The sequence below is a fragment of the Marmota flaviventris genome, chromosome 5 (assembly GCF_047511675.1).
Source record: "Marmota flaviventris isolate mMarFla1 chromosome 5, mMarFla1.hap1, whole genome shotgun sequence".
Taxonomy (NCBI): domain Eukaryota; kingdom Metazoa; phylum Chordata; class Mammalia; order Rodentia; family Sciuridae; genus Marmota; species Marmota flaviventris.
Window position 1 is genome coordinate 75885807 of NC_092502.1, and position 144179 is coordinate 76029985.

General features: G+C 37.0%; 1 protein-coding gene, 1 long non-coding RNA gene, 1 other non-coding gene and 1 pseudogene across 3 annotated transcripts; 3 read left to right on the plus strand and 1 right to left on the minus strand.

The window, feature by feature from the left end:
- Window positions 1-27561: 27561 nt before the first annotated feature.
- On the plus strand, window positions 27562-27663 carry LOC114086666 (U6 spliceosomal RNA). The gene has a single exon (XR_003581666.1). It is a non-coding gene; the product is annotated as a U6 spliceosomal RNA (small nuclear RNA).
- Window positions 27664-31928: 4265 nt separating this feature from the next.
- Window positions 31929-116128, plus strand: Pja2 (praja ring finger ubiquitin ligase 2). The gene is made up of 10 exons (XM_027927537.2): window positions 31929-32035; window positions 55237-55353; window positions 56876-57076; window positions 60054-61098; window positions 71890-72075; window positions 96314-96499; window positions 100137-100248; window positions 108093-108207; window positions 108594-108715; window positions 113483-116128. The coding sequence occupies exons 2-10, from the start codon at window positions 55323-55325 to the stop codon at window positions 113606-113608; spliced, it is 2124 nt and encodes a 707-aa protein (XP_027783338.1). The 5' UTR covers window positions 31929-32035; window positions 55237-55322; the 3' UTR covers window positions 113609-116128.
- Window positions 92418-92917, minus strand: LOC114086308 (transmembrane protein 230 pseudogene; annotated as a pseudogene).
- A 14308-nt stretch (window positions 116129-130436) lies between the features above and the next one.
- Window positions 130437-136998, plus strand: LOC139705697 (uncharacterized). The gene is made up of 2 exons (XR_011707507.1): window positions 130437-130963; window positions 136389-136998. It is a non-coding gene; the product is annotated as an uncharacterized lncRNA (long non-coding RNA).
- The last annotated feature ends 7181 nt before the right edge of the window (window positions 136999-144179 follow it).

The window sequence follows — 144179 nt, forward strand, 5'->3', positions numbered from 1 at the left end:
TTTCTCTGTAGCCCATTGTCCTCATCTGTGGGTGCTAGCCACAGAACTTGTAAGAGAATCATACAAAATAAAACTGATTTTAAGGCATAGAATGCCATCACACAATTGTAGGGATCTGCTCAACTTGCATGTATCTCCTGTTTGATGCTATACTGTGCTTCTATTCGTTTCTATTGCAATGAGAGGGGACATGGCAGACCAACAGTGATGGAGCCTTTCACTCTCCTTCGTTCCCTGAGTGGTGTGATGATGAGCAGTAGCCAGGGCCTCCAGTGTTCTGCCCAAAGGTGAGAACATTCATTGTCTGTCCTGAGACCCTGTGATCTCTTTTGTGGCAATCAGGAAGTAGATGATAGGAGTTTTGCCCATAGTTTTAAATCTAAGTCTCTGGGGTTGGGGTGGGGGGTAGGGGCGGTTGGGGGGAAGCCCTCCATTTAAAAAAAAAAAAAAGGTATATCTGACCCTTTTTAGTTGTTCCCCAAGGCAAAACTGTGACCTCAATGAGAAATGCAATTATGGCTTCATTGCAGGAGATTTACAGATATTACTCACGTACCTTCACTAGAGACATGTAGCTCTTTCAGAAAAGGGCATAGTGACCCTGTCATCCATTGCTGGAGAGCAATGGTCATGACCTAATGATCCCATGTTCCCATGAGAAGAAAAATCATTGGTTAGAAATGCCAGAGGTCTCCAGGTCATTTGGAAACTTTCAGGAATGTCTTCTCATCGCAAGAAGTAATATAATATGGTATGATTGAAAAAGAACTGAGCCCCAGTAAGAAGAGAATCATAGTCTGGCTATTACTTTGTGCTGTGTGACCTTGACAAGTTCGAACCTCTGCTATACTGTTCCCTCACCAGCAATGCTCATCTGTATGGTCTCTAAGATCCCTTATAAATCCAATACACTGACTTTCTAATTGCAGCTGTCTTTAAGTACATGAATCTGGATGTAACTTATTAGAGAAGAGAATAAAATAGAGTTTGAATCTCTCAGTCTGTTTCAGTGACTTTTAAAAAACTAAACTTTTTAATCAGAGGGGAAATCTTTAGTGGAGCTAATAAAGGCCTGGCAATGACCTTCTTTTTTTCATGCAAATGTGGAAGGACGCTATCTGCATGTAGGCTAATTTTGTCCATCACTGAACCAGAACAGATGCAATGAACTGTACCTGAATGTCTACCTCAGTGCAAAGAGCATTGATGAGAGTTGAGATGAGAGGAGATAGGGTCTCTATATCAAATAAATGATCTGTTTGCATCTGAAGCCACAATGTTTATTCAAATGCCATGTTTTTGAAGGGCTAGTTTAAAAAAGTAATGCAGCAATTTGGGGTTTTCTAGTAAGGAGAACAAAAGGAATGAGCCAAGAATTCTAAGTTCAGTTCAGAAATGAAATACCTGAGCAACCCCATGTTAATAAATACAGGCTTAATGTATAACTTCCCTGACAACTCTATGTCTCTTGGCTTATTCATAAATTTTAAAAAGTAATTGAATGCAGCATCAAGATTTGTTCTTGAATTTGTTAAGGTGATGGAATAAGGATTTAAGTACAGGGGCATCATCTCACAGAAAGCTTGAATTTAATTTTTTTAAAGTCTTAATTTTCTCTACATGAAGGCAATCAGTAAATTTAGATAAACACAAAAATAAAAATAAGAAAATAAATCTATAAACCCAGAAATCTGCTCATATTTCATGTTTTCTTTTTTTATATTCTTTTTTCATGTATTTATGGGGATGCTCATTTTTTTAAACAAAAATGGAACCATAGCACACATACTATTTTTTATCCTGCTTTTCTCACCAACACTGTATATTGAACATTCTCACACATCTCTGAATTTTCAAAGCTAAACAGTCAGTTTCAAAGTGCCACTCTTAGGAGACCTAGGGCTTTCTCTGAGATGCCTGAGGGGTTTCTAGGATTTGGAGTATGGTTGAGGGAACTGAGTTCTATTCCTCTACCTCTACTTAATCAACAGGACCTTTAAAAATTAAACCTTATATATTTAAAGAGTTCTGACTGCTAAAAAAAGTAACAACCATTGCTCTATATCATGTTTAACATTTATTATTTTTGGCCCCTAAATATGTATCACATTCCAATGAATAGATTTCTTTTGGTATAGCAGGTAAGACTAAGGCTTCCTGGGTTTAAATCCCAACCCTATAATGGAACAACTGTGTGACAATGGTAGTTTTAGGATATACTCGTACCCTCATGAAGCAGTGGAGTCCATTCTATTCCCCTGAGATATTAGCCAGCTTTATTGATTTGTTTCTAATGAAGAGACTGCTTCAGAAGTAACTTGGCAAGACTCACAAGTAGGTCAGAGCTTGTATCTGAAGCAAGGATCTTGGCAAGGTACTACTTCTCTTTGTCTCACTTTTCTTATGTATGAGATGAGAAAAATAATAGCATCAGTTTCATAGGGCCTTTTATGATTTCAGAGTTAATATTCACAAAAGCCTTATCATAGGCCGCTTATAAGTACCATATAATTATCAACTACTATTATTAAGTTGCTTATCCCTTTTAAATATTTCTGCCTGTGTATGGTAAATATTGACATACGGTTAAACCTCTGCAGGCAATATCATTACTTTCTTAAAAATTTGTAGGCATAGAATCACTGGATAGAGGTATAATGATTCATTTAGAAAAAGTTATTGTTAAACTCAGTTCTCACTTTGTAGGAGAAATTCTGTTCTATGTAATTGTAAAAGACACATAACATCATTGAGTCTTACTTTCAGGGTGAATATTCATATTATTTCTAAGTCAGTTTTCATATTTTTATAAAAAAATAAAAGTAAAGAAAAATAAACCAAAATATACTTGAGTTAGCAAGAACTTTTATAAACCTCTATGTCTTTTGCTATAAGAGTAAGAAGACAGAATTGTTGATTAACCTACATAAATTATTCCCATAATTATGGGAATGGATAAGAGTACAACATGAAAGGAGGTTGTAATAATACATATACATACATATTATATAAATCAAGAGCTTAAATTAATTAGAATGCCTTCAATTGCAATGACAGATAAGTCAACCAAGAATAACTTGCGAAAAAAATTATTGACTTACATATCTATTCATATTAGCTTCAGGAAAGGCTAGATCCAATACTTATTTTACATCCATCTATGCTAATTTCAGTTTCAAGCTATCTTCAGGTCAAGGCTCCTGAAATCTCCAGGACTACTAGTTTTATGATGTTATAGAGTTCTTACTTGTAACTACATCTTCTGACTCTGAGGATTACAGAAAAGGAGTCTATTAAAAGACTACTTTGTAGGTTACAGAATTGTTTATAAAGGCTGTGGAATCTTGCCTACAGCCAAACTTCGAACAAGAATGTTCCAAAGAAATTATAAACAGAATTGCTGCAGCCACCACCACCAACACAACTTTGTTTGCACTGCTGCCAAGAGTTCAAATGCTACTTCTACCAAGGCCACTGGAGGGCCAGGAATTCAACTGTTCAAAGGACTGCCAGCCCCCAAAGCTGCACATCTCAGTCACTACCCTCACCAAATAATGCCCCCAGAGCTTCCTTCCTTGACTTGTCAGCTTCCCAGACAAATGTAACATGACTGAGTAATGGTGAAGTTATCTATCTCACATATGCCTTCCTCTATTAAAGAGCCTGAGAAAGCAGGTTTTCTGTGTTCTACCTTGGTGAGGCAGATCTTACAGAAGGAAATTCTCTAAATGTTAAGAATTTTTCTCAAAGGCGCTAGGCCAGGAAACATGATGAATGTCTGCAAGAATAGCTCCAGGGATAAGAGCGTCTTTCTACGTGTTATACCCAAATTCCTGAATCTAACTGTCATGATGCTGGCCGAGATCAGGAACTGTGGCTTGAGTAGGCAGTCCCAAATGAACCATGAGAACTAATAAGGAAAAATGGATACTAAGAAGCAAAATCACCCAGTGCCCACCACAGACTCTATTCTGGTCCTTATAGGGCTATACCAAACCTCTCAACCAGTTATCACTGCCCATTCCTCCCTGGTGACAACTGATCTACAAGTCATAACTAATTCAGGCTACAAACCATAGGCCATGTTACAAACCAGCCCACACCAAGAACCTGATGAGCCAGGAACCACAGCATTATGCAAAACTACCTATTCTGTCTTCTTGGTTTGGGGAACAAAAGACACAGAGGTGGGAAGACAGAAGTGAGTTCCTTTGGAGAAATAATTCTGGGAGCAAAGGAGAATTGAGGAGAAAGAAAGAGAAAAAGCATTTCTTTCTTATAGGCACAGCAACTTTTCCTTTTATACGTAGTGAAATTCTATCCCATCTGCTCTCTGGTTCTACCCTAGATTTACCCATTGTGTATTCTAATAGTTTAAATAATTTAAAAATGTTTAATTTCAGAACAAGTTGTCATATGTTATTTTATAATTTTAATTTGTTTTTCCTTTGAAAATCGGTAGTTTTAATTTTTCCTTTGATCTGAAAGTTGTTTGATAAAGTGTAATTACTTAAGATGTGTATATTGAAGGGCTTTTAAATTGCTATTATTTATAGTTTTAGAACCTCATGCTGTGAAAGTGCTATTTGTATTATTTCTAATATTTGGACTTTATTGAGATTTGTTTGTGGGTGCATGTGTGTGTGTCAGTGTATGTATGTATCCTAAGGTATGGTCAATTTTCATGAATATTCCATGAATATCAAAAGACAAGATATAGTCCATATTATACACAGTTAGATATCTCTAAGCTCTTGTTTTACTGGTTGCAGTTTGAGTTCTTCTACATACTTACTTTATTTTGTTCATTTTATCTGTATTGGACTGAGAGGAAAGTAAAGGTTTTATTTTTAATATGTTTCCAGTTATTTCTTTTTGCATTTCCTATTGTGTTTATATTTCATAACTAAAATCAGGTCAAGACAAACATTGAGGGATAAAACTGAGGGAGACAAAAGTCACAAAAAAGGCTGTAGGATCTGTGAGTGGAGAAGTAGAAAAGATCACCCCTGTTTTGCTTAAAAATAGAGAGGAAAGAGAAAGCTACATCAGGGATGAAGTTCTTCATAAAATCTTCAGATCTTTTGTTGCATTGATAAACCAAGTCACTCCTCTACCCAGGGCTCCTCAGGTTATTGCCCAGGCACTAATGGCATAAATGCAGAGCCAGTATCCCCATTATTCAAACCGAGAATGGTTTTTTGCTCCAGTCTTGGTTCCTTTCCAGTCAGGATATTCATCAGTATGAACCAACAACAAAGTAGAGGGAGGTCTTCCTTTCTAAAATCCTTCTAGCAAACATCTATTGCATACTGTGAGCTTTTAAAAAATGGTGTAAAGGGGCATGTGAGAAATGAAGCTAACTTGGCAAAGAGTCAAAATAAAAATTGCCATGAGTTGATGACATTTCATAATTTTAAACTTGGCCTAATAGAAAAATAATTGAGATTTATCAGTACCTCTATGTGAAAGATCAAGAAAGGAAAAAAAATGTATAGACATCAGTGTCTGAACAGTTCTGAGCTGATAATACAATTCCTCTGGTACTGTTAATATTATGTTTGGATCTTTCACTTGGATATGGATTTGGTCTTCACAAAATGGTTCTAGAACATTATTCACTCTAGAAAGAAGTATTTCCTTGCCTGATACTGATCAATACTGTATAGTTATTAGGATAAAGATGCATCAAATATTAAAAATCAATTAAATCACAGAAAACATGATATATAGTTCAAAAGGATTGCATGACATGTTGGCTCAGAATAAATTTCTGCTTTTGTTACTTTATGGATATGTCTTTTATAGTTAATTTAACTTGACAACTCAACATTTTTGCACCTGTCTATTGCCTTTCATAATATAAAGAGAAATTTCTTACAATTTTTCTCTCCACGTGGCAACAAATTGAAAATGCTATGTTTGTCAGAATCTAGATGTGGCACATATTGGATAGTACATAAATAGGTGGCCCTCAAGAACTTAAAAATGAAGAAAATTGCTTTATCTACTCTTAATGAGCACAATTGCCAAATATTTGATTGGCAAATTCTCCTGCATATAAGACACTTTCTTAAGGCTTCAGAACCATAATGTAAATGTGCTATTTTCATGTACCTATCAGATCAGCCAAGAAATACAGAAAAGGAAAGTCATAGAAGATAGTTTGGTATTCTAAGCACACACAAAGGAAAGATGTAGAGGATAATGTTGGCAGTATCCATCTCAGCAGGTTTTGGATGAGAGGGAATCATAGAATCATATAAATTCTATAATATTTTGAGTACTCTGGTCCCTATGGCAAGACTATGTTCATAGTGATATGGCCACATCAACTTGAGAATAACAAACATTCATTTAACTCCCAAAGATTTTTATGTTCACATACCTTTTAATCAGATACACCTTGATTACAGGAAGAGAACAAGCTCTTCATTCTTGATTATGGGTCTTCAACTTTCCATGATAATTATTTTTCATTTTAAGTTAATAAATTCAGATTCCAATATCTCCTACTGTCTTCTGGGCAGTTGAAGTTTAATCAGTGTCACAGAATTCACACAAAAGGACAATTATTAGTGGCCTATCCCTAAGCCAATTTGCAAATACAAGTCTATCTATGGAATTCCATACTGGGTTTAGAGACCATGGTATCATGGCCACAATATTAGAAATAACAAAATTTCTGTGAACTAAATGAGAATTTACAGTTTACTAAGAATGAAAGAATCAAGGAACAGCTGCCATATGAGACATTATCTCTTTTGATAGGAGACATTCCTCTCTGTGTGTTCTCAATTTTATGGTTCGCAAATGGTATGTGTGTATGAGAGAGAAAGAGAAAGAGAAAAAGAACGAGAGAGAGAGAGAGAGAGAGAGAGACTGGCTATGGATTTTTTTTTTGATGGCACACCTAGAAATCCAAATTAATATTTGTTCAAACATGTCACTACGGTAGCTCATATGATTGATATTGATAATGCACGTAGGAAATAAGGAACAGTAACAGCCATTTATTATAATTATTGAGTGCTATGTACTGTACATAATTGTATTGCTATTCTTGGATACAATAGGCAATGCAGTAGTTTTATTTACAACAGGATCACCATAAACACAAAAGTAACACATTGTGCTCTGACCTCACAACTGCAATGCCATTAGGCAATACGAATTTTCAGCTTCGTTATAATTTTATGGGACCACTGTTGAGAGCCACAGCCGAAGGAGCCCCAGCAAACTTTCAGACTGCCAGCTGATGATTGGCTCACAGCGGCCCCAGCAACATCTAGCTGATTGGCTCCTCTTCGGTGATGCTCATTGGGCTGTTTCCCTGCCCTTTCAGACCACGGAGCTGCTCATTGGGGGACTTTTTTGGCTCTGCCCACGCGACCCAGCCAATCCGCCTCAAGAGCAGGAGGATTGTGGGAGAGAGAGGCTTGTGGGAAGCCTGGTGGTGGCAGTTGGGCTCTGAGGGTTTTTCCTGAGGAGCTGTTTTGTTTGGCGTGTGTGGTTCTAAAAATAAAGTTCGTTTCTTTTGACAAGTGGCTCCTGAGTCCTGCCCAGCCAGACTGCGGCAGACCACTGTCATATATGTGGAATAAAGTTCACCAGGATATCATTGTGTGGCATTTAACTGTACTTAATCATGTGGTTTTTCAAATTTTTTCCCCATTTTATTAAGTTGTTGAATATATAAGTGTATTGTTTTTGTAATGATTTTTTATTACCCTTCTCATTTCTGCACAATCTGTAGTGATATTTCTTCTCAAATTCCTGATGTTGGGTAATTATGGTCCCCTCTATTTTTCTTTGTCGGTCTTGCTAAAAGTTCACCAATTTTATTTTCCTGGTTCTGGGTATTAAACCCAGGGCTTCATACATGTGAATGAAGCAAGTGCTCTACCACTGAGCTACACCCTCAACCCAAAGTTCATCAATTTTATTAATCTTTTCAAAATAGTTTTTATTTTAATTGATTTCATTATTCTTATGCTTTTCACTTCATCAATTTCTGGTCTTAAATTTGTTATTTTCTCATGCTTGCCTTCAATTATTTTGGTTTTTGTCTCTTGTGTTAGAAACTTGAATTTTTTCTCAAAACTTTTCCTATATAAGTATTTATTACTATAAATTTCTCACTAAGCACTACTGTGACCCATAGATTTTGATACATTGGATTTTCATTTTTATTTAGCTCAATATTTTTTGTTCCTCTTGAGAATTATTTTTTGACAGATTATTTAGAAGTTTCTTTTAATTTCCAACTGGTAGAAGATATTCCTGATATTGTACTGATTTTTGAGTTTAATTCCTTTAAAGGCAGAGAATATATTTTACAGAATTTCAATTTCTTAACATTTGTTGAAGTTATTGTATGACCAGTCTCTCCTGGTAAATGTGCTCTTCAAAACAATGCGTATTTTACTGTTATTGGGTGGAATATGTCATAAATGTCAACCAAATTCAGTTTGTTGATAGGATTCAGATTTTCTCTGTCAATTTTCTGACAATGAGGTCTGTTCTACTGAGAGGGAAGTTTGGAAGTCCCCTTTGCTATCTTTAGTAACAGAACTTCAAAATCATAGCTGGGCGTTCTGATGCCTTGTTAGAGGTCATGTTCCTTAGCGTCTTTAAAGCTGAGTAAGATTTTGTGATTAAGTTCTGGCAATGAGATGTGAGCTGAAAGGATGCATGTAATTTCCTAGTCATGCCAAAAAAGATTAAAACTATTTAACTCTTACCCTTTCCTGCTCATGCTGGAGAATAAGAAAAGTCACAGCAGAAACCTCTTCATCCCAAACTGCCGCAGTCTGGCTGGGCACAATTCAGGAGCCACTTGTCAAAAGAAACGAACTTTATTTTTAGAACCACACATGCCAAACAAAACAGCTCCTCAGGAAAAACCCTCAGAGCCCAACTGCCACCACCAGGCTTCCCACAAGCCTCTCTCTCCCACAATCCTCCTGCTCTTGAGGCGGATTGGCTGGGTAGCGTGGGCGGAGCCAAAAAAGTCCCCCAATGAGCAGCTCTGTGGTCTGAAAGGGCAGGGAAACAGCCCAATGAGCATCACCGCAGAGGAGCCAATCAGCTAGATGTTGCTGGGGCTGCTGTGAGCCAATCATAAGCTGGCAGTCTGAAAGGGTGGGGAAACAGCCCAATGAGCATCACCGCAGAGGAGCCAATCAGCTAGATGTTGCTGGGGCGCTGTGAGCCAATCATCAGCTGGCAGTCTGAAAGTTTGCTGGGGCCCCTTAGGCTTTTGGCTCTCAACATCTCCCCCTCTCTGTTTAAACAACAAGCATGTGGCTTAGGGACCGTGCCTGCCTTAGGTTGTCCAATAGTACATATGGTCCTTACCCGTTATCGGATGAGCTGACCTCAAGTCGTCAGCCTCCTGTCTTAGGTTGGTACCATTGTAATTGGATCTTACCAGTCACTGACTACCGGTCCAGTATACAGCCACACCTGTGGAGAGGTCTTTGTACCAGTGGGGGGGTGAGGTTCTTTGCCTCACCTCTGTTGGCCCCCAAATTTTAACTGAACGATCATGACAAGCAGAAGGGAAGAAGATACACCAAGCCAATTGACAGCTCCTTTTGGAAAAATTGTACCACCGATGACATCATCAGCAAAAATACCCCAACACTACCACAAGTCGCTGCACCAACAGATAGTTCACAATGCATACAGGTGAGTTCACAATGCATACAAGTGATACATAGTCCAGGCAAGTTCTGCAAGCAGTTCAGTGATGGCTATTGCAGAAGCTGTAGATTGGTTTTATATTTGTCTTCACCGGAACTGGGATGAAGATAGGAATTCTTGATCCAGTTGCAGTGGTATCAACCTAAGACAGTAAATCTGTACTAAATGGAGGACAATATTTGTTATGGAAGGTTGCCAATGAGGAATTTTGCGCGGAGACAGCTAGGCAAAATGCAGCAGCCGGTTACCCTCAAAGAAATCTAGATATGTTGTTAGGAAAAGGACCTTATGAGGGTCAACGGCAACAAATTGAATATGATCCTGCTATATATGCACAAATTGCTGCAGACGCAGTTAGGGCATGGAAGACTTTACAAGGACATGGAGATTTACAAGGTCAGCTATCTAAGGTAATACAGAGAGCTAATGAACCTTACGCTGACTTTGTAGATAGGCTAATTCAAACGGCTGCCAAAATTTTTGGGGATACAGAACAAGCAATGCCATTAATAAAACAACTGGCTTATGACCAAGCAAATCGTTGCTGCAGAGAGGTTATTAGACCATGGAGACATGAAGATTTAAACACATATATTAAATTATGTAGAGATATTAATGAACAAGGGCAAGTCTTGGCAGCTGCAGTACAACAGGCTTTAGATGCCAGGCCAAAAACATGCTATGATTGTGAACAAACAGGACATTTTAAAAGGAATTGCCCCATAGGAGGAGGGTTTAACAAAAGTAGGTATCAAAGGAATAGAATACCGGGTATTTGCCCATGATGCCATAGAGGGAGACATTGGGCTAATGAATGCCGTTCTCAAACCACCATAGAAGGTACTCCCTTATCAAAAAACGGACAAAGACCAGGTATTTATCCAAGATATCGTGGAGAAAGGCATCAGGCTCCATTGCCAAAAAACGGACAGGGGGGCCCAATGCTCCGGGGCCCACAACCACAAATATATGGGGCAGTGGAGGATCCCAGCAACACCATCAGGGTAGTGCCAAGGACACATTGTCCATTAAATCCCTCATCAGACAAACCCGAGGGAGCGCAGGGTTGGACATCTGCGCCTCTGCCAGAGCAGTATTAACTCCAGAGATGGGAGTTCAAATCATTCCCACAGGAGTAAAAGGACCTCTTCCCCAAGGAACAGTAGGCTTATTATTGGGACGTAGTTCATCTACATTAAAAGGACTTATGATAAGTCCTGGGGTAATTGATCCCAATTATGTAAGTGAAATAAAAATTATAGCTAGTTCTCCAAGAGGTATATCAGTAATTTCACCTGGAGATAGAATAGCACAGTTGTTAATAATACCCAGCCTACATAATAAATTTCCTAGTCATAGTGTAGAAAGAGGTTCCAGGGGATTAGGCTCCACAGGTGTAGATTGGGCTATGTTGTCTTTAAATTTAGATTCTCGCCCAATGCTAAAACTAAATATTCAAGGTCACCCACATTCAATGTCACTGCAACATGGGGCACACTGGCAAGGAAACTGTCACACCTACTTACTTGGCTAATGGCTCCCAGAAAATTCTGGCAATAATGGCTAAAGAAAAAATTATGTAACATTCCAGAAGGCACTAAAAGAAAACAATTTTCTTAACAATTTACATTATCTTGAAGAGAATTATTAAATATAATGAAAAGGAAAGGTGAAAGTAAACAAACAGATCTGTTAACCTCCTTTTTTGTTCACATATTAAAACAATCCTCAACAGTTGTTTACCCAATTTAAATTAAACCATTTAAATCACGTGAATAAAAAAAAATATTTGGATCCATTTTTTCATGAGCGCTCATCATATATGATATATGGACATACGTACATTCAAACATATAACACAAAACACAAGTGTGCACACATAATATAATACATACAACACATAACATAATAGTAAAGGCCTTATAACTTTTTACAGGTGAAATCTCCATTGCAATGTTTAAAAACTCTATAGTCAAAAAAATAGAACTGATCAGCAAAACATTAACCTAGGTCTGTATGAGTTCAAAAAACAAAATAGAACTTCATGATATTGTCAAGGGAAATAATAAAATAGATATTGAAAAAAGCATCCTGGTTCTGTCGCAGATGTAAGAATAGCCGAACTGGAGTTCTGGATATCAGCTGTTATGGATGTGAACCAAATCATCTTCTTTTTGGTCTGTAGAAATCGCTTTAGTTAATCTCTCTGGAATCCAAATCGGCTGCTGTTCTCCCTGTGGAAACACACAAACAGGCCCCTGACTCCAGACAATCACTGGGTCAGGACCTTGGTTAATCTCTCTGGAATCCAAATCGGCTGCTGTTCTCCCTGTGGAAACACACAAACAGACCCCTGACTCCAGATAATTACTGGGTCAGGACCTTTCCATTGTCCTGTTAGAATATCCTTCCAAAGTACCTTGGGCTTATGCACATTTTTTGGACACATATGCCTTTCCGCAGCACTAAGTCCTGATGAATCCAAATTTAAAAAGTTTAGAGTAAAAAGGGTTATTTTAAGTTTATCTTTGGGGAATATATACCCCTTCCCAATTCCTTCTTTTTGCTTTAATAAGTACATTTTAATAGTTTGATGAGCTCTTTCAACTATGCCTTGTCCCTGTGGATTGTATGGGATTCCTGTTATATGAGTAATGCCAAATGATGAGCAAAATTGTTTAAAAGAGGTAGAAGTATAACCAGGGGCATTATCTGTTTTTAACTGTTTTGGAACACCCACAGTGGCAAAATTTTGTAAGCAATGAGCTATAACATCTTTAGTTTTTTCTCCGGCATGAAGGGAGCCCATCAAAAATCCAGAAGAAGTATCAACTGTAACATGCAAATATTTTAATTTTCCAAATTCTGGCAAGTGTGTGACGTCCATCTGCCAAATATGGTTAGGTATCAATCCTCTAGGATTGACTCCAAGATTAACTTGTGGTAAAAAGGTCACACAATTTTGACATTGTTTTATTATTTGTCTAGCTTGTTCCTTAGTTATTTTAAAATGCTTTTGTAAAGTATTAGTATTGACATGGAACTTTTTATGAAAATTTGTAGCTTCTTCTAGTGTAGAGAAAATATGTATGTCATGTGTAGTTTTATCTGCTAAATCATTGCCCAAACTAAGGGCTCCAGGCAATCCTGTATGTGCCCTGATATGTCCTATAAAGAATGGATCTTTTCTGTCCCAGATTAGACTTTGTATAGTGGAAAACAGTAGAGGAAGGGGAAATCCTACCAGCATCTTCAAGGGATACTATAGCATTAACTATATACTGACTATCGGAAAATAAATTAAATATAGAATCTTTAAACATCACAAAAGCTTGTAATACTGCATTAAGCTCTACCTTTTGAACTGATTGTTTGGGTACTAAAAATGTCAAAGTTTGATCAGGTGTAACTATTGCTGCTGTACCATTATTTGACCCATCAGTGAATATATTTGGAGCATTGATGATAGGTGTTTTTCTTGTCATTTTTGGAAAAATTACAGGATGCGATGACCAAAAACACAATAAAGGATTAGATGGTAAGTGGTTATCAAATGAAACATTAGATTTGCACATGATTATTGCCCAACTATTTAACTCATTAGCTAACTCATCAATTTGATTCATAATATATGGAGTAATAATTTTATTGGGAGAAATTCCAAATACTCCCTTTGCTGCTTTTATTCCTTTGAGTATTAATTGTCCTACAGCCTCAGGATACCTAGTAAGAATTGTGTTAGGAGAATAAGATAAATGTATCCATAATAATGGACCTTCTTGCCAAAATACTCCTGTAGGAATATTTTTTGTTGGTAGTACAATAAATAATAAAGGCAAACTTATATCAATTCTATCCAAATGCATATTTTCCATATATGTTTCAATGATTTTTAATGCCTTTCTTGCTTCAGGCATTAACATTCAGGGTGAATTTGGATCTGATGGACCTTTTAGGATATCAAATAAAGGTCCCAACTCTCCTGTTGGTATACCTAAATAAGGCCTTATCCAATTTATGTCTCCTAATAACTTTTGAAAGTCATTAAGTGATTTGAGTTGATCTACTCGTATTTGAATTTTTGGTGGATGGACCATGGTTGAGGATAATAGAACTCCTAAATAATTAATTGGAAAATTTAATTGTACTTTATCTATTGCTATTTCTAGATTATAATTTTTTAATAAGTTTGTAAGTGTGGCATAACATTCTAGCAATGTGTTTCTCCTTTTCTGTTCACATTTTAAAACAATTTGGTGCTGATAACGCCAAGGTCGTGGGTTCAATCCCCGTACGGGCCACCAAATGCTGCAGTCTGGCTGGGCACAATTCAGGAGCCACTTGTCAAAAGAAACGAACTTTATTTTTAGAACCACACACGCCAAACAAAACAGCTCCTCAGGAAAAACCCTCAGAGCCCAACTGCCACCACCGGCTTCCCACAAGCCTCTCCCACAACCACAAGCCTCTCCCCCTCCCACAATCCTCCTGCTCTTGAGGCCGATTGGCTGGGTCGCACGGGCGGAGCCAAAAAAGTCCCCCAATGAGCAGCTCCGTGGTCTGAAAGGGCAGGGAAACAGCCCAATGAGCATCACCACAGAGGAGCCAATCAGCTAGATGTTGCTGGGGCCGCTGTGAGCCAATCATCAGCTGGCAGTCTGAAAGTTTGCTGGGGCCCCTTCGGCTGTGGCTCTCAACACCCCACGTGAAAACCATGTTGAAGATGGCAGAATAGGCCAGCTCTGCCCACCACTGAACCATTATGTGACAGAGGAAATGTTTATCTAGTTTTAAGCCACTCAATTTTTAGGAGTTTTGTCTGTTATTTAATTTATACACTACCAGATATCAAAATTAGAAGTATATTAGATTTACCTATTTGATAATGAATTGAAAAAAATCAAAACTTTCAGTGAAAAAAAGGAAGTTGCTGAATGATTTATATGGAATGCTATCATGTATTTAAGTCTGATAATGTGAAAAATAAAATTACATGTTGTTTATGTATAAACAATAGAGTCATAAAAAATAAGTGACAGAGAGGCTGGGGTTGTAGCTCAGTGGTAGAACACCTGACTCGCACATGTGAGGCACTGAGTTCAAGCCTCAGCACCACATAAAAATAAATAAATAAAGATATTGTATCCATGTACAACTAAATATTTTTTAAAAATGAATGACAGAAATGACAAATTGAGGTTGAGATACAGTTAGGGAATTTGGGAAAGAGATGAGATCAAGAAAACTATTATCAAGGGATTTTATTCTACTATTTTATTTAGTTTTAAAAATACTGAAGCAAATATTACAAATTTTATAATTTAACAAAACTGGTGATAAACATGTATAATCATGATAAATTTCTTCAAATTTTCATAAACACTTGAAATATTTGAATTTAAAAATTAAAAATAAAAGTCATGATAGTGGAAGTGATATTTTCCTCGAAGGATATATAGGATTTATGCAGTCATGCTTTGTGAAACTTAATAATTTCCCACTACTACTTTAAAAAAAATTATCACAGTTTACACTGGGTGTGGTGACACACACCTGTAATCCCAGTGGCTTGGGAAGCTGAGACAGGAGGTTCATGGGTTCAGAGCCAGCCTTAGCAACCATGAGATGCTAAGCAACTCAGTGAGAACTCTATCTCTAAATTAAATACAAAATAGGGCTGGGGATATGACTCGTTGATTGAGTGTCCCTGAGTTCAATCCCCAGCAGTCCCCCCCAAAAAAATTATCACAACTTAATAGTTCAAAACAATACAAAATTATTATTTATAATTTCAGAGTTCAGAAATCCAAAATAGATGTCACTGAGCTAAAATCAAGATGTCAGCAGGGCTGTGGTCCTTCCTGTAGATTCTAGGAAAGAATCTACTCCAGCTCATGGTTCCCTTAGATCTTCAAATCTAGCTGTGGCTGTTATATCTTTATTATGATGTCATATGTCTGGTTTTGAGTCATCCGTTTCTTTCTTTCCATTCAAGTGTTGTATGATTATACTGGGGCCACCTTGATAATCCAGGATAGCCTCTTTTCCTTCACTTCAGCTGATTAGTGACTTAAATTTCATCTGCAACCTTAATTCTCTCTTGTTTTGTAGTAAAACATGTTACAGGTTTTGGGGATCAGGATGTAAACATCTTTGGAGAGTCATTATTCTGCCTACCACAGGACCCACTGGCTCTTGGTTTACAAGCAATAGAAATTGTCTCTAGATTGGGTTTTTATTAGAGGAAAAAAAATTATAGAAAACCTAAGTAGTTTTATATCCAAAAAGAATGTGAGATCTGGGTATCTAAAAGTAGGCAATAATTGGCAATCTCTTAATAAGCACTACTATCTTGATGAATCGGCTCCAACAACTTTTTGTTATTATGCTATTGAAAATTCAACCAGGGAAAGATAAAATATAACTGGCTTTTCTTGAGTAACACAGTCACTTCTTAACTATAGGTAGGATAAGCACCTTAGAAGAACTCACCAATGGGAAAAGGTGCTTTTTTGCAATGGGATAAGGTTCTTCCTCAATGAAAATTCAAAGTATCATATCATAAGAAGAGAACATATGTAATAGGCAGGCAAAGCCAGAGATTTTCACTGTACTAGAAAATCACAATTTGTCTGATAAGAGCAGTGTCACTTAGCTTGTACTGGAATCCTAATAAATCGTTGTTTTAGTCAGTTTTGCATTGCCATGAACAAAATACCTGGCCAAAACAACTTAAAGGAAGTAAAGTTTATTTGAAGCTCACAGTTTCGGTGTTCAGTCTGTAGTGGACCAAGTCCATTGCTCTGGTGAGGCTGAGCATCATGGTTGAAGGGCCCAGCAGAAGATGGGGGTCTGGGGAAGTTGCTCAACTCTTGCTGGGGTCAAGAAGCTGAGAAAGGGGAAAAGGTCTACGGGGAAAATGAACCCTTTGAGGGCATGACCCCAATGACACACTTCCTGGAGCCATATCCCGCCTCCCCACAGTTAGCACCCAGTCAGTCCATTCAAACTAAGATGGACTGATTAGGTCACAGCTCTCACAGTCCAATCACTTCACCTTGGAACAGTATGCATTAGTACAGGAGTTTTAGGGGAACATATCATATCCAAATCATAACAATTGTATAATTTGTGAACAAGCTTAGTTTTGCTGGCATGAACATGTAAATAACCTTCACAGGATAACCACTGGAAAGTAGGCATTGTTGTGTAGAACTCTCCCTGAATGCCCAAGGGAAAGATTTTGCCCAAAGTCACAAGGAAATGGACAAACATCAAATGTTTCAGGATAGAGGAAAAACACAGTTGGAATGGTTGTTCAGGAAACTCAGGTAAATGGCTTTATTAGCAAATGGACAAGGAAGGGGTCATATTCTCTAGTAACTAACAATAAATCTTACCCAGCTATCTCCACTTTCTCTTATTAGATACTGAACTTCTGGTTAGTGACAGACTAGTCTGCTTTCCTAGAGATCAATGATTTCTTCGATCTTTGGAAAAGGAAGTAAGATTTAAGGCTTTCTGTGATGACATGTCTGTGTCAGCCCTCCACATAATCAGCATAAGCTCACATAATAACCACAGAAACAAGCACATGCAGAAGTCTCACTCTACTCTCTTCATTTTTGTCTGTCAGACCCCATAATTTTCTCTCATTGTTCTTTCTTATCCACTAGGCATTTCCCCAATTATTCAATGAAGGAATTATACATTCATCCTAGCCACATTCTTAATTAGTATGTTCCACATAAAATTGCTAGGTGATTTTCAAAGAAAGTAACCCCAAAAAATCACACATTCGAAGGGTGATCTTTAGTCTTCACAAAGACAAATGACTAAAGTAAGTCTTTTGAAGGTCATAAATATTTACAACTTACATATGCACCAGACAGATAAAAAGAATTCCTGGTCAGAACTACTCCTCAGCAGGAATCCTGGAAGCAATGTGAAACCCAAGCTGTGAATCTGAAAAGGAATGTAAAGTATTAAAATGTACTATCAATGTACCATCACCATTGCCTAGAAATATTTTCCCCTTGCTTCTGAAACATCATCCATTTTTATCTGGATTATAACAGCTCCTCTTCTGTCTCCCTTCCTTTGCTGGCCAGTGGAATAGATGAGTCATTTCACCATCTGGGCTAAAGGAAAGGGAGATGTATGGCTGAATAAAGCTGAATATTATCTGCATAATGATGGCCCTGTAGTCCAAAATATCTCTCTTTTTCAGTGTCCTCATCTACACTTAGTCTCTCTCCAAAACAAAATTAGGGGGTGTTCTACAAAAGCAATTTCTGGCTACTTATTCCCATGTCTAAGTCAACATTTTCAAACTTTTGGCAATAGCAACTCCTGGCGATATTGACTTTTCAAAGGTTTGGTAATGTCTAAAAAGGTTGGATTAAAATAATTTAGCAAAATATATAGCACCATATGTTTTTTTAAGTGCCATTCAAAATCCTAAATAACACCAATCCCTGAAGACAAACTCAATACTTGAAAAAGTAAAGCTTGTAGGTAGAATTAGTGTTGCTCAAATACTGTAAGTTTTCAAAATATTTGTGTGTATACATACACACGTAAATTCTGATAAATATTAGGAAATCATGAAGTTAGACATTTATCTAAAATATATAAAAATATATTTGGCATTTGTTTTTTAGGGATTGGCTAGCTTCACTTAGCATAATCTGCTCTAATGCCATCCATTTCCCTGTAAATTCTATGATTTTGTCATTTTTTAATGCAGAGTAATACTCCATTGTGTATAAATGCCACATTTTTTTTATCCATTCATCCATTGAAGGGCATCTAGGTTGGTTCCACAGTCTTGCTATTGTGAATTGTGCTGCTATGAACATCGATGTAGCAGTGTCCCTGTAGCATGCTCTTTTTAGGTCTTTAGGGAATAGACCGAGAAGGGGAATAGCTGGGTCAAATGGTGGCTCCATTCCCAGCTTTCCAAGAAATCTCCATACTGCTTTCCAAATTGGCTGCACCAATTTGCAGTCCCACCAGCAATGTACAAGTGTACCCTTTTCCCCACATCCTCGCCAGCACTTGTTGTTGTTTGACTTCATAATGGCTGCCAATCTAACTGGAGTGAGATGGTATCTTAGGGTGGTTTTGATTTGCATTTCTCTGACTGCTAGAGATGGTGAGCATTTTTTCATGTACCTGTTGATTGATTGTATGTCCTCCTCTGAGAAGTGTCTGTTCAGGTCCTTGGCCCATTTGTTGATTGGGTTGTTTGTTCTCTTATTGTCTAATTTTTTGAGTTCTTTGTATACTCTGGATATTAGGGCTCTATCTGAAGTGTGAGGAGTAAAGATTTGTTCCCAGGATGTAGGCTCTCTATTTACCTCTCTTATTGTTTCTTTTGCTGAGAAAAAACTTTTTAGTTTGAGTAAGTCCCATTTGTTGATTCTAGTTAACTTTTGTGCTATGGGTGTCCTATTGAGGAATTTGGAGCCCGACCCCACAGTATGTAGATCGTAGCCAACTTTTTCTTCTATCAGACGGCGTGTCTCTGATTTGATATCAAGCTCCTTGATCCATTTTGAATTAACTTTTGTGCATGGCGAGAGAAAGGGATTCAGTTTCATTTTGTTGCATATGGATTTCCAGTTTTCCCAGCACCATTTGATGAAGATGCTATCCTTCCTCCATTGCATGCTTTTAGCCCCTTTATCAAATATAAGGTAGTTGTAGGAGAGTAACTAAGAACAGAGTAGGGTCGAAGAGCATGAGAAGAAGATTAACATTAAACAGGGATGAGAGGTGGGAGGGAAAGGGAGAGAGAAGGGAAATTGCATGGAAATGGAAGGAGACCCTCAGAGTTATACAAAAGTACATACAAGAGGAAGTGAAGGGAAGGGGAAAAATAATACAAGGGGGACAAATGAATGTCAGTAGAGGGGGCAGAGAGAGAAGAGGGGAGGGGAGGGGAGGGGAGGGGGGATAGTAGAGGATAGGAAAGGCAGCAGAACACAACAGACAGGAGTATGGTATATGTAAATCAATGGATGTGTAACTGATGTGATTCTGCAATCTGTATATGGGATAAAAATGGGAGCTCATAACCCACTTGAATCAAAGTGTGAAATATGATATATCAAGAACTATGTAATGTTTTGAACAGCCAACAATAAAAAATTTTAAAAAAAGAAGAAAAAAAATATAAAGAAATAAAATATATAAAAATATAGACTGTGTGTAGAATAAATATAAGCTTCTAGGAATATGAGACCTCTATTTAAAATGTTACAGTATAGATAATTCTTGCTTAGCCAAGATTAGAGTTGTTTTATAAAGAATTGATGAAAAGCTGGGAATTGTGGCGCATGCCTGTAATCCCAGTGGTTCAGGAGGCTGAGGCAGGAGATGTTAAGTTCAAAGCCAGGCTCAGTAAAAGTGAGGTGCAAAGCAACTAAGTGAAATCCTGTCTCTAAATAAAATACAAAATAGGATGGGGATGTGGCTCAGTGGTTGAATGCCCCTGAGTTCAATCTTCAGTACCAAAAAAAAAAAAAAAAAAAAAAAAAAATGAGAGCTATGATTCATTCTTTTATATTGTTATTCTTTGTGTATATATAAATGTATACATACACAGATATGTGTGTATGTATACATATATATATATGCTACATATATATCTAATGTTCTATTTTCAATTTTTAAAATACCCTTAAGTTATTTGAAGAAATAAGCCTTACTAATAAAATAATAGCCTTAGTGTTACATGCTAAGAGTGACATTGACAAGCATTGTTAAGGAAGGTGACAAAGGCTACAATGAGTCTAGCATCAAGTTATGATATAATAAGAAATAAATATTTTTGTTTTTTATGTTCATTTCATATCAAACAGTTCCTAAAACCTTATACTTTTCTAAGCAATAGGGGTTGTTTTACTATTTGGTCTTTTACCATGATTCCTGACCTAAAGCTCTTAAATCCCTTAGAACCTCACAAGTGACAGGAGCATCTTTTGTTCTAATGAGGTATTTTCTGATGAGCTCCTGCATAGCTTTAGTATAGGGGCTAATAAAACAAACTATGATTAGTAGTTTGGAACTTTCAGCCTCACCCCATTCTCCACTGAGAGGTGCTATATATTGAGTTAAGGATTGATCATTTCTATGTGATGAAGCCTCCATAACAATCCCTAAAGTAGAAAGTTAAAAAGCTTCTAATTCATAAAAACATCCATATGCTGGGAAAGTGGTGAATGTCAACTTTACAGGAATTCAACCTCTTGCATTCAGGAATCTACTGAATCTTTCACATGTACCTCTCTATCTGGCTGTTCATCTGTATCCTTTATCATATCTCTCATAATAAACCAGTTTCCTTGAGTTCTGTGAGCAATCATAGAAAATTCTCAAACCTAAAAAAAAAAAAAGAAAAAAAGAGAGAGGTTTGTGAGAACCCTTATGTGCAACCAAGCAGGACAGAAATGTGGGTAACGTGGGGACTTACTAATTGTGATTGACATCTAAAGTTGGAAGTACTCTTGTAGGGCTGTGAGATCTGACACTAACTCCAAGTAGATAGTATCAGACTTGAACTGCATGGTAAGACACCCCGCTTGTGTTGGAGAATTCACCAATGTAGAAAAAACCCATACACATTTTGTTGGAAGTATTGTGTGTAGTGGAAGAAATAATTTGTTTTCCAATTCAATTTCCTATGCAAGTTATATAAGGTTTAGTTGAGAGAACTGATAATGTTCAGTACCAAAAACATGATGTAAGTACACATAGAGTCTCCGAATTTTAGAGATGAAAGGGATCTTTATAAAGTAGACCAAATATTTCATTTTGCAAAGAGAGTAATATGGTAACTTCTGAAGTATGGAATTAGTGGAAGAATCATATTACAACTGAAAAGTCAGTTCTGTGTTCTTTTTCCAATATCATTCTACATTTCCATGGCAGCTGACTCTTAATTTTGGAAATGAAATCATCATCATCATTAATCAGTGATCATTGTCACTAATTACTGTATGCTCACTATGTTCTGGTTACTGAGCTAACCACTAATTATTTCATTATTCTTCACAGTAACTCTTGAGTAGGGGCTGTTATGAACCTTGTTTTCCAGGTATAGAAAACAAGGATCAGGTCACCCAGTTAGTAAGAAACAAATATGGGATCCAGACAAAACATTTAACTACTGTGCTTTAGTCTGAATAATGAGAGCCATCAGATATGGAACTCATGGGTGGATGTTGTAAGAAGGAAGATTGCATCTTATCTGAGGAGTAAATTTCTGACATTCCATTTTTAACAATTCACAGAGTTGAAGTGAAACCTTATTTCAATGAGCTTCACAAACATTGCTAAATATTGAATGGATCTCGGGAAAGAATCTGCACACTGAGTAAGAAGATAAACATCAATATCAACTCTTCCTTCTGATTCTTCAGATTTTTAATCTTCGTTAATCAGTAGACAAAGTCTTATGTATCTCACAGTCTATTTGTCTCTACATTTTTTCAATTACTACAATTAGAGTATATATTTTAAAAGTACTAAACATTCACATTTTAAAAAGTCATGTTAAGGGCTGGGGATGTGGCTCAAGCGGTAGCACGCTTGACTTGGCATGCGTGCGGCCCGGGTTCGATTCTCAGCACCACATACCAACGGAGATGTTGTGTCCGCCGAAAACTAAAAAATAAATATTAAAAAAAAAAACTCCTATTAAAAAAAAAAAAGTCATGTTAAATGTTTGTTCTTATATTGGCTAGGTGTTTTGCTGGTACACCTGCTATTTCTTTTGGTTACCTGGAATCTGAACTTATTTTATTTTATTTTGAGGAATTCCCTATCATACAAATCTTAGGCAGAGGCCGAGCTGCCCATTATAGTAGCAGAAAATGTCAGCTACCTAATTCCTACTCTTTACTGGCACATGACTTAGGCTCTGGTAATCAGATACCCCTTCCAGGGACTCTGGCGACCCTGGTGAGATAAAGAAGCATGGTCAGGGAAAGATTTACTTTGACAGCAGCAGCAGCCAACTCTGAGTGGTCAAGTTGCCAAGAGCACCACCCTATTGGAGCAGTGTGTGTCAGCTGGTGCTCAGTGAAATGATGGCAGTGTCCTTGCTAGCCTGGTTATGTGGCATGCCTCAGGCTAGGATTTCAATAGCCAGCCTCCCCTTGCACCTGCTAGTTTCCCAAGTCTGCTTTTCTAGTCTTCTGGGAGCTACCTACTATCTTTTCAATTCTTTTCTTTTCTTCTTTAATTAGCCAGTTTGGGTTAATTACAATCCTAACCATTGATAAGGAAACAGGATTAGTTACTTGCAGTTTGACGTCATCCTCTTACAAGTATGAGATTCATTAGAAGTTAAATGAATCTCTGTTTACAATGTTCGGTTCTAGCAGTCTTGAAGAAGTACCTGGGCATGTAACCTAGGGAATGTCTGCTAGGCTTGAATAATCTATTTGTCAGAGAGTGTTCAAAACAGCATGTTATTGCCTCTTCTTCCTGGACCTATAGTAAAATAGTATTTTAAATGTAAAAGTATAAGTCCTCAATGACAAAGGCAATGGGAATATATCAGCATCTGACACATTTCAGCAAATTTTTAAAGAACAGTTCTGAGGAGTGTAACTAATGATAGAAAAAGCTAAAAATTCAAGGATTCTCAGGAAGAGTTACAGATAACGTGAAAAACTAGTGAATTTAAACTTATCCTAGACATATGTAGGATTTTAGAATGGTAGGTATTAGTACAAAAGACAAAAAAGATACAAAAGTACAAAAGACAAAAGATAAAGTACTGAAAACAGAAGATATCTTTGTATTAGAATAGGACAATATATACATTGAATCATATAATTTTAAATTTTCAAATAGCAAATTAAAACAAGTAAAAACATGAAATTTAATATATTTCATCTAACATAATATATTAACATTTTAATCAATATAAAATTTGTTAGTGAGCTTTTTATATAGTGTGTGTATGTTTGTATGTGTGCGCGCGTGCGTGCATGCACTAATCTTTAAAATTTGGGTTGGATTTCATATTCCCATGCATCTTGAAATGTGCCACATTTTAAGTGCTCAGTAGTCATACATGGCTGCTGGCTACTATATTGGCCAACAGAACTCTATATGATATTCTGTGCAGAAAAAAATTTAAAAACCCAGGTGTCTGTTCTCCCTTATAGAAAAGTTAAAAATGTTTTGTTTATATATATATATATGTATATATACATATATATGTATGTACATATATATGTATATATATGTGTATATATGTAATCTTAATGGCCCTGCAACAAAATTACAAATTTCGAACATTCATTGTTTCCCCAGAAGAGTTAGCTGTCCTTAAATTGAAACTGTTAATCAACACACTCAGTCATAGAACTCCCAATTAGTTATTTTCAAATTAGAACACAAGCCCGAAGTATTGCAAATATAGCAGAGAAATATTTCAATAAGAAGGAGAACTATTAAAGTTGAAAATACTGTGACACTGAAGAAAATAGAGTTCAAAGAACAGAAGGGAACTTTTAACAACAACAACAAAAAAAAACCTTATTTGGTATCTTTGGAGGTATTCAAACAATATTCTGTCCATAAAATGAGTATAAAATGAAAAGGAAGAAATCATAGAAATTAAAAGTATCATGGTTGAAAAAAAAAATTCAATAGAAGGAAATAAAGTTCAAACACTCTCCTGGAAATTTAGACAAAAAAAAAAAGAAAGAAAGAAAGGGTGTAGAAAAATATTGAATGATATCTAGAGAATAAAGAAAAAGAGAAGGGAGAATCAATGTAATGATATAGAAAAATTTCCCTGGGAACAAAATTTTAAGTCTTTATAAAGAAAGATCTACCCAATGCCTAGCACACAAATAAAACTGACACACGAAGGAGAAATTGTTGTAAAGTTTTCAAGCACAAACTAGAGAAAGTGCTAAAAGTCTGGGGGGAAGAGAGTAGTGTTACCTGCTCTATCATTTAGAATCTGTTGTAGAGATTCACTGTAGCAAATTTAAGCATCAAAGAGATTTCTATCTGTTATCCAATGGCTCTCACTACTGGTGGGTAGGCTGACAAAATAGGCTCTAATTTGAGCTTCCAATAACTACCTGCATATCACACTGCAAAACTGGGCCACAGAAAGAACATTTGCCCTCACCCTGATCAGGAAAATACCACCTAGATCTGCTTGACATTTCAGGGAAACCATCACTGCAGTTTCCAGCTCCCCAGCACCACACCATATCCAGCATAAGCTACACAAACAAAATGGATGACCCATTCCCTAACTCCACACTGCCACAGAACTCAAGACCACACAATGAAATCTCTGTCACAGAGAATTGTTACCAATGAGAATGGGTAACTCTGACTTACAACATCCCTTTTCCCTTCTAAATTTCATATGAATGTATCAATTAGCAGAACCTAACCTGGTAGCTCCAGTAACAAAGGTATCTAGGAAGCAGAGTTCTTAGTTTTCTAGTACCTCCAGCATAGGAAATTGTGTTAGAAAGTTATGAAGGTCAAAGAAGCCAATCCATAGTCCCTATTTTAATACAATGATCTTTCTATTCTTAAACTTTTACACAACAGTTTTCAGGTAATGGCTTAAACTCTACAAAAGGAGAGAAAATCTTTGCAGTTACTGTTCCCATGTCTCAACACAGAATTGATGTAGTGAAGTTGTGGTCTTTCAAAGACTAGCTTGCATTAGAATCACCTGGGGAGCAGGTGAGTTCATTAAACAGGTAACTGGGCCCTATTTTGTTTCTGATTTAAATGGAATGAAATACAGCCCCAAATTTGTATTTATAACAATTCCTAGGTTGTGCAGATGCTATTTGTTCATGGCAACAGTTTCAAAACCACAGCTTAAATCTATAGAATAATTATGTTACTAGCTATAATTGGTATTTATAACCTTTTTCTGACAATTTCACCTTCCTGTCTGTCACTAAACAGTATTCAGCTTTTAGCTCTTTGGTGATGATTATCAAAAAAACTGGGAACATTGAGTTGTAGATGGCTGCACCTCTCCAACACAGGGTCATTGAATTACAGCAGACAGCAGAACCTCTCTCCAAAGCCCCCTCTCTCCCAGTAGGTGAATATTATCTATTCATGAAATATACTTCTATTGGGTTAAACCATAACAGTTTAGCCTTCATCTGTTACATAAACTAATGTTGCTTAATGAAAACAAGATTTCTTATAATAAAATATTGAAATATGTGGCACTGGCTTAAGAGTTGCTTAGTGGATAGTGAAGCTAAGTGCTAAAATGATAGAAATACATGCAATGCAGTCTCAAAGCATTTGGTTAAAAAATTGCTATCACTGTGGCAATTTGGGAAGCAGGTATAGTGCCTGTTGAGTTTATAATTCAAAGGAAAAAGATTTTATAATAGAATATTACAGTTCCTAACTGGTTAGCAAAGAATAAGATGAAAGAGAGAAATACAGGCAAGAAATGGCTGTCTGAAAATAGAAATGAAACAAATTTCAGAAATTTGGAACTGCAAATGACTAGGAATATGGACTTACACTAGACCCTAAATTCTTGAGATAAAACACTGAGGAAGGTTTTGATCAACAAAGGCCAATTAAGATTAATCTTTTCCTTAAACATTTTTTAAAAGTTAAAAAACAAACAAACAAAAAAGAATAAACTTTATGGAAAAAAAAAATTCAGTTTAAGAACCTGGCTTTCCTATTCAAGCCCAAAGGCCTAAAGGTAGTCACCATTAAATTGAAACACAGAGGATGAAGGTGAGGAAGGAAAGATTCAAACCAGATTTGAAATTAAATCTGGGAAAGAACTCTGAATATGGATAATTATTTACAAAACTTCCTGGAAGGAAAATATTTTCAGAAGTTTATTAAAATTTGAATTTGGATTTATTAAAAGATTTGCAAAGGAACCATGAGTCTAGACTAAAAATGTGTTTCCTGTTAAAAGCTTTAAAAACAATTATCTGGTGGACTTTTGGTTACAACTGCTACTGATTGACTTCTTTCAGACTATCCTTCCCACCAAAGGCAATGACAAAAAACAGGAAAATATATAAAACAAATATTTGAAGGCACTGAAAAGATAGCCATGCAGGTAAAACTTGAGAGCCTATGATCCTTGAGAAGGGAAACACACGAGGTGAGCTTCCAAATCATCCAGAGTTTACCAAATTGTGGTGTCAAGGAAGAGTTTGAGCAGAAAGAGGCATACAGAAAGCACCTTATTACACAGAGGAGACAGGTCAGAGAACAAAAGTGCCAAAATAGCTGAATTCATGGAGAAAAATTCCCAAGAGGAGAGAACTACAAAGAAAGAAACTCAAAACCTTTATAGAAATTCCCCTCAAATTGTTGACGGACTCCTAAATGATTCATATGAAGAGTGAAATTTTCAGAAATTCAGCAGAACACAAAAGAAATCGGAATAAAGCAAATCAAAATGCTACAAAGTTTGCAATTCTTAGAGAAATTCAGTCACTTTTCTTTGGAAAAAAAAAAAAAAACTCCCCAGATTTTTTGATTAATTTTCAGAGTTCTGGAAAAGTTGATTCTGACAATTTTGCCAGCATTCTCGTGACTTTTATGGAAAACACATGCACACTTTCAGATGTCCTTATTGCCTCCATTTTTGCTAACATCAACACAGGTCCTCTGTCCATAGCCATTGCATTTTATGTGCATCAGAACTAGCTGGAAGGCTTGTTAAAAATACAGCTGTGCCCTACACTTAAAGTTTCTGATTTAGGTCAAAATATTTGCATTTTTAAAAAGTTCCCAGGTAATACTGATGCTGTTGGTTTGAGAATTACTCTTTAAGAATTACTGCATTCTGTTTGCTTTGGTAACACAAATACCAAAATTGGATCAATACAGAGATTAGCATAGCCCTTGCACAAAGATAACATGCAAGTTTGTGAAGCATTCCAAAAAGGAAATTGAAGAAGACCTTAGAAGATGGAAAAACCTCCCATGTTCTTTGCTGGGCAGAATTAATATTGTCAAAATGGGCATATTATCAAAAGCATTAAGCAGATTCAATGTGATCTCCATCAAATACACATCAAAATACCCATCAAAATGACATTCTTCATAGAATTAGAAAAAAACAGCCCTGAAATACATTGGAAGAATTAAAGACCAAAAATAGCCAAACAATCTTGACCAAGAAGAATAATGCCAAGACATCAAAATACCTGATATCTCAAATTATACTACAAAACTATAGTCGCAAAAAAAAAAAAAAAAAAAAAAAAACCCTATGGTATTACAAGTGGAATAGAATACAAGATACAGAGACAAATCCACACAGATACAATCATCTGATACTTAAAAAAGGTGCCAGAAATATATGTGGGAGAATAGATAACCTTTTAAACAAATAGATACTAGGAAAACTGGATATAGATAAGAAGAAGAATGAAACCAGATCTCTATCACTCACCCTGAACAAAAGTCAAATCAAAGTAAATCAAAGACTTAGGAATTAGGCCAGAAACTTGGAAACTGCTAGCAAAACTGCTAGGATTAACATTCTATCACACTGGCACAGGTGCCAACTTCTTTAATAAGACCCTTAAAGCTCTAGAAATAAAACTAAGAATTTGTAAGTGGGATGGCATCTAATTAAAAAGCGTCTGCACAGAAAAGAAACTGATTAAGAGCATGAAGAGAGTGTGTACAGAATGGGAGAAAATCTTTGCCAGTTACTCCTCTGATAGGGTATTAAAAATCTAGAAAACATAAAATCCAAAAAGTTTAACACCAAACAACAAATCAAGAAATGGACAAAAGAACAAAATTAATATTTCTCAAAAGAAGAAATACAAATAGCCAACAAATATATGAAAAAAAAATGTTCAAGGAAATGTAGACCAAAACTACATTGAGATTTCATTTCACTCAAATCAGAAGATAATTATAAAAAAATACCAATAATAATAAATGTTGGTGAGGATATGGGGGAAAAGGTATACTCATACATTGTTTGTGGGACTATGAATTGGTGCAACCATTCTGGAAAACAGTAGGAAATTCTTTTTAAAAAATAAAAAAATAAATAAGCTAGAATAGGAACCAATATGTGATCCAGCTATCTCTGTCTTCCATGTAATCAGTGGCATTTATTCAAAAGAACTAAAATCAGCATATATAAGTGATACAGACACATCAATTTTTATAGTAGTGCAACTGCAATAGCCAACTTATGGAACCAGTCCAGGTGCTCATCAATAGATACATGGATTTTTAAAATGTGGTGTATATACACAATGGAGTATTAACCATAAATAATGAAATTATGGCATTTGTTGGTAAATGAATTGAACTAGATAACATCCCACTAAGTGAAATAAGCCGAACTCAGAAAATCAAGGGTTGAATGTTTTCTCTTAACCTATGCAGAAGCTAGAACAAAGTAAGAGGAAGAAAGGAAGGGGGTCAGATATTATTAGAGGAAAGACAAGTGAAGAAGGAGATTGAGGGGGAGGGAGGAGGGACAGGAAAGGGAGGAAATGAAGAATGAATTAGACAAAATATGCTATGTGCATGTATAACCATACCAGTGAATTCTACCTTCATGTATATCTATAAAGTGCCAATTATAAATAAATAAATAAATAAAAGGAAGACCAGTAGAGAGAGGGGGAATAGAGATAGGAAGGCAATGCAGGAAAGAAGAGGCAACCCAGACTGAAAAGAAGCAAATTATATTCCATGCATGTGTGATTATGTCAAAATAAGTCCAACTATTATGTATAACTATAATTCACTAATAAAAGGATTAAAAAAACACCAAAAAAATTGCATTATATACCATGTGGTTAGTTCAATTCATTGGCTTAGGGAGTGCTTCCCAACTCTAGAATCAATAATACACTGTATCTATATATGCATACACTAATACAGTTACATAAGCTAATATGTATTTAGTACTTCATTCTATGCATCATATACTTTATGTTGATTAAGTTATTTAATCTATGCAACCCATTTAATCTACATAACCCATACATAGGTATTATTAGTTTCCCATAAAGAGGAATTCAAGGCCAAAGAGGTAAGTAGGTTGCCCAGAGGCAGGAACTAGTATGAGAATATCTAGAGTTCATTTCTCAGAGTAACATAGATCACATGATACTTTGGATGAGTGTACTTGCGACATGCATGCAAGATTAAAAACAATGAGTCACACAGTGAGCAAGTGATTGCTATTTTGGTTCTATTTTTCTATCCTTTGATGGTTATGATAAAAAATGTTTTTGTGCTGTCTTTAATATTTGTCTAATGCTTGATAATCTATCTTTTCAACAAAAGATGTGTTTTTTAGTCTCAGAGCCTTTAGTGGGCAATAGTTTCTAACCAGATCCCCCCTCCCACAACAGGATCTAGTTAAATTGCTGAAGACTGGCCTGAAATTTGCGATGCTCCTGCCTCAGCCTGCGAAGTCACTGCGATTATAAGCATGTGCCACGGTTTCTGGCTCTAACTAAAACATTATTTCATGGGTACCTTTACAGTTACTTTCAACTTAGGATAAGTGATACTAAGTTGCTAATTTACAGCACTTTCATCAAGTTTCCTTCTTAAAGAAAATGAAGAAAAATACATTAATTCAAAGAAAATAATGCTGAGTCATATACACAAATATGATATGAAAAAGATCGCAATTTGAAAAACACTACCCCCAAAAGCAGGTTAGTACTTTCTATAAGACTAAAGGAAACTGGAAGAATGTAATTAAAATATGAATTCTCTTTCAAGGAGGGAGGGACTTGGATAGAAAGTACAACTCTTAACAGCAGCATGTGTAAAGGTAAGAGCAATATCAAATTGGAAGTGGATTCTTGGTGAGATATACAACATGAAGGATGGCTGGGAATTAGATTTGGTTTCACAAAGTGTCTAGCAAATCCTCATAGCCTGTTTCTACGATAAATTTCAGATAATTTGTTTTCATCAACAGCGGGGGCGGGGGGGGGGAACTCAGTTCAACTGGCGGATTTTACAGTTACCAAAGGACAGCCAAAGCAATAGGGCTCTTAATTCGTGGGGGAGGGGACGCGATAAATATATCCTGGGCACTAGGCTATGGGGATGGGGCGGGGTGGTGGAGTGGGCTGGGGAGTTGAGAGAGGAAAGCAGGAATGTAATCGGAGAAGCGGACATGTTTCGGGATGAAAGAGGAGGAGATGTGCGGAACGAAAAAACAATTTTGCATCGCTGACATAATTAAACTGTTACCGGCGTTTAAATTAAGCAAGATGTCCGGGGACTACAGCTGTTGTATTAATTCTGTTTGCAAGTGATGGGAGCTGTTACTTCCCGGCTTGACAACCCGTTAGCCTCAAGACGTAAACTGCAAGGCTTCGGTCAGGCCAAGGCTATATAGAGGAAAGGCAGGCCTTCCTTATTCCCTCGCCCGGCTCCAGCAGAATCAGAAACGTAGGGGCAAGGTCTGACTGCGGGGTAGGAGGGTAGACCGAAAGCACTACACAGTGCGTACCATCAGGGTAGACAAATACGCCCTTCCTCCTGTGATTTTTTTTTTTTCTTTTCCATTTTTTCCCCCACTGATTCGTGAATCGCAAATGATTGCATTTTATGCTAGGAAATCCTAACCTTGTTAGGTTTCCAGTCGAATTAGGACCGATTTTAAGGCCTCCATCTTGGTAGCTGCTGTTAGTATTTCTGAAAAAGTCTAACTGCGCCAGTCCTTCCCTCGATTCTCCCCACCCGCATCCCTCTCCCTGAGACCCCGCCCTTTTCTCCCAGCCCAAACCACAAAAGGCTGTGCCGTCTCGGCCCCAACACGCTGCCCCGCCCCCTCCCCCAAACGTCGCAGTGCTGCAGGGAGAGGGGGTGGGCCCGGACTGGGGCTGGGGAAGTGTGGAGTCGGGCTTCGTCTTTCCGCTCTTCGCCCAATGGGTACAGTCCCTCCGAGAGATGGGGGAGTGGGGCGTGGAGACAGTCCAAGTATTTTTCCCTTTTTCTGCCACGTCCCAACCATTGACGTGAGCCCACTCCTCAGGTTCCCATTGGTTGTGTGTATTTTTCCCGCAGAGGGACGTTGAGCCTATTGGTCAGCGCGGTTCTGGGGACGGGGCTTGCCTGTTCTCCTCCTCCTCCGCCTCAGACGCGGCGAAAAGGGCGGGACTCGCCGCCACCGCCTCTGCTTCCGCCGCCGCCGCAGCCGCCGCCGCCAGCCGCTGCGCGTTCGGCGGGGGAGGAGTCGGAGGCGGAGAAGAAGGCGGTGGTGGCGGGTGGAGGATCGAGCGCTGTTCTCGCTCCGGAGCCGCTGCACATTTCGGTGAGGGGATTTTTTTTTTTTTTTAATCTGGCTTGTTCTGATGTCGGGAGTGTGGGGGTCGGGGCGAGGAAATTGCTGCCTTCAGCTCCTCGATTTCTTCGTCTCTTCTGGAGAAGGAGCGGGGCCTGTCCCTGGCCCGCTGCGCCGGCCATGGTGGGTGGGGTTGATGGCTGTGAGAGGCCTCCTTCGCCTCCTGGGCCCTGTCCAGCCCGGACCTGAGGCTGCGCTCCTATCTGGGGCCGCCGTGTCGGCTGCCTCCCCCGAAGGATGGCATCGATCGGTGTCGGGGGTCTCCGCCCGCTGCCTTTTCCTGCCACCACCTCTGCTGTCCTTGGTGCCTCGGCCAAGGACCCTGCTGCCGCTCTCTCCACACTCGCAACTCACACAGAGTGTGCCGCCCACCAACAACTCACACCCGCCTTCTCTGCCCATTTTCAGTCACCCCGCATAGAGCTGATCCATCTTGCGCCACAGGCCTGCAGCCCCCCTTCTCGGAGAAACCTCCCATTGCGGCCGCTCTGTTGGGGATATTTGCATTTTTCTTGATTGTCACGGGGGCCTGGGCCCGCAGACAACCTGTTCAAACCCTAGAGATCGTTCTCTCGATATTAGCACCATTCCATCAATGCTTCTCCCCGTTAGGATGTCAGGTCAGAGCATGCCTCTGGCAGATGCACCTCCAATTTTGGCCTCCCTAAGATTACTGCTGGTAAATCATTTTGCGCACATTCAAAATGGTGAGTTTAAAGCCATAGAACAAGTTGAAGGAAAGGAGAGGAGGTAAACGGTTTCTCTTTTTTTTGCAGGAAGGTAGAATAATCGGGATTTCACTCCTCGAGTATTAAAAAAATAATTTACCATCCGCATAGATAGTGCTTTCAGTCTGCTGGTTCTGTGAAGTGTACGTTGTTTTTTTTTTTTTAAAGGTTAAAATACTTTGTTATTTTTATCATCAAATATTTGGTCACATTTCTTTTAAAATGGCAGTCACCTTTGCTGAAGACTACAGATCTTTTGGAGACCATGTAAATAAACCTGGAAATAACAGAAATAAACGTTTAAACTATTTTTTCAATTTTGTGATTGTCTTTTGGATTCATGTCATTTGTATATGAAATAACTAATTTTTTATTTAATTAATAAATACAGACATGCATGTTTGATGTAAAATTTAAATAAACGAGTATTAGGTAAAATGTGAATATTTCTTTTTATTTTTCCAGCCCTACTGCAGTATCTGGAGTTAACAATTTAGTGTTCACCTTTCAAAGTCTTTTTACAAATGTCCTTTTAAACACACATAAAAATGCAAACTTTATTTGAGGGGTGGGCATATACCGAGCACTTTTGTATATCACTTGCTTTTTCACTTAATTGTACATCTTGCACATCATTTCCTTGGTATATGTAGGTCTCCCAAATACTTTTTAAAGGCTATATGGTATTTCACAGTTTGAATGGCCTACAATTTAACCATTCCCTTATTGAAAGAGGTTTAAATTAATTGCAGTTCTTTTTTGCCCACACAAATCATGCTTTATAATAAAGAGAGCTTTCTAATGTATTAACTGATGTTTAATTATCAAGTCCTTCATTTAAACAATTTAAACACTATGGGAGAATGTAAGATTTAAAAAGTGCAATTCCCATTTCTCTTTCTAGTTTTACCTGCATCTTAAGAATCATCCACTGTTGGACTGGAGTTGTAGCTCAGTGGTAGAGCACTTGCCTAGCATGTTTGAGGAACTGGGTTTGATCCTCAGCACCACATAAAAATAAATAAATAAAGGAATCGTGTCCATCTACAACTAAAAACATATATATATATATATATATATATATATATATATATATATTTTTTTTTTTTTTTTTTTTTTAAAAAGAATCATTCACTGTTAACAATTCAGTAAACCTTATGTATTATTATTTTTTCCTGAGGATGGATTTCTAGAATAGAATGAAAAGGGTATGCATACTTAAAATTTTGATAACTGTTTCTCCCTCAGTATTCTTTGTGAAAATGTTATTGACTATTTCTTAGGTATTTCTTCTTCTATAAGAACTTTATACTCAATTTGTTATTTAATTTTTAAAACTCTTAGTTATTTTAAATGAGATTATATTGAAATTTTAGGTTAATATAAAGGGAGCTAATATAGTATTTAAACACATACACAATTGAAATGTGGTCTTGTCATTTTCGTCACATCTTGCTTTATATTTTCAGGGAAAGTTAAATAGTCCCCCCCTCCATCTCCCATGTTTATGACATTCCTTCTCAGTATTCCTAGCTGCTTTATGGTTTGATTGCTATGGGAAATGAAAACTTACAGTAACATGCCCCCACCTCCCCCCATAGTAAAGCTTTTGAATTTTGTTTATCATGTATCTAATCATTATTGTATTGATACTTATTTAAAAATATTCGTAGTATTGTGGTTTCCTTTTCAGTTTTTATACTATTTTTCTCATTGCTTTGGCATTGTATCTAATGTTGAACAACAGCTCTAAGAGCTAAAAACTATTGTTTTTGTCTTTAAGGGAAATGCTTCTGATGTTTTTGCATTGAATATGAATGTTTGCTGAAGCTTTCTGATTAATAGCCAAAATTAAATTTAAAAATTTCCTTCTATTTTTGGCTTTCCAAGATATTATCATTGTTTCAATTTTTTTTGACATTTTTTAAAACTATAAGTGTGTATTAAATTTCCTTAGATTTTATTTGACATATTTTAAAGTGGTTTATATTGGGCATCACCAGTATTCCCTGGTTAATAGTTTAAAAATCAACTTTATTGAGGATACCTTATATACAATAATCTGTACTTATTTAAAATTTAGTTAATTTTGTTCTGAGAAATGTGAATACCTGTTACCACCATCACAATTAAGAGTCAAATATTTGCATACTACAAAGAACATTTTCATCTCCCAAAAAGTTCCCTCCTGGGCTTTTGCAATTAATCATGCTTTTACCCTCAGCCCCTGGAAACTACTCATCTTTATCTCACTATATAGTAGTTTCATTTTTTTCTAGAATTTCATATAAATGAATTTATGTGATATATACTCTATTGCATCTGTTTTATTTTTTTTTCCAGCATGATGTTTTTAAGGATCATCCTTTTTGTGTATTTAACTGGTTCATTTCTTTATTCCTGAATAGTCCTTGATATTGTTTTGCCACAGTTTGTGGCCATTTCACCTATTTATGAACATTGGGATTGTCTCCAGTTTGGGCTGTTATTAATAAAGCTGCATTTATTCATTCTGAGTTCTTGTGTGAATATATATTTTTATTTTTCTTGGTAAATACTAAGAAATGGAATTTGTGGAATTGTATGGTAAGTTAATATTTAATCAGTTAAAAAAACTGCCAAACTGTTTTTCAAAGTGGTTGTCCCATTTTACATGTCCATCAACAATGTATGACAGTTCCAGTTGCTTCACATCCCCATCAACACTTGGTTATTTCTGTCTTTTAAATTTCAGCCCTTCTAGTGGGCATGTAACAGTATCATGTACTACAGATATTATCTCCTTGAACTTGTGCCTGTAATTTTGCCAAGTACTACATTCATATAGTGGTTTTACTTTATAGTAAATCTTAAAGTCAGGAAAAGTGAAGAATTCTTGAGCTTTTTTCTTTCTACAAATCATTTTGGTTAGTTTAGTTCTTTTAGTTTTCCATAAAACTTTTTGAGGCATCTTCTAAGGGGATTTTAATTTGGATTATATTTAATGCATAGATTGTGTGGGAACAATTGAGGCTTTCAATTCATAAACATAGTTTGTTTCCATTCATTTAGATAATTTTTAAATTTCTTTCATAAACATTTTATAGTTTCAACATTCAGATACTGTTGTTCCTTGTGTTAAATTGTATCTAAGTATTTCATACTTTGGTTGCTATTATAGATGATAAATTTCAGTTTCCATTTATTCATTGATGATGTATATAAATAGAGTTGGTTTTTCCATGTTGACCTTGAATTCTGCAAACTTGCTAAGTTCATTTATTCTACTTTTTATTTTGGGAGGGGGGTGGATATCTAGTTAACTTTTTTGGTAGATGCTTTGAAAAAAATTTTAGACATGTTATTTTGCAAATATTTGTGGAACAGTGTTATCCTTTTTTAATTTGTATATTATCCCCCTGTCCTTTTGGTCCTTATTGCACTGGTAGAACTTCCAGTATGGTGTTGAATAGGAGTGGTGAGAGTGGATAATTTTTGTCTTGCTCCTGATTTTAAGAGGAAATCTTTCAGTCTTTCATTAAATATGATAGAGAGGTGCTACAGATTGAATATTTGTGTCCCCCTCAAACTTTCTATTTTAAAACATAATCCCCAGTGTGAGTATTTGGGAGGGGTAGGATCTTGGGGGGGGGGGGTAATTGGATTATGAAGGTTAATAAATGAATTAGTGTTCCCTGCTTTTTTGGAGACTGGGTCTGTATGTTACTCTGACTAACCTTCAACTTGTGATCCTCCTGCCTCATCTTCCCAGTATCTGGGAAGATTAGCTAGCTTCTTTTTAAAAGAAGATCACGAAAGCCTCCCTTGTCCATCCACCATTGCACCCTGTGAAGACACAGTGAAAAGACTGCAGTCTATGAATCAGCAATCAACCCCTCACCAGATTGAATCTGATGGCAACTTGATATTAGACTTTCCAGCCTCCAAAACTGAGCAATACATTTCTGCCATATATAAACCACCTAGTCTATCCTAGTTATTTTTATAGCAGCTTTGAATGGTATAAAGGAAGTGGCCTTTTATCATTTTGAGGACAGTCACATTCTGTTCTTAGATTGCTGAGATTTTCTGTCATGGGTAGATGTTTGTTTGGTCAAATGATTTTACTATATTTACTGAGATCATATGATTTTTTTTAGTCTGTTAATATGACAGATTACATTATTTTCAAATGTTCAGTTAACCTTGCATTTTTGTACCTTGTACTTGGTGATGCTATTTTCATTTTCAGAAATTGGTGGTTTGTATTTGCTAATATTTTGTTGAGATGATTTTTTTTCCTTCTTTCTTTTCTGCTTCAGCGTCTATGAAGGATACCTTTTCATGTGATTATTTGTATCAGGGTAATACTAGCCTCATAAACTGGGGAAGTGTTTCTTCCTCTTACATTTCCTGAAAAAAATTTTTGTAGGATTAGTATTATTTGTTTTATAAAAGTTAACTCCAGTTGCAAGATAACTTTCTGGGCCTAGAGTTTTCTTTGTTAGAAGTTTTAAGGGGCAAAATCAATTAATAGGTATAGAGTTATTCGAGTTATCCATTACTTCTTAAAAGCTTTTAGTCTTTGAGAGTCATTTCACCATTCTGAGCTTTTGAAGTTTTTGTCTTTTGAGAAATTTATTTCAAGTGAAGCGTGATGGTGTATGCCTGTAATCCCAGCAGCTTGAGAGGCTCTTGAGTTCAAAGCCAGCCTCAGCAATTTAGGCCCTAAGCAACTCAGTCAGGTCTTGTCTGTAAATAAAAATATAAAAAAGGGATGGGGATGTGGCCAGCATGTAAGGCAAGCACTCTACCACTGTGCTACAACCCCAACACCTATGTTAATATTTTAAGATATGCCCTTAGGTTATTGATTTGTCACCTGTTCCTTCTAAGTAATGCATTAGATGCTCATACAAATTTACTGTGTTGATATTTACTAAGTTCTTAATATGACTTCCACTTTGACCTATGAAGCTTGTGAAGTTTGTTTTTCTTACTAATTTCTATGTTCTTGTTGTAGACTGACAACATACTTTATATGATTTCTTTTCAATGTTTTGATGTTTGTTTTATATCCAGAATTTGGTCAGCCTTAGTCACTTTTCTATGTACACTTTAAAATAATATATATTTTGCTATTTTGGTTGGAGTATATTCTCTTAGGTATTAGGTCAAGTTGATTGATGGTGTTTGTTAGGACTAATACTTCCTACTGAGTTTTTGTTTACTTGTTTTTTGACCATTGATAGCAGAGTTGAAGTCTCCAAGTAAATGAAGGATTTGTCTTTTTCTCCTTTTTGTTCTGTCAGTTCTTGCTTTATGTATTTTGAGCTTTTGGTTTTGGAATATATAAATTGGGATTTTTCTGTCTTCTAGGTGAATTGATGAAATTTTGTTCTATAATGCCCTCCTTTTTATCTCTGATAATATTTCTCATCCTGAATATACTTTATCTAATATCAATATAGTCTCTCTGTCTTCTGGTTAGTGTTTGCATGATATATCTTATATATCTTTCCCTTTCCTTTCCTTTCTTTTTTTTTTTTTTTTTTTTTGGTACCGGGTATTGAACTCAGGGACCCTCTACCACTGAGCCACATCCATCTATGACTTTTTATTTTAAATTGGGTTTGCTTTGGATAACCTATTTTTTCAAGTCATTCTAACTCTAACCCTTAATTAAGATTCAATGTACATTTGATATAATTATTGTTTTTCTATTTATCTGCTTTCTTTTTTTAAAATGGTAGTCTCACTGTGTTTTCCAGGCTTAGCTCAAGTGATTCTCCTACCTCAGCCTCTGAGTAGCTGGGACTCCAGACATGTCCCACTATTCCCAGCTTAAAACCCCAATGCTGGGGATCAAACCCAGGGCCTCACACATGCTAGGCAAGTCCTGCACTACTGAGCTACTTACTGCAGCCCTCTGATCCTGTTTTTTTTGTTTTGTTTTTTTTAAGTTTATTTTATCTTTATTAGTGCCTTACCTTTTATACTATTTTGCTTTTTAAAAATGTACTTTTCTCTATGATTTACATTATAGATCTTAAATCATAGACTATGTTCAAGCAATATTATGCTACTGTTTGTTTAGTGTAAGCTCTGCCATAGTATCTTTCCAGTTTGTCCTCACTGTCTTTTGTGCCACTTTGTTCAATTTTTGACTTTTACATATACTATATACCCATAATATCTTTATATAGTTGTCATCCTTCAGGATGAGTTCTAGGACTTCCTCTTGGATACCAGTATCCATGGATGTTCAAGTTCCTCACATTACATAAAATGGCATAGCATTTATATATAACCTATGAGCGTCCTCTTGTGTATTTTAATCATCTTTAAACTGTATTCATGCTATGTAAATATTTGCACTGTATTTAGGAAATAATGACAAGGAAAAGTCTGCTCATGTCAAGTACAGATGCAAGGGTTTTTGTTTATTTCCTCCAAATATTTTTGATCTGAGGTTGGTTGAATCCATGGATGTGGAACCCATGGTAATAGGACAGCTGTATGGTAGTTTTTTAGATGTGCACCATCCAAGGATGGTAGTCACCAGCCAGTGTAGCTACTTAAATTTGAATTTAAAGTTGGTAATATAAATTTAATTTAAATTCATTTCTTCTGTTTTACTAGCCAGTTTTCTTTTTTATTGATTTTTTTAAAAATAAATGATAGCGGAATGCATTACATTATTACACATATACAGCACAACTTTTCGTATCTCTGGTTGTATATAAAAGTATGTTGATACCAATTTCTGTCTTCATAACATGTACTTTGGATAATGATGTCCATCACATTCCGCCATCCTTGCTACTCCCCTGCCCTCTCCTTTTCCCTCCCACCCTTCCACCCCATCTAGAATTCATCTATTCCTCCCATGCTCCCCCTCCCTACCCCACTATGAGACTATCCAGTTTTCAAGTACATGTTGCTTCTACTTAAAGAACTTCCTCAAACCAGTTCTTTTTTCTTGCAGTTGAGATCTTCTGGTAACAAAGTGTCTCAGGTTGCTGCAGCAATATTTGTTTTACCTTTTGAAAGATGTTTTATTAGAAATAACATTTTTTAACTCTCAGAAATATTTATTTCTTTATTTATATTTTATCTTTTATTGATTTTATTTTTTAAAAATACACAACAGCAGTGAAATGCATTACAGTTCTTATTTATTTATTTGTTTGTTTTTGCATTGCAATTCTTAATACACCTTAGAAATAACATTCTTTGTTCACAGTGTTTTTCTTACATCCAGAATGCCATTTTATGACTTGTAGCTTGCATAGTTTCTGACAAGAAGTCCCTTGTAATTCTTCTTTGTTACTTTTTTCCAGACCATTTATATCAAAGATGTTTTATCTTTGGGATTTTTATAGTTGGTTAACTGTGATGTTTCTTGTTGTGTGTGTGTTATGTTTATCCTGTTTTAGGGAAAGGAGTTTCTTGGATTTATGATTTTTAAAATTATATATGGAAATTTCTGAGCACTGCCCCCCCCCAACTTTCTTTATCCCAGGGCTTGAACCCAGGAGTACTGGGCCTGCACAATTGAGCCAATCATCATGTCCTTTTTGTCCCTGTTTCCTTCTGTTTCAGGTTACTTGACAGTATTACTACCTCAAATCTATAATCATAATAAACATGATTTTGTTATTTATATGGCATTTTCTTATTGTTGGCTGAGGATAGCACTGTAGCTTTCTATATTCTAGTAAGATGTGGCAGCCCTACAAATGGTATATTTTGAATATATTTCTATAAATATTTATGATGATATTTAATAATGACTTTGTATCTTGATGTTATAGCTGGCTGTCTTCGTTTATTCCTGCAGCTATAGCAAAATACCAGAGACTGGGTGATTTTTAAAGAAAATCAATTTTATTCTTATCAAAGAAAATCAAATTTATTCTGAATCCTAGAAACTCAAATCAAGGTGCTGGTAGATACAGTATCCAGTGAGAACTTTCATCTGCTTCTACGGTGGTACCTTTTGGGTTCATACAGGGCAGAAAGTGGGAGAACAAAAGGGGTCTACCTGCTTCCCTTCAGCATGTTTCACCCACTAATGACTTCTCAGAAGACCTCACTTCACATCACTTCACATTAATTTTATTAATCAGTTTGGAAGGGGGCCCTGATGTTCAAACCATAGCACTAGCTATATGCCAAGTTCTTTTGTGTTTCACATTTTCTATTTATGTTTCTTTTTGACTTTTTAAAATTGACGTTTTTAGGGCTGGGGCTATAGCTCAGTGGTAGAGAGCTTGCCTAGCACGGGTAAGGCCCTGGGTTTGATCCTCAGCACCACATAAAAAATAAATAAAGTTATAAAAAATATATGTTTAAAAAATTGACTTTTTAAATATTCTCCCCTAATAATTTTTGTGTATGCCCCTCCCTTTCCTTCTACTACTCCTCCAACCAGAACAGTGGATACTAAGTAGAAGTGATGATGGGGCATTTAGAAAATATAGAATAATATTTACATTTTACCATTTGATATAACTTTGTAGCTTTTTAAAAAGATTTTTTTAGTTGTAAATGTACACAATACCTTTGTTTTATTTTTACTTCTTTTTTTGTGGTGCCAAGGATTGAACCCAGTGTCTTACTCGTGCCAGGCAAGTGCGCTACCACTGAGCCACAACTCCAGCCCCATAATTTTGTAGCTTTTTGATTGACATATTTTATAAGGCTTGGGACATTCTAATTTTTAGTTCTTCCTCTTCGTTAAAGTTAAATTTTGTTGAGTGCTTTTTCTATTTCTACAGAGACATGGCAGTGTAATTCTTCACATGTAATGAGTTCATTTTGAAGTAGACTCAATTTGTACCTTTTAAAAAATCACAATATTTGATTTGCAGGTATCTTGTTCATACTTTTTTGGAATTTTATTGCTGGAGTCATCCTGTGATTTTTCAATTTTGTAATGTCATTTTACAAAGATTTTATTGTGCTCATAAAGTGAGTTATGTTAGTTACTGATAAGAGTTTTTATATTCCCCAGAGAAGTTTGTATAGCATTGGGTTTACTTCTTCCTTAACTGGTTTATAGAAATTTCTAGTAAGACCTGGGCCTAGTTTTCAACTTTTGGAAGATTTTACCTTTTTTTATTTTTATTTTGAGACAGGATCTGCAGGATCTGTCTTAATTTGCTGAATCTGGCCTCAAACTTGTGATCCACCTGCCCCAGTCTCCTAAGTCTCTAACATTACAGGTGTGTGCCACTATGCCTGGCTTTGAATTTCTTTCTTTCTTCTTTTTTTTAAAATATTTTTCCAGTTGCCAATGGGCCTTTATTTATTTATTTATATGTGGTGCTGAGAATTGAACCCAGTTCCTCATGCATTCGAGGCAAGCACTCTACCACTGAACTACAACTCCAGCCCCATGGCTTTGAATTTCTTTAATGATGAAGAATCATAATTCGTTTATATTTATTTTTCAATCAACTTTGGCAATTTAGTTTTCTTGGGCATTGTGCATTTCATTCAAATTTTCACATATTGTTTATGTTTTTGTCTTTCAACTTCTTCCTCTGGAATTCTGTTCATATAATCATTCCTATATTAATTATTTGTACTTCCTCCTCATCTTCCTACCCACTCTTTAGAAAGCTTTGTCTTTTCCATAGCTTCTCTTAAGGTCTTCTTTGTTGGTGAATGCACTCTTTGTCTCCTGTGGTTTTCATTGCACATGACTAAGAGAATCTTTTATTTATCTTCTTGAGATTCTTTGAGCTTTGTGAATCTAAGAATTCACTTTTATTGCTGACTATTGATATTCATCTTTCTTCTTTGACTATTAATCATTTGACTATTGATATTCATCTGTTCTCTCTTCTCTGTGTTGGAATGCTGCATAGAATTATTTTCCACATTTTTTATTTTATCCTCCATGGCTCTTTTATATTTCTATTTTATTCATTCTCTGTATTACATCCTTGGCATTTTCTTAATATCCCTCTTCTATTATGCTGATTATTTTTTCAGCTAGATCTGATCTCTTACTCATGTATTGTGTTTTAGTTTTAATTGCATATTTTATTGTTAGAAGTTCTAATGGTCCTGTTTCTAATTTTCCTAGTCATCTTTAAAAGTTTCTTTTTCTTTTCTTTCTTTCTTTCTTTTTTTGGTACTAGGAATTTCCCTCGGGGCCACTCAACCATTGAGCCACATCCCCAGCCCTGTTGTGTATTTTATTTAGAGTTGGGTCTCACTGAGTTGCTTATTGCCTCACTAAGTTGCAGAGGCTGGATTTGAACTAAACAATCCTCGTGTCTCAGCCTCTCAAGCCGCTGGTATTATAGGTGTGCACCACCCTGCCCAGCTAATAGTTTCTTCTTTTTTTTAGTTATCCTTTTAATGTCTTTTTTGTTTTTTACATATTAAAGAAAAATTTTGATACCTGATAATCTTAGTATCTAAAGTTGTAGACATTTTCCTGTTGTATCTTGTTTTGCCAACTCTTGCCAGCTTTAATTCTCATCTGTTTCACATACTTTTCATAATTCTCATGTACTTTTAATTGTAAGTTCACATCCTTTAAATATTTATATAAAATTCACCCTGGGTTGAGACAGTGTACCCTGAGACTACAATATTCTTTGCTTGTGGTTTATAAGCAACTTATGCAGGTAGTATGGTTTGCAGCCACAGATCTAGGTGCGGTACAGTGTGTGGCTTTGAATTGTTAGGCAAGCAGTACTCTTCTTCCCTACCATCTGCCCCTAAACCAAAGCTAAGACATTTTCATGTGCTTTGATTTGGGAGGTATTTGTTGTTCTTTGTTTTGCTTTTGCTTTTGGCTACTATACTGTTGAAAATGGAAATTGAGAAATTGAAACCTCATGAGATGTTGTACTCTATTTATTAGGAGTATGACCAGATGTCCTGGTATGCTCCGGATAATTCTACTTCATGCCTTTGATTTTTGCATAATTATTAATTGCATCTCCCTGAACTCTTAAAACTTACTTTTGACAACCTAGCTTTAAAGTGGCCATAAAAGCTTGATACTAATAATGACATTATTGGTCCATTCATCAAGTGACATAATGATCCTTATTCTTTTTGAACGTGATCTTGGCTCTCATTTAACTTTTAGAATCATCTTGTCAATTTCTACCAAAAATAAATAAATAAATAAAAGCATGCTGGGATCTTATTAAAATTCCATTAAACATGTTGATTACTTTGGGAGAATCGGCATTCATAAAATTGAGTTTTCAAGCCAATGAGCATCATATTTCTCTCCATTTAGTATGTATTTTTAAACTTCTCTCAGTAGTTTTCTGCATCTTTTATTGGGTTTACTTGGGGATTTGATTTTTTTAATTACTATTGTAAAGTATATACTTTTAAAATGAAATTTGTAATAAATTTAGTTGTGTAGCTATGTGTTAGAATATGTTAATGCATTTTTATATTTGTATCTGTCAATCAGCTAAAACATTTATCATTGTGGAAGTTCATATGTAATCAGTCTCTTCCAATTTTATTGTATACAATTATTGTTATCTATGAATTAGATTTCTTTTTTCCTTTCCAGTCCTTAAAATTGTGTTCCTTTTTTCTTTTAATTTTATTGCACTGATAAGAAACCTCAACTATTAGATTTTTGAATACATTAATTTAGCAGAGATGGCATAGACGTCTCAACTGAAATTATGCAAGCTAGAAGACAATGGAATTATTTTTTTAAATTTCAGAATGAAAAAAGAAGAAAAGAAAATACAAATCTAGATTTCTATTCCTTTGGAAAATATCCTTTAAAACTAAAAGTAGTAGTTTTAGACAAACAGAAGCAGAGAGGGAAGTTGTAATCAGCAGACCTATAATATCTCAAATATTAAAGGATATTATTTGGGCTGAAGATACATTGGAAGGTCGAGACATGGAAATGGAACAAGGAGTGGATATCTTCAGGAAGGAATATTAAAAATTATTTATGTTTGAAAAATACATGGTAATTTTTGGTGCTTATTCACATTGAACTACATAAAACTGACCACACAAGACATTGGGGAGTAAATGGAGTTCAACTGTTGTGAGTTTAAGAAGTAGTTTGGAATAGACAGTAGGAAAATAGCTCATACTTTCATGTAAGAAGAAGCAGAAATGGACTTGCCCTAATATAAACCAAAACTGAACTACTGTAATATTAAGGTGATTTGGTTGCAGTATAATTGCCTGCCAAATGAAAAGGAAGATAAGTTATCCAGAACTTCCAGGAAATAGTACTCAGCATGTAGTAAGAATGCATTTTGTAATTTCTAGGGAAGATTTGATGAATACCAAAGAAGGAATTAAAAGAACAGATAAAATGAATGAGAATTAAAACAAAGTGGTACACTTCAGTCAAACTATATTGTTAAGTATGTAAATGGATTAAACATTGTTATAAGTAATGGATTTTAAGTGTAAAGGCACAGATAAGATGGAAATAAAAAGATGAAATAAGTATTCTTGGCAAATACTAAAAGCTGATATGGATATAATAACATCAAAATAAGTTTGAGGAAAGAAGTATTGTGGTAGATTAGGAGGAAAATAATAATTTGTACATAATAAATGGGTACATTCATTGAGAGATGATGATCCTAAATGTGTGTTCACCTAATATCACAGCTTCCAAATATAAAAGGCAGAAGTTAATACAGCTTCAAGGATAGATAGCTCTATATTTATGGTGGAACATTTTAAGTATATACCTAAAGTAACTGAAAACATTTAGATAAAGATATTGGTAAGGGACTAAAGACAGAATTAATCAACTTGACCTTATTAACATTTATACAACATCATATCTAACAATTGAAGACTACATTATTTTTAAGTGCACATGGGATGTTTGCCAAAATATTCTGAGCAGTAAAGAACTCATTTTCAAAGGATTGAAATTATATAGTTCCTGGTTTATGATCACTCTAGAGTTAAATTACAATTCAGTAAAAAAATAACTAGAATGGTTCCAAATATTTGTAAATTAAGACACTTCTCCAGTGGTCCATGAATTAATAAATCAGTTACTATGGAAATTAGAAAACATTTTAATTTGATAATAAAAATATTACCTATCAAAATTTATGGAATATAGCTAAAGCAATACTTAGAGGTGAATTTACAACTCTTTGCATTAATTAACGAAGATGAAAGGTTGGAAGTGAATAGTCTAAGCCCTTAACTCAAAAGGGCAACAAATCAAACCCCATTAAAGTAGAGCCAGCATGGTGGTGCACACCTGTAATCCCAGCAGCTCAGGAGGCTGAGTAAGGAGGATCGCAAGTTCAAAGCCAGCCTCAGCAAAACGTGAGGTGGTAAGCAACTAGTGAGACCCTGTCTCTAAATAAATACAAAATAGGTCCGGGGATGTGACTAAGTGGTCCAGTGCCCTGAGTTCAATTCCCAGTTACCCTCCCCCCCCCCCAAAAAAAAATAGAAATAAGTAGTATAAAAATAAAAATCAGTGAAGCAAAATTTTTAGTCTGTTGAGCAGATTTTTGTAAAATGAAAACGTGTAATGAACTGATTAAGAAAGAAAAAGGGGGGATAAAATATAAATTATCAAGACCAGTTATGAAAAAAATATTATTACAGATCCTGTTAACATTAAATTGTTAGTAAAACAAAAAATTATACAAACACTTTTTGACCACTTAAGGGTCGTCATTCCTAAAAAACATAATTTATCCAAAATGACATGTGAAACAATAGAAAATCTGAGTTATTAATGCTCCAGTCCTGAGCATTAAAGTCAGTAAACATTCTGTCAAAAACAAACAACAACTGGGGATGTAGCTCAGTTGGTAGAATGCTTGCCTCCCATGCACAAAGGTTCTGGGTTTGATCCCCAGCACCACAAAACAAACAAAAAATTGAACCCATGAAACCTTTTCCAAAAAGAAAACCCAGACCCAGATGCTTCACTGGCAAATCTTCTATTTATTTAAGTAAGATATATACCAGATTTACACAGACTCTTCCAGAGAATTAGAGGGAAAAAAAGAGGAAACATTTCTTGAATTTTTTTATAATTTTAGCATAATCTTGATACAAAATCTGACCTCAGCTTGATAAGAAGACAATTATAGGCCAATATTTTCCAAGAAAATAATGTAGGTATACATAAAAAGGATAATATATTATGACCGACATGGATTTGTTGGTATAGATCCTGTCTATAAGGTAGACAGGAATACAAAGTTGGTTTAATATTTTTAAATCAAAGTAAACCATCACTTTAACAGAATAATGAAGGAAATCCATAGGGTCATCTCTATAAATGAAATCATTTGACAAAATTTAACATGTGCTTGTTAAACACCATCTTCAAACTAGCAATAGAAGGAAACATCCTTAATTTGGTAAAGTGTATCAATAACAACAAAAAACTATAATATCATGCTGAATGAGAAACTGTTGATTCATATACAGTATCTCCTGTATTCAAAATTGCATTGGAATTCTAACCAGTTTCCTTACGCAAACAAAATAAATACAAAAACTAGAAAGGAAAAAGTAAAACCCAATGCATTTGCCAGCAAACAAAAAAAGTGATTTTAGCAGGGCTATTAGATTGGAATTTGTGTACTAGTAATCAAACAGTGTGAAGTAAACATTTTAAAGTACCTGTATAATAGCATCAAAATATATAGGAAAACTAAGACTTTATCTAATAAAACTTGATGAGACTTATGTACTAAAAAATATAAAAACATGATAAGATATTTTAAAATGCTTGAAAAAATATTCCATTTCTTTATAATCAGAGACTTAGTATTGTTACAAATGTCAAACCCCCACTTGATCTATAGATACAATGCATTCAGCAATTAAAATTCTATAATTTGGTCAAGTGAATTTTGAAATTTGTGAAAATCTACTATCTTAGGTATCAAGAATTGCTATGAAGTTATAGTAGGACAGTTTTGTATTAGAATAAACAGTCAAAAAGATCAGTGGAAGAAAATGAGCATCTGGAAATAGAACTTCACATGTAATTTCTGTCTTTATAACAAAAGCTCTACTGAGGTTAATAGAGAAAGCAATTATTTTTAATAAGTTGTGACTAGGTCAACTCAGTACCCATGGGGTTAGGGGAACCTTGACCATTGCCAAATTTATGTTAAAAGGTTAATTTGAGTTGGATCACAGATCTAAATTTAAAAGGTGAAAATATTAGGCTTCTAGAAGAAAACCTAGGAGAAAATCTTCACAACCTTGGGATGAGCAAATAAAATAAAATATATAAGGTAGACAAGATAAAGTTAGGAATTTCTATACTTCAAGACATCATTAAGAAGGGAGAAAGGCAAGCCACAGACTCCAAGAATGTATAAAAAATACATTCAAATAAAACTGGTCTAGGACTTGGACTGAAAAATGATAAATAACAAAGAAATCTAAAAGAAAAAGGTGGACAACCCAATATTTTAAAATATACAACAAGATGAGCAGGTCTTAATAAAAGGAGACATCCAAAAGGGAAATTTCACTTTGGGGCAATACTGCAAAATAAATACAAAATAAAGTACAAAATAAAAACAAAATTTAAATTCTGAATTTACAGAGTACCAATATCAAATTTACCTAGCTATGAAAAAATTGATCCTTGGATATTGATGGTGGGAATATAAATTGCTTTAGCGACTTTAGAAAACTGGCAATATCTGTTAAAGCAAAACATTATTTCTACACTGTCTAATTCCAGGTCATATGTGCCTTAAAACAATGAACACATGTTCAAGGGTGTTTGTAACAACCTGAATGAATCCCCAAAATGTATTGAGTGAAAGTAGATAGGCACAAAAGAGTTCATACAATATTATTCCACTCATGAAATTTAAGACAAGAGAAACTAATCTGGGCTATTGGAACTCAGGAAATTGGTTTTCTCTTAGTTGGGAGAAAGTAAGGACTAGGAAGGGGTAAAAGAAACTTCCAAACTAATGGTAATGCTCTACATCTTGATCTAGCTGGTAATTGTTCATATTTATATACCTATAAGGAAGTTTGTTAGGCTGTGCATTTAAGTTTTGTTCTTTTTAGACATAGATAATTCTTCAGATTACTGCAGAGAAAAGGAAAATACAAGTTATTATTATAAAAATTTCCAAATTTGTCATAAAGTGAAATTTATTACACTTTGGTATGCACAATAATGTTGAGTTTCTTATTTTCCTATATATCCCCTTATTTCTGTTCTTTTCCTGTGCCGTTAATATAGAAATTAGTCACTGCTGCTGCTTTATTCTGATGTGCTTTCTGACTTGTGCATTTGAAAGGAGAGTAGAATGAAGTTTTGCCTGGCATGTTGGACACTGGATTTGATCTCTAGCACCACAAAAACAAAACAAAACTTATGTACCACATTTTAATGAGCAATCTTCCTAACTAAATGACAGGTAAAGTTGAGGAGAATTTTATTTTATTTTATTTTTTTCCGTAGTACTGGAGATTTAATCACTAAACTATATTTCTAGCCATTTTTATTTTGAGACAGGATCCTGCTGAGTTACCTATCTGGCATTGAACTTGTGATCCTACTACCTCAGCCTCCCAAATCACTGGGATTACAGGAGTATGCCACCGTGCCCAGTTCATTTTGGTTTTTAATGGGCTGATTTTATTCTTTCATGGCAATTTGTCATGGCAGTCACCCTTTATCTCCGCTCCCTTAACCAGTTATAGTCCTAGGATCAGCTGAACAATTTTTCATTTGTGTATGTGTATCAGTAGTCATATGTGCTTGTGAGTAGAAGATGTGAAAACTCTATAGATAGGTTGAAAAGAGTATGCAAGTGTAAAAAGCTTTGTTATTCAAAACACATATCTACTAATTTCTTGAAATATTTGCCTTAGCAGCTAAAAATAAAGATGACCTAATGTTAGTAAACTACATGGTAGTTAATTCTAGCATATACGAAACAGCTTCCTAACAATATTTGTCATCAACTCATTTTGTCATAAAGTTCATATTTCTGAATTTTTACCTCCGGTGTGCTAAAAAGTGTAAATTATCAAAATTTTGTGTGTCTAAGGAATTACTTTACTAAAAGGAACTGCAGGCTAAATAAATTATAGAAGTTTATTTTAGGAAAAACTTTAAGAACATTTTAGAGGTGTATGTATAAAGTTAAATACAGGAGTATGTAAAATAAATATTCTAATAGGATTCAAAAGAGTAGTCAGGACTTTCCCTTTAAGTAAGAGTCATATTTCTCAAATACCCTTTCTTTTTCTAGAAAAGACACTTTAAAAGTGACTTATTTCTCTGGGCACCATTGCGCACGCCTGTAATCCCAGCAATTTGGGAGGCTGAGGCAGGAGGAGTTTAAAGCCAGTCTCAGCAGATTAGCGAGAAATTTAGCAACTCAGTGAGATCCTGTCTCTAAATAAAATATAAAAAGGGGCTGGGGATGTGGCTCAGTGGTTAAGCACTCTGGGTTCAATCCTGGTACCAAAATAAATAAATAAATTTTGAGTTATTTCTTAGCTCCCCATAGATGGCTCACAAGCTACCAGTTAAAACTTCTGGAAGTTCGAGTGATTCTCATTTACTCCCCCAACCCCTCTCTTTCTGCCTAAAACTTTATTTAGATCAGTTGTTAAAGTAAGTGCTTCTGATCCAGTATGTATTTAATGAGTGCAGGTTCTTGAGCAGCAGTTCCAACATTGCCAACAGAAGACGAGTATAAATCATTTTGATATTGCCAACTTCAACACTTCACTTTTCATGTTGGTAATAAGTAGATCTTCTAAAAAGTGAGAAAATACACTCTCATGAGATGATATTAGAAAACTTTTTTTGTAGTAATAGATGGAAAAGTTGGGCTGGGAAAGTAAGAAAATCCAGGGGGCTGGAGCTATGGCTCAGGGGTGGAGCGCTTGCCCAGTATTTGGGAGGCACTGGGTTTGATTCTCAGCACAGCATATAAATAAATAAAGTAAAGGTCCACTGACAACTAAACAATATTAAAAAAAAAAAAAGAAAATCCAATATTTAAGCACATGTTTTTATGTTATTTGTGTTTGTTATCTATTGTAGGATAACAATATCCTTCAGTAATCATAGTAGCTCAGACGTTTATCACACAGTTTCTATGGGGCAGAAAATCAGGAGCAGCCTCGCTGGGTGGTTTTGGTACAAGGTCTCATGAAGATGTACTCAAAATGTAAGCTGAAACTGCAGGTATCTGAAGGCTTGACTGAAACTAAAGGATCTGCTTCCAAGCTGGCAGAAGACCACAGTGCTTTGTGGCTATTGGCAAAAACTCTTGATATTTCAACATGTGGATCTTTGCATGGGACTATTTGAGTGTTCTCATGATATGGCCCCTGACTTCTCCCAGAGATTAAGCTGAGAGACAGCAAGGAGGAAGCTATAATGCCCTTTATGCCTAATCCTGTATATCACAGTCTTATTTACCAGATTGTCATCGAAAGAAAGAAATCGTAAGAGAAGCCCCTAATACTAAGAGCAGCTATGAACTTACTCAGGTATCAATGTTGGAGTTTGAATCCAGTATGCCCAAACACGTATCATATTTCATTATATTATCACATTTCCATCAGAGAAAAGAACACAAAATTGTCTGGTTCATTCATTCAGCTACTGTTTTAATGTATACTACGTTAGACAATGTAATAGACTAGTACATTCAAATAAAATAAGGCCCTTTTCTGAAAGTTCACTGGTTTATTGTATGGAGTTAAGAGTGGGGCGTATTCTATTCCTGTACTTCTCTTTATGTTCCTTCAAATGTTGTCTATATGGCCTGTCTATGGAGCTTTTGGCATAACGTATCCTAATTAAAATGCTAAAAATGATGACTTCTAGGTTAGTAACTGGAAGATCTAGAATTGTTTCCTTAATTCACTCCTTTAATTCTTAGCAACACATTTATATATATTTTTAAAAAGTAAGAAGTATATTAAAAATCCAAAGCATTTGAAATGAATAAGTGTCATATGTAGAGAAGAGTCATATGTTATTTATTAGGTGAATAATACCTAGAACAAGAGACTAATTCAGTAGAGACTAATTCTGTAGAAATATCTACAGAAAACTAAGAGTAAATGTTCCCATTTTACTTTATATACAGACTTGGAACAGATAAACTAATCATTTTAATCCTGATCCATAACTATGATCTTTATTTTGTTCATTCCCCTTTTCTCCCTTTTTTGTTTTTTTTTTCTTTAATACTTCAGAGATAGAAGCTAGAACACTATTATAACACATGATTATAGTGGCCTCAGATAAAATAGAGATAACTGATATCTATATAGATAGTCTAGTCTATGTATTATTCATGAAACAAGAACCATTATTGAAAATAATCAAGAAGAAGAACATTAAAAGAAACAAAAAATATCACTATTACTAATGGAAGACTAGAAAAGTGTATGAAATCTCCCAGTCCAAAGAGTAAAATTATGAAAATTTTAGAGACAAAGAATTAATCCATGTGGGCCAAATACAGAGATAATAGGAAGAAAGAAAGGCAAAACCTTGTCTGTGTGACACTGATAAGACATGTTGAAATTGAAAAGGCACAGCCTTTACTATATAGGAGAAATTTTTAAATGGCCTGCTCCTAAATAAATCCTTATGAAATTGCAGATACTAATTATTAAAACAAGATTTTAAATATTCCACAGAGAAAAATTTAGTTTACCTCTAGAAAAAGAAGAAATAAATTTGCCAAAGACTTTCTTAATAGTAACAAGGAATACTAGAAAACAGTGTATTTCATAGTCTAGAAAAAATGATTTGATCTTGAACTACACTTAATTATGAGAGAAAGAGAAAAAATATTTTCAGACATGTAAGGACTCAAGAGTTTAGCCCCTCCCTATACTTCCCCCCAAAATTTTTAGATGATTTTCTAGGAAAGGAAAATATGGAAATCAAAGCAGGAGACTAAACTCAGTAGTGGAATCAAAATTACCATAAAAGTAGTTGGTAATAGGCCTTGATAACAAATAGATCAGGATGTTGGAGGGTTAAGAAACAGTATTTTTCATGATTCCTATACTCTTTCCAATTCCTTCCTCTTATTCTCTCTTAACAGCTTTCCATTCAGGCTTTTGAACACAATATTCTATCAAAGGTGCCCTTAGCAAGATCTGTGGTATCTTCTGTGCTGATGGTCAAGTATAGGTACTCACTGTACTTTACCTTTTGGCCCAGTGGATTGGTTTTTCTTCCTGAAACACTTTCTTCTCTTGACATACACTCCTGATTTTTTCTTTTCTCTTGCTGGCCTCTCTGTTGTTTTTTCTGGTACTTTTCCCCCTGACTTCTTAAAGTTGAATTGTTGCAAGACTCAGTCCTTACACTTCTTTATTTCTCTATATATGCTTAATTACCTCGTCTGAGTTCATGCCTTTTTAAGTATTATCTATGCACTAACAACTACCAGATTATACTAACAGCTCAGATTTCTTTAGTCAACTCCGGACTCCTGTTTAAAGTTTCCACTTGAATATCTAATAGCTAAAACTTAATACCCAAAATTAAAGGCAAGATATTTTCTCCAAACCTACTGCTTTAACAATTTTCCCCTCTCTTTTTTCCAGTTGCTCAGATGGTAAATCTAATAGTCATCTTTGACTCCTTTCCTTCCTTCGTATCCTTTATGAGTAAATATCGTTAGCTCTGTTTTCATAAAATATCCAAAACCTATTTCTCACCACCTCTGTTTTTTACCCTGATCTGAACCACTATGATCTCTTGCCAGTATTATGTTGTGAGCTTTGTAGTCAGGCTCCCTGCATTTGGCCTTGTTCTTCTTTAGGTTAAACATATTCAACAAAGTAGGTGGAGGGGTCCTACTAAGCCAAAAGTCAGATAATGTCTCTTCTCTGCTCAGAGTTGTCAGTGGTTTTCCATCTTGAAATGAAATTGCATTTCTTGCATTAGCCTATAAAGGCCTGTGTAATATGTTCTGCTTCACTCCCCTCTCCTTGTCTCCATTATTTTCTAACTTTATTACTTTCTTGCTCATTCTCTCTGATACTGATTATTACTTGATTATTTCTGGAAGCTTTCACTTCACAAGTTCTCTGTATTAGCCTAGAATCCTCTTTCCCTAGATTTACACATTTCCCTTCTTTACTCCAGATGTTTGTATCAGGGATCCCTTTTCAGTGAAGTTGTTCACCCTCAACAACTGGTTATTCTCTGCCTTTTTTTTTTTTTTTTGCCCATAATATGTATTATTTAATTATTTTGTTTAGTGTCCATGCCTCATATGGTAATTTCAGAAAAGAAGAACTATTAATCCAATATGTAGTCCTTGTATCTGAAAATAGTGTTTGAAACATGGTAGAATAAGCCCTTATTCTAAGGAAAAGATTTTGGGTAAAATATTTGTCATATATACTGATATCCATAGTCAGTCTTTTAAGATTGCCATGTACTCCACTGTGATCTGTGAATATTCAAGTTATTTAAGGATTATTTTTCTTATTAAAACAATGTTAATTAGCACCTAGTTTTTGTCAGTATGCTAAGATTGTTTTTTATTTAAGATTGTATTTTATTCTCTCTTTATCTATTGCTTATGATCTGACTTGGTCCAGATACATCAGAGGATCACAAACTGTTGATGAACTTGTGATTCATATGAGTGAATGTGGGTGTGTACCTTATGTATGCTAATATGTAACTGTTAGTGTTCAGATAGATAACACACACAATTAAATTCATTTGCTGAGCTGTCATCTTTTGGACTAATGGTAGGCAAATGCAGTGGCTCAAGTGTTTAAATAACTAAGGTTTCTTTAAATAAAAAAAATTGAGCCTTTATTAAGTTTAAAAGCCAAAAGTTGCAACTTCTCAAGGAGTAAATAGATGATTTCATTTCAAAACAGAAGAAAGTTTTTTTGTGTTAAATGGTACATTGTAGTTTCTTGTGACTTAGACTAGACTTATTTGGGTTTATTTCATCAATTGAGTGTTGTGAAGAATAAATACATCATTATTTACACATATTATTATTAGCCATTAAACATTTTAAAAATTGAGTTTGCATTCTTACATGTAAGAATTTTAACAATTTTAGGGGTAAAGGGAGAATAGTACTTGATGAAGAAGCAGTGATAGCATTATAGTAGACTCACAAATAGTTTGGTTAGTCATGTATCTCAGCCAGCATTTTTTCCAATGTATTTGCTTATACTTATAAATTGTATGTGTATTGTCAGTGGCAATAATAAGGATGATATATACCAAGGGCAAGATTTATCAAGAGCAGATATAAATCTGAATTTCATATAGCTTGTTTTGATAGTTTTGAGGGTGTTTGATTTGTCAGATCAGGTTATGTTTTTTCTAAATTATAAAGCTAACAGAAATTTAACTAGGAGGAGAAGTATCAATCTTCCCATTTTTATTTTGTGCTTTCATTACTAATATTTGTTCAATCCATTGTTTCTTTGTAGGAATCTTTTGCAGCTTATCCACTGTGTGAGTAAAACTAAATCACATCCATAATTCTACTAAATTGGGCACACAGAAACTGCCATATATGTCACAGTACACTGAAAAGGAGCCATCAGGTAAGGAGGATGTAGTTCTTCTACATTAAAGACTTCTTGTTTTTCTCTTCTGTATACTTCTCTCTGTATACCTTTTGTGTAATATGTGACATGTCATCATCTGATATATGGTTTAAAGGCTAGTTTTAACTAAACTCTAAAGGCTAGTTTTGATTCATGTATTGTATATTTGTAAAGCTTAATTTCTAACTTTTGATATAAAATAAGTGGAAATTCTGATATTCTTTTCCATACCCCTTGGCTTTTGTTGTGCCTTCCACTATAGAGACTATTCGTTTGGTTGTTAATGATACTGGTTCTTAGACTTTTGGACAAATGGCCTAAACACTTTATTTTAACTTTAGTTTTTCTATTTTCAAAATAGAATACAGAATCCACCTAAAGGTTGTTTAAGGGATTAAATAAGATAGTGAAACACTTGATATTGTGTTATATACACGTTTTTCTTTGATGCTCAGAAGTTATTATTTTAATATAGGAAAACAAAAGTATGAAACTGTTCCATTTTTGACTATTCGGTACACATTCTGCTCCTGCCTACCATATGTATATTATATGATTGACTAAACAAACTTAGACTTTATATATATGTGTATAAATATAATATGCTATTTAGTAAAAGATGCTACTGTTTACTATTATGTATCATTCAGTCATCAAAAATTAACATCCACATTTAAATGTTGGTGGCTTTTTTTTTTTTTTTTTTACCATTCACACATAGATTTGATAGATAAGGTAGCATCTGTTTAACTTGGTCCATGACTGTTTTCTTATGGAGAATTTTATTGACCCTAGGCTTTGGGACATATTTTATTGTGATCTGCATGGAACACATACCATTTTAAGAAGTTACCTATCACCTTTGATAGGAATGTATTTATTCCTGAAAGGAATTGAAACCATCATATTGTGTTCTAGAAATTCATTATATTCATATTGAGCACTTATATGGAAGATACTTTATTTAGGTTATTTGGAAGATCATTCTCCATTCCAGAGAGAGCTTTGGTGGTATAATAATTTAGTATATAAAAATATTTTCTGGTAGATTTCATTATAAAAATATAAAATACCAGCCAGGCATGGTGACACATGCCTGTAATCCCAGCAACTAGAGAGGCTAAGGCAGAAGAATCACAAGTTCAAGGCCAGCTGCAGCAAATGAATGATGCCCTAAGCAACTTAGCAAGACCATGTCTCAAAGTAAAAACTAAAAAGGGCTGGGGTAGTTCAGTGTTTAAAGCGTCCCTGAATTCAATCCCCAGTACTGGGGGAAAAAAAATCCAAAATACTTTTCATACCTTAGAAGAACCAAATTTTGAAAAGAAGAGGCAACTAAGTTGCGTTATGAAGTATTCCATGTTGTCTTATTTAGTGTGTGAAAAAGAGGTTTTAAGATACTAATAAGGTGCACTTGATATTCAGTAGCATATGATTTAGTAAATGATAATATAAATGTTAGTTCCTCTCTAACTAGTTATCATTGATGTCCTTCTTTTGTTGTTGATGTTTTCTTCAGCAATGGATCAAGACTCCAACAAGGCTGGTTGGCCCAAACCAGCAGGAGGCTATCAGACAATTACAGGCAGGAGATATGGAAGAAGACATGCCTATGTCAGTTTTAAACCATGTATGACCAGACATGAAAGAAGCTTAGGTCGGGCTGGTGATGACTATGAAGTGTTGGAACTAGATGATGTTCCAAAGGAAAATTCCTCAGGTATGTAACATGTTATTATAGGGTTATTAATAGATACATAGGAATTGGTCTTATAATATTTCAGATTTTGAGTGGGTTTTATTTATGTGTATGAATGTAAATATAGTACAGTTTCCCATCAAGAAATTCTATATTGAAATTTTTAACAAATTTACTATTTGGGGTGGGGGGAGGGTACCGGGGATTGAGCTCAGGGGCACTTCAACACTGAGCCACATCCCCAGCCCTATTTTATATTTTATTTAGAGCCAGGGTCTCACTGAGGTGCTTAGCACCTCGCCATTGCTGAGGCTGCTTTAAACTTGTGATCCTCCTGTCTCAGCCTCCCTAGCTGCTGGGATTACAGGCATGCACCACTATGCCCAGCTAAATTTAATAGTATATACATTTAAACACAGAAGGAAATAGAATATGAAGAAACATTAAAATAGAACTATATTGTTATGGAAGTGATTACATTATTAAATCCTTTTTGCCAAAAACTATTCTTTTCAGCAACAACAACAAAACTCTTTTTAATGTAAACTGAGTATATTTTTCCCTGCATACTACATTTAAATACCTCTTCTTTTAGACTTTATCCTCTAAATAATTTAGCTCAACTAGTTTATTTTTTAATCACTTTATAAAATACAAAAGTCAAGTAATGCTTAGTTATTCTAATAAAATTTCTTAATTACATAGGGATTTGAAATGTATTTTTCAGATATTGATGTATTGTACCTATACATTTTTTTCCAGTCAAGAAACTTTGTTTTTTTAGTACCAGGGATCGAACTCAGGGGCATTCAATCACTGAACCACATACTCAGCCCTTTTTTGTATTTTATTTAGAGACAGGGTCTCACTGAGTTGCTTAGTGTCTTGCTAAGTTGCTGAGGCTGGCTTTGAACTCATGGTCTTTGTGCCTGCTGGGATACAGGCGTGCACCACCGCGCCCAGCTCCTGTCAAGAAACTTTTAATCAAACAAAAATCTCATAAGAAAATACATGAGCATAATGAGAAAGTGTAAATATTAAGAAAGAATCACAGCAATATATAAGAGGCATACCCAACACTGGTTTTTGAGAGGTGAAAAAAAAGATCAAGGGTAGAGAGGAGGCTAGGTAGAAATACTAACACAAACATTTTGAAGTAAATTTTGGAACCATGTACCCTGCTAATAGGAATGCAAAATGGAAAATAGTATGGAGATTTATTAAAAATAGGCTGAGTGTGGTGGTAGATGCCTATAATCCCAGTGACTTTGGAGGCTGGGCAGGATCCTAAGTTTGAGGCCAGCCTCAGCAACTTAGTAAGATTCTGTCTCAAAATGAAAAGAGAAAGGGCTGGGAATGTAGCTCAGTAGTAGAGTGCCCTGGGGTTCAATTCCTAGCATGTGCACACAGACACACAGACACCCACACCCCCCCCCCCCACACACACACACTTTGTGTGATTTAATAAGTTCCATTTCTAAGGATATACCGAAAAGAACTGACAGTAGGGTCTCAAAGTGAAATTTTGTACGGCCATTCTCTTAGCATTATTATTTACAACAGCCAAGTGTTCATCAACAGATAAATGGATAAATAAAATATGCCTCATACATACCATGGAACATTATTCAGCCTTAAGAAGGAAGAAAATTCTGACATATGCTACAATATGGATGAACCTTGATGACACTGTGCTAAATGAAATAAGCCAGACACAAAAAGACAAATGCTACATGATTCCACTTATGTGAGGTACCTAAAGTGGTCAGAAAGTAGAATGCTGATTGCCAGGTCGAAAGGGAAATAACTGTTTAACAGAGTATTGGTTTGGAAAGTTGAAGAAAGTTCTAGCAATGGATGATAGTGGCAGCTATACAACAACATGAATGTACTTAATATCAGTGAACTTAAAAATGGTTGAGGTGGTAAATTTTATGTTACGTATATTTATCATAATAAAACAAAACCAAAAATCATCTTGGTCCTTAAGGAGGATACAATCTAATAGGCAAAACAGACAAATAATCATTAAGCAAAAATAAAGGTAAAATACCTGACCCACTTAGGGTAATTATACATTTTTAACTAAATTCACCATCCTCATTTTATCTCAAGCAGTAATTCTAGAATATTTTTACTGTCATTTATATTTAAGAATTTGGATTAGTAGTTAAGGTCATTCTAATAAAGAAGCTTGTGATAAGATTAAACTTCATTTATTTTATAATTTATAAATTTTTGTTCCAACAAATCTCAGTGTCTTTATTATTAAATTAATGATGAAAGATAGTCATGCTTAAAGTAATTTATAGTATAGATTTTATTTGATTCATGTTTTAGACTTTTGACAATCTATGGCAAAGAGAGTCAACATACTGAATTTTTTGTTGTTTTTTTTCAGTCATAGTTATAATACATCTAAAATGAACTCATTATAAATGTCTTACAACAATTCATTTTGGAGATAGAAATCATGTGTCTAGAAACAGACGCAGTCTTTTGAATTAACATCAAAACACAATGGTGTCTCACTTCTCTTAGATTCTATTGCTTGTTGATGTCTGTCATAAGTACTTAAGAAATTTTTTCTTTTTTCTTTTTTTCCACCCTGTATGTAATAAAAGTAGGTAAATTTTGAGATTACAGCAAGGGCACATTAATTACTCCGTTACTCCACTTATACTTCCCATTGTTTATTCTCTCATAAGCTTCTCCTTTATGTGGCTTGCAGAAGGTTTTAGGTATTACTTAGGCAAAAAACCATCTGCAAAAGAAATATGAGGGAGAATACATTGAGAATCTACACAAGGGCATAAATGAACTCATAGGGTAACCATTCTGCCTTGCCAATTAAGTTAGGAAGCAATAAAATCAATTGCCACATCACTCATTTTCAAATAGGTAATAATTGGTATAATTTCCACATAAATGATAGTTATTCCATAAAATTTTATCTAAATTAATCTTTTCAAAATGTCTTCTTTTGTTCTCTATGAAGGTTCCAGTGCATTGGATCAAGCTCATTCTTTACCCAATGAACCCATATTTGAAAAAAGTGAAACAGAAATTCCCACTTGTGGTACAGCATTGGATCAAACCATTGAGAGCAGTACACCCGCTGCTGCTGTGCACCAGAGTGAGGAAGGCAGGGAGATCTTAGGAAGCAGTGAGAATGTTCCTAATCACTCTGAGGGAGAGTACACTCCAGGAGCTTGTAATGCCTCAAGTGTCCAAAATGGAATTGCGTTGGTTCATACTGACTCTTATGATCCAGAAGGCAAACACGGAGAGGATAATGACCATCTTCAACTTTCTGTACAAGTTGTGGAAGATGATAAATACCAGGATGCATTAAGCAATACAGTAATTGAGTTGGAAAATGGAGAGGCAGAGGCATACAATGGTCTTTCACCAGTTCCCTCTCTTAACTGTGAAATAAGAGATGAGTTTGAAGTGTTAGATTCAGCACCTTTAGTGAAAAATTCCACTGGTGATACTGAGTTTGTCCATCAGAACAGCCAGGAATTAAAGAGGTCCTCTTCTGAAGATGAAGTTGTTAGAAAGAAACAAGATAATACTGACCAGGAAAGACAAACAGAAAATTCAACTGAAGATGCCACCTGTATTCCCGAGCGTATTTGCAGTGAACAAAATGGCAGTGATAGGGACAAAAACCGTGGAAGTTCTCCTGAACAGGTAGTGAGGCCAAAAGTTAGAAAAGTGATAAGTGCAAGTCAGGTGGACCAAGAAGTGGGTTTTAATAGGCATGAGGCTAAACAAAGAAGTGTTCAGAGATGGAGGGAGGCTTTGGAAGTTGAGGAGAGTGGCTCAGATGACCCCTTAATAAAATGTGAAGAATATGATGGAGAACATGACTGTATGTTCTTGGATCCACCCTACTCAAGAGTTACACAAAGGGAAACAGAACATCACCATGTAACACCGGAAAGTGGAGCCACAGCCGGAAGGCAAGAAGTTCGGGATAACAGCTTTTGGAATGGCTGTGGAGATTATTACCAACTCTATGACAAAGATGAAGATAGGTAAGTCCTCAGGCAGTACTTGGTCAGATTATGTTGAATAAAGTGGTTTATTTCTAGTGTGAGGCTTGATGGGCTCTTGGGTATGATCAGGAACTTAGATATTTTGACTTATAAATATTCTTAGCGAGCATTAATCGTTAGAATTTTTCATAGGTACTTTGTTTTAGACATTATAACAATCTACAGAAATTAGAAATTCAGATAATGATTATTAGTTATTAAGGGTAAAGATGCTAATTATTTCAATTCATAGTATTTCAATGAATGAAATGCAAAGTACCTGTTTGTTATATTAAAAAATTCTACATAAAGCCAGTTTGGGGTTTAAAAAGTGATTAAAATCACAGAAATTATTGACTAGTAATATTGCATTAAGCTTGCAAGTAGTTGTTAATATCATCTATTTCCCTTTTTATTGGTTCTTCCTGTTGCTCTTCCTTTCATTAGGTTTACTTTTTATTTATTTATATTTGTTAGCATTTAAAAATTATCATCAACCACTACATTTGTAAGTACTGCTATGTCCCCCAATAGTAACTGAGGAACTGAAGCACAAAGAATTAACTAACTTCTAAGGTTACAAAGTGACTGAATGATAAAGCTGGAATTTGAGTTCCTATTCTTAACAGAGGCTGTGTTCACACTTCACTGTACTATGCTATTTTCAAGAGAATGTGTAACTTTTCTTATCCTCAGCATTCTGACTCCTTTTATATACACAATTCCTTTTTTTCCCCCTCCTAAACAATAGGACATCAGAACAAAATGGAGAATTTGTTTGTAAAACTGGTGAATTTTCACCTCCTCAGAGTCCAAACTTTCATGCATCCTTTTAAGCTGTTACAACCCTGACAGTGCAATTGTAAGATTTTATTAACTAGTAAAATAATCATCTTTTTTTAACTAGATGGTAGCATAAAGGAAAAAATTTATCATTTCAAATATGAATGAACTTTACTTCATGTCATAAAATAGTGAGCATTTGATTGTTAAGTATGAATTAAGTATAATATAGTATGTTCAAGTTATTTTAGAAAACAACTAAAATATAATTTCTATTGCTATCATGAAGCTTGTAAGCTTTAAGGGATAGCAGAAATTTTAGTGTACTGTTTTTTAAGCTAAGAGTAAATTTAGTTAAGAAGTTTTGCTTGACTTCTGTTTTTTCAGTTTGATTCTACAGCTTTTTATTCAAAATCCACAAAATTATGAAAACAGAAATTGGCTACAAAAACTTGACCCAATGTTAACCTTCTTGATAGCTGATCTGAATCTGATTTAAAATGAGGCCCTTTTTTCAAGTATTCATGCATTTTAATACAGAAACATGTATCTGCTCAGTTATTAGTTGTTGGCCTGAATGCCTTGGGTGTTGTTAAGTAGTATTTCTAAACCTGGTGTGTATTGGGGGTGGGGGGCAAGGTATATCTAAATTCCTCAACATATTCAACCCTAAGATTTTTGGATTGGATTGTGAACCTCTCTTGTATCTCTAGGTTACTATGAAAGAAAAGGTCTTTGATAATCTATCTTTTGGAAAACATAAGGTTGTTGCATTTTTTTCTTAGTTATATTTTTGATTCTTAGAAGAAAATTGCTTAACTTGACTATGCCTTCACCATTGTGAGAACACTAGTCAAAAATGGAAACCCCATAGTTTTGCTTGTTTTTTTATGGTCAGGTTGAATATCATATGATGAAGTTAATGAAATATCATGTTTGTCAGCTCTCAGAAAAAGGGTAGTTTCTTTAGCTTCTGGGTTTGGGTTTTTTTGTTTTGGTTCAAGGGCTTGAACCTCCCCCCAGCTATGGAAATGTTACTTTGCCTAGAAGGACTCTGGACTTTAAATGGTTATATGATATTTTCTTAGTATATTTATTTGTAATTTTTTTCCTGAAGTGATACGTTAGCATTATTAATGATGACTGGTTTTCTTTGTTTGTTTGTTTGTTTGCAGGGGAGGGCAGTTACTGGGGATTAAACTCAGGGGCACTCAACCAGTGAACCAGATACCCAGCCCTATTTTGTATTTTATTTGGAGACAGGGTCTCATTTAGTTGCTCACTTTTGCTGAGGCTAGCTTTGAATTTGCCATCCTCCTGCCTCAGCCTCCTGAGCCACTGGGATTACAGACATGTGTCACTGCATTCAGTGTGTTTTTTGTTTTGTTTTGTTGTTGTTGTTGTTATTTTACTAACAAATAGAATATACAGATAGGATAAACACTTATAGTTAATAGAAACATTAGTAACATTGACTTACAGAACTTGTATTAGGGTGTGCCATAACAATGGAACTGATTTTGTAGCATTATTTAAGACACATTGAAATGCTAGAAACAACCTGGGTGTTTTTTGTTTTTTAAGAATCACAGAAATAAGTTCTGAAGCATAGTGCTTCTGATTTCCATTCCACTTATAATTGCATACATAAGTTTTAATATATATTTTAGGACCTTATTTCAGTAGTCAGAATAGTGTCAAGGAGTAATCTTATTTCTATGCTTTTTCATTCTGTTTTTCTGTACTAACTCCCTTCCAAATATTATAGATGCCCGAATGCCTTTTAATGTGATGCCTCTGAAGGTTAAAATTGAATAGCCATACCATTCTATTTAGTTTCATTTTGCCCCTTGTTCATCTACCTGATGTTTTACTGTTGCCCTGTGCAGCGATGATATTAGCAGATTGGAAAATAGGGAAATGGTGGCTCGACTTTTCTCAGTTTTTTGAGAAGCAAAGTATAAAGAGCTGATTCTCAATTTGCGCCTGTGAGCTTTTGTTTTGTTTTGTTTGAGTTGATTTCTCTGCTGTGTAATACTAAAGGTGATATACTTGAAACATTTTTTTTTGGGGGGGGGGGTCATGGTTATATTATAAAAGTGATAAATCAAGCAGGGATAGTGGCAGAAGACAGTAATCCCAGTGACTCCAGAGGCTGAGGCTCAGTGGTAGAGCACTTGCCTGGCATGTGTGAGGCCTTGGGTTTGATCCTCAGGACTACATATAAATAAGTAAGTAAGTAAGTAAAAAAGACTAGGGATTAAAACTCAGTGGTGAAGAACATCTCTGGGTTCAAACCCAGTTCAAAATAAAATTTTTTAAAAAATAAAAAGGCAACAAATAAAACACCAAGAACATAACTAAAATTTATTGTGACATTTTTTAGATATCAGAACTTGGGCTACTTTTTTTAAAAATTGGATTTTGTTTTATATGTGGAAAATATTTTTAAAAATGCATGATTGCCTTCTTCCCTGAAAATTTCTAAGGGATCACTTAATCACATCTGAAATGTTACACTCTGTGGGGATAAGCATTGCAGCTGGTAGCATTGCTCTAGGCTTCTTGACAGAAATGGAGCACCACCTTATTAAATTAGAACTGCAAAGGGAATTTTAATAGACAGCATATAATTACAAGACTTGGAATTAGACCAAAGAGTTAAGGTTAGCACCTTACCCTTTTGAAATATACCCTGAGAACTTTAGTAACTGAAAATAAGATGTTGAGTTTAAAAAAAAAAAAACTTTCAGCAATACTAGTACCTGTTAACCTTGGGCCTGTTTTGAAGAGAGGCATGCCATCTGCTGACCATTCCTTTATAGCACTTACAGGGTTTTTTTTTTAGGGTTTTTCTGTTCCTAGGACTTAACTTTCCTTTGAAAATGTTAAAAAATAATAAAAATAATTAAGGGAAATGTCAGGACAACTATTTTTATTGATATTAATGGGAGAATAAAATGAATATTTGTCATTTAGTTGATTTCAGCTTGATATATTGGTTTCAATAAGGTTTATTGAAATTTTCTTAAGTACTAGGCTTTATTTCATGTGCTCTATAAATGTATAATAGTGATCCCTGTACACATGGTATTCAGCAGCCTTATGAAGAAGACAAAATTGTTGGCTTCTTGTTATGAAGAAACTCATTGTTGAGGCTATTAAGCTTTTTTGTATTCTCTATAAGTTTGTTGAGAGTCATGAAGAAAGAGGTCCCTTGACAACCACAGCAACAAATAAAACATCTATAAACAGCCTAAACAAAGATCTTTAAGCACATGCTGCAACATTTTAGCAAACTTTTTATCTTGTTTTCAAGTTCACAGAAATTTAGTAGTAAATTATAGATAAATGAATGTGTTCCTCAGGCATGCTTGGAAGTTAGTGTGTTACAACATCCTGGTATAAAGGGAAAAGAAAGTAATAAAAGATAGGCACAATTCAAAAAAGCACAGACATCTGGGTCTTGTTAACTAAGTTTAAGTAGCCTTATATATTTGAATATACTCCATTTGTATCGGCATATTGCATCACAGTTCAATGTTAGTAGTGTTGAAATGTCCCAGAATGAAAATTATGTCAGATAACAAAATTTTCAAAAATTTCACTTTCCCTAGGTTCCTCTATAGAATTTCATAAAAATGAGGTAAATGGCAGAAAAGACAAACGTATCATTTCCTTGGGGAATTAGGGAATGAAAGATTGCTTGGGTTAGTCTTACTTAGAAATCTTATTTCTGCCTGAAATTTATATCTAAAATATTTTTGTCTGTAAATCACATATAATTTTACTTCTATATGAAAAATTTCCTTTGCTTCACAACTGAATGGATAAAGTGGTAACATTTGAGTAAGTTGTCTACTTTTTAATGTCACTTTAAATGCTTCTTGGGAACGATACCAATGAAAGACCATATGGAGATCAAAGAGGTACTTTCTTTGGTTTTTACTTTGAGAATTTTAAAATGCTTAACTTACCTGCTTTTAAAATCCTATTTATTCTGTTGCTTTCTGGCAGTGAAAATATTTTTAAATCTTTTTGTTTTTCATTCCATATACTCCTGTCAATCTTAGTGGATAACTTTGTTTCCTTGCTTTCCTAGATAGGTTGAAATAAATGTGTACTTTGTCTCCTTTGTATTAGAATGTTATTTTTAATTTCTTCTTCAATAGAGAAGTAGTTTTTCTAATTCTGTGCTGATAATTACTTTGTGCCAATAGTTACTTCTGGCACCTTACTTATTTATTATCCTTGCCCCTAGATTGTATCTTTCTTCCTCTCAAGCTTGAATTTTTTCTAAATCCTGGGCAAAACCTTCTCTTTATCTTGCTTAGTTAACACTTGTCCTGTTTGTTTTCTCTTTCACTGCTAAATTTTTAGTGTTAATATTCCACATATAATAACTGCCTTAAAATCCAATTTCCAGTATTAGTTCTATATTCTCTAATGTTAAGAGTGACCTCCTAATTTCCACATCTGTTCATCTTTTCTCAGTATCCATTTTCCTTGACTTGTACTCTTCAGGCTATTTATTCATCCTTCCCTACAGTTTCCTTCCATTGAGCTAGGTTGGTTTCTTCTTTGCTAACTCTTTTCTGGATATCAGAGGTCTGCCTTTTTCTTAAAGAGTATTCATATACTAAATATTTTAGGGTTTGTGGGCCAAAGGCAAAAATCAAGAATATTATGTGTATAACCATGTAAAGTATAAAACAAACAAACTCATTTTCTAGGTCTTGAGAAGGCAGGCAGGTGACCTAACTTGATTCTCGGCCAGAGTGTAACCTCTGGTATAAAGGAAGACAAAAGTTTAGTGGGTCACCAGGAAGCTGATAATTGTTATTAAATATAGACAAACTGGAGGATGTAGAGTAGGTTTTCTTTGGTTAAACAGGAAAATAGTAGTATGCTGGTAGGAAATCCACTGAAATGTCTAAAGAGATAGATTATGTTATGAAAGAAATAATGGTTGTCTTTTTTAAATGTTTGCTGTTTCCAAAAGTTGTACTTTTTGTCTGCAGTATTCATCTAAATATCACTGTAGGCCTGAAAAGCGAATATTAATATCCCTATTTCATAGATGAGGAAATGTGACCTCACTGAAGTTTATTGCCCAAGCTTGCATCACTAGTAAGTAACTGAGACAGGATTCTAACCCAAATCTGACTTCAAACCTTGTTCTTAGCAATATGGGGTTCCACCACCAGTGTTAAGGAAAAGGCAGTAGTGACTGGAACTTTCACCTGATGTTAAATAGTGCTTTGTTTCTTAAGTTCTTAAGTAAAGAAATTGCCCACAGTAGGATTTTTGTTTAATTTTTTTTAAATATTAGAAAATCTGTATTATAATTGAATCGTCTCCTTTGACTAATGCTCTGAAACAGTTTAGATTTTTAGAGTTACAAATTGGTAATAGACATTAAGTTTGAAATTTGTCAGAGAAAATAACATTGACAATGAAATAGTAATAGAAATTGTTCGTATACTAATATTTCTCACTCATCAGAAATGTAAAGTAACTTTTAGAACATACTTGAAAGTGTTAATTGTTGGCTCTTTTCAAATAGCTAATTGTGAACTAAAATTTCTCTATTTAAAATCATGTGGTTGCACAGTCTTTAGTACCCTCCAAGAGTTTTTAAGCATTTTATTATTCAGTCTCCTTGGACACTACTGGTAAATTATTAAAGAACCTAGGACTTTGCACTTATAGAAAAGGGAAATTCCTTAGACCAATTAAATTTAGTAGATTTTATTTGAGCAAAACAAAAACAATTCATAATTGGGCAGTTCCCAATTCAACACATACCAGCAATGTGATCAGGCAGCATTTGTAGAAAGATGGAGATGAGAAATGGAAAACAATTTAATTGACTACAGCTTAGTTTATTGGTTGGTCACTTGGTTACATCTTAGTTAATTGGCTGCAGGACTTCCTACAGCCAAGCAAAGCTTACTTCATATGATTAAATTCTGTTGGTTTGCTTTGATGAACCCAGCTCAGATTACCAGGTCCATGAACTCCCACAAATTTTATTTAACACTTATGAAAAATAAATGATATGTTAAAGAAGCAGCTGTACTATAATGAGTTGGACTGAAAAACAATAATTCTAGTCCATGAAATAATTGGAAAACAGAATCTTCAATTTTACATAGAAGGATCTTGAAAGAAATTAGATGATCTAGTTCTAAGTGAGGAAAATAGGGTGAAGTTGTTGTGAAGGGTCTTGATGGTGAGAAAAATTGTTTTGGCAAAATTTTATGATTTGGGACTAAGGTTTGGAATAGAGCGTTTGTCTAAGGGAAGAGTTGGATGTAAGAATGTTCTTGAATCATAGTGTAATGACTCATAATGATTCTCAAAGAAGTTTAATGTTTTTATTATGTATGCCAGTATTTCAAAAGTGGGTGCCATAGGATTGGGGATATAGCTCAGTTGGTAGAATGCTTGCCTTGCATGCACTAGGCCCTGGGTTCAATCCCAAGCACCATCAATAAATAAATAAATAAATAAAATAAGTGGGTGAAGGACATCAAGTGGTACATAGAAGTGTTTTATTTTTATCATTGTTTATTTGAGAATTTTTAAAAATATGGCTGGCACATTAAACCTGGGATTTATTGATGACTTATTATTTTCTAGGCCCTGTTAAAGTGATTGATAAATTATACTTATCCCTCACATGAACTCACCAAGTTACTAGATACTGCATTATATGTACATGATAGTGAGGATATAATTGTGGGGAGCCACAATGAATTACCACACCCTTCCAGTCCTGATGCCTCAGATTCTGACCAACCACCGCATTCACTGTGGCTTGGGCGGGATCTAGCTCCAATGATAAGGAGTCTTCTTTGTGGGATGTGCTCCTAGGGTTGACTTACACTCACCTGTTCCTTGTAATCCTGCCCCTTCTGCCCGTTTTTGGATAGAACTTTCTAAGAACAAGAGTCCCTCCAATAAAAGCTCACTTCCGAATGTATTGCCTCTCTTGTCAGGCTCTTGTGACTTTCTCTTGCTCTCCCTTTTTTGGAGCCTGAGGTTGAGAGCGGGGAAGCCATCTTGAAGCTTGTGTAAAGATAAATTGTGTCTGTGTTTTATTTGGTGTCCCTGCAAATTCACACAAGTGATCTGAAGTTCAGCTGCCCACTCTGTTTGAGGGCAGCATATAATGGTACAGAGAAGTTTTCAGTGCTAGTAAGTGGTAGGTTCAAGTCCAGAAAAGCTAACTGCAGAACTTGTATTCTCACCTGTTGTTCCTTAGGACACAGTGTTTTTTTTTAATGAAATTTATTTTTTAGTTTTATGTGGATACAATATCTTTATTTTACATTTATATAGTGCTGAGGATCAAACTCAGTACCTTGTACTTACTAGGTGAGCACTCTACCACTCTACCACTCTACCACTCTACCACCCTCACAACCCCAGCCCAGGACACAGTGTTTTTATGCAACTGTAGCAAAATCCTGAAGATGATCAGTACATGGCTTAAGTTTTTGAAATACTGCTTTAAGAAAAAAAGAGCTATTAAAGGTTTTTGGAGTGTTATACTATAAATATACCATTTAATGTAAGTTGAAAAGAAATTATATTGTTGCTCAGGATGGATTTTTTTAAAGTTGAGTTGAAGGAATAGGATTAAATTCAGGAAGATCAATTAAGAGTTGACTAGAGAGGTCTAGGTTTGGATAAAAGCACTGAACCAGAGGACTTTTTTTTTTTTTTTAAGTAGAAATGGGGGAGGTACAGTGTTTGTGCAAAAAGAATGAAAAGTAAGAAAGTACTTAAACATGAAAGATTAGGGAAGAATCAAAAGATAAGTGGTTTTTTAAATGAGAGCATGGTAATGCCATTAGCAAATAGGAAATTGAGGAGAGAGACTCATTTAGAAATGAATTTCATAATAAAAATATAACTTTTGAAAGGAGGGTGAGAAATCTAAAAAATGATCAATGAGCAGTAAACAATAATATAAAGTTAGAACTGGGGCTGTACATTCAGATGTTGTCTCCTTAGAGGTGAGGGTTATGTGTAATGAGTAATAATAACATAGACACAGGATCTGCAAGCTTTTTAAAAAAGGGTCAGATAGTCAATATTTTAGGCTTTGCTGACCAAGATAAACGTGTAAAACTATTTTTAGTTCACAGTTTAAATAGGTAGTAGGGCTAGGTTTGACCCAAAGTTTGTAGTTTGCTAATCTTTGACATAGATTTCTTAAAATATATTGACTTTTGAACCCAGGGGCATTTAACCACTGAGCCACATCCCCAGCCCTTTTTTATTTTTTATTTTGAAACAGGGTCTTGCTAGGTTGCTGAGGCTGGCTTTGAACTTGCCATCCTCCTGCCTCAGCCTCCCAAGCAGCTGGGATTACAGGCATGTGCCGTAGTGTCCGGCTGCCATTCCTTTTGTATTGACATTTAGAGCGATTCCATAATTTATTTCATTAATCTGGGAAAGTACAGAAGTTTTATTTGTTATGTTTTTGGACAGGCTGTATTCTTGAGTTAAATATTTTAAATGTGGTCTTTTATATAAGTATGTTGGAAATTGCCACTTTACATAGAAATCTTATATTATTAAAAATATATCAAAATTGAAGTTAGTTATTTAGGAAGCTTCGTAGTCAAGGAATCTTAAAGGAGTTTAATACACTCCTTTAAAACTATATCTTGTTTTAGATATTGATGCTTATATAAGTCTAGAAATGGTTTACTTGATCTTAGATTATTCTTTGGGTCACAGAACATTTCACAGAACACAAATTACTTTGGCTCGTACCCAACTGAACATTCTTTAGTTGCTGTACCTAGCTATATTGCATTCCTTCTCTAGGATATTTGTACCCTGCTACCCATTGTTGAGTCAAAATTGGAAGTTGGTTATTTTTATTTTTTAATTTTTTGCTTCTAATAAACCTCTTGGAGCTTAGATTAGTGCTGCTCTGCTGTTTATTAATAGCATCTTGATCTCTTGATTCATCTTTCTATAAAAGGAGGAACTCACTAGATATTTATAGCATTATATCATGTAATTTCCTACCAATTATCACTTCCTTCCAAAATATGAACTAAGATAAAATCCCCAGTTACTGCCAAAAGAGAAACAAGCAAGCAGCCCCCTCCCCCAAAAGAGTAAAATAAAACCAGATTAGCCAAATGAAATTTTCTGAGTTTTATGAAGTTCATTATTAATCCTCTTTATTTTACCTTTTGTTTCCCTATCTAAATATTCTGTTGAACTAAAATTCATTTTTTGTTCAGTGCTCCTTCTTAGGAATTTGAATATCCTTTTAAAAGTGTTTTGTGCTGAGCGCGGTGGCACAAGCCTTTAATCCCAGTGGCTCCACAGGCAGGAGGATTGCAAGTTCAAAACCAGCCTCAGCAATTTAGTGAGGCACTAAGCAACTGAGTGAGACCCTGTCTCTAAATAAAATACAGAATAGGGCAGGAGATGTGGCTCAGTGGTCAAGTGCCCCTGGGTTCAATCCCTGGTACCAAAAATAAAAAAAAATAAAAATTGTGTGTGTGTTTTTTTTTTATGGTAGTAGTTGAAATTTATACACAGAATGTAAGTCATTATATGTCAGTATGTAATTAGAAAGTTGTTTCAGTCAGATCAGGTGAGCAATAAATTTATTATTTAATCCAGATAGCATTTGTGATTACCAAATTTTATTTAAAATATTATTTAGAAATACGTCAAAACTATTGAAAGCCTATACATAAGCACAATGGAGTTATATGTGTCAGTAAAAGAAAAAAATAATGTGACATGTCTGCAATTTGCCATATGCTCTGCTCATTTGAAAGAATTAATTCTGCTGAATCTATTTATTTCTGAATTTTTAAAAAATGTTTTAAAAATTGAATTAACACCTAAGCATGTGTGACATCAGCTGTCCTCTCTATACTGTGCTGCCTGATTAATATTTCAAATGATAAAACTAACTGAACATGTAATGATGGTATATTTTATTTCTGTTTTGATTTGCAGTTCAGAATGTAGTGATGGGGAATGGTCTGCTTCTTTGCCTCATCGATTTTCTGGTACAGAAAAAGATCAGTCCTCAAGTGATGAAAGCTGGGAGACTCTGCCAGGAAAAGATGAGAATGAACCTGAGCTGCAGAGTGATAGCAGTGGCCCTGAAGAAGAAAACCAAGAATTATCTCTTCAGGAAGGGTATGTTAAAACAGTGAGATTTACCTTCTTATTTGTTTTTTGATGTGTATTGTACAGTAATGGTATATATCACATTTAAATGTTGGGTATGCCTCTGAATACCTTTTTAGAACCCATTCAGAACCAACAGGCTCTACTGATTTTTTTTCATGATGCTTTTAAAAGGAACAATTAAGAATACTAGTCAGTATCTTCTACAGAGATATAATATATGCTGTCACTTTGCTTTTTAAGGAAAATTTGTACATTTAAAGGGTCCATTTAAGCTGCATGAGGTGGCACATGCCTGTGATCCCAGCAACTCAGGAGGGCAAGGCAGGAGGTTCACAAGTTCAAGACCAGCCCCAGTAACTTATCAAGACCCTAAGCAACTTAGTGAGACCCTATCTCAAAAAATAAAAGGGGCTGGGGATGTAGCTTAGTGGTAAAGTGCCCCTGGATTCAATCCCCAGTACCTAGTACAAGAAAAACAGATAAATAAGATAAAAGGTCAATTTAGTTGAGTTAGGAATGAATAAATTACAGTTGCCATTGCTATACAAGTGAAGCATTGGCTAAGGAAAATGGGCAACCTCAAGAGGGAAATCAGTGATTGTTTCACAGAAATGGAAACAGTTGCAAAAACTAAAGATCTAATATTCTTGTCTAATTGCATTGGATGATATCATCAAAACATCAGTGAATGATGATAAACATCTTAGACTTTTCCTAACTCTAATGGGAATGCTCCTAGTCTAAGTGTTGTTCAACTTACACTGTGAAAGGCCAGATAATAGTTTTTACTTCATATGTCAGTTTCTGTTGCAGCTTCTCAGACTTCTGTTGTATAAAAGTAGCTATAGGCAATATGCAAATGAATGGTTGTAGCTGTGGTTCTAACAACAGTTTATTTACAAAAATGGTGTGAAGTTGTAAATAACCTGTGGCCCATGGTGTACCATTACTTATTCTAGTATTTCCCCAGTAAGAATGATCTTGGCTTTTAGGTTAATTTCTTTCTTCAACACAAGAGCATGTATGTGCCTACACTCACAGGTTCTTTTTTAAATCACTAAAGAAATATGTACCTTTTATTATTATATGGGTTTTTGTTGACTGTATTACAGTCCTTTTAGCATCAATGGAAATGATCATAATGATTTTCCACTTTTGACCTGATGATCTTGAGGAATTATTCTCATTAGCTTTGCTAATATTCAACTACCCATGCTCTTTGAATAAACCAAATATGATCACATAGACATAGTTTAATGTTGGATTCTGTTGCTGTTATTTTGCTTAGTACTTTTGAGATCCTTAAGTAGGCATTGTTGGGCTGGGGATGTGGCTCAAGCGGTAGCGCGCTCGCCTGGCATGCGTGCGGCCCAGGTTCGATCCTCAGCACCACATACAAAGATGTTGTGTCCGCTGAGAACTAAAAAAAATAAATATTAAAATTCTCTCTCTCTCTCTCTCTCTTTAAAAAAAAAGTAGGCATTGTTTCTACAATTTGGTTTCAGTATCAGTTTGGTATTTGCTTTGCTAAATGAAACATGTACTTTTCTATTATCTGCATCAGTTGTTTAAATAGCTTAATTATTCTTTTAAAGGTTTAATATTTGCTTGTGAAATGATCTAGGTTTAGTGTAGGGGAATATCTTTTTGGATAATTTTAGTTTTTTCCCATGATAACTGGTTGGTTTTTAATATTTATTATCTCATTGTCTCTATTTTGGCAAGTTGTTTTCTAAGAAAAAAAGTACTCTTTCATCCTGTACTAGTATTAAAATTTGTGCTTCTCAAACTATATAAATTTCCTGCTTAATATTAATGCTCTAAGAAAATCTAGGTAGGATAGACAGATAATAAATAAGATATAAATACAATAAGTTACAAACTGTGATATTACTACAATGGAAATAAAACAGCAATGTGCTAAAAGATAACTAATAGGGTTACTCTTTTGAAAACAAAAGGTTAGACACTAAACAAATCAGTATGGAGTTTCCTCAAAAGACTAGGAATATATGATATATCACTATATGATCCAGTAATACCACTCCTTGGTATTTGTCCTAAAGAATTAAAATTAGCATACTGTAGTAATAAATATGCATACTTATGTTTATAGCAGCACAATTCACAATAGCCAAATTATGAACTAACCTAAGTATCTGTCAGTGGATGAATGGATAAAGAAAATGTGGTATATGGGCACAATGGAGTTTTATTCAGCCATAAAAGAAAAATGAATGAAATTGTGTCATTTACAGGAAAATGGATTGAACTTGTAAGCATTATTTTAAGCAAAATAGGCCAAACTCAGAAAGTCAAAGATCCTATGTATTATCTCTTATGTGGAAGCTAAAGATGAAAAAAGAGGAAAAGAGTGGTGGTAGGTTCTCCTGCAAATAGAAGGGAAATGAGTAGAGAAAGGGGATTAGAAGGAGGGAAAAAGGGAGGAAATGATGTTGACCAAATTATATTGTGTGCATGTATTAATATGTAAAAATAAATCTATTATGTGTAATTATAACACATCAATAAAAATATGGAAAAATTTAAAAATTTTAAAAAGAAAGTAAAAGGTTAGAAAATGATATTTCAGGGGCTGGGGATATAGCTTAGTTGGTAGAGTGCTTTTTTTTTTTTTTTTTTAATTTTTTATTGTGGGTTGTTCAAAACATTACAAATTTCTTGACATATCATATTCCACATTTTGATTCAAGTGGGTTATGAACTCCCACCTTCACCCCATACACAGATTGCAGAATCACATCAGTTACACATCCATTGATTTACAAATTGCCATACTAGTGTCTGTTGTGCTCTGCTGCCTTTCCCATCCTCCCCCCTCCCCCCTCCCCACCTCTCCCCTCCCCTCCCCTCCTCTCTCTCTACCTCCTCCACTGTATAACCCTGAGGGTCTCCTTCCATTACCATGCAATTTCCCTTCTCTCTCCCTTTCCCTCCCACCTCTCATCCCTGTTAAATGTTAATCTTCTTCTCCTGCTCTTCATCCCTACTCTGTTCTTAGTTACTCTCCTTATATCAAAGAAGACATTTGGCATTTGTTTTTTAGGGATTGGCTAGCTTCACTTAGCATAATCTGCTCTAATGCCATCCATTTCCCTGTAAATTCTATGATTTTGTCATTTTTTAATGCAGAGTAATACTCCATTGTGTATAAATGCCACATTTTTTTATCCATTCGTCTATTGAAGGGCATCTAGGTTGGTTCCACAGTCTTGCTATTGTGAACTGTGCTGCTATGAACATCGATGTAGCAGTGTCCCTGTAGCATGCTCTTTTTAGGTCTTTAGGGAATAGACCAAGAAGGGGAATAGCTGGGTCAAATGGTGGCTCCATTCCCAGCTTTCCAAGAAATCTCCATACTGCTTTCCAAATTGGCTGCACCAATCTGCAGTCCCACCAGCAATGTACAAGTGTGCCCTTTTCCCCACATCCTCGCCAGCACTTGTTGTTGTTTGACTTCTTAATGGCTGCCAATCTTACTGGAGTGAGATGGTATCTTAGGGTGGTTTTGATTTGCATTTCTCTGACAGCTAGAGATGTTGAGCATTTTTTCATGTACTTGTTGATTGACTGTATGTCCTCCTCTGAGAAGTGTCTGTTCAGGTCCTTGGCCCATTTGTTGATTGGGTTGTTTGTTCTCTTATTGTCTAATTTTTTGAGTTCTTTGTATACTCTGGATATTAGGGCTCTATCTGAAGTGTGAGGAGTAAAGATTTGTTCCCAGGGTGTAGGCTCCCTATTTACCTCTCTTATTGTTTCTTTTGCTGAGAAAAAACTTTTTAGTTTGATTAAGTCCCATTTGTTGATTTTAGTTATTAACTTTTGTGCTATGGGTGTCCTACTGAGGAATTTGGAGCCCGACCCCACCGACTGTAGATCGTAGCCAACTTTTTCTTCTATCAGACGGCGCGTCTCTGATTTGATATCAAGCTCCTTGATCCATTTTGAATTCACTTTTGTGCATGGCGAGAGAAAGGGATTCAGTTTCATTTTGTTGCATATGGATTTCCAGTTTTCCCAGCACCATTTGTTGAAAATGCTATCCTTCCTCCATTGCATGCTTTTAGCCCCTTTATCAAATATAAGAAAGTTGTAGTTTTGTGGATTGGTTTCTGTGTCCTCTATTCTGTACCATTGGTCCACCCGCCTGTTTTGGTACCAGTACCATGCTGTTTTTGTTACTATTGCTCTGTAGTATAGTTTGAAGTCTGGTATCGCTATACCGCCTGATTCACACTTCCTGCTTAGCATTGTTTTTGCTATTCTGGGTCTTTTATTTTTCCATATGAATTTCATGATTGCTTTCTCTATTTCTACAAGAAATGCCGTTGGGATTTTGATTGGCATTGCATTAAACCTATAGAGAACTTTTGGTAATATCGCCATTTTGATGATGTTAGTTCTGCCTATCCATGAACAGGGTATATTTTTCCATCTTCTAAGATCTTCTTCTATTTCTCTCTTTAGGGTTCTGTAGTTTTCATTGTATAAGTCTTTCACCTCTTTTGTTAGGTTGATTCCCCAGTATTTTATTTTTTTTGAAGATATTTTGAATGGAGTGGTTGTCCTCATTTCCATTTCAGAGGATTTGTCGCTGATATACAGGAATGCCTTTGATTTATGCGGGTTGATTTTATATCCTGCCACTTTGCTGAATTCATTTATTAGCTCTAATAGTTTCTTTGTAGAGCCTTTTGGGTCTGCTAGGTATAGAATCATATCATCTGCAAATAGTGATAATTTAAGTTCTTCTTTTCCTATTTGTATGCCTTTAATTTCTTTCATCTGTCTAATTGCTCTGGCCAATGTTTCGAGAACTATGTTGAACAGAAGTGGAGAGAGAGGGCATCCCTGTCTTGTTCCAGATTTTAGAGGGAATGCCTTCAGTTTTTCTCCATTCAGAATGATGCTAGCCTGAGGCTTAGCATAGATTGCTTTTACAATATTGAGGTATGTTGCTTTTATCCCTAGTTTTTCTAGAGTTTTGAACATAAAGGGATGCTGTACTTTGTCGAATGCTTTTTCCGCATCTATCGAGATGATCATATGGTTCTTATTTTTAAGTCTATTGATGTGGTGAATAACATTTATTGATTTCCGTATATTGAACCAGCCTTGCATCCCAGGGATGAATCCTACTTGATCATGGTGTACAATTTTTTTGATATGTTTTTGTATCCGATTCGCCAGAATTTTATTGAGGATTTTTGCATCTAGGTTCATTAGAGATATTGGTCTGTAGTTTTCTTTCTTTGAAGTGTCTTTGTCTGGTTTAGGTATCAGGGTGATGTTGGCCTCATAGAATGAATTTGGAAGTTCTCCCTCCTTTTCTATTTCCTGAAGTAGCTTGAAAAGTATTGGTATTAGTTCTTCTTTAAAGGTTTTGTAAAATTCTGCTGTATACCCATCCGGACCTGGGCTTTTCTTAGTTGGTAGTCTTTTTATGGTTTCTCCTATTTCCTCAATTGATATTGGTCTGTTTAGGTTTTCTATATCCTCCTGACTCAATCTGGGCAGATCATATGACTTAAGAAATTTATCTATGCCTTCACTATCTTCTAATTTGTTGGAGTATAAGGATTCAAAATAGTTTTTGATTATCTTCTGTATTTCTGAAGTGTCTGTTGTGATATTGCCTTTTTCATCCCGTATGCTAGTAATTTGAGTTCTCTCTCTTCTTCTCTTCGCTAGCATGGCTAAGGGTCTGTCGATTTTGTTTATTTTTTCAAAGAACCAACTTTTAGTTTTGTAAATTTTTTCAATTGTTTCTTTTGTTTCAATTTCATTAATTTCAGCTCTGATTTTAATTATTTCTTGCCTTCTACTTCTTTTGCTGTTGTTTTGCTCTTCTTTTTCTAGGATTTTGAGATGAAGTATGAGATCATTTATTTGTTGGTTTTTTCTTTTTTTAAGGAATGAACTCCAAAAGCAATGAATTTTCCTCTTAGAACTGCTTTCAATGTGTCCCATAGATTCCGATATGTTGTGTCTGTGTTTTCATTAATCTCTAAGAATTTTTTAATTTCCTCCTTGATGTCTTCTGTAACCCATTGATCATTCAGTAACCTATTGTTCATTCTCCAAGTGATGTATGCTTTTTCCTTCCTTCTTTTATCGTTGATTTTCAGTTTCATTCCATTATGATCAGATAAGATGCATGGTATTATCTCTACTCCTTTATATTGTCTAAGAGTTGCCCTGTGACATAATATATGATCTATTTTTGAGAAGGATCCATGTGCTGCTGAGAAAAAAGTGTAACTGCTTGATGTTGGGTGGTATACTCTATATATGTCAATTAGGTCTAGGTTATTAATAGTGTTATTGAGTTCTATAGTTTCCTTATTCAACTTTTGTTTGGAAGATCTGTCCAGTGGCGAGAGAGGTGTGTTGAAGTCTCCCATGATTATGGTATGGTGGTCTATTAGACTCTTGAACTTGAGAAGAGTTTGTTTGACGAACATAGCTGCACCATTGTTTGGGGCATAAATATTTATGATTGTTATGTCTTGTTGGTGTATGGTTCCCTTAAGCAGTATGTAGTGTCCCTCTTTATCTCTTTTGATTAACTTTGGCTTGAAATCTATTTTATTTGATATGAGTATGGACACTCCTGCTTGTTTCCGAAGTCCATATGAGTGATATGATTTTTCCCAACCTTTCACCTTCAGCCTATGTATGTCTTTTCCTATCAAATGCGTCTCCTGTAGGCAGCATATTGTTGGGTCTTGTTTTGTGATCCATTCTACTAGCCTGTGTCTCTTAATTGGTGAGTTTAAGCCATTAACATTTAGGGTTATTATTGAGATATGGGTTGTTCTTCCAGCCATATTTGTTTATTTCTGTTACTAAACATGGTTTGTTTTCCTCTTTGATTATTCCCCCCCCCTTTACTGTCCTACCTCCCACTGTTGGTTTTCATTGTTATTTTCCATTTCCTCTTCCTGTAATGCTTTGGCGAGGATGTTTTGAAGAGATGGTTTTCTAGCTGCGAATTCTTTAAACTTTTGTTTATCGTGGAAGGTTTTAATTTCATCCTCCATCCTGAAGCTTAATTTCGCTGGATACACAATTCTTGGTTGGAACCCATTTTCTTTCAGTGTTTGAAATATGTTATTCCAGGATCTTCTAGCTTTCAGAGTCTGTGTTGAAAGATCAGCTGTTATCCTGATTGGCTTACCCCTAAATGTAATCTGCTTCCTTTCTCTTGTAGCTTTTAAAATTCTCTCCTTATTCTGTATGTTGGGCATCTTCATTATAATGTGTCTAGGTGTGGATCTCTTATGATTTTGCACATTCGGCGTCCTGTAGGCTTCTAGGATTTGGGATTCTGTCTCATTCTTCAAGTCTGGGAAGTTTTCTTGTATTATTTCATTAAATAGACTTCTCATTCCTTTGGTTTGGAGCTCTGTACCTTCCTGTATCCCAATGACTCTTAAGTTTGGTCTCTTAATGTTATCCCATATTTCTTGGATGTTCTGCTCATGGTTTCTTAACAGTCTTGCTGAGCTGTCTATGTTCTTTTCCAGTTGAAATACTTTGTCTTCATTGTCTGATGTTCTATCTTCTAAGTGTTCTACTCTGCTGGTAGTATTCTCCATTGAGTTTTTAAGTTGGTTTATTGCTTCCTGCATTTGTAGGATTTCTGTTTGTTTGTTTTTTATAACCTCTATCTCCCTGTATAGTTGATCCTTTGCTTCCTGGATTTGTTTGCGTAATTCGTTGTCGAAGTGATCTTTCATTGTCTGATTTTGCTGTTTAATGTCTTCCTTGATACTCCAGATCATCTGAAGCATGTATATCCTGAATTCTTTATCTGACATTCCATCTGCTGCAGCTGTTACCTCTTCTAAAGTTGCGTTGACCTGCATTGCTTGTGGTCCTTTCTTTCCTTGTCTTTTCATACTGCTTGCGTATCTTTCCTGCAGGTGCGGGCGGCGGCTCTGCTCTCTCCTTATTCCAATTGGGGTGTCGTGGCTACCACGCCGGCAGGTCACTGGGCCTGTTCTGGGAGCTGGCTGCGGCTCTGTTCTGCCCCTACTCCAATTGGGGTGACGAGTGTACCACGCCGGCAGGCCACCAGGCCTGATCCGCCGGTCGGTTGCAGGTTTGCCTACCCTGCAGGCGCGGGAGGCGGCTCTACTCTGCCCCTACTCCAAATGGGGTGACGTGTCTGTCGTACCGGCAGGCCACTGGGCCTGTCGCGCTGGTCGGTCGCAGATCTGCCCACCTTTCGGGCACGGGTGGAGGCTCTGCTCTGCTCCTACTCCAATTGGGGTGTCGTGACTACCCCGCCTGCAGGACGCCAGGCCTGTTCCTGGCACGGGCGGCGACTCTGCTCGGCCACTACTCCAATTAGGGTGGTGTTTGTACCACGCCAGCAGGCTCCTGGGCCTGATCCGCTGGTCTGTTGTAGGTCTGCCTACCTTGGAGGCGCGGGCGGTGGATCTGCCCTGCCCCTCCTACCACGCCTGCGGACCCCTGGGCCTGATCTGCAGGTTGATTACTGATCTGCTCACCCTGCGGGCACGAGTGGCGGTTCCGCTCTGCCCCCACTCCAATTGGGGTCACGTGACCACCACACCGGCAGGGCCTAATCCGTGCGTGGGAGAAGGATCTGCTCTGCCCCTACTCCAGTTGGGGTGACGTGTGTACCACACTGGCAGGCCACTGGGCCTGACCCGCCAGGCTGTCACAGGTCTGTTTACCTTGCAGGCGCAAATGGCGGCTCTGCCCTGCCCCTCCTACCACGCCCATGTACCACTGGGTCGCGGGTCTGCCCACCTTGCGGGTGCGGGTGGCGGCTCAGCTCCGCCCCCTCTCCAATTGGGGTCACGCGGTCACCACGCTGGCGAGCCGCTGGGCCTGCTCCGGGCGCTGGCGGCCGCCCGGCTCCTCCCCTCTGGCTCGACGACAAATTGAGGAGACTCGGGTGACTGTGCCTCACCCCCCCTACCAGGAGACCAACTGCTTATGTCACCGCTGGTATTGATGAAGTTCTCTCCTCCGCCGCTCTGCTGACATGAGATCTCTGCCATGTTGGTATCCTATGCGAATGGCAGCATTTCGTTCCCCTTGCCGGGCAACCAATGCAACGGGTGAGTCCTGACCGGCCCTCAGCAGGACCCGGACCGAGAAGCAGTTTCCGCGGGCTCCTAGCCCCGGGCCAGGGAAGTTCCGGGAGCCGGAACTCGGCCGCTCCGTGCTCTGTGTAAGCTCCTATAAGTGTAAGCTCCAAGAAGCAGTCCCCGCGGGCTCAGTTCCGGGAGCCGGAATTCGGCTGCTTAGTGCTTGGTGTATGCTCTGATAGGCGCAGGGTCCAAGAAGCAGCCTCCGCAGGCTCCGCAGCCCTGGGCCAGGGCGGTTCCGGGACGGTTCCGGGAGCCGGAACTCGGCCGCCCCGCGCTCGGTGTTCGCTCTGATAGGATCAGGTTATAAGAAGCACCCAGGCGCTGAACCCAAGCAATCTGTCTGCAAGCCGCAGGCGAATTGCAGCCTGAAATTACCTGATCTATGGCTGAATGAGCTACGGTCAGTCGAAAACAGGGAAGGTGACGTCAGTTTACCAACATGGTGGCTGCTGGCCTCCTCTGTGGTCTGACCGGTGTGGAGAACCGAGATGGACCGCTTCCTTCCCCCGTCTCGAACCCAGAATTCAGCCCTGAGTACGGTGCTTGCGCGGCTGGCAGAAACTGCAGCGCTGTAACCCTGCGTCTCTATCCCAGCGCTGCAGACTCTAGCCGCGGGGCGTTTTGCTGAATAAGCAGTGTTACCCTCCGTGCAACAAACCTCTCGCGTTTGAGTCCCCGTAGCCGATCCTCGTGCGATGGAAATCCTTCCTCCAGGTTCCGGAGCACCCCACTATTGCTGGAAATTCCTAACAAGATATCCTTTAGCTGTCCTGACTTGTCATATTCCCACACCGTGAAGCAGCACACGGGGGCAATGCACTCCCCTCGCCGCCATCTTCCTTCTCCCCCTGGTAGAGTGCTTTTCTCGAATGCACAAGGCCCTGGGTTCAATCCCAAGCATCACAAACACACACACACACAAAAAAAAAAAAAAAAAAAAAGAAAGAAAATGATATTTCAGGCAAATACTAACAACAACAACAAAAAAAACCTGAAAAAGTTGCATAACATTTACAAAGTAGACTTAAAGACAAACATTATTAGAGAGAAATAAAGTCACAACTGAAGGTAATAAACCCAACTTACCAGGGAAATAAATGTACCAATTCTAAACTTGAATGCACATAATGACATGGAGTCAAATTAGACAAATGAAAATTTGACCAAACTATATGCATTTACCATCTTACTAGGAAATTTTTACATTCCTATCTCAATTGCTAATAATTCATGGATATTAAAAGGTCTATCTTTAGCAGACTTGTGTATGTTAAGCATGATTTAATGAAGATTGCATTCTCAGAAATACACAAAGAACTATTATAAAAACCAGATATGTACCATTCTACTAAGTACAAGTTAACACTTTCTAAAGAATCAAATATGCAAACTGTATTCTCTGACTACAATTAACTCAGAAGAAAAAACAAAAGCATAAGTTTTTTAAAAAAAATACTTATACATATAGTTATTTTAAATAGCCAGTAGAACAAACAAGAAAGTATAATAGAAATTTAAAATTGTTTACAACTCAATGATAATAAACATACCATCAGTCAAAACTTGTAGAATATAGTGAAAATTATATTCAAAGCAAACTTTATGATCATAAATGCTGTGTTAGAAAAGAAGAAAAAGTGGCTGGGCATGGTAGTATGTACCTGTAATCCTAGCAACTCTGGAAGCTAAGGCAGGAGGATTTCAAGTTTAAAGCCAGCCTCAGCAATTGAGTGACACCCTAAGCAACTTAGCAAGACCCTGTTTCAAAAGAAAAAGAAAAAGGTTTGGGGATGTAGTTCAGTGATTATGTGCCCCTGGGTTCAATCCCTGGTACCAAAAAATAAGAAAGAAAAGAAGAAAAACTAACAATGAAGGAGCTGTGCATTTAACTTAAAATAGAAAAGGAATATTAGAATAAATAATAGGAGATAAGAATTAGTATTAATAAAACTATGAGCAAACATCGATGAAGTAGAAAAAAAGTTGAAGATCAAAGAAGTCATAAATTTAACAAAAGTAGACAAAGATTGGATAGAACTGAAAATAGTACTGTAAAATTTTGTGTGGTGAATTTGAAGACTTTCAAGATATTGACAAGTTACTAGAAAAACAACTTACCAAACTTAAGAGGAAAATGGAGGTCTAAATAATCTTAAAACTATTAAAAATATGGGATCAATTGTTTAAAATGTTCTCATATCATATCAAAAATATGGAATCAATTGTTTAAAATGTTCTCATATCAGATCATAGCTGATTTGGATGATTTTAGAGCTGAATTCTCTTTAATGATGGTTTCCAGGGTCAAATCACTTCATTCTTATGTAAATTATTTCCAGAGAATAAAAAAAGAACTACATCCTCAAACTAATTCTATGAAAGTCCAGTGTAACCCTAATTTAAAAAGTGTATGTGAAAAAAAAAATCAAGCTTATTTTATTTATTAAAATAGATTCAAAACCTTAAAAATTACTGGGAATTTGAATGTTTAATTTTTTTTAAAGAAAGATAAATTACCAATCTGAGTTTATTCCAGAAATGTGAAGGTAGAGTCACATAGAAGATCTGTAATTATTATTCATCACATTAACAAAATACAGGAGAAAATCCATATTATATAGTCTATAGATGCAATGAAAAAAAATTACTTAGTACTATATGATGGAAACTCAAATTAAGATTGGAATGGTATTTCCTTGACCAAGGAATGGCATTTCTTTGCTATTATTGTATTTACAGCAATAATAGCAAAATCTGTAGAAATTATTTTCAACAAGAAAATATTAAAAATTTTCCTTCCTTAAATCTAAATTAGTAGTTAAGAAAAGTTTGCTCATTAGCATTGTTTTTATAACCTTCCTAGTGGAGGTCTTACCATGGTACACTGGGAAAATAATAAAAAGCAAGATATAAAAGGAAGAAAAATAAATTGCTGTAAATATATTTGAAGGTTTTGAAAATTTTAAAATTATAGTCTTTCATTCCCTTGGGATATTTGTTTCTGACACTAACTCTACAAAATTGAAGATACTTTTGACCCTACTGTTCAGAATCTTATTTGTTTGTTTTAATTTATAAAGAATTGATATTTATTTATTTGGCTTATGGTTTTGGAGGCTGGGAAGTCCAAGAGCCTGGCATTGGCATCTAATGAGGGCTGTCTTCCTACATTATAGCATGGCAGAGGACATCACATGGTGAGACAGAGCAAGCATGCCAGCTGGTTACAATCACCTATGCTATCGTGGCGTTCCACCCTCTTAACCTCATCTAAATCTAATTGTCCCTCAAAGACCCCAAAGTAGCATATGAATTTGGGGGTTAAATTCTCACTATGTGAACTTTAAAATTAAAACCATGGCTGGACCCATTGCTTCCTCCCTGCAGGTGCTGTTTTTCTTCTCCCAGCTGTTCCTTACCTTGCAGCCTGCTATTATGACTGTTTCCCCACCCCCACAGAACCACTTTCTCCTTGGAAATCCTGCCCCTGTCTCTCTCTGCTCCCTCAGTCCTTCTAATCCTCTTTGAGGCTGTGCAGAGAGCATAGTGGGATCTGAGAGGATATGAAGTAGGAACATGAATGAATATTTTTTCTTGAGGTGGTTAGTCCTTTCTTTTTAATTAAATTTATTTTTAACATACATAAAATTGAGCATATTAAGGGGTACCATGTGTTATTTCAAATACATATATACACTGTGTAATGGTTGAAAAAAATTAAACATAGCTACCTCCTGAAACATTTTTCATTTCTTTATGGTGAAAGCATTCAAAATTCTTTTTTACCAGATGTTTGAAATATACATCATTTAAATGTTATAGTCTCCTTACTATGTAGTAACATACCAGAACTTCTTATTCTTATCTAACCTCCACCCTAGCACCCATAGATTAAATAATCACCTTCTCTCCTGCACCAGTTCTTTTCTTTTAATTCCTTTTTTAAATCAAGCCAATTGTAGTCTCAGCATAGTACCAGTCTTCTTATCTAGTAAATTTTGTGTTAAATGGTAGGAATTGGTTTGTAACATGTTGATAGCATATGTCTTATCCCAATAATTTTCTTTTTTTTAATAACTGTTAGAATGAATCATTTAAGTCAGGCATGGTGGCACATGCCTATAATCCCAGTGGTACAGAAAAATGAGACAGGACATAGCTCAGTGGTAATGTGCCCCTAGGTTAAGTCCCCAGTACCCCCCCCACACACAAAATGTGAATCAGACCAAATGTTTAAACAAATTATGTAGATGAGAATTGTTTATGCAATAGGAGTATTAATGACATGTTGCAAATTATTTAGATTCACAATGATTTCTTATTTTAATTTTGTTCTTTGAGTTTAAAAAACCCACAAGTTAATACTTACTTATTACACTTAATTATTTTCACCCACATATTAATTTTGTTTTATGTTACATATCTGAAGCACAGAATAACTGAGTCATTGTGATATGTCTTTAATAGAAAAAGAAATGTATTTTTTGTTGGAGTACATTAGAAATAACAGAAAAATTTCCAAGGACTTTTCCAAATTTAATAATTGAATTTTTTTTAAAAGCTATTTTCAAGAATTTATTATTATATTCACAACATCGGATAGAGAGTACCCGTTATTGTGAAGCATGTGTTAGAGGGTGAGGCTACAAGATGAATCACAACACTATGCCCTTTAGAGCTCCCAGTCTAGTGGAGGAGACAGATGAGTCACCAGATGAGCTATAATATGGTGTGATCAGTGCTGCCATCAAGATGTGAATCAAGATCCGTTAGAAATTTTGAGTTTAACCTTGTATCTCTATTCCATTTTGGGATTAATTTTTCATTGGGTCTAATTATGCTACACAAAAGGAAAACATCCACTTTATATGTTAAATATTAAAATTTAAAGGAAATAAGCATATTTATTGTGCTCATTTCACTGGTTTTATTAGACTGGCCATATTAGGTGCCAAGTCTCAAGCCTGTTTTATTAAATTTTCAGTTTAGTATTAGAAATTACTTTAAAAAAATCATTGGTTTGGGTACATAAAGAGCTTCCATTTCTGTGTATTTAAAATACATTGATTCTTACATGTAGATATTGTCTGAGCCTCTTTAAACATAATAGTTTCTAGTATCTACTCAGGGATTGCTCTTAGTACCCTCTGCCTATATCAGAATCTATGAATGTTCAAGTCCCTTCTATAAAATGGTGTAGTTATTTGCATATAATCTATACACATTCTCCCATATATTTTATTTTTCCAATTTTGCAGGGTTTGGGATTTAACCCAAGGCCTCGTACATGCTAAGCAAGCATTCTACTACTGACCCTACCCATTCCATATACTTTAAATTATCTAGATTACTTACAACACCTAATACAATGTCAATGCTATGTAAATGATGGTTGTAATTTATTAAATAAGGAATAATAACAAGGGGAAAGTCTGTATATACTTAGTATAGTCACTTTTTTTTTTTTCTGAGTATTTTTAGTCTAGGTTGGTTAAACCCTTCAATGTAGAACCTAAGGATACAGAGGGCCAAGTGTATACATCATTTTTACTCCTCTAAGTTAAGCTTGCACCAAATATTAATAGAACTCTAATGAGTTTCTCTTGAATCTGAAATATATGAATTGTATATTTTACAAAAATTTATCAAAAATGTATATGGTTGAATAATCACATCTGTTAAGACCAAAACTAAAATTCAACTTTGCCAAGAATTTGCTCTAATATTAACCTCCTTTTACTTTCTAAAAGGCATACCAATTCTAAAAGTACCTTCTGTTCATTTATTTGCAGTATGAAAAATTGATAATTTAGGAAGACCAGATTTTCAAAATTAGTCTTTTACACTGCTGTAATGCCAAATTACAGTTTTGCTCATATTTTTCCTATTTAGACTTGCTCTTAGAGAGTGAACAGCCTTATTTGAGCAATCTGTGACTACATCTAGATTTAATTAATTTATTTATTTTTATTTAAAATTATTATTATTATTATTATTATTATTATTATTATTATTATTATTATTATTTAGTTTTAGGTAGACACAATATCTTTATTTTATTTTTATGTGGTGCTGAGGATTGAACCCAGTGCCTCATGTGCATGCTAGGGCACTTTACCACTGAGCCACAACCCCAGCCCCTAGATTTTATTTTATTTTACTTTTTTTTTTTTTATTTTATATACACAGTGGAGTTTTATTCAGCAATAAAGAAATATGAAATTATGTAATTTGTAGGAAAATGGATGCAACAGAGCATTACCTTAAGCAAAATAATCCAAACTCAGAAAATCAAGGGTTGTATGTTCTCTGTCATATCTGGAAGCTAGAGCAGAAAAAGGAAAAAGAGGTAGGGTGGATCTCATGAAAATCAAAGGGAGATCAGGAGAAAAAAGGGAGAAGGGGAGTGGAAAAGGAAATACTTGAGAATGATACTAATCAAATTATATTGTTATATCATGTACAAGTACACATATGTAACAACAAATCCCACTATTATGATTATGCATACTCATAATACAAATTATAATGTAAAATATGGAAAATAACAAATTCAGAAAAGCTGTAGGTAAATAATAATAATAATATAAACCAAGAAAACAATCCAATTTCTTAAAAAAAAAACAAAATTCAGGAATAAATCTGACAACCCCAAGAATGGGAAACCTTGGCTCTCAACAAGCTCCTTTGTGCTAGTCTTAAAATCATAGATCACAGGGCTGGGAGTGTGGCTCAATGGTAGAGCACTTGCTTAGCATGCATAAAGCCCTGGGTTTGATTCCCAGCACCATTAAATAAATAAATCAATATCTCAAATATGAAAACACATGGCCTGACTTGCTCCAGGTTCCTTCTGGTTGCTCTTATCTCTTTTTTTTTTTTTTTTTTTGGTACTAGGAATTGAACTCAAGGGTGCTAAACCACTGAGCCACATCCCCAGTCCTCTTTTATTTAGACAGGATCTCACTGAGTCATAAGTGCCTCACTAAGTTGCTGAGTTTGGTTTTGAACTTAGCACAGGAATGCACCACCACGCCTGGTGCTCCTATGCTCACTATGGTCCACTAGGCCACAAACTCTCCCAGCCTGTTCATAATAAGGCTGCTGCCATTGTTTTAGCTGTAGGGAGATTTCAACCCCAGGGCCTCAGGGCAAACTCTGAAGATACTATTAATCCCAGAGAAAACCCTCTCAAGGGATTAAAGTCTTGGCCAAAAAACTTCATCCTTCATATTGAAGCATTTTCTAGCTAGCTGGCTATTCTCAAGATACTGATAATGAAAGAATGGAGACAGAAAGGAACACCAAGGATTAGGGTTAACTCTAGAGCTAACAGGCTGCCTTCCACAGAAACCAGAGGAAAAAACCTGTTCTGCCTCTGATTGGGTCATATATTGCACATTGTTCTTTTCGGTAGGTCTTTGGGGTACCAAAGCTCCACTCCTGCCATGGACCTACTGCCTCTTTAGGCCTTGTTTGGTTTCTCAGTGCTCACAAAAGTTTGTTTACGAAATATTCCTGCATTGTTTCTGTGCCCTTTCTACAAAGCTTCCTTAGGCCCCTGGGTGTTATTGTCTAGCTAGAGAATAATGATGGATCTAGAAGGACTATACCTTCTGAGTGTTCTACAACCACTGGCACTGTTGGAGGAGGTCCAGTCTCAAAGAAAGAAAATGTTGTAGGTGGCACAGGGTACTCTGGCCAGCACTTCTGATACTGGCAGTGAATATCTTAGGGCATCATCCCAACATAGGGTCCGATTTAGTCAGCAGGCCCAAGATACTGCATTTCTAATAAGTCCCCAAGTGATATCTATGCCATTGATCCAGAGACCAGCCCCTGAGCAGCAAGGGACAAGTGTGGGAGTACTGAGGGAGGAATGGTGAAAACAGGGAATAAGCTCCAGGAGAACGAGTCGAAAGCTCCTCTGAACCACCTCATTTTCAAGTTCTTCTCCACAGGGCCTTCTCTGCCTTGATGCACAGAGGGACCCAGGCCCAGGAACGTGCTGTCAAAAGGCCAGGGGCTGAGGTATCTTCACAACCTCCAGTAGGCAGTTCTGTCAGTGAAGGGAGCTGGGTTAGCTCCTGTCCCTGGTTCTGGGGTAGTTCTGCCAACAGAATGGCAGGTTCCTCAGGATGGCCCGGGGAACAGCAGATGGGCCGACATCCTTTATCCCACACCAAGGGAGTGACCTCCATCTCCATGTACCCGGTGCTTACTATGTGTAAATTCCCTGTACAAACTGCTTCATTTCACCCCCATCTCCACCTTATATAAAAACTGTGCTCCAAAGAATTAGTCCAATAACCCATGCACTAAACTGATTTAACTACATACCTTTGGGACTGAATCTAGGAAAAAAGTATCAGGAAAGAATTTAGACGACAGGCCAAGCCAACCAATGGACACTAACTTTGTATAACCCTTAGTAGAAACCCAACATAAGGGCTGGGGATATAGCTCTGTGGTGGAGCACTTGCCCAATATGCGCAAGTCCTAGGTTCAATCCCCAGGATGGTGCAAGTAAGTCAGCACTGTTAATTCTCCCAATATCAGGCTCCCTGGTAACACTAATGAGACGCTTCCTATGCCAGCTAGTGTGTGTAGTCTATGAACTGGGCCTGCTGGCTTGAGCAGAAAGCCAAGAGGCTTTCACTCACCTGGGAGCACCGTTTGCAGAGCAGCTGGCCTGCAGAACAGATGGCAGAGGGCCATTTAGTAAAGTCTGAATTGAGTAGAGTCAGCCCACCTGCTTACACAATGGAACAAAGTACAGCCTGCACAGTGGGCCACACCTGTAATCCCATCAACAGGGCCAGTGGGTGGGTGCTTGAAAGAGGAAGATCAAGTTCAAGATCAGGCTCAGTCACTGGAATTACAGGTGCCACACCAGCCAGAATGAAGGTTTAAAAAGTAGTCCTGGACATGCCTAATAAGAAGTGTAATAGTTGTCACAAATTTAGAACACCTGGTTTAACCAGACTTAAAATGGGAGGAGCTGCTTTTATATGATATCCATTTGACATTTGACCTTGGTCCCCATTACTCTTAAAATCTATCCCTCTACTTTGATTTTATTTGCCCAGTCCCTAAAGTCATTCATTCAGGTTTGGCCTAAGTAAGAATCATACCTAATTCAGGATTTTCTCAAGGATTGAAATGATAATGAAGAATACTTAGCACAATATCTGGAAAAGGGTTCAAGAAATGTTCACCATTATTATGGAGGCTTAGACCTCCTCTATTAAGCACCAGTATAGTTACTGTCAATGCAAAGAAGTTACATGTGTGATAAGATACTCAGGTAACAGGAATGCTCAAACAGAGCAGCAAAGGTCATTCCTTCAGGGGGCCACTAGACAGGGATTCCTATTTCAGGTAGGAAGTCTTGGGGCCCCAAGACTACATGCATATAATGGAAAATTACAATAATGTAGCCAGGGGTGGGTATGTGGCTCAGTGATAGTGTGCCTGCCTAGCACATGTGAGGCCCTGGATTTGGTCCCCAACACTTGGGTTGGGGGAAACTGATCTTTCCAAAAAAAAATCATGGAAACCTATACAAAACAGAATAGAAAAAAAAAAAAAATAGGGCCATACAATTGAAGCTCAAATTAAAAAAATAAAAAGGTATCCATGTTTATATGCTTAGAACATTTCTGTAAACTATATAAGGAACTTAATTGGACAACCTTTGGAGGTGAGTTTGGAGAGCAAATGTTTACTCTTGACTTTATACCTTTCTGTTCCATCTTGATTTCCCCCTTACAAGAAAAAAAAGACCAAATAATTTAATTTGGCTGAAACTACTATGTGTGAGCTTTGCAAGCACTGCCCAACATAAAGTTTTATAAATATTATCTCACATTTTCACTAACAAGGCCCAACAACTTTAGAATACCAGATTCCCTAGGCTCCTTTCCCATTTCTAAATGCACCCAAACTTGGAGGCTGCCCTCATTCCCAAGTCATCTTCTCTCTGTACTCTCACTCCACCTGTGATCTCATCCAACCCCAGGTTCTGAAGATAATGTCTAAACACTGAATCCTACATTTCTATCTCTAGCTTAAACGCTCTCTTGTGAACTCCACACTGTACTGCAACTAATGTCTCCACAGCACCACCTGGATGTCAAGGAGACATCTACATTTACATATCCAAAACCAAACTCATCTTTCCCCCCAAAATTGCCCTATCACAGCCTTCAAAATTTCAGTTGATGGTACATCCAAGCTTATAGTTGTTCAAATCTATTAACCTCAGAGTAAATGAATGACTAGAAAGTAGAGTCTAACTCATGATGCCAGTTACCCCAAAACAGTTATTCCTGGGTACTTTATAAAATCATTAAAATGTTTTTTGAATTATGTCTAAAGTTAACTCATGTTTAGTCCAGGATTTGGATTCTGACATTTTAATTTCTTTTGAATATAAGTCACTTTTTCAAGCAAAGAAATAGAATCAACCTAAGGATGTGGTCCTCTAGGGATCCAAGCCAAGTCTTGAGATCTTCAGCAGAATGACACTATAGTACCAGGTGCTACCAATAGAGTTATACACTCTAAATAGCAACCACTTATCTTCATTTTTTTTCATTAGGGAACAGCCAAAAGTTCAGTCTTTAAAGGCATGATATATAGAACATCTTGATCTACAAAGGATAGAATGACCCAAATTATATGCAGGCCATCCTATTGGGAAACAAGATCAGAGCTGGTCAAGGATTGGTTATCAGAGACAGTGCTTATACTTTGAAAACTTACTCTGTGGCTCAAAAAATTCCTGGTTCCTGTCACTAAGAAACAAAGAAAAAATATTACAGATGGATCCACACCAACATGTGGTTTTAGGGAGGTCTTCTACCAGAATGTGAAAGTGGAGTTAAGTGTAGGGGATAAGATCTTTTGATATTTTAAAATTAAATTACTTAGTAACTAAGAAATTAGACATACCACACTCTTCCATTTGCTACAATAACAAATTGACAAAGAAGACTATTTAAAAGAAATGCTCAATATAAAGAGGGTGGGAATGGTAACACTTTCCACTACAGGATAATCTCCTGTTTTCCCAATTAGCATTGCTATTCTTTCATGATACATGTGGAAAAACTTGTTGAGTTTTGCCACGGCCAGATGAAAAACACAGCATTTCCTAATTAGCTAATTAAGCTCAATGAACATTTTTGGGATGGAACCATAAACTCTGGCCATTGTTTTGTCAAACATCTGCAAACTGCATAATTCCTCAGCCCTTAGCCATAGTTTCTGTTCAATATCTTAAAGCTGAGTTTAGTTCCACTGTGACTTGTCTCAGGGCTGAAGTGAGTGTTAGTCATCAAAGTCTGGAATGTCATCATAGGAGTAACCCCAGTAGCCTTTAGACGCATAGTAGGCGATGCGCAGATGGTAAAATCCTGGCAGGAACACCAGAATGCCAATAATCAGGACAGGAACGGCCCGGTCTGCCCCCCTTGGCTAATGTAGCCTGACAGCAGGAGGGAGCCTATGATAATGAGAAAGGCGCCAATCAAAAACAGCACAGTGGCAAGTGCAATGGCCTTATAAGGGATCTTAGGAGGGCTTTTCTTAAACTGAAGGTCAATGTAGCCATCATCTGTGCTGGAGAGCCTTGAGTATTTTACTTTACTACTGGGGATTCCAGTAGCCAGATTAGTACAAGACGGCATCATAACACACGGACACAGCTACAGTCCGAGCACCGCGCTAAGACTGGAGCTAAAGAGGAACTCACCCACGGCTACCAGCCAAGGCGTCCCAGGCCTCATGGCACAGCCAACCTAACCGCCGACCTTATTTTACTTTAAATATTTATTTTTTAGTTGTAGTTGGACACAACGCCTTTATTTCACTTGTTTATTTTTCTATGTGGTGCCAAGGATCGAACCCAGGGTCTTGCACGTGTGATACGAGCGCTCTACCGCTGAGCCACAACCTCAGCCCCTAGATTTTATTTTTTAACAGTAATTTTTGAGTATCTGTTTAATAAACTAGTTTTTATATTACCAAGATAAATGTAGGTCCAAAAGTCTTCTTCCAGTTGATATATATTTTGCATCCAGAATATATTCATTAGGAATGATGGGGTACATTCAATGTCAAATGCATAATTCTGATGGACTGATTATATCTATCAAGAAATGACTAATGTCTGAAGTGGAGCAAAGAGAAAATTAGAAGATAATAATAAATTAGTGCATTTTCAGAATTCTGACTTGTTCATATAATAGGGCTTTGACCAAAGGGAAAAAGGGACTCTTGTGGTTGAAGTTAAGAAAACCTTCAAGATTTGAACATTTGTTAAATTTTAGACATCTTTTAGTTTTAGCTATATTTCAAATTGATATACAAACAACTCTTTATTGATTGGTCAGATGACCCACATAACTGCTCATTTCACTCTTGTAGTTTATAGTAATTGAAAAGATGATTCTGAAATATGATTAGTAAGAATGAATACAGCTTTACCTTTTAATGATACAGGCTTTAGTGTTTTAGAAATATTTAATGAATTGCTAATAATTTATTGCCAAGTAGTTCTTTCTGGTTTAACTTCTTTTGCTAAACAGATGAAATAAAATTACATTTTAAGGATGCAGATTCTGCGAAGTATGGTATTGCACGCCTATAATCCCAGGGGCTCCTGAGGCTGAGACAAAAGGATCCCCAGTTCAAAGCCAGCCTCAGAAAAAGCAAGGTGCTAAACAACTCAGTGAGACCCTGTCTCTAAAAAAAAAATACAAAATAGAGTTGGAGATGTGGCTTAGTAGTCTAGTGCCCCCTGAGTTCAATCCCTGGTAAGTCCCCCCACTCCCCCCCCAAAAAAGAATACAGAGTCTAATATACCTGCTAAAAAGTGAATTTGTGTAGTGTGAGGAAAATAAAACAACAACAACGGGGGAAAACAACAACAACAGTATAACCAATTTCCTTTGTGAATTTCCAAAGATATTCTATTTATATAAAAGCATATATGTACTTCTTTATTTTTTTACACAACTGGTAGCACATTGTATCTGTGAACACTTTCCTTTTGTTTTTGTTTTGTTCATAGATCTATTTTTTAATTGTTCTGTATTCATACATAAGGATTTCTTTCATTCTTTTAAAAAATCTGCGTAGTATGGTATACTAATTTTCATTGGTAAACACTTAAATTTTTTCAGTTTGGGCTTTAATAGGTAATACTACAAAGAAAACATTGTACATACTTTTTGAGAAGTATCTAAAAGCAGACTCTTAATTTATAGCTATTGACATTTCTTTACAAAGGATGTTATATCAGTTACTTTTTTACCAACAGTGTATTATCAATTTTTTTTACAGTTACCAATCATTGAAAAATGTATTTTACTGTTTAGTTTACATTATGCATGAGGTAAAGCATCTCTTCATATATTTAATAGCTATTTAAATTTCCTTTTCTGGCAAATAATTATATCCTTTGCTCCCTTCTGTTGCTATGTGTTGATCTTTTCCCTAGTGGTTTGCTTTTACATCTCTCTATATATATACATTTTTTTACATTTTCTTTAATATGTATATTATGAATTTTAGCAATCTCTTTATGGCTTCAAGATTTTTCATTGTGCTTAGGAGCTTAGGATGACATGAGACTTGTAAAAATTTCTCCCATGATTTTTCCTAGTTCTTTTATATGTTAGTGATAATGGTAGTGGAATATATATGCACATGGATTTCAAAACAGAAAGTTTTTTTTTTTTTTTTTTTTTTGGTACCCAAGATTAAACCCAGGGCTGCTTAACCACTGAGCCACATCCCCAGCCTGTTTTATATTTATTTAGAAACAGGGTCTTGCTGAGTTGCTTAGAGCCTTGCTAAGTTGCTGAACTCACAATCCTCCTGCCGCATCCTCCCAAGCTGCTAGGATTATAGGCATGCACCACCATGCCTGGCAAGAAAGCAATTTATTTAAGGATAGTTACTTAGGGATTAAACCTCTCTGCCTCCAGGTGAGCATCCAGTTTTCCCAATATCATCTTTAGCTAGTCCTTTTCCTTTTGTTTTAAAGTGGTCCCTTTACCTCCTATTTTCTTGGTCTGTACCATTGATTTGTCTGTCCCAGTTTCTGTGAACTTATATTCTACTGAAAATAAACAAATAAGAAAATACTAGGTAAAAATAAATTCTACAATTTAAATCAGCAGAATGCTGTGGTAGCTAGTAACTGGAGAACTACTTAAATACAGTGTTAAGATATGTCTGAGGAGGTGGCATGCAATGTGACATTAATATCAAGAAGGGAATAACAATGTGGAAATCTGGAAAAAAAAAAAAAAACATTTCAGGTAGAAGAAATATCCCTAAGATAGAAGTGATCTCCATGTGCTCCAAGAATAAACAAAAGGATTAGGAACATAATAGACCAGGGACAAGTGTGGGCAGAAATGATGGTGGAGAAGTGGGTTTCAAAGAAAGCATGAATTATGTAGGCACTTGTAGGCCAGGTTGAGGAATGTAGATTTTAACTGTGAAGGGAAACCACTCAAAAACAATGTTTAAAAATTCAAGTAGTCTAATATGGATTTCTCGTATTTTTCTCCTGCAAAAAAAAGAAGAAATGTAGGAGCACAGCACAGACAGTTCATAAACCAAAGAAACATGTTTTTGTGTAATTAGGAACTTTCTATACATATATGACCCTGTAACAAATTTGTTACCTTTTTAAATAATTTTGTTGTTAAAATAGTTTTTTAGAATCATAGACGTACCAAAAGCTTAGTACTTCAAGAACAGTGTTCAGTTGCAGTAAATAGAATTCTTTAAAATAAAGAATGTTAATGCCAGGCATAGTGGTGCATGTGTAATCCCAGCAGCTCAGGAGGCTGAGGCAGGGGAATCGCAGGTTCAAAGCTAGCCTCCATAACCTTAGCAAGGCTATGAGCAATCTGCTGAGACCCTGTCTCAAAATAAAAAATATAAAGGGCTGGGGATATGGCTCAGTAGTTAAATGCCTTTGGGTTCAATCCCTGGTACGAAAACAAAACAAAATGTTAATGATATATTTTAAATAATATTTTTTTCTTCCTTTAAAATGTTTGTGTTAGGGAACAGACATCTTTGGAAGAGGGAGAAATTCCTTGGTTACAGTACAATGAAGTCAATGAAAGCAGCAGTGATGAGGGCAATGAGCCTGCCAATGAATTTGCACAACCAGAAGCTTTCATGTTAGATGGTAACAACAACCTTGAGGACGACTCCAGTGTGAGTGAAGACTTAGATGTGGACTGGAGGTATGTAGCTCAGTGTGATGAGCATGTGTCATTGCTCAGGGTACAATTCATTCAGGATTCTGAATTGTAAGAATTGAATTTCTGAGGTAAAGGGTATTCTGATTTTCCCATCTACTAATTGTTTCCTCCTTCAAAGCTCATATTGTCTCCTCTTTCAAAGCTCATTTCAGATGACACTTTGGACATGGACTCTCCTTTTCCTCCAGCTGGAGACCTCTTCCTTCTTTGATCTATAGCTCTCATGAAGTTCACCTTCTAACCTAGTTATTTATACACTTCTCAGGGATTTGAACTTTAGGTTTTTTTGATTTACTACATGTGGGCTGCAGCACTTAGCATAATCATCCTTTTTTTTTTGGTGGGGGGGGGCTACCGGGGATTGAACTCAGGAACTCAGGGGGCACTCAACCACTGAGCCACATCCCTAATCCTATTTTGTATTTTACTTAGAGACAGGATCTCACTGAGTTGCTTAGTGCCTTCCTTTTGCTGAAGCTGGCTTTGAACTCTCCATCCTCTTGCCTCAGCCTCCTGAGCCACTGGGATTACAGGCATTCGCCATCACACCCAGCAGCATAATCTTTTTAAAAAAAAAATTGGTTCTGAATGAATACTACTTGAAGAAATTAAAACCTGTGATTCAATCATAGGAATCTTAAGAATATTGTTATCATTCTCTGTCCTTCCTTTTCCTTGTCTGTATGTAGAATATGGAAGTTAATTTTATTTTATTTCATTTCATTTAATTTTGGCACCAGAGCTTGAACCCAGGGGGCTTAATCACTTAAACCACATACCCTGTCCTTTTTAATTATATTTTTAGACAGGGTCTCACTAAGCTAGCTACTTTTTTCTATTTCTTCAGACAAGAAACTCACCATCTCCTTGAGATCCTTTATCCTTTCCTGTTACTCCCTAGGAGGGGAAAAGTCATGTATGTAAAACAAACTTTTGTCAATAATTTTGTGGATGTAGAAGTGGAGTTTTATCAAAGGCATGTAATTTAAAATTTCACCTTAAACATTCCTGTTCTCAAATGCATTTTCTGATTTGGCAAACATAATGGAGAATCAGTTGATCCTGGTCTCAGTCTTGCTGGCCTCGAGGCTTCTTCCTTCTTTTCCTTCTTCTCTTTTTTCTCCCTGTTAACTACCTCCTGAGCTCCTTAATTTTGAAATCTTCTCTCTGTTACGCTGAGTAATTCCTCAGAGTGATCAGAATAAAGATTAAAGAATTGTCATTTAGTATCATCTGTACATCTTTGGAAGCAGTTGTAGTTTCACATGAGGGCATTTTTTCTCTTGCATGTTTTCAGGACTAAAAATATTTTTTACAGCTCCATTATGTAGCTGGCTCCAGCCTATAGGTATACTAAGATTTAGTGGAGTATTTATCCTTTGAAATAGTGCAATGAACTATTAAACATGTTCTGTATTTCTGGTTATTCTTTTAGGACAGATAAATAGAATTGATATTACTAAGGTATGTTGTGTTTTTCAAGATTTGATACATACTTCCAGATATCTTTGAAAAAAGGTTAATTCACATAGCAATTCAAAAGAATTATGTCTTTAATGAATATAATTTTAACTTCAATTTGAAAACTTTTACTTTGGGTTCTAATTCATTGATGATCTTTCTGGATGTATATGTTGTGTTTCAGAGACGTTACTGATGGTTCCAAAATTTGCAGAGCTTCAAAGTAGGATTTTAATGTGGAAAGTATTTTATCATTGATTTTAAAACAAAATTTTTGAACTTTGCTCTTTTGAATTTAAATATGTTAACATGTGATTATTTGCATGTGTGGCACTACATTAATTTATGTGGCAGTGACTAAGGTTGATAAGGTGAAACTAGAGTTCCATTTTCATATTAAAATAGCATGTCATTTTAACAACTGAAATGAAAAGCCATGGCAAATATTAGCAATTCTTGTGTCTAAAGTCAAATTCTGGTACTACTTAGAAAAAAATGCAAAACCTTTGTTTCCTTATTTTAAGTAGAAAAAAAATAAGAGAAGTCCACTACCTTGTGTTAATTTATTTTGACTGAAATTGTAAGTATTTTAAAATACCTTGAGTATCTCAGGTTGGTGTGGTAGGAAATGACATGGAGAAAACCTGGTTAGAGATTTAGACAAATCCTACCTATTACCATTTATTTGTTCCTTGATAACTCCTTAACCTCTGTCTTCCTATAAGAAGTTAAGATTATAATGATTAACCTAATAAAGTGTGTGAAGTTAATTTTGTAAGTAATAGAAATTTTTGAAATAATTCCAGACTTTTAGAAAAGTATTAAAAAGATCCTCTTTATTTTATAGATGAAGAAACAGTCACAGTTAAATAATTCAAGTTAACTGTGAATCAGTTAAATCTCTGACTGACTCCAGGGCTCTTTGCTTTATATCTCACTGTTAGATGAAGGAATTCTAGCATCACAAGGGTGTGTGGATTCAGAATTCTTAGTATTAATTCTGATTCTAAAATTTGTGATGGTATGAGAATGTTCCTTTGCACCATGTTGATTCATAAGTACTGTTAAGCTATGCTGTGTTCTTTATGAGAATCACTTCTGTGTCTCTTTGCAATTTATTTGTAATTTTAATAATGACACACGGGTTGACATCAACACTATTTTTGAGCTATTTTGTGTGACTATGGATGTTTCTGACTATCATGTTGAAGTTTGGATAGGATGGGGAATTCAACAGAAGCTTGTCTTTAGATAAAATAAGTTGTTTTAGAGATCCTGGGCTTATAAGATGGTAGAAGTACATCCACACAAAGTGCCCCCTAAACAACTAAAAGTGTCAGTTGTTCCAGAGGAGCTCAGAATTAGGTAATTCAGAAATTACCTACAGAGAGGACAATTGAATAAATGTAATGGAATGTAGCTTCCAAGGGAGCAAGATTAAAGAGAGAAGGGTACCAAGGAAATATTTATTTCCAAATTTTGAAATACTTAGCATTTCCATGAAAAGAGAAAAAGGAGGAATATGTTTATATCTAGGGATTAGAAGAAAGAGATTAATACTGGAATGGAATGTATTTTTCTTCAGGGGCTTATAGTTCCTTAAAAAAAAAAATGAAGTTAGGAGCAAATTTGTTTTCAAGCATAATAATGAAAGAGACCTAATTCTTATCAGAGTTCAAAAAGAAACATTAATTAGAAAAGTCTGAGAAAATAAAATATTTTTAACCCAAAGTAATTAAGCAATACAAAGTGAGAGAAGAAAAAGAGGCCTTGACTAATGACACAATTAAAATAAATGGAACAATTTTCTTTCTCATTCTCACCTACACTCAAATTGAAAACACAGAAAAGGAAGTGTAGGAAATATTTGGATGGGGAAAAGCACTGTATTTAAGCAGTCCTCAGAGTTAGCCTTGAAACACGAAAAGAAAAATTTCCTACAGACTTTGTGCAGTGAGTGTGGAGGCTGTTGGGGAAGAGAGTGACATCTTATGCTTAGCACTTAACTTTTATGCTGGGTCCTTCCTGCTCCTTATCCCACAAGATTAACATTAAAATAATTTAAGAATTTCTGCTCGCAAGAAATGCTAATATAATTATAGCCTCAGCATAAAATTTTCTAAATCATAGTTACAGGTTTTGTGTTTTTTCCCTCCAGCTTATTTGATGGCTTTGCAGATGGACTGGGAGTGGCTGAAGCTATTTCTTATGTGGATCCTCAGTTCCTCACCTATATGGCACTGGAAGAACGCTTAGCCCAGGCTATGGAGGTATTTTAGTAATTCTGATACCTATGTTGATGGGACAGAAAATGATAAAAGTCAAAGGCTTCAGGGTTTTTGTTTGTTTGTTTGTTTCAACTACTCTTAAGAAAAGGTGAAACCGGGTACTGAGACGCCGTGGCATGTGGCTGTAATCATAGCTGCTCAGGAGGCTGAGGCAGGAGGATCTGAGTTCAAACCTCTGGCACATTCAATAATTATTAGTGTTCCTCTACTTTAGAATCACTTTAGAATTAGTGATTTCAAGAAAGACTTCTTAGAATGAAATCCACTAGAGCAATGGAGATTCCTAAATGTGAAAATACTGGGGGCTTTTGACTTTATAAAAATATATTTTAAAAATAAGTTTTTCTAGTTTAGTCAAATAATGAAAAAAGGCAAGAGAAATTTTGGCAGCAAATATGCTATACCTGTGAAAGTAGTGTGTGTGTGTGTGTGTGTGTGTGCGCGCGCGTGTATGAGTGGAAGAAAATTTCCAAACTTTATTATGCAGCAACACAGTAGTCAGAAGTCATGAAAACAAAAGAAAGGAAGTGATTTGTAAGATATCCTTGGAGGTCTTCCATTTCAGTTCACTAATATGCCTTTGCATGTGTATACATGTATAAAATAGTCACACTTATACCAACATAATTAAAGAAAGAATTGTGTTTTCTAAATGTAAGCAAAACATTTTCTATTCTGCAGTAAAAACTGAGAAATATTGCAATTTGAGGTACACAGGCAGAATATCAAGTGAAATTTATATACACCCATTGGCAACAATTTGGTATTCAGTAATTGTTTCAGAATGGATGAGAAAACCATTCACCTTTTGGGGGGAAGGAGCGGTGCTAGGGGTTGAACTCAGGGCACTGGACCACCACTGAATCACATTCCCAGCCCTATTTTGTATTTTATTTAGAGACAGGTCTCAGTGAGTTGCTTAGCACTTCGCTTTTGCTGAGGCTGGCTTTGAACTTGCAATCCTTCTGTCTCAACCTCCTGAGCTGCTGGGATTACAGGTGTGCACCACCACACCCCAGCTCTGCTAAAAAATTTTAATGTTAAAAATTTATTTGTGCCGGTTGCTGTGCCACACACCCGTAATCCAGCCACTCTGGAGCCTGAGGTTCCAGGAGGGCAGCGAGTTTGAGACCAGTCTCAGCAATTTAGCAAGGCTCTGTCTCAATATAAAAAGGACTGTAGGTCAGTGGTAAAGTGTCTCTAGGTTCAATCCCCAATACTGGAAATAAAAGTTATTTAAATTGAGTTACAGGGGCTAGGGTTGTGGCTCAGTGGTAGAGTGCTTGCCTGGCACGTATGAGGTACTGGGTTCAATTCTCACCACCACATAAAAATAAATAAATAAAATAAAGGTGTTGTGTTCATCTATAACTATAAGTATAACTATATATGTATATTAATAAATTATATAAAATAAATATAGATATTTATATTAAATAAATAAATAAATTGAGTTGCAAACAATAGCATCCAGGTAATCAAAGATAAATAGAAATTTTGATAAACAATTCTTTAAACATCAGATTTTATTGGAAATGAATCTCTTAATGAGATGGAGGTTTTCTTCTTTTCCCATATTTGAGCATAAATTGTATTTGTTTTTCATCTTTATGAATATAGGCTTAAGAAACCTTGTCACATACATAAATTTTATCATAGAATTGTCACTTGATTCTTCTATTTGCCAAAAGTCATTAACCTCCTTTAATTTTTTAAAAGCAAAAAATTGAAAGGCACCTAAAAAGATTTATTATTAAGTTGTTAAAGTTTGTTTTGACCTTGGTACTTCAGATTGCAACCCTGAATGAGTAATAGGTATGCTTTTATTTATAAAGTGGAAGAAAGAGCCAGATGTGATGGTGCAAACCTATGATCTCAGCGATTTAGTAGGCCAAATCATGATGATTACAAGTTTGAGGCCAGCCTCTGCAACTTTCCGAGACCCTGTCTAAAAATAAAACAGAAAGAGTTGGGGGTGTAGCTCAGTGTGTATAATATCCTTGGGTTCAATTCCCCATACTGCAAAAAAAAAAATTAAAAATTAAAATAAAGTGGGAGAAAGGTTAGTATAAATGGAATACGGAAACAGAAAACCAACATTATACTTTAGGTACATTGTTAGGTAGATCATTTTGAGGAAAGATTACTTGAGAAGTTAATTGAAGGGCTGGGGTTATGACTCAGTGGTAGAGCACTTACTTCATATGTGTGAAGCTCTAGATTCGATTCTCAGCACTGCATATAAAAGAATAAAATAAAGGTTTTAGAAAATAGTCCTAGCATTAAAACAAAAAAAGAAGAAGTTAACTTAAAATTGTCCACACTTATGAACCCCTTGGAAAGTCTTAATATACTCAGAAGGGCACTCTATAGACACATAAAGAGTAGGAATATGACATGCGGAGGTTAAGAGGATGACCTTTTGACTTAGTGGGCTCTATGACCTGGGCAATGCACCTATTAACCTCTGAACTTAAAGAATCTCATCTGTAAAACAGGAATAATAAAGTCTACCTCGTAGGTTATTTTGAGACTGTTATTTAGCAAAAATACTAGTATAATGGTAAGCTGTCAGGAAGTGGCTATATTCATAGGCATCGTCAAGTCATCAGTCAACCAAGTTTTAATTATCTAACAAATCTTGAATCAGTGATGTTCTTTCAAATTTGTCATTAAATCATTTGTTATAAATCTTCATATTTAAAAATTAAATTGTTTTATTCCTTTGAAATTAAATTTTGTGATTGAAGGAATATGCTACTTTAAACTTAGATATGTTGCAATTTAGGGTTTTTTGGTATAACTTTTGAAAATATACTGTACTGCCTAATGAATTAGATTTTTGAATTTTTGTGAAACTTTATAGCAGTGGCTATAAAATGGTTTCTTTTACTCTTAATGCTTATAAATGATCCCAGATCATCTTATAAATATATGTCGTACCAAGGCAGTAAATAAATTTTACATATGAAATACCAGGTGTTTATTAGCACTGCAAATAGGCAGAGATTTATCAGAAAGGAATAGTGAACCAATTGAAACAAGTGTGTATCAAAGTATAGTTAGCCTGGAATAACCTCCTGAAAGGAAGTTATTATAAATAGTATCCCTTCTTAGTGTTTATTTGTAGCACAGACGAGTTCTTTCAAACAGAGTCTATTTTGCGAAGTCCATAGAGAACTGGAAGACATTCCTGGTTACGGTTATGTGAGAAAGGAAGAAGCAGATAACAAGGGCTTACCTTTCATTTCCTATCTCCTGATATGAAAATTTGATACACAGAATTATTAATTATATCAAGATATTAGAGCTGAATGTGATAGTGCACACCTGTAATCCCAGCAACTGGGGGAGAGTGAGACAGAAGGATTGCAAGTTCTAGGACAGCCTCAGCAACCTAGCACCCTTCAATCCTCAGCAAGGAAAAAAAAAAAAGTAACAAGGAATTGGCTAATAAGAAATAAAGATAATTATTTTTTAAAAAAATAGGAAAAGTACATAAAAGGAGCAGCTGCCACCTGTCCAGCTAAGATAGAACACCCAAGGAAGAGTTCCCCTTCCACCTCAGAGCTGAGATCCCAGTCTTGATGGAAATGGCACAGCTGGGCTCATTGGATGGCAGAGCAGTCACTGTGTTGCCGTGCTGGCAGAGCTTTCTGGAAAACTATCCTCTGGAACTTGCTGGAAGTCATCCCTCTGGGGTGCCAGGGAAAGCTATTCATAGGAAGGTGTCCAATTGTAAAACACTGTGCTGCAGAACTGTCCAAGGTTGATGCTAGGGGAAATTGCTGGTCAAATGAATTAAAGATCTGGCCACTGGAGAAGCTGTATACCCTGAGGGAATCAGTGCTAGAGAAAACCATGACTGCCACAGAAACCTGTCAAGCAAGCACACCAGGCTCAAAAGCAAAGTCCTGTTTCTCCTGAACTGTAGTTTCAGCATTCTTTGTGAACAAAGCTTAGCATCACACCATCTGTTAGAAAGGAAAATATTGAAATGGCCCAGATCCATTTTTACAAAGCTGACAAAAATTGTGAATTTGGATTTGAGGAACAATAATTCAGTAAATGTAACAGTCCATTATTTTAACTATTTGGTTTCCATGTATATTTTTCTACTCACATTTGAGCTCTCATCCAACAATACAGCTATATTGTTACCTAACAAGGTATAATAGTTCTTCCAAATAAAGCTTTTACCCTTTTCCCAAAATGAGCCAGATGCACAGTCTCAAAATCATCAAAACTATTAGTTGTGTTAATCTCACCACAAATTAAGTCACACTGAATATTCTCTCATGTAAAGACTAAATTGCAAAGTTATTTTCTAACAACTGCTATATGAAGTAGAAATGGGAAGAGAGAAAAAGAAAATGGCTACCACATATGCATCCAAAAAAACAAATAGATAGAAAACATGTAAAGCTACTAGTGTCTTTCTCTGTATTTGGTCATGAGGTCATTAATTGGTAGTTATGGCTTCCTTCTTCAATAATCCATTTTATATTTTACATGCCTTCACCAAGTCCTCAGCTAATTAGAAATGATTTACTTGGTAGAATGACCCTAATCTACATTTTTAAAGTGTTTTAGAACCCAAATTGTCCTTCCCTTTTCTAGTTGCTGTAGTTTTTTATTAACTCTATCAGTGGGCATGGAAGAACTAAGAGATGTACACTCCAAATGAGATTATCAGAGTTTTCAAACCAATGATCAGAATGACAGCCATTCAAGATCATCACTTTCATCTGAGTTCAACTAGATCTCCTCATTTCAAGATTCAGAATCCCATTTTGTTTGAATGTCTGTCAGTTTGTTTTTGCAGTGCTGGGGATTGAACACAAGGCTCTTACACATACAAGCACTGTACCATCAAGCTACTTCTCCAGCCCCAGAATCCCATTCTTTTTTTTTTTTTGGTACCAGGGATTGAACTCAAGGATACTCGACCACTGAGCCACATCCCCAGCCCCATTTTGTACTTTTTAAATTTAGAGACAAGGTCTCACTGAGTTACTTAGCGCCTTGCAGTTGCTGAGGCTGGCTTTGAACTTGTGGTCCTTCTGTCTCAGCCTCCCAAGCCTCTGGGATTACAGGCGTTTGCCACCATGTCCACCCCTCACCCAGAGTCCCATTTTTTAACCAGTCAATGATACAAGTTTTGAGGAATTTGACAATACAGAATTTTGCTCTCATTTTAAGTTAACTATCTGCACAAATAGTTTGCCTTTGATTTTTGAAAAGTAAGAGCTTCTTCTTAAGGCTGTCATGGAATCTCTGGTTCCTATAGTGTCTTAAGCTGCGAGTTAACAGACCTGAGTTTGTGATTTTCTCTATAAATGCACAGGCTCTCAAAGCAATCCATCCCCACATCAGAATTTTTATTGAGCTCATTACTGCCATAAGGTCAGGTGTAGCAGTTACTGGGCTCCAAAGACACTGGCTTCAGTTAACACTTCATCACAGTGAACCACAATGATAGCTTGATTAATTGTGATGGCACTATAGAGCTTAGGTTAATAGCATCCCATTCCACTGGAAGTAAAGTCAGGACTGGACTCAACCCCAGACCAGCAGCCCAAGCAAAACAATCCAAAAATCTTATTCTTGCATGTATGTGTCCTCGACCACTCCCAATAATACCAAAAGCTGTGTCATTGTGGTATCAGTCACAAGAGAGAAAATAATAGTTTGAACAGGGAAAGTTTAAAATAAACTATTATCGCCTCCAACAGGAGATTGTGGATCACCTTATTATTAAGATTAGAATAAAGTAGTGAACTCTGAAGAATATAGAAATATGGGCTGAGGTGGTTGGTGGATCAGCGGTAGAGCCCTTGCCTAGCATGAGCGAGGTACTGGGTTCAATCTTCAGCACCACATAAAAATAAATAAATAAAATAAAGGTATTGTGTCCAACTACAACTAAAGAAAAAATATATTTTTAAAAAAGAATAGAGAAATAGCAGACTTAAGGAATAACTTTCAAACTAAGATGGAGTATTCTTCATCTCCATCCCAAAGCTGAGATCCGGACATTGCCGGGGAGGACATGACCGCAGTGGAACTTTGCTGGGTTTCTGCCCTCTGGGATTCCTGAGAAGCTATTCACAGGGCAGTGATTCACTGGAAACACTTTCTACAAAACCACCTAGGATGAATGCCAGGAAGCTGATGCCACCTTATACTGCAGTAGCTAGGCACTAAAGGAACCTGGTGCACTGTGCACAGGGAAGCCTCGCACACTGGGATTCTGCCCAACAGGCTCAAGGGAACCACAGTGCAAAAGTCATTTCCTTTTGTGATCTCTCCCTATTAAGATCATGCTAGCTGACAAAGGGAAAATACTTGAAAGGTCCAGATTTATTTTCATAGAGCGGGGGTAGGGGGGTGAATTTGGAGCTGTGGGGCAATAATCCAGATACTGGCACACGTTTTTTCTTTCTGCACTGCCTCTGCAAATCCAGAGTAAAATTTGGTGTTCAGTATTATTAATTATGTTCATAAACTTATGATGAACCTTTTTGCTTTTTCCTTTTTTAATTCTGATTTTGATTTAGGCTTGGCCCTATCCTCTATTTTAAGTCTATACAATATCTGTAGAAATGTCTATGCTAAATCCTTAGGCATATATAAAAGATCATATTTACTAACTAAAAGACTACAGTGTTATCAGACATAATTCTTTTTCTACATAGAAAAAACAGCTTTTTTTTTTTTTTGGTGGTACCAGGGATTGAACTCAGGGGCACTCAACCACTGAGCCACATCCCCAGCCCTATTTTGTAGTTTATTTAGAGACAGAGACTCACTGAGTTGCTTAGTACCTCGCAGTTGCTGGGGCTGGCTTTTCAAGGCTGAATAATATTCCACTGAATATACATGTATCACATTTTGTGTATCCATTAACCAATCAATAGACAGGTTGCTCCTCTTACCTTTTGATATTGTGAGTAATGCTGCAGTGAACATAGTTGTAAAAATATTCATTTCGGTCTCTGCTTTCAGTTATTTTGTGTATATACCTAGAAGTGGAATTGCTGGATTAAACAGACTAATGCTAAGGTCTTTTATGACTCTGAAGCCTTATGATGCTGTAATTAGGATATAATACAAACAAGTAATTATTTAACTGTATAATATTAATTATTTGAATATGGTAGCAATTCAGAAGGAAGATACCAGTATGGTTTAGGACCACTGACATAGACTTCCTAAAAGAGACAGGACTTTACCCAGTCCTTGAGGAACTGATGGGACTTAAACCTGGTACAGAAAGTGCCAGGCAGAGGAAGCTGCATGTGCACTGAGAACTTGTGTTTGTACAAGTGGTAGGTAAAATATAAAGGTCTTAACTGCCGTTCTGGTCTAATGGAACTCAAAAGAATGAGAATAACTCATGATAGATGGTCATATGATCTATTGTTCTTTCCATCCTTCCTAATACTTTATCTTTCATGAAATGAACCTTTTTTAAGTGTTTACTTTCTTCATATTGTTCATCCTACACAGGAAGCCGTAAGTTGGAAGACATAACCACTCCTCTGAAAATATAATTGTAATGGGCAATTAATTAGATGATTATTGAGACAAATTATATTTTTACTCATGAGAAGTAGAGCTTTGCATACGTGTGCGTGTGTGTGTGTGAGAAAATGTTTTGGTTTAATAGCGATGATGGTAGTTTCTTTTGGAAAGAGCAAAGGACTAAACAAAGGAAACAGAAAAAGAATATGGTAAATGTAATTTTGTAAAATACCTTAACAATAGTTTTCTAATACTGTTTTAAAGTATTTTCTAATAGAAGTGTAACTTTTCTTTTTCAGACTGCACTGGCACATTTAGAGTCTCTGGCAGTGGATGTTGAGGTTGCCAATCCACCAGCCAGTAAGGAAAGCATTGATGGTCTTCCAGAAACCCTTGTTCTTGAAGATCACACTGGTAAGGGCAAAGTTGATCTCAAGTATTGAATGACACATGCTGCATATTTAAGTATATTTTCAGTGCACTAGAAGATGAAATACTTGACTATTAGAATCCATCATCTGATTTTCTGTTGAAACCAGATGCTGACAAACTTTCACCTAGTAGAATATGTTTAATTATAACATGATAGACTGAGACAAATGTTCCCCAGTCAAATTTTCTACAAAAGCGATGTTTAGTAAATGCCAAATTGTCGTGTATTATGCAGAAACACATGTTTGCCAATTAATCGATCCAAGTCTACTTCTTTTGTATCATCTATGAGTCAATATGTTGATTTATATTTTTATTAAAATTGAACTTTATGTGATTGATAGAACTAAATTGTTTACTGTTTTCAGCTATTGGTCAGGAACAATGCTGTCCAATCTGTTGCAGTGAGTATATTAAAGATGATATAGCAACAGAGTTGCCCTGTCACCATTTCTTTCACAAGCCTTGTGTCTCAATTTGGCTACAGAAGGTGAGTTTTAAATCTGCTTTTTAAAAATTAATATTTAATAGTGTCTCCTACACATTAATGATGATAATAGTCTCTTTTAAGCCTGTTTTATTTAGCTATGAAATAAATATTTATTTATTTTGAAATATAGCTGGGTACAGTGGCACATAACTTCTAATCCTCTCAACTCAAGAGGCTTAGGCAAGAAGTTTGTCAAGTTCAAGGCCAGCCTCAGCAACTTAGTGAGGCCTCAAGCAACTTAATAAGACCTTGTCTCTAAATTAAAAATAAAAAGGGCTGAGGATGTGGTTCATTGGTTAAGTGCTCCTAGGTTCAATCTCTGGTACAAAAATAAAAGCAAGACAGTATTTCAGGGTTAAAGAGTGGTTGTCTTTAATGACTACAGATTAGGAATAATAAAGAACTATTTTGCTTTAATAACATCTTAAAAATAGCATTGAAAAATAGCAAGAAAACACAGTAACAATATATTTTTAATTACAATCCTGAATTTGATATTTTAAAAAGTATCTCAAGCAAGGAAGTCTTTGACACCACTCAAGGTGTAGTGCAACAATAAACAAGTATCCTGCTAATGTGGATTGGTGTTTCCAAAAATAATGTGAGAGTTTTGTTTGTTTGTTTGTTTGTTTTGGTACCAGGGATTGAACTCAGAGGCACTCAACCACTGAGCCACATCCCCAGCCCTATTTTGTATCTTATTTAGAAACAGGGTCTCACTGAGTTGCTTAGCACTTCACTTTTGCTGAGGCTGGCTTTGAACTCTCAATCCGCTTGCCTCAGCCTCCCAACCCTCTGGGACTACAGGCATGGGCCACTGTACCCAGCAATGTGAGAGAATTTTAATAACCTACCAAGTACCTCCTATTCTGTTTTTTATACACTGTCCTTCAATACTTATCTAACAATTTTTAAATGTATTGAAACTACTTAAAAAATAAGAGTTTTACTTAAATCTTCTGTCATCTCTGTTTTATATGAAGGATATTTACCATCTCAATAGGAATTCCAAAATTACCTTTCCTAGTTCGTTTACTTATGGTTTTAACTCCCTCTCTTTTTGACAACCACTTTTTTCTTTTCTGTTCCATTTTTTTTTTCCTCCCCTCTCCTTCCTGCCTTCTGTCTTCTTTCCTTTCTCTTTCTTTGCTGTCTTCCCCGCCCCCCGCACTCATATGACCACTTCATTTTCTCGAAACTAAAATCCAACATAGAAATGTTCATTATTCCTTTATGAATCAAATATATATATATATTTGTATCAGGGATTGAACTCAGGGGCACTCAGTCACTGAGCCACATCCCCAGACCTATTTTGTATTTTATTTAGAGATAGGGTTTCACTGAGTTGCTTAGCACCTCACTTTTGCTGAGGCTGGCTTTGAACTCCCAATTCTCCTGTCTCAGCCTTCCGAGCTACTGGGATTACAGGGGTGTGCCACCATGCCCGGCTCACATGCATCATTTAATTGTTGCCATTAGCTCCTGTTATATGTCTATAAGCATACCAAATTTGTATTATTTAGTTTTGTATTCTTTTATAAAATGTTATTTGCACATTTTTCTATTTGCTACAATCTCTTATGTTCTCCTGCTCAATTCTACCTTTCTTCCTCACTACTGCTCCTGCTCCCCAAATAACTGGTGTTCCCATCCATTGATGTATATATCCACACTTTTTCCAAGTTGCTTAAACCCTTTCACTAATATTTGTAGTACTGATGTCTTTTTAAATTTTTTATTATTTTTAATAGTACATGCTATTTTTTCTGTTTATTATTTTGCATATTCTTCAGCATTTTTTTTTTCTATTTGACTTCTCAGATAGTTTTATCCATTTGCTTCTTATCCCCAAAAGAATTCACTTTAGGTTGCTAATTGTGATTACGTTAAATTTATGTGTTATTTTAGAGAATTGCTCTAGAATGCTTTTAGAGTTAGGTTGATGGAACACAAACATGTTTATGAGCTATAATGCTCATTTGAGTTAAGGTCAAAGTTATATAATTGATTAATGCCAGATTTTTTTTCTAATTTCTTAACATTTGTTAAATGGTAATTATGATGATATATATATCAGATAATATGAGAACTAAACGAGATAATCCATAGTGCCTGGAATGTGGTGAATGCCCAGTAAATGTTAAAAAAAAAAAATCTTATCAGATCAAAGCTGTAATTAAAAATTAGAGATGGCTTTACTAACAAAAGCACAAATATAAACTTAATTTATGATACAACTTAAAAAACAGCACTTTACCAACATGATTGCTATTTGATATGTATTGCCTGTGTGGTGATCAAGAGTGTTTCAACTCTCATAAGATTTCCTGCCTTCAGAATTGAGGCATGATCTTGGATTCAGAATTATTTGTAAAATATTGTTTTCTTTGATCTCTTCCCTCCCTGAGAATGTAATATGGGAACTAGAATGCTAGGTGATTTTTCTTAACCAGTTTATTTGGCATTATGTTGATACAGCCTAGATGACTGAACTAACACAATATATCCACTTTTCTAGGGCTTTTATAATGGTTGAAGTAAATAATTCATAGCGAATTGATATAGTGCCTGGAAAAATAGCAGTAAAGTTAGTAGTAATTAAAACCAGAATTAAATAGAAAAGAACTACTAAAACGGAATGCCTGTGGTGGTAGTGGTAGTAGTAGATGTTATTAAAATTAGTGGGAGGGGCTGAGGTTGTGGCTTAGTGGTAGAGCATTTGCCTCGCATGTGTGAGGCAATAAGTTTGATTCTCAACACCACATGTAAACAAATAAAGGTCCATCAATAACTAATAAAATATTTCTTAAAAATTTAGTGGGAAAGAACAAAATGGAGAGCCATCAAGTGTTGAGTATGCCTTTATATCTGTGAGGTCCATTCTCTCATTCATTTCTACCCCCACACAGTAGATCTTCAACCCATGTTGGCTTAACTACTATGGTAATTACCTACTTTGTGTCCATATCTCCTTTCAACATATTACCTCGCTCTGATCATATTGCTTCCCTACCCAAAAAAGAGTAGGGGAAGATGTTGGAATTGAGATTGATTTTTGGTCACCTGTGGAATAATTTGTTTTGGCTTTCAAGGTCTTTTATGACCTCACCCCCAACCTTTGTCTTATATTTACTTATTTGCATATTTCCTTATGTTTCTGTGCATTTATTTTTGAAGCCTGTTGTGATCATCGATCTATACCATCTAATAGATGATCTAAGTAGATACAGCTGAAATGCTACCTTTTCTATTTTTAACATAACCTTTCTTTAAATTCCCATGATAGATTCAGAGACTTGAGAAGGATCAGTGTTCCGTGCGCCTGCTGTGATTCAGGCACTGCTAGATGATTCACCTATATTGTCACATTTAATCCTCATAACTACCTGAGGACATACTGGTATCCATCTTCCCATTTTCAGTGATCATTATTTATTCAATGTTACACAATTGGTATGTGGTTGACCTCATCTGCACTCATGTGTCTGACTCTAAAATGTTGCTAATAGGGCCCAATCTGTTTGATAAGTAAATGTTCACAGAATTGAATTCGTAAATTGTAAATATACCTGGAACTGTTCTTAATTTTGCCATAACCCAAGATAATGTCCTGTTGAGTCTCTGTCCTGTAAGGAGACTGCTTAATGAAAAGCCTTTCCCAGTTCCCCCCAGAAAGAAGGTTCCTAAGATGCAGTTTTCTGTCACCTTCAACAGCGTGATATCTTCATCCTTCCTTCTGTCTAGATTTCTTTGGGAAAAATACCAGATTGGCAAGGAATGATCTGGCATCTAATGACTTATCTGTAGTATAAAGACATCTCCTTCCTTCCCTCATTCCCAGGTCTGCCAGTTGAATTACTTTGTCATTTAAAAGGCATCTAATGCCAGGCATAGTGGCATACTCTGTAATCCCAGTGACTCAAGAGGTTGAGGCAGAAGGATTGCAAGTTCAAGGGCAGCCTCAGCAACTTGGCAAGGCCCTAAAGATTTTAAGTGAGACCCTGTCTCAAAAGATTAAAAGGTCTGGGAATGTGGCTTAATGGTAAAACACCTCTGGGTTCAATTCCCAGTACCAAAAAAAAAGAGGAAGAAGAAGAAGGCATTTAACTCCAGTTCTTCTCAGAAAGGTATTAACATGCCTTCTAAGAAAGGTCTGAGGTCCATTTTTATATATATCTACATATATAAAGATATTATATATAAACTCTCTATATATGAAAAGTCTGGAGTAATAAATTGGATAAGTATGTGTATGGTTTCTTTAATATTTGCATAATAGATGAAATAATAATAATTTAGTTCAGGTCATTATTGAGTTAAATGCTGACTTCCATGAGGAAATGCTCTATGATCCTTTGCTCACTTTTTACCACTGGCTTCGGTGCCAAGCATGGAGACTCTTTTAAAACGTACTAAATAAAAGGTGAATTTCTCTTTACTGGGGATTGAACCCAGGGCATTGAGCATGCTAGGCAAGTGCTCTACCACAGAGCTACATTCTCAACCCTTGGTGAACTCTCTGAAAAGTACAGACATAATCATAAGACATTTCTCCCCCAAAGAAATTACGGTCTGATAGGGTGCAGAAGAAATAACATTAAAAATTTGTCCTTTTGTATTGTGTGGTTTTTAAGTTTATTTGGTTTTATTTTTCAGATACTTGATTTGTTATTAGGATAATGAAACTATCTTTTTTTCTATTTAGATACTTATGTGGCAGTTAAGATGTTTCTGGTGGTTGTTAACTTGTTTTTTCCCCTCCAGTCGGGAACATGCCCTGTGTGCCGCCGTCATTTCCCACCTGCAGTTATCGAAGCATCTGCAGCTGCTTCCTCCGAGCCTGATCCTGATGCCCCACCTTCAAATGACAGTACTGCAGAAGCCCCCTAAACCTTATCGGTTGAAATGAGATCAGTCTATCAAAGTTAATCTGCAAATTCCTTCTAAATCTGATGTGCAAATAATTATATATAAATATATTGAAAATGCTATATATAGTATATGCCATAGTTTAGAAAGAGGATATTAACCTTTCTAAACTGAATTTAGGTTTGCAGAAAGTACTAAACATTTTCAAGCTGAATGTTAAAGCAGTGCATCCATTTTCTTTAGTTGAATATGTTGGTATTAATTGTAAAGTCAGGCTTATCAGTTAACTCCGAAAGAAATAGTCATCCATGTGGCACACATTATTGATTTTGTCGAAAATTCTGCCACTAAGAGATTATAGCTAAGCTCTCCTATTTGCATCAAATGTGAAGACTGTGATCACAGCAGTAGTAAAATTTGGTTTCATTGGAAATAAATTGAATTCTAAAGCATGCTTTTTCATTGGTCCCTTTGCTTTTGCTCCATCAAAACCTCTTGGTTCATAATACTGGAAAGCTTTTAAGAAAGGTGTCTACTTTTTCATCTTTGCTTACAATTAGGACTTTTCAGAATGCCAAACAAAAGCCAAAATTTTGACCAGAACATCACAAAATTTTAAAATCTTAGATGTATACCCCCTGAAATGGTTCTGTAGTAAAATAAATTATTTAATAAATAGTAGATGTACCTAAAGGTTGGTAATGCATATGAAGAATCTGGTGTGCTCTGTGCTTGGTACAGTGAGATAAATTAGAAGACTATATGCAACCCTTTTTAAGCTGATAGCCAACCTTTTGCTGTTGGTTAAAATTATACCTGAAGGTCCAAAATACTATTGGCACATTTGTTTAATAAACATTGGATATGGTTAAGGTAATTTTGGTTCTGAAATATTTTGGAAGGTCTGAAAATCAGACAGGATCATCTTTGTAATTATATAACCCTAACCAAAATGACACAGCTTCTCCTTTAGGTGATCGCATGCATTAGGCAAGTTTGTACAAACATAAGCCTTATATTTAACTTAAAGATGTGACTTAATATCAACACCAGAGAACGATGGCTTTTAGAATATCACATTTGAGCAAGTAAAATAGCAAAGCACATAGTTAGTGTACATCCATCCAGGTGGTCCATCATAATTTAATTTGAAGAATATTTATATGGCTTCCCAATTACATTTTGTGTAATTTCTCTTGAGTATTTATATTCTGTCTCTTTTTGCCATTCTTTAAATGAATTTTCACTGTTGGCACATTTGAGGCTTAAATATAAGGAACATAACACTTGCATTCTAATTTTTGCATATATTGTAAATGTGTCTGGTATTTACAGCAAAATACTGTGTATCCTTTTATGGGTAAAACAAAAGTGAACATTGCATGCATGTAATGTGGTGAATTTGTAATTTAGGGGTTCTTTGGGGCTTCTGTGACTTTGGAAATGCTTACATTCAGGCCTTAATGTTGCATTAGCTAGCATGTTTTCCTGCAGATGTATATAGTCACTGTTGTATAAACTAATCTTTGCTTGTTTTCTACTCTGTGATCTTTCCATACCATATTTCATTGATGATCAGTTAGTGTCAAGGAGTCAAATCAGATTACAATTAATTCTCATGTGTATATTGTGGAAATTCGTGACTAATGTGATTTTTTTGTTTGTCTGTTTCTTTTCAAGTAGTGTTGATCAGTTGTGACACTTACTGGTTAAACTTACATTGTTACAGATCTATCTGTAATAAGCCATCCATTATATTTAGGCAGTATTAAGGGACCTTGGTTTTCTTCTCCTACATAGCAGCTGTCCCAAAGAAAATATTTCTTCTCTGCCTGTTAAGATTTAGCTAGTATCTGCCAGTTGTTAAGAGGTTTTGGTTCCAAACTCAACCACCAATGTTGAGAGCTGACTTTAGATAGCTGTTGTACTTTTTGCTTTCCATCTGTTACTGTCCTTCATTGTTGGCTCCCTACTATCTATAACAGCTGCTATGAGGGGAAAAAGTTAGTTTAAATTTTTTTAAAAAGAAAGTTGAAGTTTTAGGATTTTCATGATAACAAGCCAGTATAAGCTGAGGCTGACAAGTTCAGACCCCAAAATATTATTTGATCTTATCTTGGATCCTTTTGAAAAAGTTAAGAATATATGAAGGTAAATTAGAAAGAAGTATGAATATTATTAATAAAATATTGTTTATCTTATTTCTCTATTTTATGTTGTGACTTGACCTAATAATTTTATTTTTTGAACATTTTCTTATTTCTTATAATATGAATGCTGATATTTAAAGTTAGATTTATGTGGTTTTCTTTTGTGTTTCTTAATTGTTTATCTCTGAGCTAACTAACTCTTAAGGTTATTTGTGATCTGGATTTATATATATGCTGTTAAATATATATGAACTGTTTAAATGGAATGCAAGTTTTTCAAAAGCCCAGGTCTAAATGTAATGATTGGTTTATTGTTCTACAACCCCAGCCCATCATCTTCCGTGTAAATCATAAACAATAAACAGGATATACTTGGTGGTCATTTCTAATATTTAATTGTGTAATCGTGTCACTTCTATAACATAACCCCTGAAGGGATTAATAGCAAGAACACAACTAATAAGGAAGTCTAGAATAGCTCCCATCACAGGATTTTTTAATCCTTAATCTATAATCTGAGAAGGACTGCTGAGAATTTACTGAAGCAGTAGGTGGACTAATGTTGCCCAGGAGACTCTGAAGGAGTAGTCGCCCTCTCCTCCCTAATGTTCTGGGCAGTTCTGTAGGTTCCAGCAGAGCCTGGTTTCACATCAACTCAGGACTGCCAAAACTCTCAAAGTTCAGGATGGGGGTCCACCTTGTTTATTATCTTTCTCCAAATCTAGCTTGTGGGTTACAGAGGGTTCAGAGACTTCATGCATTTCAGCAGGGTCAGTTTGAGTGCTGATTATGTCCACCTTATTAGACAAAAACTAATAGTTTTGTTTAGAAAGTTTAGAATTCTGATTTTCCCCTGGCAGAATAAATGGGCTAGGAAAATATTATCCAGAGCTAGAAATGGCAATGGTACCCCTCTGCTATTGTGCCACAGTCCTCTGGTGATTATAATGTTTATCCAGCCATTGCAGGATGGAGTGACTTGGCACCTACAAGGGATGGGTTTCATTGTTAGAAGAGTGTCACCTAGCTGAGCACAGTGTCACACACTTATAATGCCAGCGGCTTGGGAGGCTTAGGTAGGAGGATCACGAGTTCAAAGCCACCTTCAGCCACTTAGCAAAGCCCTAAGCAACTCAGTGTCTCAAAATAAAAAAATTTTAGCCAGGCCCGTGGTGCATGCCTGTAATCCTAGTGGCTCAGGAGGCTGAGGCAGGAGAGTTCAAAGCCAGCTTCAACAAAAGAGAAGTGCTAAGCAACTCACTGAGGCCCTGTCTCTAAATAAAATACAGAATAGGGCTGGTTCAGTGGTTGAGTGTCCCTGAGTTCAATCCCTGGTACAAAAAAATAAATAAAATTTTAAAATGGGCTACGGATGTGACTTAGTGGTTAAGCACTCCTGTGTATCAAAAAGAAGAGGAGTTTCACCCAGATTTCTGTGTAAATAGCATACTTATTAAATTAGAAAAGCTGTGTCTCTTGTGTGACCACTTCTTCATATCCTCCCTCAAGCCTCACACTTTTCTGGAATCTTACATGATACCTATTCCAGACCAGCATGGCGTTGGCTCTTTCGATCCCTCTCTTAAAATATGTTGCTCAGAACTAAACACAATTCTGTAACTCCACTAGAATAGGGTTCAGGGCCATTATTCCCAACTTCAAAATGATTTTCTGTGGCTGTCATGTTGTTGTTATTAGGCAAGCATATCACATGGTTGTCTCTTGCTAAAAAACTTCAAAGGCATTGCTAGTAAACCAATGTCCTCTCCTAATCTTTACTGACATAATTTTTTTCTTATCCTAATTGAAGGATGACATTCATCCTTACTAAATTAACTTGTAAAGGTCCTTGTGAATTCTGATTCTTTCTTTTAGTCTTGTGTCAGTTCCAATTTTGACAAAAGATGCTTTAAATACTTAGTGGCTTTGTCCAGATTATGTATAATTATTGAGTCAAACAGGGTAGAATACAAACCCTCTTCAGAATGCCACTGTAGACTGTTCTCTAGATGATCTATTAATACTTCTGGTACAAGTGTTAAAGCAAATACCAGTCACTTCATGCACCCTATTTTTTCTTTTCTAAGGACATCATAAAAATTTTATCATGTTTTAGCAGTCACATGCACTGTCTTTGGAAATAGCTTAATCTGTTGATATATTAAGGAGGGAAATGTAGGCTGCTGGAAATGCCTCATCCTTAGGAAACCAAACTACCTCCTTTTCCAACTGCTTACATGACCTCTGTTTAATAATCTGCCTTAGAACTTGGTAAGTGATCAAAGTCAAGCTCATCTAATAGATTTTTGGATCTTCATCCCTCCCTCCCAAAATTGTATTTGAAATATGAACTTGATAAGTCACATAATTATTCTATATCTATTTTTTGCTATAAAATAATGAATATAAATTACAGATTAAGTTCTACTATTTGAGAAAATGTTTTTTCTTGGGGAAATATACTTGTTTTTTATCATTGTTTTTAACAACGCCTTTTGGAAATGCGTGAACATTTCAGATGTAAATCCTTAAAAGCATCTTAATTACCTCAGGTGTTCTGAAATTTTGACAGGGAAACTTTATTAAAGTAAACCAAATACAGTTTAATTTTCTTAATATTGATTTTATTAAAAAGCTATATATACTAGCCAGGCATGGTGGCACAGGCCTATAATCCCAGAAGCTTGGGAGTCTGAGACAGGAGGATCTTGAGTTTAAAGCCAGCCTCAGCAATAGGGAGGCACCAAGCAACTCAGGGAGACCCTGTCTCTAATAAAATACAAAATAAGGCTGGAGATGTGGCTCAGTGGTTGACTGCCTCTGAGTTCAATCCCTGGTACTCCACCCCCCTAACCCCCCACTCCCAGAAAAAAAAAAAGGCTGTATTCTTAGGTAACAAACTTACTGATAGGAAAGAATGTAGCAATTTGCACCATCCTTTTTTTTTTTTGGTCCTGGTAATTGTGCCCAGGGCACTTTACCACTAAGCTAAGTCCCCAGATCTTCTTTCATTTTTTTATTTTGAGACCATATCTTGCTAAGGTGCTGAGGCTGGCCTTGAACTTGTGATCCTTCTACCTCAGTCCTTCAGCTTCCTGGAATTATAGGCATGTGCCACCATGCCCGGCTTCCATCTTATATTCTTAGCTTATTATCAATATACAGTTTTTGTAGTGAAAATTGGCAGGGAGAGATCTTTATCTTTTTAGAATGATATGACCTCATATTTATTGTCAAAGAAATTTTGCTGGCCACTATGATTCTTTTATTATTATTATTATTATTATAGTGGCACTTTTCTTTAAGGTTAATTTTTAAGATGCATTTATACAAAATATGAGTAGTTCCTGTTTATAAAGTATTTATTAGACTTTGTGTTAAGCTCTCTGCCTTAGCTAATGTTTATAATAAGTCCATAGAGTTGGTTGTATTGTCCCAACTTCACACACACACACACAGAGAGAGAGAGAGAGAGAGAGAGAGAGAGAGAGAGAGAGAGAGTTCCAGAGATGATGGAAGACCCCTGTGGAAGAGCCTAAGGGTTCTTCCTACTTCGTGCCACCTTTCTAAGTAGGAGCAGCCTCTCTGGTCAGTATTATTATTTAAGTTAGTTGTCTGAAATGCAGTCTGAGTTTTTTAAATGGGAAAAATCAAGATCTATTCAAAATCCTGGAAAATACTTTGTTTTGCTCTTCTGTATTCTACTCAGCCTTCTATATCCTTGTATCTATGGGTTCTAAATTCATAGAGTCAGGCAACTACAGATGAAAAATATTCTTTAAAGTGTCTAGTAAACATGTAAAGGTTTTCTTTTCACCATTCCGTAAACAATACATTATAACAATAATTTACATAACATTTGCAGTGTATTAATATTGTAGGTAGTCTAGAGATGATTTAAAGTAGGGTACATGGAAGAATGTATGTTAGTTATATGCAAGTACTTCTGTGTGTTATACAAGAGACTTGAACATCTGCAGATTTTGCCATGCACAGAGGTCCTGGAACCAATCTCCTGTTACAATGTTCTAAACATTTTTGTCTAAAACAAAATGATGACCAAAAATTCTACCATAGTTCTGATTAGTGAAATTTCTTAGTTATTGGTAAGATAAGAATTTCCTACCTTTGCCTGATAATTTGGGATTCTTATATTACTCAGCAGACTGTCTCTGACCCAAGAGTTGTGTTGCAGCATCCTGTTGCCTGTGCAGTCAACAAGACCCAATTAATACAGACATAGTAAACCTACCCCTGAGTTAGTGCATCACTGGAAACCTGACAGAGGCTTTCCTTTTAATTTCAATCCTTAAATGACATTTTGAATTATTTTCAGCCATTTAAGCTATGCCCTAGTTCTACTTGTCTAGCCCTATTTTCTTGTTATCCCAGGTTTTACAGACAATCCTTATAAGGGGCTTGACGCTGAACCAACCTACTGGCTTGCCATTGGCCTCAACAAATAATTCTTCCCCTGACCTGAGCCAGGGAGCCCCCATCACTGGTATTGCAGTATCCTGGGGTTGGTGCCATATCAAAATGCCTGAGTTTTCATTTTAGTTTAAATTCACATTTAAAGATAGGGATGAGGAGCTTACAAGGTCAAACTTGTTTTTAAAAGGAAGCTCCAACCTCAACTGGGTGATAAGACTATTCACAAGTGAACACCTAATTATGTAACAGGGGTCCTGAATATGGTCCTCATTGCTCTGAGGTTTATTTAAAAAAATTTTTTTTTCTTTTCTCTCTTGTCCCCTCTACCTTCTCTAACAAGATTAGGGAGACAGTGTTACCTATTCTTCCCCTAGTTAATTGCCCTTGAACACACCCACTGTAGGAAGGAGATGCCTGCTGAGGATCTGGGAAGTAAATATCTCCCAAATTAACAAGTGAATCCTAACACACCAGCAAGGCTCCTGCCCGGGGGACCCCCTATCAGAGTGTACCTGGAATGGCACCCCCTATCAGAGTGTACCTGGAATGTAACCCTTGAATAGAGTTCCTTTAAAACCCCTCTGTACCTGAGATCCAGATAGTTACAGCCTTTGGGATTGGAGTCCCCCTGTGTTTCTCCTTTGCTAGCAAAGCAATAAACCTTATTTTATCTTTTTCTCAAAACTCTGTCCTCATTTTTAAATTGGCATTGATTGGCATTGGGAATTGATACCAAACTTTCGGTTGTAATTACAACCTACATCTAAATGAGTTACTAGCATCTCAAAAATTTTTTTAATTTAAAAATAGTGAGCTCCTGAAAATAATGCATTAGAACATGTCAAATGGGCATCCTCCCTGAATTGCCTAAAAATTCTCTTGACCCATCCCAACAAATAAACTATTGACATAACCTGAGCTGCTGTCCACTTAATGCTTATCAAGTGCCTATTTTGACAAACCTGTGGACAAGGTAGGCAAAATCCCTGGTCTCCAGAAGTGTCCACTGTTGGAGAAGACTGTTCCATGTCTTCACCCTCATCCCCCATATACCTGGACTCATTCTATAGGAAGGAGTTCAACTTAGCCTGGGGACTGACTGATCTTAGAGGCTCAAACAACCAAAGCAAGGAAAAAGGGTAAGTGCCAAGCTCCCCAAGGTGACTTCAGCTACCAGCAACCACCATCAAGCCCAAAGATCTATAGATATATTGCTGTAAACATAAGTTGAAAATCTCTTAGGTTATATGCCCTCTGGCCCCAGCAAACTACAGATGAAAAATTTCAAACAAATAAATTGATTTTCTTGAGATGGTACCAAGCAGAATGGAGAAAAGCAAAACTTAACAGTGTTTCACTTTATCTCCTGTGCTTTATTTTTATTACCTTTCCCTTTTCCCTGTGCTCAAAAACCTTCATACATAAACATCCACTGTGTTTTTACCCAGAAAACGAAATATGAAGGCAATTCCGAAACATTGCTTTCCTGCTGGAAAAATATACCTCTGGTGCAAACTATTGTATAAATTTTGGTAACCATGCTGTAGACCAGGGCTAACATAATGAACCCTGTAAACTCTCTACTTGGGGCTTGACAAAGAGTAAGCACCACCATAAAACTGTCATACTTGCTCCTATGTGAATCTCACAGCAGCTGAATGAGCCACAAGGCACCAAGGAGACTAAATGGGCCACTGAAGACGTCTTATGAAGACGGCCCATGTCTGACCCAGCCAGCAGTGTCATGGTATACAAACATGCCAAATCTGGGCCTGCCAGGGCTCACTTGGAGAAGGAGGCACAAGCCCGTGGGGTCTTCTTTCTCTACCTCCTATTGCTGTACAGTGCATTTTTTAAATCCATATTTAGGAAGAAGACTAGAAGGTTGCATTGAATGGGTTCATCACAATGAGAACATGGCCGTGGTTAAAAACAGCAAAGGGTCTTTTTACCCTTTCACCAGCTAACAAGTTTCCTAGATTCTGGTAGAATATGAGCGACACAAGACATTGTTTCTCATGGCTCAGTTGGGAGCCTGAGCTTCATAACTATAGGTTCCTTTCATTCCCACTGTCCCTCAGGAAGATGCAAAGGTTGGCACAGGTTGATGTTGAATACACAGGGAGTAAGTACCAAAGCCAAGAAAATGGGAGCTTAGGAAATCCCTCTCTCATAGGGAGCTGCTGGCAAACCTGCCTTGGGGGCAAGACATTATTTTCATTGTTTTGAGAAGTTAACAAATCCATTCTCTGACCTGGGACAACATATCTGCCTTCTAAGACACTTTGCTATACAAACATCATTGAAAAGACAATATGGAAGAGCTGCCCACACTTCTGGCCCAGAAGACATATAGAAACAATAAATGCATAAATAATTGTCTCCCAACACTCACAGTCCCTGCTAACAGGATGGCAACATGCAGGCCCAAGAACCCATTTTCCCCAGCCACAGTGGATTGGACTGGCCTCCTATCTGACAGGAGGCCCCCATCCATTCAGAGGTTTGATCATGATGCTAAGACAAAGTAGGCCAGCTGGGAATGGTGGTGCACGCCAGTAATCCCAGTGGCTCAGGAGACTGAGGCAGGAGGACCACGAGTTCAAAGACAGCCTCAGCAAAAGCAGGGCATTAAGCAACTCAGACCCTGTCTCTAAATAAAATACAAAATAGCACTGGGGATGTGGCTCAGTGGTCAAGTGCCCCTGAGTTTAATCCCCAGTACGAAAAAATAAAAAATGTGTTATCTACAACACCAGCAACACCATCCACATTCGTAAATAAGTACCACAACAAATGCGGTCAAAGGCATCCAGTTGTATTTGTACAGACTGGTAAGGCCCGGGTGGAAAGCAAGATGTAATAGGGGTAAATGTCAAGTCCCTACTGTGTCTTCCCATTCTGTGGGCCTTGCCAGTGCCCCAGTCAGTCGCTGTCCCAGGTGGCTAATCCTTTGGTGAGTGAAAACCCAGGGCCTTAGTATCTCCAGTAACAAACACCATAGGAGGCAGAGTCAACAGAGCCAAAACAACTTGGCAGAAGATGCTCCCCTGTCCCTGGACTGCTTTGCACTTAGAATCAATGAAAAATTAAGGGCATAAATCACCACTATATTAGCTCACATAGGGAAGAGACAATGCTTTGCCAAGATCATGGTCACAAAGCACTGCATCAAGGACTTGAAGTCAGGTTTTGGGACTACAGACAAACATCGCCACAGTGCCCAAAGCTGTGCTGCTGCTATGGGCCTGTTGTCACCCACTGGTGGGTGAGGCATCGGCTAAGTTAGGCAGACACCAAGGCCTTCACTTCATAGATTGTGTTTACCCTCAAACCTGTTCCACCCATAGGTACTCATCTGCCAGAAAAGTAGAAAAACAATGACTTAAATAAGTAGATGAAAAATTTCTTGTTTTAGTGAGTCCCTGTTTTTCTAATTCCATCTGGGGACAATTGTAAGTTAGGAGGCTGGGGGTAGGGAAACAGGGATATTTGTTAGAGCCTGCTATGCAGCTGGTCCTTTACTAAAATAGAAGTACAGGATGAAATTTCTAGGTCTTTAAAGATGACAACACTTATTAATAATCCCTAGGAGCGGTGATTGCTTCGTGGTCCTGAAGTAGGAAACCTGCTGGGTTTTAAAAAAAGACAGTGCAGGGAGCATTTTGTCTTGTAAATTGAGTTCTCTGGTGACCTGTTAATGTCAGAGATAATCTCTACAAAAGTGAAGATAAGCTTCATTGCACCCAAGGAAATACAAATTTAGGGCTTCTTGAATCTGGGAAGAGGCACTGTTTACACACTCCCAAGTTACAAGGGAAGGTGCTAAACCCACTCCTGGCAGTTATTCCCAAGGTGGAAGCACTAGCAGATTCTCATTCCTCTGCCTCTTCCCTCCCCCAACCCCTTCTTCTTCATTTACTTCTGTCCTTTACCAGTGAGATTGATCATTTAAATCCTAACTGCTTCCTGTACTCTCAAGTCTTGGAAAGCTTACTTAACCTCTGCACGCCTGTTGCCTCACCTATAAAATAAACAGATGGTATGTATCCTGTAGGGTTATGAGGATTGAGTGAGTTAATATGTGTAAAGGATTTAGAATCTGGCACTAGTGGGTTTTGAGTGGGAACACTTCTTCGCTGTTCCTCTTGTTTCCTTCCTTGTGGAGGGAACTCCACTGCTGGAACCCTCCTGGCCTGGGCCCATCCCCTCACCTGCTGGGAAATGGCTTAGTTTGGTTAGCACTGGAGTGAACAAACTGGCATGCTTGACTCAGCTCCTTCGCTTCCTCTCTTGGGGAGTAGTTGCCTCTGCTTTACAGAATGGCCAGGCTGTCTAAATCCATGTTCACGATTAAGAACAGCAACATTGCCCTTAGTCTTGCCCCAGCCCTGGCCACAGAACCCCTGCATCATTGAGTTCCTGATGTCTGACTGAATATCAGAGTGGGCCCCAAACCCTGTGGCTGCCATGATCTCTCACCTTCAACACTTGCAAGTGGGCTCAACAAGATGCCCCAAAGGGGTCCCAGACTCATATATATGAGGTTATTCTAGGGCCCCATAGCCAGGTTCTGGTTCCAGGAAGACAGCCAACAGAGTACTGCTGACTGGTGGCATGTTTCTTTTGCAAGACATGCTGATTTGGATTGACTCTCACTCTTATTAGTCACAAAGCAAATCCAGAACTTGGCTTGAGCTCTGTTTAGGCCTGTATCACCAAAGTGCCACCTCAAGTGTATGGCACTCGAGAGGTGGGGTAGGGGTCCTGTGCAACCCCTAATGTAGAGTTTCTCCAGTGCATGTGCCTGTCTTCTCTGAGGTCTCTGGAAGGCATAGCTCCAGCACCCGAAGGCCCTATCTGTCTGTACCCTCTCCTGCTTCCAGTCATCGGGACCTCACACCTTCACAGGTTGGTCTGAAAGCTAAACTTGATAAGCAATCAGAATTTCTGATGCAAAAGCACCTCTCTCTCCCTCAATCCAGCACTACTCACTACTGACCGTATATGGAAGACAGGGGTGCAGCCTAGGAGTGCAGTGAGTACTGTCCAAGGAATTCAAGGGAAGGTATGGTTGGAAGATAGGGTGTTCTGTTTCAGAAACTTGCAAATAACATAACACATCTAGAGAATGAATTATCATCCATGTTTTCCTACATACTCCAGACAAGACTTGGATACATGGTCATCATCAGTGAAGCCCAACAATCAGCTCTGATAGAGTCAGTGGAGACTGGTATTCACAAAGCACTCGGGTGATATAGTCTCAGGAGTAATGATGTAACCAGCATTAATAAATAGAATTAGGCAACTGCAGAGGCAAGAAGGTTTGTGTTGTTCCAATATAGTTTCTGAAAAATCCATGCATCATGAGTAATTACAATGTTGATACCTACCTTTTCCTCGCTATGGGGAATATGAAATTTGCTGGGGATGGTGTGTAGGACAATAAGGAACATAAATAAATAGTTCCTGGACAGGAAGAAGTAGTGCCTGAATAGGATGAAAAGTCCTCACATGCATTGATTAGATCAAAAACAGGGGGCTGGGGATATGGCTCAGTTGGTAGATGTTTGCCTCACAAGCACAAGGGTTCTATCCCCAGCAACACCAAAAAAAAAAAAAAAAGAAAAATGAAAAAAACAAACGTGTAAGGACTTTGTCCTTACTCATTGTTTTTTCTAAATTTTCATTGATAAATCACAATATCTCACACAGGCCCATGAGTTCTATAACAGTTTTGAACTACAATTGCTTCTGTAGTTGACACCCAACAAAATGTTTTTCCCAGGATCCTAAACACCCTAGAGAGCTCTGGAGATACTCAGGGACGCACAGAAATAAGCCATCTCCTCATCTCAGCAGTAACACAGGTACTGTTTTGGCCATGGTCTGGCACTTTGTCTTATTCTTCAGTTTGGAATCTGATCAGGATAGACAGGTGCTATTTAATCAGTTCCCTCAGTCTTTGTAGTAAACACTCAATAAATATTATATATTGTCTTTTCCAAGCTTTTAGAATATATTTTATTTTCCCCTTTCTGTGTTTTTTTTTCATTCCCCAAATCCTCCTTTCCTTTAACTTTATAAGTTCTGTGAGCCACAAAATAGTCCTGTTTATATTTTTATAATTCCAGAGACCTAGACAATCTCCATAGTGTGCATGCATACACACGCACTCAAACGCATATGCACACATACGCACACACACACACACACACACACACGCACAGCTTTCCATCTTAACATCCTTCAGTAGTTGGATTGATTGAAAATTCTATTGCTTCCCAAGCAACTTCCCTGAGGCTGATACGTTACTGGCGAGTGGGGAGCCAAGCTCCAAGTCTTAGTTCTTAGGTCCCAGTGAAAGAAAATTTAAAGTCAGAAACAAAAAGCCAAGAGAATTTCATTATAAGTGAAAGTAAAGTAAGGACCAAGTGAAGAACACTCTCAAGAGTGGGTTCTCTCTGAGCAGAAAACAACAAAGGAAACATAAGGTGATGTCCAAGTGTATTACTACTTGGTGTTACCATGTGCCCTGTTTCCCCTTCTGCTGTCTTCACCAATCAGATGTTTATATTCTCCTTCATGACAGGCAGGGAAGTTTTTGACCCCAGTTGGTCCTTTCTGCAAATGTCATGGTGATTCCCATTCAGGGAGGCTTCACCTACAAGTCAATTCTCTGTTAATGCGGGTGCTGGGGTCAATGACCAGACAAATTTCATCTTACTGCACCTGCACTACTAATGAAACTGCACTACTAATGAAATATACTGAGAAAACTATGACAATAAGTCTGAACCTTACAAAGAGTTCAGTAGACCCTGTCAGTAGTTATCCCATTGATCTTTCCTTCTGGAGGTATTTCCAATTGGTTCTCTTTGTTTATTCTCAGGTTCACCTTGTTTATTCTCAGGGCTAGTCCACCTGTTGTTCTACAAGTTACTTGATTGCTCATTAAAGGTAATTTCACAGAAACCCTGTGACCCTGTTCCTTTATTGGTTCACATTTTATTTCTCATTACAAACTACTACCTAATATATAGACTGATCCCGGACCCTGACTTAAGAGGAGAGCACTCATGAGTTTTTCCCTTCAGGAGTGAAGGGAATCTGCCTTAGGACTTGATCGAGAAGGCCAAAGGGTTATAGGAAAGAAGTATTCAACAGAGCAAGCTGGAAGCAAGTTAAATGGTCAACGGTAGGACAGGGATAAAGTAAATGAAACCAACCAATAGAACAATATGGAACACTCTGGAGTCATGTTAGAGAGACAGAAAGAGAAATGGAGTAGGGCTTATGCAAAATGAAACAGGGAGGAAAGTAGAGGAGGTAAGTTGTAAAAGCATATTCTGTGGTCATAACTGTGTGACCAAAATGGGCATGTCAGAGATGAGCTAATATGTTAGAGGCCAGGGGTTTTAATATTTGCTGTTGCTTTTCTCAACAACACCTTTTCCTCTTTCCACAGGAGGCACAGCAATACCTTTCCAGGATCTTGGCTTCACCCTGCCTGCATCACACTAAATAGTCCTGGCTTGCCATGCACCTTTCTTTTCACCCTTGTTTGTTGTCTCTCAGGGTATACCTTGGGAACGAGGCCAAGGGATCTGCATTATAAACAGGTTCCTGGGAGAGTCTTTATGCACACAACATTTTGGAGAAGTATTGCTTAGTTTTTGTACCAAACTCATTAAGAAAACTGAAACAGCTGGGGGGGGGGGGTAGTGGTGCACACCTGTAATCCCAGCAGCTCAGGGGACTGAGGCAGGAGGATCATGAGTTCAAAGCCAGACTCAGCAATTTAGCAAGGCCCTAAATAACTCAGTGTGACCTTGTCTTTAAATAAAATATTTTTTTAAAAAAAGGGCTGGGGACATGGCTCAGTGGTTGAGTGCCCCTGAGTTCAATCCATAGTACCAAAAAAAAAGGAAGGAAGGAAGGAAGGAAGGAAGGAGGGAGGGAGGGAAGGAAGGAAGGAAGGAAGGAAGGAAGGAGAGAAAAGAAAAGAAAAGAAAACTGAAACAAGCTCCCTTGGAGACTAAGGGCAACTTCCTGGTAACTATTTTTCTGCATTCCCTATTTCCTCATACCAAGTGTATCAGACTCCTCAGTCTCTGGTTCTCAGAACTGCCAGGGTGGAGGCAGCCCCTCAGACTCTGTGTGCATCTAGCTAAATCCACATGGTTATACCCCCCTGGCTTGGTTCTCACTCTGCCTTTTCTTATAAAAGCTTTCTATGTCTCTAAGTCCCCCAATGGTGTCTTGAGACAGAAAATTCTCCTCTAGTTCCCTCAAAGCTGGCTTTGAATAAACCTATTTTCCTGCAGACCTGACTCAGGAGTTTTTAGCATAGCAGCCATTTCCTCCAGTAACAAAACCACACCAGGATTTCTCTGATATTTATTATATCTTGAAGCAAAATTAATCTACTGAAAGTATGACTTGTGTGTGTTTGTGTTTTAAAAACTTAGTGAATATAGTTTTATTTATCCTCAGTTATAATTTTGTCCAGTAATTTTCACTTATAATTTGCTAATAGTTTTTGTTTGGAGAATTACCTGAGAACCAGCTGTCCTGTTAGGGGATTCCTATTGTGTTTCCCTCCAATTGGAGATGGTTGACCTTTTGGGACATATTCTACTTTGCTTCTTTGATTCCAGTGAAACAGAAATCACAGGACCCTGAGAGGCCCTGATACTGGATAAAGGGTTTTGGTTTTCTTTAATTGTCTATTATTACAATGCCTAAAAATACCCATTTATGATCTTAAACTAAGGGTGAGACCCTCAAGTTGCCCAAACTGTCCTGGGCCCCAGAGCTCACAGGACAGCAAAGGTCCCACAGAGCCTCACCACACTCACAGCTGAAGGGGCCCTTCCCACAAGCACAGGACACGCCCCCCCCCCCTTATTTCACTTAAGGCAGAAACTAAGAGCTCATGGTCTCCCAATATCAATTGCATTTTGCCTTATTTAAAGATATCTATGAGACAAGAATTTCTCTAATCTTTCCAAGAAACATGAAAGCAAACCAATTTGTTTTCTAATATAGTTCTTTTCTTCCCAAGGATTCAAAGACATCATGAACCTCTTTCTTATTGCTCTTTCTTGGGAGGATCCTTACCTGCTGGGTGGTCTCTAATGCTAGGTAGGTGGCCGGGCTAAAGCAAGAGAAGGACAGTAAAGGGTGATAACTTACAGGGCAGAAAGCTGAGGCGTGCTTTAAAGAAACTCCACAGGTCACAAGACTGGGCAAAATAAGAGAAAGTTATCAAAGCAGGCAAGAACAAAAGAAATTGTTCAACAAGCTCTAATATCTGCCTGGCTGGGGAGGAAGGAAGCTGAGCCATCGCCATCGCCATCGCCATCGCCAGAGACATTCAAAGTCAAATTGGTAGGAAGGTGGATTTTATTCAAAACTAGCTTTGGGGGAGGTTGGAAAAAACTTCATTGTTTTAAAAAATTCCAGCTTCAAAAGCTCTGGGAGGAAGAGAACTTTTAGAGGGGGCAGGGATTCAGTAGGGAAAAACATGAAATTCCACAGGTTTTAAACAGGTTTTCACTTTCAGGAATTTAATGGGTTTTAACTGCTTCCAAGTCCGGGTGCCTTCCTTATCAGGTTAAAGGGAACTAGGAATTCCTGGATCAGCATCTTCAAGTTCCAGTTCCTGAGGGGGAGGGCTTCCAAGTTCAGTATTTAAAAAAAAACTCTGGAAGGCCCATGCTAACCTCCCGGACAGTCTGTTCTGAACTTCTGTATTTTCCATCTTTCTAACAATCTCTTATCTGCTACCATGTGCTACTTGCTTGAAATCCTCCCTGCAGAGTCGCAGGTGATAGGAGACAGAAATGTGAGTGGTGAGACCATGAGGTGAAGAAAATAATTCTATAAACTGGGCCCCACTGGCTGACCCCCACATGCTTTCACTTTTAAAAAGCAATTTACCTGCGGCCTCGCCTGGCTTGAGTCCACAGGATATGTTATATTTTTCAGGAAGCCACCTGTTATCTACAGGAGAAATTCAGACCCAAAATAATTCTCATGAGGAACACAAATTATCCTAAAGTGCAGAGACTTTGTGACCCTTTCACAGACAAGATCCTGGAACTCAGAGATATAAGAATAATTCTTCTTCAACCATAAAATCTATAAGAACACTTTCCAATTAGAACCAGTCAGCATGAGCAAAGTGACCTAAAGTTGTCATGATAGTAGGGACTTGAAAGTCCGAGGCCATCCTGCTGCCAATCAGAAGTCAAGAGGTGGAACTGAAGCCAGATTTAAAATTAGGTAGTCAGTGTAGTTAGGTAAATCGGGTCTAATATTGAGTGAAATCTAAAATGGAGACCATGCGGAGAATGACTCAGGGAAATCACAGGACAACTCATGGAATGTTAATGAAGTCCCGAAAAAGCCCTAGGCCAAAGTCCACCTCAAAGAAATGTTAATGAACAGCCCCCAGCAAAAAGGTGCTGACTCAGAAGTCCTTCCTGACCATATTACTACTTTGGCCCACCTGTGTCCCACCCCTCGGGCCTTCCAACCTACATTCCATCACCAAAACTATAAAAAGGGGAAACAACCGCACTTCTACGGATTCCACCTCTTGGGTCCCCTTCTTCCTCTGGGAGAAGTCTTTTCTGCTGTCCTTTAATAAACTTCTAATTTCTACTCTGACCTTGCCTCGGCATTCTTCTTTGGTGTTATTCTTCAACATTGGGGAAGCAAGGACTCGTCACCGGTCAACAGCGGTAACATATTGGAGGTCCCACCGAGATTCTACACCGAGGTAAGTGCATGCACCCCATGTCTGTTTGAGGTGCATCTTTCTCTCTCTTTCTTTCTGGAGGGTAAGGTGGGCACCCGACGGCTACTTAAACGCAGTTAGTGCAGCTGCCACTCTTCAAGACTCGGGTGAGAGGTTTCCTGGCCTAGGCAGCTCTCAATCACCTGTTCAATACAGAGCAGGCATGTTGGGTTCTGCCAAAGCCGCTTCCAACCTTTCTGTCTGGGCCCGGAGAGCAATTGGCATGAGTACACAGTGTCCCGAATCCCGATCTGCCTCGGATGCGTGGAGGTGGAGGAAGGAGTTTGGAACAAATGCGGAATTCTGGTCTGGGCTACACTCAGACGTATTCTTAAGGTTCCTTTCTCTTGAGCCCCCTTCCGACAGCCCTCAGGGGTATCTAGGGTGATCGGTAGATGAATGGCACTGAGGGAAAGCCCCAATCACATTTGCCTCCGTATGGGCCATGCAACACTCCCAACCTCGCATCCATTCCTCCTGGATGCTCCCCTTCCTTTGCAGGTCAGAAATGTTAGCAATTCAGGTTGTAGGACTGAGATAAAGGCATGGGATAATTAGTAAAATCTGCCCAGGTTCTCTAAGATGCATAGGTAAATTTCACTAGTCTGTTTTACTGCCCCAATGTTTAAAATGAGCTGTGTTCTTTAAGCTGTTGGAGAGGCATTTTTAGAATCAACTCCTCTGGTAATCTGCTAGTCTACAGAGCAAAGGCGACAAAAAGTGCATGATTTTCTTTTGCAATGGGTTTTTAGTGGCCGGGAGGGTAAGCAGTAATGCCCTTAAGTCTGAATCCTCCCAGGGTCTCTGGCACGGGGCAAACTGAGACCCTAGCACTTTGCTAAAGGGGACCAGAAACCCCTTGGCAAAGCAAGGTGAGAGACGGGTTTTCTGGACCGTTTAGGAAGCTCAAACTTAGGGAGACGTCCCTAATTAGAACAGTTTTCTCCGGGCGGTGTGGGCGCCTGAGTCCTGTTTTCTTATCACTCAGATGGGAGCTTCTCTCTCTCCAATACGCCAGGTGTACCACTAGCCTGAGTATTGAAAAATTGGGATAGATTTGACCCTCAGACGCTCAAGAAAAAGCGCCTCATTTTCTTGGCCTGGCCTCAATACAAACTCTCTGATGGAGAAACCTGGCCACCAGAGGGAAATATCAATTTTAATACAATTTTACAGTTTGATAAAATTTACAAAAAAGGAAATGGTGTGAGGTGCTGTATGTTCAGATTTTCTTTGCTCTAAGGGAAAATCCTAAATTATGCCAACAGTGTAAAGTAGACTTACCTATGATGTCTGCCATGAAGAGAAAAAATCTTGGGGACTCACTAAGGAAAAGAATCAGGAGGACCCACAAAAATCTCCATCTGCTGGCCTCTCTGCATCTGCCCCAACAGGCAAACCAAATATATTACCTCTACAGGAAAATTTGGGCCGATCAAAGTACATACCCCCTTCCCCCTTCAAGACCTAAGGCAGATAAAAACTGACTCTACTGGAAAGTTAGGAGATATGCCAGATTGCCTGGGACTGAATCTATCCAAAGGAGCTAATCCTGTGAGTAAAAGGGAGACTGAGGTACTCCCAGCAGCTGCCAGAGCCATTTTTGCTTTGGGGAATTTCCTCATTCTTCCCTGCACTGTAAGGATTGCTCCATTTCTGTCCACTTAAAAAGAAGGGACACTGAATGCAGTAAAGTCAGTCACACTGAGACCCTTGATTTTACACCTAAAGTTGCCCCTATGTGAAAACATCTGGTCCACTCATGGGGAAATCTATGGTGCCACTGATAGGAGTCATAATTAAATGGAAGTTAAAAACCTGGAGAGATTTTTCTCTTATCTGGTCTCTCTATTTTAAAGGTTATTATAGATTGTTTCTTGGGGATGATCTTGGCTAAATGTGTGTCTAAAAGATGATTTTTTATTGTAACAATCTGGTATCTAAATGAGTTTGAAGCATTGCATAATCTTGCAGTTAAAAGTTGGGGTTAGGTAATTGTTTAGTTTGTGATTTCAGATAATTCATGCCGGAGAACTTAAATACTTAGGATAGAAAATTAAAAGAATTCTACTTCCAAGTTGGCAAGTAACTCCCAATCATTTAGTTTTATTTTGAACTGGGTAGCCTGAGAAGATTTCACTAGGTGTACCAGTGCATTAACTTGGGCAAGGATAGTAAATTATAATATGGTATCTGTTCCCCTCAGTGCGTAAGATTTAGGAAAAAATGTTGAATTGGAACGTTGGTCTGGCTTATTGAAATAACATTGAATAGCAACAGTCTTAAATTTTTAAAGCCTAATTTTGGATATACATGGTAGTGTGTGGTTCTCTTTTAAGATTTTTTTTCAGGTGATTTAATGTAACTTAATACTACTTTAGAAACTTCAGAACAAAGGAAGTGACTTAATGATCCTAAAGAAATTTCTTCTGATGGTAGAGATCCTATTTTCAGTTTTGTGTGAGCAAGTTTTTCTAGTGTAGGAAAACGTAAAGGTATGAAATGTTATAAATTGTATCTTAAACTTGTATCATAATTTTCAACATCCAAACCTGAAAATTGTGACTTATGGTTAAAATGCCTTAGGCATGAGGTTTCTGCTCAGAATTCCAGTTTTCCCAGTTCCTTCCAGACCTCAGCCAGGACTTAAGTTGATATGCAAATAGAAGAAGCCTGGAGCACTCAGTAGGAGACAGATCTGAGGCCCAAGGAAAAAAAAAAAGAGAGAGTAAAAGTGTCTTTTTATGGGAACTCAAACTAGATTAAACCAAAGAGTAAATTGTACGGCATTTACTAATTACTGGCCGGTCAATTTTTTTCTAGGACTTTTGCTTTTTTCTTAGATTCTGTATTTTTTTTTGAGCTCATGATTTTGATCCTACAGACAAGTTAATGTTTTTCTGATAAGTTCTATTTTTGATTAACTGGAGTTTTTTTTAAACATTGCAATGAGATTTCACCTGAGAAAGCTACAAGGCCTTTACTATTGTGTTGTGTTACACTTGTGTTACGTGTTGTATGTCGGTATGTCTGTATGTGTGTATGTCCATATGTCATGCAGTGATATGACAATTGACAGATGAGGAGCGCTCATGAAAAATTTTTAAAAAATGGATCCAAATATCTTTGATTCACGTGATTCAAATGGCTCAATTTAAATTTGGTAAATAGATGAAAAAATATGTCTATAAAATTTACAAGTATTGTTTCAAAATGTGAACAGAAGGAGGTTAACAGATGAAAAAGAAAAACTAGAAGGTTCTAGTTATGGATTTAATAGAGGGAAAATGTGTTTCTGGATAAGAGTCTATATGATTAAGTAATTAAGAGGGTTTAAGTAAATGATATAAATAAGGTCTGTATAAGTTGCTTATAAGTGTAAGTTTTTGAGCAAGTAATCTTAAAGAAATTAAGCAGCTAGTTAAACAAGTGCTGTTGTTTTAGATAATTGTGCTATGTTATTTCTTTAAAAGCTAAACTTGGTTAATATAAAAACATCAATATAATTGGTGCTATTGATGTGTTTATATCTTCCAGGTATACAAGTCTGTAAGGTAGAAGCTTTAGAAAGAGCATTATATCAAGCTGTGTTCTAAAGTTGTATGGTAATTTTAGGCTTAAAAAATAAAAACATGTTGGAGATTTATTTATCATTTGTGTTCTATAACTGGACTTGTTATCAATAAGTTATGTAAAGTTCCATTTTACTTTTTACACTGAGATACAATTTAAATGTATTTTTAAGTTAATGAGAGCCTAATCTATGTAAAGGTTTTATTGCAAAACACAAAAGTACTTTGCTACTTTTCTACAAAAGGTTAAAAGCTTTCAGCCTTTCTTTAATTCATGTTTTAGATGTGATATTATGTCGTGTTTGCTCAAGTTCACAACAATTTATGTAAGCTTTGTAAAATGATGTTTAAAAAGCAAAGATCAGTTTCAGAACTACAGTACTTAAGATTTATGAAGAACCCCGCCTTACCTGAGATAAGGCTCTATGTCCCATCTCACTACATGTGAAAGTGACTATGAAAGAAGTAGGCCAAATTTCAGTACATTTAAAGTTGTGTCCAAAGGTTAGTTTTTGTCACGATTATCAGGATCTCAAACAGGGGATTATAATGTATAACTCTGCCAAAATTTAAGGTAGTTATTACATGAACTAAATGTTTTTACTCTTGATAATTTATTTTGTAGATTTCTTATAAATGGTCTAAGATTGTTTTGCAGAGGTACTGCTTTAAGAACTCATAACCTGGGTTAATTTAAGATAAGGAGTTATCACCTACAGGAGAGAGAGATAGACATTAAAGCCCAGTACTCTTAGTATAAGGCTGTTCAAACTTATTTGCTGGATGTTTAAGATTAAGTTTTAAAATTAAAGTTAAATTAAAAGGGCCAAGAAAACCAATATTTGGCTCTTGCCCTCTGAGTCAGTCTGAATCCAGGGAATAGGGGACTTCTCCAAAGAGCTTTGCAACTCTAGGCCACATAACCTCCCGATCAGGGAGATTAATGAGACCAGTGAAGGACAGAAAGCCAATTAGTGCATTTGCTGTGAAGAGGAGGGTCATCAGAAAAGGGAGACATCCCTGATGCTTCCAAGGGAAGCCACATGGTCAAGCAAGGCCTGAATCCATCCTAGCGCAAATGGCACTAGCAGCGCAAATGGCACTAGCAGAACTGAGAAGCTGCTGTGAAGTTCCCCGAGGACTCCCAGGGAAACTCAGCTGACTGTTAACAATAGATAGAAACAAAAGTCAGTTTGACTTGCTTCATCTTAAACACTTAGCAAAGACAGTCAAAGCCAAAACACAGCTATTCCTGGGCATTTTAAATAATAATAATAGTTAAATGTAACTTCCAAAAATAAGTAAACTGGAGGCTACAAAAGAGATTCTCAGACAGGAATGCCTGATAACTATCAAAAGGAACTGCCAGAGTAGTTTTTAGTTTAAGGCCTTTATTTCTAACCAACACAGGTAGGCTTAATGTTTGCTAGTATGGTTATCCAGCCCTAAGTAACAGAATTAAAGATTTCTCTATTAGACTCAGAGGTCCTACTAGTAAAAGGATTTTGCAAGATCAGATGACATTAAATTATTAAACTGTATCTTAAGGAAAAGGACATCTGTAACCCTAAAAGTTAAATGTTGTGTTTACATCCCTGACATTTCTGGCAATGTGACAAATATCCTTAAAGATTTACATGCTCAGATAGAAGCCATGTCCTCAGCAACTTTGTCATGGAAACAATATCTTAGCTCCTGGTTCTTGGTACTTCCTGGTGGAAAACATTGTTAGTCTTTGTCTTTGCCATCAGACTCATTGGCATATTCCTGTGCTATGGCATTTATTGCTGCATCAATATGGTTCCAGTACTAATGAATTCTTGTTTCTCTTATAGACCACCCATCACTCAAATGGCCCTCCAGCCTATTACTTCTCAATCGGACTTCTATCATGGACCACTCGATAGACCCAATTTTTAAAGGGGGACTCCAAACTGCTTGCCCCACAAGGTCCCTTTTCAGCCTGAAGAAGCCAGAAAGATCTTCTTTGCCCCCCTTCCTTACAGCAGTAAGGAGTTCCCAAATTAGAGGGGGGAATGAAGCCAGATTTAAAATTAGGTAGTCAGTGTAGTTAGGGAAATCGGGTCTAATATCGAGTGAAATCTAAAATGGAGACCATGCGGAGAATGACTCAGGGAAATCGCAGGACAACTCATGGAATGTTAATGAAGTCCCGAAAAGGCCCTAGGCCAAAGTCCACCTCAAAGAAATGTTAATGAACAGCCCCCAGCAAAAAGGTGCTGACTCAGAAGTCCTTCCTGACCATATTACTACTTTGGCCCACCTGTGTCCCACCCCTCGGGCCTTCCAACCTACGTTCCATCACCAAAACTATAAAAAGGGGAAACAACCGCACTTCTACGGATTCCACCTCTTGGGTCCCCTTCTTCCTCCGGGAGAAGTCTTTTCTGCTGTCCTTTAATAAACTTCTAATTTCTACTCTGACCTTGCCTCGGCATGCTTCTTTGGTGTTATTCTTCAACATTGGGGAAGCAAGGACCGGTAACAGAACTGGGTGGGACTCTCTGGACACTTTCCTAGGACCCCAATAAGATAGCGCAGGAGAGCTACGCAGTCCCTCTGTCTCCGTTGAGAATGTCTCCTTTTCGCCTTTCCTATCCCTTCAATAAACTCATGCCTGTTACTCTGAGTTGACATGTCTGAAATCTTTCTGACTTGATTGCAAGAATTGGGGTTTGAAAGGGGCAGGGTATCTGCACTGCCTCAGTTTCTCAGAAGGCTTCCTCAGCCCTGTAGCACAGGGACTGGAGGTTGCAGATCCCCACAGGTGCTCTGGCTGAGCATGTTATCAAAGCAGGCAAGAACTAAAGAAATTGTTCAACAAGCTCTAATATCTGCCTGGCTGGGGAGGAAGGAAGCTGAGCCATTCAAAGTCAAATTGGTAGGAAGGTGGGTTTTATTCAAAGCCAGCTTTGGGGGAGATTGGAAAAAACTTCATTGTTTTAAAAATTCCAGCTCTCCCTCTGCAACAGCTGTCTGAGGAGGAACATTGTCAGGGGCTAGAAGGAAATTCTCCTTCAAAGAATAGCCTGACATTTACAGAAAACAGCCCCCTGGGAGACATCCTGCCTGGGAGAAATCCTGCAGCTACCTATCTCCCTGGAACATCCTGCGGTTATCAGGATCATCAGACATCTTGCAGCTGGCAGTTTTACCACCCACATCCAGCAATTGCTGATTAGAGAGCGTCCCCATCCCCAGCATATAAATACCCCTGTGTGAACAATAAAAGTTTGCAGCTTGATCAGAACTTCTGTCTTGCTGTCATCCTTCGTGTCTCTTGTCCCTTCATTCCTCCCCACCTAGGTTCGCAGCCCTCATTGATGTGTCCTGCAGGTCGGGACATTTGGCGCCCAACGTGTGCTTGAGCCTTTGACTGAGAAGGAACGCCGTCCTCCGGGAAGACTTGGCCAAGCGGAGCTCGCGATTGCCTCGGCAGACACCACCGAGAGACAGATACAGGAGGAGAGTGGGGACGACGCACGGTAAGTGACCCACCATGGGACAAGCTGTTTCGTCACATGATTTGTTTTTGTCAGGCCTCAAGGAGGCCCTCACGACATGGGGGGGCGTGTGTTAAGAAAAAGGACTTAAAATTATTCTTTTCATACATAGAATAATTGTGTCCGTGGTTTCCCCTTTAAAGGGACCATTGATGGTAAAAGATGGCTTAGAGTAGGAGACTGTTTTAAAGATTATTATGAATCCTTTGGCCCAGAAAAGGTGCCTGTTCCCACCTTTTCTTACTGGAACTTAATTAATGAAATTCTTAAAAGTTCACCCTTTGACAATGGTACCTTAAAACTTGTCAGGATTGGGGAAGAGGCTATGCAAAAGACCTCTTGTCCCCCCTCGGCATGCCCTTCAGTTAGTATAGACATAGATACTTCTCAGTCTCCCCAGGACCCTGGGAACCTTCCTGGTCCCCCTCAAAATCCCACCCTAATAAATAAGGCTCCAACAGTTACCAACTGCCTTTATCCAGTTTTAAATCCTGGAGACACATTGACTCCTGGGGAGGAGGCTACCTTGGAGAAGGAAGCAGCTCGCTACCATTCAGAAGACCTGCCACCTCTCAGGAGCCTGCCACAGCCTATAGGACTTACACATCCACCTCCCTCCTATATCCCTCCTGCCTTTTGTGCTCCGGCTCTTCAGGGGCCAACTGCCCCCTCAGATATTTTTTCTCCACTTCCCCTGCCTAACCTGGCTCCCTTGCGAGAGTCTCTCCAACATAGATGGGAACAGATCCAACTTTTAAAAGAATTAAGATCCCTTGACTCTGAGCTTCGCTCATTAGCCTTAGGCACGGAGTCAACCCGAGCTGGCCCAAGGCGGTCTAATACAAAGGCTAAGCCGAGCCATCGGCCTGTTCTCGCCTTCCCAGTCACCCGCAGTCAGATAGATAAGCCCGCCCAGGCTGAGGACAAAGAGGAGGATCAAGAGGAGGAAGCAAGGGAAACAGATCAAGGGGAGGAAGCGGGGGAATGGCAAGAGGAAGATCAGGACTCAGAGGATGAGGAGTTCACCCCTAGGCAGGAAGGAACCCAGAGTGTCTACAAAAAATTAAGCCTATGTTTTCTTGAAAAACTTAAAAAGGCTTGTGCTCACTATGGCCCCACTGCGCCTTACACATTGGCTTTATTAGAAAGCCACAGCACACAATGGCTTTGAATGATTGGAAATTTTTAGCCCTAGCTACCCTCAGTGCCGGAGACTTCCTGTTATGGAATGCAGATTTCAAAGAGCACTGTCGGGAAACTGATCAAAAAAACTTAACTAAGGCCTCCTCTAAATCCTGGACTTATGTTAAGCTAGTGGGCAATGCGCCTTTTGACACTAACCCTAAACAGGCGCATTTCCCTGCTGGACTTTTGGCGCAGATTCAGACGGCTGGCTTACATGCTTGGAGACGCCTCCCTCAAAAGGGCTCGGCTACCACTTCCCTGGCAAAAATTCGACAAGGGCCTGACGAGCCTTATAGTGACTTTGTTGCCTGGTTTAACCTAGCCGCGGAAAGCTTACTTGGACCAAGCGAAAGCGAAAGCACCTTTGTAAAACATCTTGCCTTTGAAAACGCCAACCCAGCATGTCAGGATGTTCTTCCACCACATAAGGATAAAGGGGAACTTTCTGACTTTATTAGACTCTGTGCCGGGGTGGGTGCAGCCCATGCCATGGGTCTCGCCATAGGTGCCGCCTTTACCAAGGCCTTTCGCAATTACTTGTAAACAACCTAGCCATTTTGCACGCGAGTGTTCGACAGGCAAACAAAGCCTAGGGATAGCGTCTCCTCATACTGGGGCTAAACCGCCCCCAGCCACCCTTTGCCCTAGATGTGGTAAAGGTCGTCACTGGGCCAATGAGTGTAGATCTAAGACAAATGCCCTTGGACAGCCTATTTCTTCCCGCTTCTCGGGAAACTCCTTTCAGGGCCAGCCCCTGGCCCCGACCTCCCCCAGGACAAACCCAGGGGCAATAAGGTTTGTTCCCTCCCAACTCCCAGATTTAGATACCAATACATTAGATATTTTGGAAACTACCTTCTCCTTGCTTAATAATTCCAACCTCACCCTTGCTGGGAACTATTTGAAAATCCCCTCTGGACTGGGCTTAATGGATTTCTACCCTACCTTCTTCCCCTATTAGGCCCATTGTTGGGTTTACTTTTAATGGTGTCCATAGGACCCTGCATTATAAACAGGCTGGTAAAATTTATTAAAGAACAGATTAATATTTTGGCCTCTAAGCCCATACAGCTCCACTATCATCATCTGGAGATGGAAGACCGCGCTGTGGGCATCTCCCCGAAGACCTTAAAAGAGCATACTATAGGGATACTGCTACATTGATGTTCATAGCAGCACATGGAATTTGCAGGGAAATGGATGGCACTAGAGTAGATTATGCTAAGTGAAGCTAGCCAATCCCTAAAAAACAAATGCCAAATGTCATCTTTGATATAAGGAGAACAACTAAGAACAGAATAGGGAGGAAGAGCATGAGAAGAAGATCACCATTAAACAGGGTCGAGAGGGGGGAGGGAAAGAGAGAGAGAAAGGAAATTGCATGGTAAAGGAAGGAGACCCTCATCGTTATACAAAATTACATATAAGAGGAAGTGAGGGGAAAGGGGAAAAAAAAACAAGAGAGAAATGAATCACAGTAGATGGGGTAGAGAGAAGATGGGAGGGGAGGGGAGAGGAGGGGAGGGGAGGGGGGGGATAGTAGAGGATAGGAAAGGCAGCAGAATACAACAGACACTAGTATGACAATATGTAAAAAAGTGGATGTGGAACCGATGTGAATCTGCAATATGTATACAGGGTAAAAATGGGAGTTCATAATCTGCTTGAATCAAATGTATGAAATATGATATGTCAAGAGCTTTGTAATGTTTTGAACAACCAATAATAAATAAATAAATAAATATTTCATATGAGATCAAGCACATTCAGGGTGACATGGCCTTAGACAAAGTATTAATATTGTAAACTGTGGAATGGAGTAGATTTTCCATTTATCCTTTAGGGAAAAAAAAAAACAGCAAAAACACTTTCTTTCTTGAAATAAAAACCTAAGTGAATTCAGAACAAGATTGTTTAAAGCTTTAAGGAAAGGTGACTCCAATTAGCATTCTGTCATTCATAACAGAAATGATAGAATGTCATTTGTGACTCAATTTTTCTCTCATAATGTGTAGCTATCTTACCAGATTTTTTAAGCCAATGTGATAATCCACTTAAGCATATTCACTTAGTGTCCATAGTGTATTTTGAACCCTCTATGTGAAGGAGTAATTTTTTAAACTAGTGTGAATTAAAATTTATTTTTGACCATGAATAGAAAAATATATGTCTATTGTTATATTACGTACATGTACAAATATGTAACAATGAATTCCTCTGTTCTGTATATAATGCACCAATAAAAAATTCTCTGGAAAAAAAATAAATAAGTGAATAGGTAGATTGATAAGTGGGATGTTTATGTAATTTCAAAGGATTACTCCAACAGCACTTATTAATTATAGAGGCATAAATGTAATGTGATTTGATAATTGTATTGTGGTTCTGTAGGTGAAGGTCCTTGTTTGTAGGAAATTAATACTAAAATATGTAGGGGTGATAAGAATCAGTGGGTAAGTTACAAATGGATCCAGAAAAATAAAAGAGTTATTTGTAACACCTTTGTAACTTTTCTGTAACTATGTGATTGATTCCAGTAAAAAAATATATATATAATGTAAAGTACATTTTATCTATTAATTCTCATCTTACATTTAGTCATTTTGAACTGGTCCATACTGAAAACTCAGAGGGTTAATGTTACATGCCAGCATATTCTTGACTAATGTAAAATTAGATTGATAACCAGGAAAAGAACATAATAAACACGCTTTCTTGTAATCATGTTTTTCCAAGAGCATTAGCTAAAATGTCATGTTTATGCTACTGGAAAACCAAAACCTAGTCAGGTGCTGAGGCACACCTGTAATCCTAGCAACCCTGGAGGTAGTGGCAGGAAGATCAAGCAAGTTGGAGACCAGCATCAGCAACTTCATGTCTCAAAATTAAAAACAAAACAAAACAAACAAACAAAAAAAACAGACTTGGGATGTAACTCAGAGGTAAAGCGCCCTGAGTTAAATACCCATTAAATACCCAATAATTCTCTCATTCTCTCTCTCTCTCTCTCTCTCTCTCTCTCTCTCTCTCTCACACACACACACACACACACACACACACACACACACACACATACAAGCAAAACCTGCCTCAAAGAAGAATCTGAGGGATATATTTTCATCAGGATGTCTAGCAGGTACTTCTCTTGCCTTCCATGAGTGTATGTACCTCTTCTAACTAGCTTTGAATCTCTCTTCTGATTTTCCCCAAATCCTGAAATTGGCAACTAAAAAGGTGGCTTTGAATGAAGAGCCATTGAAGTCCTCGCCTGCTGGCACCGAATACACGCCAAGGCTCCATGTTCTCTTGAAGGGAGAAACTTTATAAACTTCATATGTTCAGACACAGTGAGTTAAGGTGTCATGGATTTGCTTAATACATTTGCTGCCTCAGCATTCATTTTTAGGCCTGACATAAGCTATTTGAAACCCAGTGGTACTCTGCCACCTTTGACCTAGTTAACATTCCTCTCCATAGCCCAGGTGCTTCCCATCTCACTGACCCAAAGCCAAGCACGCCCCACAGGTGCTGACCATGATGAACTTAAAGGTCAACACCAGAGTCATATAGATGAGTGTTCTCGATGCACGTGTTTTCTTTAATTTAACCAATCCACAAGCACCAGCCCTATCCTAAGGCATAAAGCCCCCTGAGCTTAAATACGAGGTCCTACTATCCTCCCGAGCTGCTCGCTGTCTCTGGACTTCCTGTCAACCCTCGTGGAAGGGTGAGTGATAAAATTCTTTTTGTCATTTTACATATTTTGTTGTGCTGCCACCTCTGTGTGTCACCTGGCTGAGATGGAACCTCATCCTCCCCGGAGCTCCCCTGAAGGGTGGGTATTTGGGTGGGAAAAAACTGAACATAGATCAGACAAGAAGCATAGGCATGTCTGCCAGCATGAACCAGCTTCCTGGGGCTGGAGTGAAGCTAGGGGCCAGAGCATTTGCCTAGCATGCACCAGGCGCTGGGTTTAATCCTCAGCACTGGCACGTACACACAGAAAATTCCCTGTGAGAGGGACATGTGGTCCCAGGCCAAACGGGAGGCGGTAAGCTGTCTGCCAGCCTAAAGAAGGGTTGGTGTAAGGCACGCTGCGAACATCCAGGACCTCCGCTAGAGCCCCATCAGGGCAGGGCAAGCATTTATAGGCACTCTCCAGAGAGAGACCTTAAGACCAAAACTAGAGGAAAATCGCCCCATACCGGTGGATGCAGTGTTGCAGAACATGATGGTGGTAGTCATGGGGAACGCTGAGGAAAAGGGTGGAAATGAAGGTGTCATTGCTCTGTTGAAATAATCTGAGCTAATCCGTGCTCTCCAGTGGTAGGTGCTCATCCAGAGGCATCACACTGTGGTGGGAAAAACACTAATTTTGGAAATGGTCCAAGGTTCAAGTTCTCGATTTATTTATTTATTTTTTAGTTTGCCTGGTTTTTGAGTCTTTTCCTGATTGCCTGCACTTGTCATGCTGCTCCATATTTTTCAGCAGCTGTAGGCACTGAAGGCTGTCTCCAATATCCGGTCACCCTCTTATTAAACCTCAGTTTATTCAGGTGGCACCACAGTTAGTCTTCCTGCCTCTGGGCTAGCTACGTCAAGAAGCCAGCACCTTTCTTGCGAAAGCCACTGAGTCATATTGCCATTGATTTGTGAAACAGTGGTAACTGGTACTTCCTCCCCATTAGCGGGAGGTTACTCATGGCAACGTCCAGGCCTGATGAAAGCTTAGGTCAACAACACGACATGAAGCACTTCTACATGGAAGAAGAGCAAATTCAAAATAATTTGCTTTCTCTTTTACCTCCCTCATCCAATTTAACCTTGCTGTCCCACTCCCGCTTTCTCTGGCTTCGTGTTTGATTGAGCATGGGGACCCAAGTCATCACCCTCAGGTGTGGCTGCTAATAACTGCAG

Bases quoted from the DNA above. Each gene is read 5' to 3' on its own strand.
- Pja2 (XM_027927537.2), top strand. From the start codon at position 55,323: ATGTCACAGTACACTGAAAAGGAGCCATCAG. The intron at 57,077-60,053 runs GTATGTAACATG...TTCTCTATGAAG, and splicing joins TCCAAAGGAAAATTCCTCAG to GTTCCAGTGCATTGGATCAA. The intron at 108,208-108,593 runs GTAAGGGCAAAG...TACTGTTTTCAG, and splicing joins TGTTCTTGAAGATCACACTG to CTATTGGTCAGGAACAATGC.